We start from the raw sequence: 144179 nt of genomic DNA, 5'->3' as shown, positions 1-144179 counted from the left end.
TTGGGCCTTATATTATTCTTGGCAAATTTTAAAGTATTCTTTTATTATCATAATCAAGGCCCTGTCCCTTCTGACCAGAGGTTCATAGACTTAGAACTGATAGGGATTTTAGAGAGAATCTAATCAATCCATTCATTTGACAGATAAGGAGGCTCAGGCAAGTTAAGTCATTTGCTCAAGTTTGCATAGAGTGTGTCAAAGGTGGGATTTTAATACAGGTCCTCTGACTCCCAAATTTTGTTCTTTTCGCTGTATGATGCTGCCTCCCATTTTGCTTTCATCTCTGGTTCCCTAGGAGCAACTTGGTTGGTTTTATGGGAAGGTCCCTGATAATAGCTGGACACCATAGTCTGCCCTGCAGGTTCCATGACTACCTGTAGGAGGAGCTTTAGATAAATTGGCTAACATAGTTACCAGATGCATTGTCAATCTTCAGAGAAACTGTCTCTGCATAAATGTTTCAAGTATCAAAGTATTCAAGTATATACCATGTAAAAATAAATCCTTAAAAATTTTTTTGTTGAAAAAAAAAATTAGGAACAGTTAAATACCGTGTATATGTGTGTACAAAGTAGACATTAAGAGCTACGAAGTAGTTAAAATACAAGACAGTTTCAGAGTGTGAACTTAACAGCAGTTGAAGGGCTCAGAAAAGACTTTGTGTAGAAGGTAGTTCGGAAAGGACACCCTGAGGTGAGCAGGTGACATTCCAGTTTGGCGTGGGGAGGGGGTAGATGGGGAGGCGAGTACAAAGGCACTGAATTGGGAGGTGGAGTGTGGTGTGCAAGGAACAGAGAGTGGCCATTTTTGCCAGCTTCCATGATGTGGATGGGTGAGTTATGTTCAATGAGACTGTAGAACAAGGTTATAAAGGGCTTTACAAAGTAAACAGAAGTTTATATTTGATTCTAGAGGCTACTCTAAGCCTTTGGAAATCACTGGTGTTTATTGAATAGGGGAGTGACATGGTCAGATCTATACTTAGGGAAAATAATTTTGTATCATTGTGGTAAATAGACTGAAGTGGGTAGAGACTTGAAGACCAATTAGGAGGCTGTTGCAGTAATCAAGGGAAAAGGTGATGACAGCCTTACCTGAGGTGGTAGCTCTGAGTGGAGAGAAAGATTTGGATGTAAGTGATATTTTTATTCACTTTAAAACTGATACCTGTTATTTTCATATTATATTCATTTACAGATATATCCCCTTGCCATTCCCATACCCAGTGAGCCATCTCACTTTTAAACTTTTTTTAAACAGAAAGTTTAAAAAGAAAACAAATCAGCTTGTAGTTAAAGTTACTGTGTGTGCCTGGGGCCGACCCTGGTCATTATAATTACTTAGCATTCCCGTTAATTTTCTCTTCCTATTATTGTGCTCATCGTATATGTTGTTTTCCTGTTTCTGTTTACTTCACTTTGCATCAGTTCATCTGTCTTTTGGTGTGTGTGTGTGTGTGTGTAAAGATAAGTACTGAAAAGACAGTTGTAATTGCAGTTGATTTTGTCTACTCAAATGCCTTTAAGAATTTAGCTTTCAAAAATATTCTTTGTTTTCATTACTAAATTTTTTTTTATTACTGCTTTTAGGTATAAAGAACTAACAGAGCAGCAACTTCCAGGAGCCCTTCCTCCTGAATGTACACCAAACATAGATGGACCAAATGCTAAGTCTGTTCAGAGGGAGCAAAGCCTGCACTCATTTCATACACTCTTCTGCAGGCGCTGCTTTAAATATGACTGTTTCTTACATCGTAAGTTCAATTATTGTACGTTTTGGTTTACTTTTTTCTGGTTATGGAACTTTACATTTAATGCAGATTGGAAAAAATGAAATATAATCCCATTTAGGAAAAATGCTGTCAATTTTAAGTCAGTCATAATTTATCTTTTAATCTTAAATATTTATCATTTTAAATGTCCTTAATTTGATGTGGTCTAGTTTTTCACTGGCCTACTGGAAAATGTAGTAGTGCTTTTATACCATGTTAATGTTTTTGTATTTACATTTTCCACTAACTTGGATACAACTAGAAGCTCATTTTAAAATTACTTGTACGCATGGATACGGGAAGTCTATAAATTGTTAAGACATAATATAAATGTGAAGTAGCACATTATTATTTCTGTGTCCCAGTCTGGTAGTCTTTGTTCATACCACTTCTTATTTCTATGAAATGCATTATGTTGAATGAGAAACCCTGTAAAACAGGTGTTTGGATACATTCTGTCCTTTTTTCAGCTAATTCTTATTAACATTGTTATCTTGAAAAATATTAGATCTCCTTAGTAAAATGTACATGTACACACATAGTAATGCCTTATTTGGCACTACTGGATAATTAAATTCAACAAACTTTTATCAAGTGCTTCCTTTGTATGATGCACTGACACTACAAAGACAGAAATGAAATAGTTCTTGCCCTTAAGGATGTTACTTTCTATTGAGCTACACACAAATATTAACAAGTATATGTAACTCAGTACACATGAGTTTCAAGAAGAACTAACATGAAGATCAGGAAAGGCCACATGTAGTAACTGTCCTCTGAGCTGTGCTTTGAAAGATGGAGCTAAGCAGGGAGGATGGCACACACGTCAGATGTGAATAACCACATGTGCAAAAAGCATGGAGGTGGGAGACGGAAGGTCATTTCATTCACGGGGAACCTCGAGCGAAACAGTCATGGAGGAGCAAGCAAAGTAGTGGTGCGAATCAAAACCAGAACGGAGAAAGAGGAGCAAATTGTGGGGTTTTGTGTTTTATTCTAGAGCAGTAGGGAACCACTGAAGATTTTTGAATAAGAAAGGGACACGGTCAGAAGCTTTATTTTTGAAATTAGAATTTGGTAGTTGTATGGAGGACGTACTGCAGAAGAAACAGGAAGCAGGAAGACTATTTAAATGGCTATTGCAGTTGTCTCAGTTGTCTAAGTTGTCTAAGAGGAGATGAAGGCCTGGAGTAGGAGAACAGGATTTGTGAGAGTACAAGAGGGGAAAATACATTGGAGAGGTAGAGCTGATCACACTTGCAACTTGATTACATATAGTAGAGGATGGTGCAGGAGAGTGAAGAGGCAAAATTGTTCCAAGGTCTGGAATCTGGATCACTAGAAAAATGGGTAGTGTCCACGACCAAAATAAATTTTGAGTTGGGATGGGTTTTCTGGAAAATATAATTTCTTTTGGATATTTTAAATTTGATATGCACATGGAAATTCAGGTGAACACATACAGCAGTCAGTTGGTAATGAAGGATTGAAGTTCAGTAGCTAGATTAGGGCTAGCTAAATAGATATGGGAATGCCCTGCATTGAGATAAAGAGAAAAGGGCCTATGACTGAGTAAGCCTTGGAGATGCCCACATTCAGTGAGTGGGAACAGGATGAAGCAGCAATGCAGACTAAAAAGAAATGGTCAGACCAATGTGAGAACAACCAGGAGAGAACAGCATTTACAGAGTACAAGGGAGGAGAGAGTGGCCAGGAGAAGCTGGTAGCTGTTGGTATCAAAAGCAGAAAAGATTATGTAGAATAAGAACTAAGAAAAGGCCATTGGATTTAGTGGGTAAGAGAAGTTGGTAAGCTTGGAGAGAACAATTTGCATCAGATGGTGTAGTGAGAAGCCATATTGCAAGGGATTGAGAAAAATGTAGGTAGTCAGTGTATATATATATATACTTTTCTAAGCATTTGGTTGTGAAAGTGAGATTCCCCTCTCCTCAGATTACCTTTATTTTTCATGGAACATGACCAAGATGAGAGGTATGAGTTTTCTTAAACAAGATCAGCTTTTACAGAGACCAAGCATGAAGCAATTGAAATATTATCAGATGGATCATGCTACAAATATCTTGTCTTTTCAGTATTCTGAGACTAGTTTGTGTTTCCACAAAGTAAGGCTATAGAATTGGAATATTCTGAGAGACTGTTGTTTTCTGGCACAAATATCTTGTTTCCTAAGTGTTCTTAGACTAGATATGTCTCAGGGTCAAGGTTTCTTAAGGACAGAGAAGACTCAGGTATTCTTTTAGGTGGCAGGAAAAGAGCTAATGGATAAGGAGAAAGCAAGGATGAAAAGAAAGGGAAAAATCTTTGGAGGCTTTTCATGAACACGAGTGGAACAGTGGGCTGCCCACTTATCTATCAGAAATTTGAAAGAATGGAAGGAGGATGAAGAGAAGGGGTTTTGTGATGTGTGAAGTGGTTTCAAAAAGGTGTACCTGTTCTTGGTTTTCATTTCTCCTTTGCTATTCATCCTTTCCCTTTAAATTTAAACTAGTTTTTCTATTCAGCTTGCTTTTAACTGGAGGACTTTCTAAAGACTGTTCATACTTGGTATGGTTAGTACTGTAAAATGATAGCATTCTATTAATATTATTTTCAGGGTGGGAAAAATATGAACACTATGAGTAGATTCGCTTCTAAGCTAAATTAATGATCCTATAATAAAATAATTGATGCTCCTTTAGACAATTTACTAACCATTTATATTCGAGATCTGCAATCTGAGCATTTTCAGCATTTTATAACATAGTCTTCGTAACAGCTCTCAAACACTTGGACATGAAGTATCCTTCATTTAGAAAACATTTCAAACATAAAGTAATCAACATATTTACAAGCTTAATTTTTATTATCACATTTTTTCTTGTATTTAAATATAATCTTAGAAGAGAAAGTTAGTTCTAGAATTGGGAGAGACTAGTGCAACCCCATATTTTACTGGTGAGAAAACTGAAGCCCAAGAAGCTAAATAAAACTTTCCAAGTAGAAGTACTTATTCTTAGTTAACAGCAACAAGATTAACTTAGATGCATTGATTTGAGGGTTACGAGGCACTTTCGCACATAGTATCTCATTTAAAACTAACAAAAACTCCGAGGCATAAGTGCTGTTCTTATTTCTATTTTATAGGTACCTAAGGAGGTTGTGACTTGCTCAGGGTCACACAGCTTTTCAGTGTCTGAGGCCGCATTTGAACTCAGGTCCTCTTGACCCTAGGGCTGGTGCTCTATCCACGGTGCCACCCTGTTGCCCCTCCAATTTACTTTTATTACAATGTATCCCAATCGATTAATTTTTGTAAACAAATCCATTAAATAATTTTGAGGATATTGACCTTTTGTACATTACAGCAATAGAATTTAACTTTAAGGGTGTTCATAGTTGAAGGAATTTCAACAGCCTTTCACATTCATAATTCTGTTGTAATACCATTGGTAGTACTGGTCAGCTGCTCATAAAAGGCACTTGAGAGTGATGGACCTCATAGCTAAAGGACAGGAACAGTGCTGAGCCACTGGGATCTTCATAGCCTCAACCTAATTTGACCAGTAGTCCCACTTGTCATACTGTAATTAAATCCCAAATTAGTCATGTGCTATTGGTTTTCCATTCTGGGAAAGGGTAGTCCATGAACTTGAAAGAGAAGTAAACTTTTTAGTTTTAGTTAAGAAATATTGTCTCCATTTTTTTCTTGCTGTTTTTCCTACCTGTCCTCTTTATCTCTGAGCTTTTTACATGATGAAGATTTCAATTTATCCTAAAAGGTACAGTTTTCATAAACATGCAGATTTTCTGTCACTCTAAGTGTTATAATTATTTTAATTTTGTTTATTGTTTAGTGATGACATTTATAGTGGTTAACTGTAATTTTCAAAACTGCAAGCAAGCAGTTGATCATCATCTTTGTTTAGTGGCTTATTTAGACATTGTATGCATGCTCAGCTTGGGGTGAGGGTATTGTTTTTGCAATATACAAAAGGTATTGTTTCTATTGTTATATGTGGTAAAATGTATCCATTTCTTTTTCTCTCTGCACTTTGACTATCCATCATCTTAATATCAAATTTTAAAATTCTTTTTAATCTCCTATATCACAAACTTTATCTTTATGAGAAACATGTGGAACATACTAGAGATGTGATAATTTCAATTAGTAATTATGGTGAAATTAGGAACTCAGGTCCAACATACACAGTTAATGTAATAAAAAAAAAAGATCTCAAAAAGTAAATGAAGTAATTGGTGCCTCATCTTTTTGAAAGAGGGTGGTTAAAACTCCAGTGTCTTTTGAAATTCAAATATGTCTTGCTACTTTTAAGGATAAAATGGAGGGGAAAAAAACAGTTGGAAAGATATTCTAGCTTATTATAAGTTTCAGCAGAGCCAGGTAGGCTACGCAGTATCTGTTTAGTGAACACTTCTCAGTTAAATCCATTGGATTTTGAAATAATAGTAAATGAAACCTTTTTCAGAGTCTCACCTACAGGAAATCTGCCTTGTGTACAGTTTTCAATATACATTGAATTTTCCAAAGAAATAGTAATGTTGACATTATAATTTATTCATCCTAAAAATGTCAATAAAATCAGTAAGTTCGGTGTACTTTTGTTTAGAAACTATTAGGGAGAGATAGAAGGCAGTGGGCTGTGAATAACTGACTAGAAGGAACCAAATATTCCTGACCATAAGTAAGAATACAGAGAACTGCAGCCTGGGAAATCTAAACAGCTGCCTACGTATGTGTTTTAAGTAGGACCTGTCTTGGTGGAAGAAAGCATAGATGAAATGAATATATGTGATTTTTTTTTTTTTGCCTGAATTTCTGACGAGTAAATCCATGTTGACCTCGAACTGGTTATTTTTCATTTGGCTCTCTTGGCATTTGGTGATGAATCATGTAGGCATCCATGTTGGAATGAGCATTAAGTATGTTGATGTTGAACATGAGGCATATGGTGTTATCTACAACTTGTAGCTAAGGCATGAACTTTCTGAGATCTGCAACATGAATGCTAAAATATTTGTAAGATGCTTTTATGGTTCTCTGATAGAAGCAAGTCAGTTACCTTGTTTAACCTAAAATAATTATGTGATAACAGTTTGAAATTTGACCAACCTTTTAGTACACTGAGCAGCTGAAATTAATGCACAGACTTGGCATCTCTGAATAATTTTGACTTGTTATTGTTCAGTCATTTCAGTTGTGTCTAACTTTTCATGACACTTGGGAGTTTTCCTGGCAGAGATACTGGAGTGGTTGCCATTTCCTTCTCCAGCTCATTTTACAGATGAGGAAATTGAGGCAAATGAGGTTAAATGACTTGCCCAGTATTACATAGCTAATAAGTGAAGCTGGATTTAAACTCAGGTCCTTCTGGCTTCAGGCCTGGTGCTGGATCCACTGCACCACCTAGCTGCTGTCTGATTATTTCTATCTAAGTCTTAAGTAGTGTATGTTGGTATTAGTGAATGAAGAAATGAATTACATTTATAAAATATGCTTCATTTATTTTTATAATAGGAAGAGTAGTCGAAGAGACGTCAGGAGATTATGGTTTGTTTCCTGGATCTGTCCCTCTAACTAGCTATCCATCCTCTACCTAGCTACTACCCCCATTCTGTTTGTTCATCTGTAACTATACCAGTTGTAGATTAAGTGATGTGCCCAAGGTCACACAATTGGTATGTTGGAGGTTAGAATGAACTCCAAGTGTTCTTGACTCTGATAATATCTCATGTGCTACATTGCCTCTCGGTGTATGGTGTTGATAGTGGGTTATATATAAAGGATTCTGGTCTCTAATCCTGAATACTAGAACTGGAAATGTTTTTCTAGTTCCAGTTGCTACTTACTACAGTAACAGGTTTTCTGAGAATAAATTTTTAAATTATTTGGATATGTGGAAGCATATGTGTAGTTCTCAACACATTAGTATAGCTAACAGAAAAGTCATACCCATTTTCCAAGCATTTTGGTTTTAGAATTACTGTGGTAACTGAAGACTCCAGGTGTCAGCTTGGTTCCAATTTCAGGTATAATCCCTTCCTAAGTGATGTGATCTTAACTTTCTGGATGCTAAGCATATATAAAAGATTCCCTCCTTGTCACACTGTAATTAAATCCCAAATTAGTCATGTGCTATTGGTTTTCCATTCTGGGAAAGTGTAGTTCACCAATTTGTAAAGTAAACTTTTTAGTTTTAGTAAGAAATGTTGTCTCCATTTTTTTTCTCACGGCTTTTCATACCTGTCCTCTTTCTGAACTTTTTATATGATGAATGAAGATTTCCATTTATCCTAAAAGGTATAGTTTTCATAAACATGCAGATTTTCTGCCACTCTAAATGTTATAATTATTTTAATTTTGTTTATTATTTAGTGATGACATTTACACTGGTTAACTGTAATATTCAAAACAGAGCAAACAAGTCCAAGTAAAGGCACTAGAAAATGTCTTCAGTTGGAAAAAAACCCACTGTATTTAATGTTCGTAGGCAATATCTCTTTCTTCAGTTACATGAATTTCCTTTTACAGATGTTGGGATTTTCATGATTTATTTTTTCTGACTTGGGATCTAGTTTGTCATGCATTTGGCAAGCTCCATTTAAAAGTACTTGCTTTCCTGCTCCAAATCTGCGCCTCTTTCTTGCTCCTCACCTCCCAATATTAATAGACTTATTTGCTGACCTTCCTAAAGAAGCTAGATTTTAAGTGTTAGCTGAAACTTCTCTTCAAAATAGGTAATTTCATTTTGCTGTAGAAAGAATACACACTGTCCCTATGAAGATATTAAGGACTCTATCTAAATAAATGTATCAATTTCAACTGCCAGGAGAAAGAGATCACTAATTATTCCAGAACTTTTATCAATCAGCTCTTCTGGACAAGACTGATAAGGGAATACTTACCAAATTCAAATGTGATGATACTCAACAAGGGCTAGAAGAGAAAATTTATTAAATAACATAGATAATTAACAACGTCTATTTTCCACTCACTGGCTCTATAGCTACACTGATAAACTGGTTAAATAACTGACTTTGTTCCCAAAGATATATTTGGGTAGTTTATGGTTTTGTCTCTTTCACAGCATTCCATGCAACACCCAACACTTATAAGCGGAAGAACACAGAAACAGCACTAGATAACAAACCTTGTGGACCACACTGTTACCAGCATTTGGTAAGATTTGTTGTTTTATTGTCCAGGAATTAATGAAGTCTTTATATTGGACTTCTGGTGGAGGTCTACAAGGTCAGAATCTCTCATTTTATGCTATGCCTGTGCCCTCTTGAATAGCATTCTAACATGAACAGTTAACAGCAGGCAGGATGCTCAAGCCCTCATTGATCTCTCCCCTTCTGACCATCCATAGCAAATTTTTTTTTACAACTACCACATTTGATATTGTATTATTTTCTGTTTTGCTTGTGGAAATCTGGTCTCCCCCAAAGACTGTAAGCTCCTTAGGGGCAGGGACCTTTTTGTATGCTCTACAGGAACATAACAGTGCTTACAAACAACTCCTCTGAAAACTTGAGAATTCCAGAATTCTGTACTCAGTGTCTTGTTCAAGTTTTATTAAAGCCACCAACCTTCGCCTTACCCTCTGGTTAGGCTCATATTGCTTTGGGGCCTAAGGAATAAATAGGTAAAAGTAGACCAAGGTGAACATATGCTTATATGTTTTTATAATCAACCTGTACATATTCTTAAATTGTGGCGTTTATTTTTATTTTCAGAGGATACTTGTCACTTCATCAAAAGATTTTACCTTGAAATAGAAGGCTCTGTCAGTTCCTTTAAAATCTGGCTTATAGAAATTCCTTTTTTGTTGCCTTTCTCGAGGATCTACGGTATAGAAGAATGACCTCATTACATAAAGATTTACTTGTATCTGAATTTATTCACTTAGTTGAAAGAACTAATTAAAATATTTTAATCTTTTATCTCTTCTTGGCAGTAATGACAGTTATCATGCTTCTATTATAGTTTGAAATTTTTGGAAAGAAACTCCCCAAAACATACCATATGCAGGTGAATAGAGAATTATAATTACATATCTAAGTTTGTATTATAAATAGAAACTGATTCCATGGAGCTAATCCCTTAATTTTTTGACAAGCTGTTATCTTTTCCTACTTTTTCCCTTTATCAAATTTAAAGACTTTGAGAAACATATCTTGAAAATGACTTTGTTTCTTTTTTTTAGGAAGGGGCAAAGGAGTTTGCAGCTGCTCTCACTGCTGAACGGATCAAGACACCGCCAAAGCGCCCAGGAGGTCGCCGAAGGGGAAGGCTTCCAAATAACAGCAGTAGACCAAGCACACCAACCATTAATGTGTTGGAATCAAAAGATACAGACAGTGATAGGGAAGCTGGAACTGAAACAGGTGGAGAGAATAATGATAAAGAGGAAGAAGAAAAGAAAGATGAAACTTCCAGCTCTTCTGGTAAGATAGGAAAAGTTTTATTTCCTATCGGTATTCTTGGAATTTTTGCTTTAAGGATTTTTAAAAAGATCATATAATCAAAGTGACTTTGACATCAGTATGCTGAAAGTCAATATACTTTGTTGTATTTTTGATACCATAAAGACCAGATAACTTTATTAAAGTGTACTGGATTCTAGAATTAGAACTTGTAGGGATTTTAGAGGTTCATGACTTGAATAGCTTACTTAATAAGCTGTTTTGTGCTGATTGAAGTCAAGAGTTCCTGTGTTTTTAGAGACTGATGATCTAGAATTGTTCTAGCTCTTTTTTTTCTTCCTTTCCTGCCCTTCTGATTCTTTTGCTTATTTCTCTGGGAGAGGAAGAAAAAGAAACTGACATTAATCCACTAAGGTACTTTTAAACATAATACTCTGTTAAGAGTTTTGATGGGAAATAGCAGGGATTTGGGGGGGGGGACCAATTAGTGCATTGGATAGAGTGCTGGGTCTGGAGTCAGGAGGACTCATCTTCCCGAGTTCAAATCTGGTCTCAGACACTTAATTGCTGTGCGACCCTGGGTTGTCTCTTTACCCTGTTTGCCTCATCTGTAAAATGGCAAATTTTTCCACTATCTTAGCCAAGAAAATGGTCATGAATGAAAATGACTTGACAATCACAAATCAGAGAAATTAGAAGTAGTAACCAATAAATAAGGCTTTTAAGTTTCAGCTTCTATTGGCCACTTCATTACAACTGAGAACCAGGAACATTCTTTTCTTTATTTTTTTAAAAACATAATTTTATCTCACTGCATTACTAATAAGGTGCATATAGTCAAATTACTTAAAATAGTGTATTATATGTAATTTTGATTTTGCAGAGGCAAACTCCAGGTGTCAAACACCAATAAAAATGAAGCCAAATATTGAACCTCCTGAGAACGTGGAATGGAGTGGTGCTGAAGCCTCAATGTTCAGAGTTCTTATTGGCACTTATTATGATAATTTTTGTGCCATTGCTAGGTTGATTGGGACCAAAACATGCAGACAGGTAAGAATATCGTATGAAAATTATTAAGGACTAAATGTATAATTTTCCCAAGCAGGTCAATTGCCTTCACCTAAAAGGATATTTACTGTTTACCTTTATTATTCTCAGATCTTACTCTAGAGCCTCAAAAAATGGTAACTCGTCCAAGTATATACTTTAAGGGCAGGAGGCAGGAAAATGAAAACTGTGTAGAAGATTTAAATGTATAGAATTTTAGAGCCCGGACATAGCTATGACAGCACCACAACCACCCCAGGAACAAACTGCTCATGGCCATTTAACTGCTCTCTCTTGCCAGGTCTATGAGTTTAGAGTAAAGGAATCTAGTATTATAGCTCCAGTTCCTGCTGAGGATGTTGATACCCCTCCAAGGAAGAAAAAAAGGAAACACCGGTAAGTGCTGCAAAGTAGTTTTAAAACTGTAGGAAGTGTTCAGTACTCTACCTCTCTGGGCGAGGGCTTAAGGATGTGGTGGCTCTTCTAACCCCCTAGCACCAGCTGCTTATGGCAGTTGCTTGTTGCTGCCATATATACTAATTATTTTTATAAAATCAACTGACACATTGTCAGACTTAGGATCAAGAAGTGTGATAAATGATGTTTCTTTCCCATTTAACTTTTCATAAACAAAGTGGAGTAGCATTAGTAGACTGAAAAGGGTGGAAAGTTACTACCGTACTGCCTTTTTTGGGTAAAATGAAAAATTTTAAGTTTCAGCTTCCCTGCTTAGTACTGTTAATATGTTTAAAGGCAGTTGAGGCTTCATAATGTATTTAATATATATCAGTCCTTCAATGAGGTAGCTCAGTTTTTCGTTTGAGGACTTAATTCCCTCCATGGGAATTCCCTACCACCAGGAAGTATGGTACTGACTTTTTTGCTTTAATTGGCTAATTTCCTTTAAAGCTGAGTGATTCATGCTAACTTCTGAGATATAGGCGATGTGGGATATGATAGTAGTAAAAAACAAGTGAAATTTTTCACCATGATATGGCTAGCCAGAACATTATGAAAAAATGGCTTAACTTAAGAGTATTTGCAGAACCAAAAGAAAAAGGAGCCTAATGAGAGTGAGCAGCCACCCTTGCTCTGTTTATACTGGTTTGTTTTGATTCCCCCCCAAAACATAGGGCCAACATAATTCAACACTCAAGAATTTGAATTCATAAGCTTTTGCCAGCAGGAATTTAGCCTGAAACAGATGTCGGCACGTTTTTTGGAGATGGTCCTCACATGTGGCTCACCCTGATAATAGTGGTGGAGATGGGAGAGCATACAACTGGTGGAGCAGGGTCCAGAGCTTTGAGAAGGGAAGTGTTGATCAGGCACAGTGCTCCTTAAGCCCACATGGGGTTGACCCCCCAGTTTAAGAAGTCCTGGCCAAGATGACCAGCCAGCTCAGTGGAAAATGTAGGAAAAAACTGGGAAATCTCAGGCTGTTATAGGATGTTGTAGAGCAAGTGCAAGAAGTGATCTGTTGGTTTTTTCCCCTCAAAGTTGCACATAAGAATGTGGGTTTAATTTTTTGCAAAATGTTTTCAGTGGTCTGCTTGTCTTAAGAGTTGTTTTGATCAGATAGCACTTACGATCCTAGGATGTAGATGACTCTAGTGAAGTATTGCTAGTCTGGTCACACAGACATTTCCATTTAAGTAATTTTGTGTTGAGTTTGTAGTTATAACTGTAACTCCCCAGGCTCCAGCAAAGGAGGAGTCTCCTGTCAACTTTCTTGTGTTTGTGTTGTTTTTTTTTTTGTGTTTTTGCAGGTTGTGGGCTGCACATTGCAGAAAGATACAACTGAAAAAGGGTTAGCATCTTTCCATTTAACTTTATCCTTACTTTAAGCATTTCTACTTTGGTTTTTAATTGTTTTTAGGGCCTCACCATGGGGAGTCTGTTGTGCCACACCGAACTGACATATAGTAACTGGATAGACAACACTATCAGGGTTTAGGATGTTGCTGTTTATTAAAAAAAAAAAATTGAGGGAGATAGAGTTAGAATCCTTTAGATACTACTTTATTTTATTTCCCATAATCTAAACTAATGGGATGAAGAGAAGAGGTAGTGTTTGTGTTAAAGGGAAATTGCTTTGGAAAAAATGGCTGAGATGTGGTGGACAGTTAATGCTTCTGAGTTCATGGGGGTTGGGAAATATTAACATTTCCTAATTTTTGCCATCACTTTGTAAACAGGAATACGTGTAACATTGTAAATACAGTAAAGAAAATCCAGCTAAGCTGCAGAGGATAGAGGGAAGATTTCCACTTGCTAATTCTACATCATAGATTTGCAGTTCCCTGGCTCAATTGCTTTTCATACTAATATCTTTATTCAGATGGCTCCTCTAACCATGTTTACAACTATCAACCCTGTGATCATCCACGTCAGCCTTGTGACAGTTCTTGCCCATGCGTGATTGCTCAAAACTTTTGTGAGAAGTTTTGTCAGTGTAGCTCAGAATGTAAGTATTTGTTATCGTTGTGCACTGTCATGCCCATTGTAATAGGATGAGCATCAAATACAGTTTTTAGTAAGGAAATCTGAAGCATTCAGTCAACAAATATTTATTGAGTGCTAATTTTTAATAAAAGTATGCATTTTTACACTTTTTAAAAAATTTACTCACGAGGTCATCTTCAGGAAAATCTCACTTAAGGAACATTGAGCTTCTAAAGCCATTTTGCATGCTGGGCAAACCTGTCTTGAAAGAAGGGGCCTTTCTTTTTTTTCCCTCCTCTCCCTTAACCATTTAAAGCAGAGGATATAATAAAGCTGGTATAGTGTTAGGGGCATCCAGAAAAAAAAACCAAACAAAACTACAAGATAATTGAACAGTCAGATGTGATTGTTAAGGAATGATTTTTATTTGTCTTTAGAATTTTAAAATGTATTCTTTTAGGGCAAAGAATTAATATAAACATTTTGTGGAGCCATACACATAAATAGTTCCTAATAAATTGTCTATGGAGCGTTTAATAGAGAACTAATTCCCGTTCTGTACTAACATATCTCTCTCCTTTTCCTGCCCTCTCTGAAGGCCAAAACCGCTTCCCTGGGTGCCGTTGTAAAGCACAATGCAACACTAAACAGTGCCCCTGCTATCTGGCTGTCCGTGAGTGTGATCCAGATCTCTGTCTGACTTGTGGGGCTGCTGATCACTGGGATAGTAAAAATGTGTCCTGCAAGAACTGCAGCATTCAGAGAGGATCCAAAAAGGTACATGGGCAAGCCACAAGCTGCTAGTCATTCTCTGTATTCCATTGGCTCTTATGTTCAATAATACAGGTTACTTCTGTGTGTGAGAAGTAGCATATTCCAAAGAGTAGCCATGATGTGGGCCTTCCTTTAAAAAAATTTAATATGGTGTTTGAACTTTCTTTCCCCTTAGATTTGGGAACTACATGTAGGCAGTGTTACTTTGTTTTTTAGGAAGGGAATCTGACTTTCACTTTCTAGTTGTATTTATTGACTGAAGGCTGGCTATCACTGTCATTCCACCCTATTAGTTTGCATTAAAGTCAGGGAACACTTGACTCACGGCTGGTCCTCCTCGTACTTGGCTCTTCCTAAGCTAGCTCAGCTCTCAGAAACAGGGAAGGCAAAATCACAAGGATACATTTCACTGAATTGTTGGTTTACTTTCGATCAGCTAACACTTATTAAGCACCTGCTGGCTGTGCCAACTGCTGGAAGTGGAGCCATCAGTTCTCACAGATGGCCTTCTCTGGGCCTGAGCCACAAGGCTAGCAGGGATGAGCATCAGCTGAGAGGCTGCTGTTTTTAGTGCTGTGTACCTGGCCTTGTGTGACACTGGCTAGAAAGGCAGGATGACTGTGTGTGACTAGGGATAGCTGATGGGTTCCTTAGGAGAGTTTGCATAGAATTTCAGTTGGCAGCAGGGGGTTGCAGGATTGTTTTGTTCTTTCTTTAGGTGGGATTGGGAAGTTCATGAGCAAAGGCATAGGAGTTACTAGAAAATTTGAGTGTTATGATAGTTTAGGCAAATTCATTGCTGTTTAGATTGGACTAAGAAAGGTCTTGGGAGGGAGACCCATTAGTATTCAAGTAAAGGCACTGAGCAGAGAAGAAATTCCAGGACAAGATAGGATAGCTGGATAGGAGGAGCTGGAGGCCCTTTGAAATTGTGTTGTATGTCTTGAGTAGAAGGATTACTGGAGTGGTTTAGCTAGGGTGGTAATTCTGTTCTTGTAGATCAGTATGTTGTTGACAATAGAGGTGGAGGATTAAATTTATGAAATGACTGCACAGGACAAGAATAATTGGCTCAATATCAGTGTCCACTGGGAGTAGTTCACCAGTCTAGAAAACTAAGAGAATTGTGATACGTTCATTAGAAAATAGAATAGAAAGGGAAGCCAATTCAGTTTTAGTCATTCAGTTTTAGACTGTTCTGATGTTGGCTTCACCATTCCTGATTTTGGGCAGAATATTTAATAGCAGCTTGGATCAACATTTGAGGCAGATGATTGGATTTAGGTGGAAGGGGAAATCACTGGTGACTGGGCAGTTTCAGTAGCATAGTTGGAATATAGTTTCCTAACTACAAGGAATTAAGGAATATTTTTTGCCTCTGTTTACAAAAAAATAAAAGACCACATTATGGAAATTTTTTGTAAATCATTTTGGGTTAGATCTCCACCTTTACATTCATACTGCCTTAAAAGGGTGGTTTCAAAGTCTCCCCTTGTGGCAAGTTGGAGGTGATGTCCTTGAGCCCATGTATCTGGCTTCAGAGTGGGTCAGTTGAGCATAGCAGGCCCTCTCTATTAGATGGGCATGTTAATGCTATCCTCCAATTGTAGCCAGCCAAGCTTCCCCTTCTATTCCGTGCTTTAATTCTGAGTGCTTATTTCGACTCTGATTTGGAGGGTAATAATTATCATGTCCTGCTCAAGGCATTTGAGCTTTCCTTGTAATTTTGATTATGAGGCTCTGGTTTCTTCTTTTAGCATTTACTGCTGGCACCATCTGATGTGGCAGGTTGGGGAATTTTCATCAAAGATCCTGTGCAAAAGAATGAATTCATCTCTGAATACTGTGGTGAGGTAAGGCAAGTTAATGTGCATAGGTTAGTTTTATGGCAGGAATGAAGTGACACTGTCCAGGCCTTCCCTGGAGGCACTGGGAAAAGCCCCTTGACCTTTATTATTTATCATTAAGTTACTTTTAGGCTTGTGGAGTGTTTTGCTCTTGTAAACATCAGCATTCAAGGTTTCAGTACCATCTCAAATCAAAAGGCATGACTGTCAAATACAGGCTAGGGGTAAGCTGTCACCATTTTACCACCCTGGTAGCAAAGATACTAGGGAAAAACCAAGGGGTTACAAGAGGAAGCACACCCACCCAGTGTCACCAGGGAAAGGCAGCTCACACCTCCATGAAAAGGACTCGGGTGATTGATTTTTCTCTATATCTTTCCTTTTAGATTATTTCTCAGGATGAGGCAGACAGAAGAGGAAAGGTTTATGATAAGTACATGTGCAGCTTTCTCTTCAACTTGAATAATGGTATGTTTAGTTGCTATAATATAACCCTTCTGTTGGATTTTCAGTATTCTTGATTAAGTACCAGCTACATGCCACAGATACTGGAGATACAAGCACCTCTATAAATATATGTGGGATATGTGGCATAAATGTATAGTGATACAAATATATTCAAGGTTACTTGGGAGGGAGGGAAGTCAGGGGACAAGATGGTACTTGAAGTTGAAGAGTGTTGAAGACAATGTCTTCCTGTGTGAGGAACAGAGAAAAGAAAGGCCAGGGCACCATTGGGATTGGAAGAACATCTTTCTTTTCATGTTGCCTGACAGATGTAGATCTGAAACAGGATCAGGAGGCACCTCCAGGGGCAGGAATTGCTCTTTTTGGGGGGGGGGGGGCGGGAGAGGCACTGTTAAATTTGACTAATAGAAATGGGCACAGATTTGACTCTTACAAAGTCTCTTACAATGAATGCTTTATGAGATGGGAAGGGGATAAGGGTAACTGCCCAGGGTAACTGCTAGTGTCTGAAGCTGGATTTGAAATTAATGCTTTAGATAAGGGACTATGCATTTATTTTATGAAGCACTTATTTGATTTTCAAAACAATCCTGAGACTATTAATATCATTTTATGATTGAAGAAACTGAGTCCAAGCTCTATCCGCTGTACTGCCCCTCTGAATTACTACTTTGTGCAATTAAAATTATTTGTTGAAGAAAACAAGTTTTAAACTTATTTATCTTTTCTAGATTTTGTGGTGGATGCAACCCGCAAGGGTAACAAAATTCGTTTTGCAAATCATTCAGTAAATCCCAACTGCTATGCAAAAGGTAGGTTATCAACCAAGTCAGTTTGGCTGCAAAGACTTATTTATATGCCCAGGAGTAGTTGTCAATCAAATGTTTAGTGTGTATAAGAGTCATATTAACCATCCTGTGGCTGTGCCATTCCCGTACTAACTGCTCGCTGACTGTGTCTTTTTCCAGTTATGATGGTTAACGGTGATCACAGGATAGGTATTTTTGCTAAGAGAGCCATCCAGACTGGTGAAGAGCTGTTTTTTGACTACAGGTTGGTAAAATGCATATTTCTAGCATGAGCGTTGGGTTTTTCCTAATGAGACCCTGAGCATTTTTTGAGTACACAAAGCATTCTTTCATTTCTTCTTGTTCTGACATCGGGGTGCTTGGAAGAAATTATCCATAACTGCTCAGCCAATAATTGCATTTATGAAGCCCCAGCAGAGACACAGACCTGTGTCTTTATAAAAATACAGTAAAAGGGAGCAAGATAAATGGGTGGGTGGGAAGAGTATCCCACTTTTTTTTTTAAACAAGTGAATAATAACCCTAATTTATGATTCAGAATGTTGAGGTGATTTTTTGATTTTGAAGACTGATTTACTAATGTGAACCAAACTCCTGGGATATGTAGCTTGAGAGACTTATACCGAGAAATTGGGAGCAGATTAAGCCTTCTGCAGTCCAAGTGCTAGGGAAGTTAAAGACATACAAATGTGATCCATACTGGATTGAGTTTGGTTGGGGTATCTGTTCTGAAATTTCACCATCCTAGTCCAGGCTGCACCTTCAGGTGTGTATTTCTTTTAACATCTATTGGAAAGGCAAGCATAGCTCAGCTAAGTTTGTCTGGCTTAAGAAGTCCTCTCCAACCTCTTCTACCTCAATTTCTAGAAGTATTGTGGGTACAACTAGTGTAGCTCTTGCCTCCTACTAATATGCAGATGTGGCTCTGTGGTGTTTTTACAGTTTATCCTTTACAACTTTATAAGGTGGTGGGTTACCATATGGGCCAAGAAATAATTGTTTTCTAATTTTGTTTCAGATATAGCCAGGCTGATGCCCTGAAGTATGTGGGCATTGAAAGAGAAATGGAAATCCCTTGATATCATCAGCTACCTCCTCTTTAAAACAGCTGCCTTATTTTCAGGAATTTCTAGTACTGTGGGCAATTTTAGAAAAATAAAATGCAATTTGAAATTCTGAATTTACAAAGTACTGTAAGAGTAATTTATAGTAATGAGTTTAAAAATCAACTTTTTATTGCCTTCTCACCAGCTGCAAAGTGTTTTGTACCAGTGAACTTTTGCAATAATGCAGTGTGGTACATTTTTCAACCTTGAATAAAGGATACTTGAACTTCTTTGTTGCTGAGTTATCGTCATCTTGGGTGAAAAATTCTTTCTTCTCTATGGTCTCTCCTTGAATCCTAAAATGTATCCAGCTCTGGTTATTAGTGGCAACTAATCTCACATGACTGTCAAAATGCCTTTCTGGGTAGATGATAAAGTTAAATTCTACCTGATTTTGGCAGTGGAAACCTGGCTTTTCCTTGTTTCAAGTGCTTGAGTCATCTCTGTATCATTCATTGGGTACCACACATTCTCAACAGTCTCAGTCTGCATTGCTTTGCCCTCTAACCACAGGGGGCCCAGGATTCTGCACTGGCTCTGCTACTTCTCTTGGTGTTATCATCATTTGTGAATGTAGTGACCACCTCTAGGGGGATGATTCTCAGACCTATCTATGGAGCCCTAAACTCTCATCTCAAACTGGATGTCCAAGATCCCCTACCCCAACAACATCCTCGGAGTCATCCTTATCTCCTATCATCTCTCCAGCCATTATGTTGCCAAGGACTAATGGACTCAAAATACACCCCTTCTCTCACAGCCACCACCATTCTAATAGCTGGCTGGTTCTTCCCTACTTCCATCTTCCAGAAAGGAACTAAAGTCATGTTCCTAAAATGTAGGTCTGAACACGGCATCATCCCTTCCCCTCAATAAAATAACCTCCAGGATCAAATACAAAAAAAATCAGCTGTGATCTGTGCCTCCCCACCCCAGGTCTCTTCTTACACTTTCCTCCACATGAGGAGACTGGGCTGCTCTCAGCTTTGTTCATTTTCTCTGGATGTTCCTCCCCATTCCTGGAATGCTCTATTTCTCCACCTCACCTTATTGCCCTCTTTGGCTTCTTCTTCCAAGTTCCAATTAAGATCCCTTCTTGTATAGGAAGTCTTTCCAATTTCTCTTAATTCTAGTGCCTTTCTTCTTTTGATTATTTCCTATTTATCTTGTACATAACTTGGGGACATATTTGTCCCCAATCAGATTCTGAGCTTCTCAAGGACTGTCTTTTACCTCAGTATATGGCACAGTGCCTGACACATAAGATTGCAAGTCACATTTAAGTTTTCTCCTAGGATTAAGGCCAGGTCAGTTTTATATTTGAATATTGTTTAACTTGTCTCAGTACATTCATTTGTTCTGACTGAAAAAGTTGAGCAGGGATCAAAGCTTCACTTAGTAAGAGAATTCAACTAGGTAAACCTCATATTTTGGGCACCATCTGGTGTATTCTGAATGCATAGCAAGTTAGGTATGATTTTTTTCCCTCCCCATCCAATGGCTGCATATGGTAAAAAATACTCTGCAGCTGTTACACCTTGTCAGCTAGGTGTTACACCTGGCCTGCAGTAACACCAGAGAGAGTCAAGCGCTAGTTCTATATACATTTTCAGAAGTCCTGATATTCTGTATCCCAGGTTTTTAAAACATCAGCAGTATCAGAGGCTACTAAATAATTAGTTTAATTTAATAAGTTTTTGGTGAATACTTTTCTTTTTGCGAAAAGAGGACCTTAAGAATACCCATTAAACAAATTTATGCATGTACCTTTGGTCAAATCTATCATAGAAATAGCTTCCATGAACAAACCAAACTTTACCCAGCAATTTTCACAAGTCACTTCCATGGAGACGAGCCGCCCATGCCTGCCTTTTAAAAAATTGCAGATATTAACATACATCCTATTGTCACCTACTCTTGACAACACAATATAAAAGTTCTGGGTAGTTCCTTTCAAAGATACTCAATAATGCCTCCACACAAAAATCAATTTATACAAATGCAGTAAAACAACCTGGGGATTTTAGGCTGCCTAGACATAAGTTTTATATGGAAAACTGCAAATAATCAGTTCAATAAATCGGTAAATATAAACTTATAAAGATAAATCTGCATACTTCACTATATTAAACCAGAAACTGGTTTTAAGTGATGAACATGTGAAACCTATTAGCTAGAATCCAAGTAGATGAGACACAGGACTAATGTCTGGGGGGGAGACTGCTTTAGCTACTTTTCATAATGAAGTGTTGTCATAACATCCATAGGCTCACAGAAGAACAGGATGGAGCTTGGAGTTCATCTTGTCCACCTGCCCCTTCATGCACATAAACTGAGGCCTTGAGGAGGTGAAGAGGCTTGCCCACAACCACACAGAGGACTCTTAATCCAATTTTAATTTGAAAAGTACTCAATGTATTTAGGAGGCAAAAGCAAGAAAAAAAATCGAATGTATCGACAGGCTATCCAACTTTGTGTTCTCCAAGTTTAAGGAAACGGATTCTCTTTATTCTCAGGCAATTTGGGGACACGGTTACAGAGAAAGCACTAGGCCTGGCAGCTTCACGTTTTGTCTCCTGTTTCGTGCCTATCCTGCCCCATCTCTCTCCCCACCCTCCAACATTAGGTATACTTAATTTCCAAATTACTTTACCTTTGTAGCTTTTAAAATCCAAACTTCTTCCTCACAGGCTTACTTTTTCCTCATGAGGGATAGATTGACTCCATTAACAAGGTTTGTAGCAAGCAGAACTCAATAGGCTTATGGGCCTTACTGGGTTGTGGCCACCTTTGGATGCTGCTTGGTCCTCTTTTGTTTCCTCCCCGCTGAAGAGGGAAAAAAATTTGTTTAGGTATTATACAATAATCTATTAAAATGCAATTGTGATAGTAATGAAATTATTGAGCTTACCTGTCATAGTTCAGGCCTCTCAATAGCTAATAGTGGGAATCATAAGTTTTGTATTTTGTTTTTTTTTTTTAAGTATTTGCAGTTGTGAACTAGTATTAGATGAAGGATGGGAGAAGAAAGCTTTTGTTGCACCTTCATACCAGTTATTTAACAGAAAAAAATAAAAAGGAACATTTCTTGAACATTGTTCCATTTTCTTTTTATATGTTAAGTAAATCAAAAGTTTATTCATGGTGAAAAAAAAGTAAATCTGTTCGGAACTAGATAAGTGCTTACCTTCTTGGAAATTTACTTGAGGGAATTCACAAAATGGTGTTAAATTTTAAATAAGAGATGGATAGAAATTCAACAGGAAGAGGTACAGGTATCAGGTGCAGTATGAGATCAAGATGGCTTTATGGAACTTGGCATTTTAAATGTGAAAAAGCTGTAATCCAATGCATTCTAATCCTTGCTTCTATGGATCTGGAGTTCTGCTTTAGCAGTTTGTTCCTTGGCTTTAATAAGGAAACCATCTAAACAAATTAGGGAAAGTATGGGACTGAAAGAATTTTAGTATCAGTGACATCTTTCTTGGAAGATGACTACTAAAAATCTTGTAACAAATGCAGCTAATAGTTACTGATGAAAAGAGGTCCTGGATCCCACAATCTCCTTCAATGGCATTAGAGGTTAAACCATCTTCCTGGTATCACTTTGTAAGAACGTAAAACAAAATGGTCTCATCAAACTGACTCACGAAATAGAATTACTAAAAGTGATTCTTGGAACATACCTTGGCTCTCAGTGAGAGCTTTGAATGACTCTGGTGCTGGGTCTCCTTGGCCTTGTCAGAAGCTTACTTTTCATCCTTGTAAGACTAAAAATTACTTTCCAGGGTGGTGACAAGATCGATATTATTTACCAGTCCTTTGTACAGTGTTTCTCTTTCAAATATGATCAGAGGCTATTCAGTGCCATTTATTAACTTGAAAGTGGCTGGAAAATACTCATCAGCTATCTTCTCCCGTCTGACAAGGAGGATGGAACAGTGGGAACTAGGCCACCACCTAGCTATTCTCTCATCTCTTGGCTAAGATGGATAGTTTTTTTTTTTCTTTTAAAGCAATTGGGGTTAAGTAACTTGCTCAAAGTTACACAGCCAGTTATTTCTGGGTGTTGGTGGTAAGTATCTGAGCCCGGATTCGATCCCCAGGTCATCCCGACACTGGGGACGGTGCTCTTACTCACTGAGCCACCTGGCCACCCTGACAGTTTTTCTTAAAGGATTTTTTATTTTTAATCTTTGAAGGCTATGCAGTTTCACATGCATTATGCAATCCTCACAACAGCCCTGTGAAGTAGGCAACACAAATATTTCCATCTTAGAGCAAAGGAAGATGAGGACTGGACATGCTAATTGGTTTGCATAAAGGTTGGGCTCTGAATAATTTAACCTTCCATGGGGGCGGCCAGGTGGCGCAGTGAGTAGAGCACTGGCCCTGAAATCAGGAGGACCTGAGTTCAAATCCGGCTTTACACACTTAATACTTACTAGCCATGTGACCTTGGGCAAGTCACTTAACACTAATCGCCCTCCGAAAAAACAAACAACTTTCAATGGTAAATATTCCCACCACAAAGAAACGTACAAAATAGTTGTGTTGTATTTGGATTGTTGCTGTTATTCCTAATTTACTCATGTACTTTAGCACATTGCTGATGCCTAAATTAACAAAATTTCTTACCCATCTGTGGGAATTCACAGTCTGTCAGCAAAATACCTAAATCTGCTATTTTCATATTATTTATAAGGCTCATTAATTTTGTATGATTAAATATTTGACAAAACATTACAATTTAAAAACCATAAAGGGGCAGTTAAAAAAAAAAAGGCTTCCTTCTTTAGGATAAACCTAAGAGATGTGTTTCAAAGACTGAAATAGAATAGTGAGGGCAGGAAATTTTAATGTAATTAAATTAGAGGTTAGTGGGCAAGGGGTACTTTTCCCTTATATGCTGGACCTTGAAATGAAACCATCTTGTTAGGAACAGCGGCAAAAAAAAAAAAAAGCTTTGTTTTAGGTAGAGATCAGCGATCTTATTGGTCTAGGGAACTCTGGGAAGAAGAAATCTCTCTACCAACGCAGAGCAACCATTATTCTGCCACTCAGGGTTAAGTCATTTGCACAAGATTTAGGTTGGTTGAAATGAGGTGGCCAGGTTTTCAGGCTTTTCAAGGAACGGAAAAATGTCTTTTAATACTAATTCTCTGAGGCAGCTAGGTGGCGCCGGGAATAGAACACGCCCCCCCCTCCTCCCCTGCCAGGAGGACCCATTCCACTTTGACCTTAGACATTTAACACTTACTAGCTGTGTAACGTTGGGCAAGTCACCTAACCACAATTGCCATGCTTTCCCCACTCCAGAAAGACAAAAAACAAATGCTGGCTCTCTTCCTAGTCCTTTAAGCCAGAGGTAGCTACATGCTACCATCAACTTACATAGCCTTACACTTTACAAAACACTTTCATGAACCATTTGATTTAACAACTCTGTAACAAAGGATAGGCATCATCTCCTTTTTAAGAGATGAAGTAACCAAAGCTCAAAGATGAGAACTGCACATGGAAAACTTAGAATTCCACATTCAAAGATAAGCGATAGAAAAGTAAATGGATTAAGAAAAATTTTCCCCCCTTTTTAGGCTGCAAAAGGGAAGGATAATGTGAGCACAGCTGAACTGGGAACGGGGAACAGGGTCACATGGGAGCCAGTCCTAGGGCATGTGCCAGAATCACAAGGAGATGAATCAATAAGCACATAACAAAGACTTCGCAGACATTCATTTGATGTTGGTCAAACTTATTTGGGAACAAATGAAATTTAGTCAGGAGAAACTGATCTCTATACCCACTTATAAAGAGAGCATTGGGACTGGATGGGGTAAAGAAAGGAGGAATGGAAATGTCTTAGAAATACACCTTAATAAAGCAACGATTATTGTGGCCTGGATCAAAACATTATATTTTCAGTCCACAGGATATAACCTTTTTCAGACAGCAGGACACTAGAAGGAAAGAGAATAAAATAAGATAGTTAAATTTTGCATAATCATACCTTTTATTTACATATAGAAAGTAGTGAAACTTAAAACAACAAACCAAATACAACTTGTACAGAAATCTTTTAATTTGTTTTTATTTTCACACATTAAAAAATGAAACACACTATACAAATGGTTGTTCATAGCAGATTACACATGGGTCCATTCAGACTCGCTCTCAAAGTGCTGCCAACATTATAAAGGCTGCCTATGAAGACAGCTGTTAATCATATAGCCAATGTATTGATTTAAATGCAGTAGCATGCAACCCTCAGCATCGAAGGTTTGAATCCTCTCTGTTCTTAAATTAGGTTAGATGGCGTTGGTGTCCATATTTACATCCTTGAAATGTATCGATCCTGAGCAGTTCCAATGTAAATCTGAGCCTCCTGGCTGATGGGGGTCTTGGTCTCAGGTTTGACAAGGGAGGTCCGCATGGCAGCGGCCTGGCTGCAAGGAAGTTCAGTTGTTTCCATTTTTTCCATTACGTGACTATTTGCTGAGTGTCGCACAGTCAGACAACTGCTAAAAAGTTAAGCCAAGTAACTGTAGGTGTCCTTTTCACCATCAACACGCTCCAAGTATTCTTTCTCAATGAGAATGTCAATGCATTTCTGTATGTTTATTTTTTAACAAGGAAGGAGGGAGAAAAAAATCCATGTATTTATTCAATACCAAAGAATAAAAGCCAACTATGCTACTGCTGCCAAGAGAACCAAAGTAACAAGAACAAAGTCACTACGTTTAGGTTAATTCTGTTAAGTTTCTAGCTCAGTGATTCCAGATTTCCAATCTGCTTAGGTCATGGTCATGGCCTGATTTCATACATTACATGGAGAATATCTTCCCCACATGTGACCCCTTGTTCTTTTCCATTCTTAGCTCTGATACACCTAAGAGTCTACTCTCTTCTCATCTCTGGGATTCCTTTCTCTTGCCTTTTCCTCAAACTGTTCCTTTACTACCCGATCAAGGGACAATTCCCTTCTTATGTAGTTGTGAGCAAGCAGGATTTAGACAAAAGGAATTTTTTCCCTTCAAGGAGTCAATTTCTTTTGGGAAGTGTCTCTTCTGGGTATCAAGATCTGAATTGCTACTGAATTACTCTCTTGCATACAAGCACGGTTGACCTTTAAAGAGGAGGTAAAACTGGCTAAGTGACTTGTGGGCAAATCCTATTATGACACTCCAAGAGGGAGATACGGTACCAAGGGTTCAGAAAGATGTGCAAGGAATAGCTTATTGAAACAAAAAATACAAAGCAACAAGTGGGGCTTTGATGAGAAACTATACTGACAGCCCTCTCTACTCATAAAGAACCTAATAACTACTTGGGAATCTGTCCTTGTTACAGCAGTTTTAGAACTGTAAATGTAGTCAACTTTGCCTTTTCTCCAACCCACCAATTTTTTTTCTTTAATGATTAAATTAAACAATGAAGTTGTTTTACCTTAATTACTGGCACTCGAGGTTTGAATCTTGAGGACAACTGAGTTAATACTTCTCCAAGCAATTGCTGGTGTTTTAGGACCTTTCTCATTTTCATAATCCGCACAATAGCAGCCTGAACAAATAAGTAGGAAAAAAAGTTATAATACCAGTTAATTTGTTTTTAAAAAGAAATTAAAAAGACTGGAAAGTCACCTCAACAATACTTTTTTTTAGCTTCTAAGTTTGATTTGTACTTTACAAAGTTTAACAATAGCTTTCATAATTATCACTGGCACCAATGGCCACAGAAGGGATGATCAAGCTATGGAAAATCATTTCTATCACAACTCAAACCCTAATTCAAGTGAACATTCTAATATGAAATCCTATTTGTTTTTGATATCTAAATCGACAATTTTTAGTTCACTATGATTCAAATATACATCTAATTCAAATAACAAAACACTTATGATTATTGGATGCCAATCCCTTTTAAAAATTGTGATACACAGTTAAAGTTGTTCCCAAATAAAGAATAAATAATTCTCTTCCCATATCAAAACAGTCACAAGTAAAAGGAGGGACCCAAAGTAAGGTAGGGGATTAAAGTACTGAATGCCTGTGACAATAAAAACGCACTTAAAAGGCAGCCCTAAGTTTAGTTGCTGAATAGATTTTCAATCATTGGGAGGAAAAAAGCCATGTCACACTGTGCTTGCTGACATAAAGGACATCCTGAAAGAACACTCTACTTCAAGGCTATTATTTAGTGATGATTACAAAAGCTGTATTAGTATATAACGACCCATTTTTCAACAATGTAGACTATGATTTACAAATAAAGACTCTCATTTAAACAACGACATAACGGTAAGTTACCTGAATCAGTAGTTTTCGATCTTCCTCTATATTTTTGTGTGTGGTTTCTTGCTCCTGTTTCTGTTCTGTCTTCATTGGCACATTGATGTTAACCCTTAATTTCTTACTATCAAGAAAATTAAGCAGAATGGTATCGGTCTCATTTTAAAACATCAAAACCCCAAATGATGACAGGAGATTTTTACTTTGCAATGTTAAATAGAAGTGTTTTAGGCTTCCAAGAAGCACTCTGGCAGGAACAGTGACTGTTGGAGGAACTACCAAAGGCAGGCAGAAGATGGAGAGTTCAAATCATGTTCTGAGTCTCTTATTTCATTTGTCAACACAAAGGCAATTATAACCCAAGTTTCCTTTATATGGATAATCACAGACAAGTAGCTAGAATTCAGCAATGGAATGAAAATGGTGAACGGATTTGAAATGAGGTTAACATAAAGAACAATTCTCGTTAACTTAAAGTGTTATGTAAACCAATTTGAAATATGACTATTATTATTATTATTGTAACTGAAACATCTTTGTACCTAACAGAAACAAATCATTAAATGTCATTCCTACATACTCCATGTCCTATCAGAATAGTCTGTGTTTCTGGGAAAATTAGCTGAGTACTGACCATTAAGCATCATGAGCTAGCTCTAAACTATCCTATCTTCTCGAACAAAAATAAGATGCTTGGCACCAACTATTTTCAAAATTTCAGAATAAGTCATCTGGGGGGACTCACTTGCCTACCATGGAACAGCTGACAAAATACAAATCCAAAAATTATAGAACATCATAAAATCCTAGAGTTGGAAAAGATTTTTTAGGTCATTATTTCAATTCTTTGTCCGGTGTAGAAATTCTATGATTTTCTAGCAAGTGATCACCACATTCCTCAATTCATATAAGATCAGCCTGGAGAATGTGGTGTTATAGGAGTATCAAGATATCAATGGGCTATGTGAAAATCATGCAAAACTATTAAAAAAAACCCACTTTCTCTGCCTCAGGTTAGCATAATTTACTAAATTTTCTATAAATTCACTAGAGTACATCAACTGGCCTACTTCTATATACTCTACATTTTACACCACATATGCCAGTAACTCTCCTGCTCTTTCTGCAAAAGTTTCATAGGACACTCTCACAATCTGTCTTTGTTCACAAGTTGGCAAAGAGCACTGAGGAAACATCTCGATAGTAAGGCTTTTTCACACGTAGTAAACATAAACAGCATACTTTTGGGTGGTTTTCATGAAAAGAAGGATCACTCAAAAGACCATGTGACTTAAAGAGCTGAAGAGGACCCCTCCTGCTACAACTGAGGAAGGAGAGGCACAGATGTGACTAGCCCAAGGTCAGACTGGGAGGCCAATGACGGTGTTATATTTGAGGAGCTGGTGAGAATCTTATCCTAATTCCCTGCACAATCAGAATGCTACAATTTGTTGGGCTGTTATATAACATGGGATTATATGTAGGGTCACCCTCCAGTTACATAAGATAAAATAAAAAAAGCAAAATTTTCAATATTCTGTAATTCCAGAAATAAACAATTCTTTCATCCTGGGGGGGGGGGAAGAGTAGAGTTCTTTAAAATATCTCATTTCTCATCTAGAGCAATACCTTGGGGGCATTCTTTTTATAGGTGAAAAAATGCCTAAAAAGAATTAAGAATTTTTAATAACAAAGTTTCTAAAGTGTAGATTAGAAACTTTAGAAAAAAACAAGTTATTGCTAATCATTCCTTTATCTACTTGGGTTAGATTTTCCTTACTTTTTATAACCAAGGAATAATTTTATTAAGGTATCTGGCTTCAATTCCACTTCATCAACATTTGCATTTTCATCTTCCAAAACCTATGAAGAAAACAACAATTACTATGCATTTAATAAAACAATTTCCTCTAATAATGTTAAAAAAAAATTAGAGGACATACCAACAACTTTGACTTCAATAAAATCTGCAGAACCTGTGCCAAAATGTCCTATGAGTACAAAGAAAAAAGAGTTAGTCCAAGCATATTTTTCTTTGAAAGAGTAATCAAAGGTACATATGAAATATTACTATGTAAAATTGTAAGACTACAACCAGACACCAAAATAATTATGATATAAATATCTTAGAAAAATTTGACACTCTAACCCTAAACCTTAAGTGGCCCCATGAAATTTGGTACAAGATGTTATTTCTGAAAAATAGTTACACAACCCTGGCTATAGCTTTAGGAACAAAAGCATTTACTGTCAACACATGGGCGTTCCACAACTTGTATCCAGTGCGGGCAGCCATGGTCACTAACCACTCACCTTCTTCTTGCTTAAATTAAAACAAACAGTGGTGAAGATAAAATGCTTTTTGTAGGCAGGAAACAAACTGATTATAACATCTAAAAAGAGGTTTTGGGCACAAAGAGTACCAACATTCATTTTAGTAGAAAATAAAACCTAGTAATTGGGAATATAGCCTATAGAGAATGGCCATATGCTGCACAAGAGACAAAGAGTATCTACCATTATGTGCACACACGTATACTTCCACTGCTCCTTTATGCCTTAGCAGACGCATCACCTAGCACTCAATGTCATGGTGATCAACCTATCCAAACGGTCTTCATAAATTGCAAAAACCCAAGGTTAGTAGTACCACACCACAATAAGGCACCACCGTAGGATTCTGACTCTAGCAGATGATTAAAAAAAAAAGTGGACTTGTGATTTCATTTGTGTAGTTAACTTCAATATGGACAGTCCCTGCACAGATGCAGAACAGCAATCTGTCTGGACTTCTGGTGCTAAAAGAGATTTGCCAGGGGCACTGAGAAACTGAATGATGGGGCACTGAGAAACTGAATGACTTGCCAATGACAGCTAACCTATGTGATACTCTTGTCTGCTGACCTCACCTCATCACTAACAAATGTGGAGCTGTTCCCCAAACCTTCCTTCCTATGCCCTCTCCCTCCTTCCTTACTGTATGGCTCTCCAACATCTCTGATGAAGCACCCTGAGCTTCATGGGCCCTTCTGACTTCTAAGACCAACCTCCAGGGTTGTTGGGCAGTTCGGGCTCTTTTTGGCCCAGTCCCCTGCTGGCTGTCGGTCTTCTTCTGCCCCACCACTCTGGCATCCAGTTGCACTGGAGGACTTGGTGGCCCCCATACCTCTAACACTTTACTTCTCTGTCTTTCTCTGGTTTCCTTCAAGACTAAGCTTAAATGTTACCTTCTACAAGAGGCCTCCTCAGAGATCACCTCCCAGCTACTCTGTACACAGTTGTTTTTTCTTTAGTCATTTGCACTGTCTGTCTCATTAGCATGTTAGCTCCTTGGGGAGGAAAGACTGCTTTTACCTTTCCTTGCATGCCTAGTGCCTTTGTGTCTGACACATGGTTAAGTGTCTAAAAAAAAATGCTGAATGACTAACCATATAAGCAATAAAAAATATATTTAAGGGGCGGCCAGGTAGCACAGCAAGTAAGAGCACCGGCTCCAGTGTTGAGAAGACCTGGAGATCGAATCCCGGGCTCAGACACTTAGCACCCACCCAGAAACACCTGGCCGTGTAGCCTTGAGCAAGTTACTTAACCCCGATTGCTTAAAAATTAAAAAAAAAAAAAATATATATATATATATATATATTTAAATTATAAATACAAATATACAGCATTAATAAACTAAGGAAATTTTACATATGTGAGTATTAAAGAAAATTAAATATATAGGTACGTAATATAGTAAGAAAAATGCCTGTTTAGGTTAAAGGGGGGGAGCGGGGGGGGGGGGGGCAGGAGGTCAGTTCAAATGTTCCACATTAAAAAAAAGTCATTCAGTTCTGGAGAATAATACATGGTTTTATCTTTTGCTCTGGTCAGATTTAAAACAATTTAAAAAATTTACCAATTTTTCTAAATTGAACACAGAAAGGAATTTGCTAAATAAAAGAAACAAAATAGACAATGTAATTTAGAAAAAGTCTTATGGGAGGGGCAAGGGGGTAAACTTTTCAGGAGCAATAATAATAAAACCCAGAAGTTATCAGAGAGAACTGTACTCTTCCTACCATCTTGCCCCAGGTTGGCAGTACAATGGCCACCTGCCAGGACCTGGTCCCAATAATGACCGAAACTGCTGTAATCTGCTCTGTTTTTGGGACCATGGTCGGTTTGCCAACTCCTATACAGTCTAGTGACCCTCTGGCTCCTGGAAGCCCAAATGCCCATCATATTTGTACCAAATTTAGCATGGATCCAAAGTAGTTTTATGTCTACTACAGCTCAGAACTTCCAAAATCAAGTAATCCACCAGTATTGGCTTCCCACAGTAGCAGAGTTTACAGGCACATACCACCACCCCTAAGTTATACCTTTTCCATATTATCTACAACAAAGAAACCACTAACAGTTTAGAAAGGATATGATGTAAAGCTATTGGGAAAGGGGGACAATACCATTTTTATTTGAGTGCTGTCTGTTAACTGCTGTACAGTGTAGGCATCTTCTGTGTTGTATTGCAATAGGATTGCCATCTGGAATGTAGATGCCTTTGAAGTATCACCAAAACAAGAGAAAGAGAAGAGATTTAAATTCTTGCCAAAAATATAAAAGCACAAGTTCAAAGGTCTCATTTCTGAGTCAGAATTGAAGTTATTAGTTTAGGTTAGAAAAATATTTAATAGCACAATTTTAAGAACAGAAGTAAACTTATTTAAAAGACAATGTTAAGTGCAAAAAACAAAAACAAAGTAACAAACCATCACAATATAATTTTGGTGATAGGTAAATCTCCACTATAGATTTTTAAATGGCATATTATGTTGTCCTAAACAATCTATTTTCCTAAGACATGGATGTATATAATAAATATATGCATTTCATGGTCACCTTTATTTTTATATTTGCTTTTAAAAACAAATATCCTTTTTTATACTAAGAACTGGAGCAATGTTAAAATGCTGATACTTCTCAGTTTCCTGCCATACCAAGTGCTCATATCATCCCTTTAAAAATAATAACATACTCCTGTAATACTTATATTACGAGATGTTACAGAAAAGAACCAGAAAAGCAAAGGATTAAGAGGTCCTTTTACTTTTACACTCTCCTATCACTTACAACATGAGAGAAACTATAAGCTGATCTCACATTCAAGAAAGGGAAAGGAAAAAACAAATGATTAATCACATATCAGTTCTTGGCTATAATTAAATAGTCAAGTAAACACTTATATTATTTGCCATAGGAAAAAAGACAAAAAGTCTGAGAAATGGTCACTGGAATCTTTGGCATTCAGGGTGTACAGAGTGACACTTCTGTATCCTCTTTAGGGAAAAATCAATGTCCAATGGTGTGGCATTACAAATCATTCCTTAGAGCAGAAATAGCTAAGATGCTCTAATGTAACAAAGAGTATTCTCAGATTAAGTATTTCCAAAATCATCCTATGCATTCTTAATAACCAAAAGTAACACAAAAATTGTTCTGATCAGCTTCTTTTGTGATACTTCTAACTTAAAAGAGAAATAAAATATTTATTTGAAATACAATTTATAAAAAGAATCTCAAACACTGTTATAGTATTCACATAAATAAGTCTTAGTTTAGATTCCCTTGTATGTAATTTCATTGTCACCCATATTTACCATTTTTATCTCCATTCTGAGTTACAAACACTTCCCACAATACAAACTGATTCTTACCTGCAAGGTGTATCTGTTTTTAAAACAGTTGGTTACCAATTCCCCTTTAGATAGCTGATATAACCAAGTCAATTTTCTGCCACTATGGCGACTAGCATAAAAAGCAGTAAAACGCTGATAACTGCGTTCCAACTGTACAAAAAGAAAATATTTTAAAGCAAGATAAGTATCCGTTGCCAAATTTTACTAAAAGCATTTGTAAATATGAAAACAACAGAAATCTGAAGTATAAGCATGTTGGTGATCTATATGTGGTTAAAAAAAATTTATAAAGCAATCATTTTAAAAATACAAAGCACATGAAATTAGACAGCAATTTCCATTTTAAGAGAAGGGGATAAGATTATCATGTTTATGACTAGTAAAGGGAAATAATTCATTTATTAAGCACTTACTACCATTATATATAAGGAAGGCACAATATTAGGTACTCAGGATAAAAAGATGAAACAGTGACTTCAGTCCATCAATAACCATACAAATAAGACTGCGCATACAAAGGGAGATCCAAACAACGGACTCAGATTTGAGAGCTCAATCTGACCTGCTAGTCATCTGGAAAGACTTCATAGAAGAGGCGGCAAATAATTTGGGTTTTGAAGGATGTGGGAATGCTTTAAACATGCAGAAGAATCATGTGGGATGTTGTGAACAGAGGAAGGAAAGAGCAGGACGAGATCAGGAAACAGTAAATTCACCATTGTTGAAACATAAAAGCAATAAGGTAAACTGTGGGCACACCATTCCCTCGCCTGGCCCCATCCTTCACATATGCCGAAGACATGCTCCTAAAGCAGAGGTCTGACCAGGTAACTCTCCCTTCTTGTCCAAGTTCAGAAAGCTTCCTATCTTGGTAGCCTGACAATACATAGCATTTCACATTCTTGCCTTTGCCTCTTAGAATTCCTAGCTACCCACTTAGCACTGCTCATATGCTCCCTCCTATAATCAGTCTTTCTTGATCCTTTTGCCCATTTGTCCCCTCATCCTTCACATTCTTTTGTATTCAACTACCTTGTAGATACTATTTATAAATATTTAATTTCCTCCTAGTTTGGTAGAAGGAAGGAGTAAGACTACTTGGTATTTGTCTTTGGCACTTAATAAATCCTTGTTGAATGTATAAGGATGGGACTTTTACTTCTGGACCAAAGAGGAAAACACAGGCAGAGCAGACTCCTGACCAACAGGAGAGTATACCCAACGAAGACTGGTAAGAATCCATCTGCCTGGAATTTTGCAAAACTGAATAAAAAAGGCTTTAGACTGAGAAGGGGGAGGGGACTACTGCCTAACCACCAAATTAAATTTCATGCAGAAAAGTAATAATGTATGAACAGCAGTAACATCCAAAGGTCTGACACTTTGATGGCTCTGCCGGTGAGATCACATAAAGTGAGTACTCCCCTCCAATGATGGTCACAACATGCCCATGTCTTTTCTTCCTATGTGACTCCTACACAAGGAGCCCACTCAATGCCCTCCTCTCTATCTCAATATTGTGTGGACACCAAAGATGCAGGTGGGGTGTCTAGTGAGATAGGACACCTCAATCACCTTTTCTTGTCATACATTTCCCACATATTTATACCCACATTCCCCTGTGCAATTCTTTCCTGGAAACATGTTGTAGCTTCCAGGGCACCTCTCTCTAGTGCCTTTGGGTAACCTTCAACTTCTTCAGAAACTGTGGTATTTCATGACTCAGTCAAAGAGCATCACTGGAAAAATGCTGTTACTGAAAAGATGGGCCTTTGTTTCAGTGAGAAATGTGGGGTTAATGAGAATACTGTCCAAAAGTAAGCTTGTCTAGCTTCGTCATCCTGTTCACTTCTCCAGTCTCTATCCATAAAGATGGATCTAATTACAAGGTAAATTTGTTTCAAGTTCTTTGTACCTCAAATGTGTCTTCCTATTTATACACGCCACTGAACTGTACTAAAGGCACTGAGCTCTGCCTCTCTAGACAATATGATAGCAACAGGAAAGCCTCATTTTAATCTGTTAGGTGGGCAGTCCACCAATATGTTTGTTTTTGACAGACAATGAACTGGGCTTAGAACTGAATAGCAGAAAGAAACTGAGTTGGATTATGCTTGTGAACCTGGACAGTGCTCCCAGTGATTGAACACTACATTGTATACATCAATACAGTGATTGAACACTACATTGAACATCCCAATAAATTCCCACTGCTTCAATACCAACATTCTTTTGGTGATGCTACCTGAATGCGAATTTTGAACATCAGAAATTTGAAAACTTACATTCCCGTGGGCAATAACATGTTGTTGGTGTGGTGGGAATAAATAAGTTTCAGCATGTTAACAGAAATATATTGTGTTTGAGAGGTGGCATGAGAGAGACAAGATTCAGGAAATATTTAACTAGAAAAGTTGGTGAGCTTATCATGCAGTGTGAATGATCGACAGATAAACAACTCAGCTAATATAAGACTGAAGTGTTAAAAGAACAGGAGAAAGGCTTTTTAAATCTTCTAGCATATTTGGGACGAGTTCTCTGAAGGATTTCTGGGAAAACATACATCAGAGATACATTAAGAGAAGAGGCAGAAAGTGGTGGGTTATGATATGCTTCACTGGGGAATGTACCCACAATGAGAAGCAATAACCAATCTACCAAAGTACTGCCATATAAGAAAAGTATTTGCTATGAAGATACTTTGTCAAATTGATCCCTCCATGCTCAAACACACAATCTCTACAGTCAAGTACTGCTCCCTGTTAAAAGCCCTTGCTACAACTTGGTTACTGAAATATCCATTTTGATAGGTTTCTGAGATTTAAGAAGATTCAACATGGCCAGCCAACGGAATATTTTTGGTCTAAGATTTTCAGGTATATCAATATTTTAAGTTAGTTTTTATTATCTGCATCAACATGAATCATTACCTCAGAAGGCAGGGCAAATGTACAAGACTGCTGAAAGGGCCATGATCCAGAACTCAGAACCTGAATACTGAAATCCACTAAAAAAACAAAACAAAATGTAAATGTCAATTAAACACTTTATTTATTAGGCACTATAAATTATTACTCTATATTCAGATGAACCTTTTTCTTTTCTCCAAAGCATAAAAAAATGAAACATGCTATTTTCAGACAAAATAAGAAAACTAATGGTGGCAGATAGAACCAAAAATCTAAGAGATTTGAATGAAACCAAGAGAAGTTTCATTGCCCCTTCCAAATAGCAAAAACTTCAGTGTTCTTTTAATTTTTAGAATTATTAATTCCATATATATTTTAATACTCCTGCAGGTTCTGCTCTGAATTACTCCCATTGTTATTATTGAAGACATAAATAAGAATTTTAGTTTCAATCACTTTCATTGCAATATTGATGGCTATGAATGAAGTAAGAGTTACTGAATTTTAATGACAAGTACATCCCATAGTTTGGTTCTGTTTATCATTAAGAATAAAGAGCTGACTCTAGATAGCTGTCCATATAACTCAAAGGAGGACCAAAGAAAATACAGTGTGAGAAGCAGAACTTTGCTGCCTGAGGTGCCCATGTCTATTAGTGTATTACTTGTTTACTGTCTGACTTTCGACAATTGACTCGCCTGAACTTCAGTTTTAATACCTGCACTGCCAACCTCCAGGGCTGGCATGGCAGAAAAGTGGCCAGCACTAGCTAACTGGGCAGCGGCCTTCACCCCCCTCCCTCCGGTCTTTTTAAACTTTATTTTTTTTTTGGAGGGGAAAGGCAGGGCAATTGGGATTAAGTGACTTTCCCAAGATCACACAGCTAGTGTTAAGTGTCTGAGGCCAGATTTGAACTTAAGTCCTCCTGATTCCACGGCCGGTGCTCTATTCACTGCACCATGTAGCCACCCTGTCAGCTACCCTTCTTAAACACCTTTTACTTAGAAAGTTCCTCTACAAAGTTACGTTTGTACTTGAGCTTTACCTCAACTATCCATAGTCTACATTTTTGTATTTCTTGCATTATAGTCAAAGTAAAAAGAGGTGAATTCTCCAAAAGAGCAAGGCCTTTAAAAGAAATACTTACAGTCCAGGGGTTCTGAATTTGTGAGGTGCTTTTTGAACTGTTCGTTTAAGTCTTTGCTCACACCAATATCTTGAAACATCCGCTGAAGTTTGGACGTATACTCAAATCCACATGCTTGCTGAAATACATTCCAAAGCAATTTCAATATAAAAAGATCAATTTCCTTAAGGATACAGCAGAAAGTACATACTTTTTCAGAAATCATCTCATAAACATTGTGCATATCACTAATATAAAACTAGAAATAATAATGGTGGTATCATTTAAGTTAAATTATTATTCATATTATAAATTTCAATGGAACTGCAAAAAGGATTTAAAAAGTTTTAAACACTACTTGACAACTGTAAATTATAGTATATGTAAAAATTATATGTAATCTTCAATTAAAAACATTCTTGAGCTGAAAATCTTTAAGCTACTTGGCTGAAGACTTTAAATAATATAACTTATGTTCAATGGTATTTTTGTAACAAAGTACATTCCAAGTTCCAACTTAAGAAGGCAAGAATCCCTCTCTTTTCCCTTATGGAGTAAGGATTACTCTTTTCCCTCAGTTCCAGGGTAATACAAAGGGGAAACTCCCCAGCTTCAAGAACTTTTCTGGAAACCAGAAGCAAAAGGGGGAAGACAAAAGGTAATGAGGGGCAGGGCCATTCTATTAGGGTCCACCTTTTTTGGTGTTAGTCTCTGTCACCCCCACCCATCTCTGTTGTCTTTCCAAGAGCCCCAGAAAACAGAGCATTCATTTACTTCACTTTCTACTGCCATCATTTGCAGCTTTCAAGCAAGATTTCTTGACTCTCTGCTCCAGTGTGGAATGGAACAGATTCTCCATTAGTCACTGGCCCCTGAAACAAGGACACAGCCCTTCTGAAGAATTCTAAGGGCTTTTACTGTTAATAATTTGCAAGGAAACAGATGAGCATTAAAAAACTACCTCTCTAAGCCTTATGTTTATCCAGCCCTTCTTCTTCATGACCCTACATGGCCATGTCATATATAATATAGATGCTAATGGTGGATCTTGGGGTACACAAAAGGAAAAAAGTAAGATTCATCTGTGTTTCGTTTGAAAACTCAGCACTGGCTATCTTAGGCATTACATTACAAAAGTGCATTGGTTTTTTGGGTTGAAGAACTGGACAGGGTCGTGGAATAGACGGTAGGAAGGAAATGAAAATAACAGATAAGACTTTAAGATGCTGCCTACTAGACAAGCAATTAGCACTGGGGAACTGAAGTGGTGCCGAGGCAGAGTAGGAATGGTAATAGGGAATACCCTTACTGTCATCTTTCTCCCACTACACTCTGCTCCTGTTCTGAAAAAGAAAATGGGAAGTAACGACAGGACAACGGACGATCTATGTCAGCAGTAAGCTTAAGAGAGAAGGCAGGCTTGGTTGAAAAGCAACTTCACATGAGGGTAAAGGGGTTTTAGGAGAATGGCACCAGAATACATTTCCAGGATCACTTACCTGGTTCATAAGTAAAGGATTTAAATAATTCCCATGATAATGGGATACCTGAGGGGAATATTTTGTCTTCTATGATGTCAAACTCAAAAAAACAAATAGTTTTGTTTTGTTGGGGCTGGGGAGTGGTGGTGGTGGAAGTTGCTACATGTGGCAGATACTTCTAAGCACCTCTATTATCCACTGCATAAAGCATTTAATTTTATTTATCTTTAAACTACTTATCTAAAGTTTCAAGATGGCCTATAATTCTAATTCCCTGGCATCTGGCAAAAAAAAAAAATTAAAATGCTCACTTTCCATCTTTTATGATTTTATTGACTTAATTTATCTTTGCATTCCTTTTTTATCTACTGACTCTGAGGGTATGAAAATCACTTTGATCATTTTATTTATCCTCCTATCTTCCTTAGCCACATTATGCATTAGGCAGCTGGTGGTACAGTTAATACACAAAATGCCTGGAGTCAGGAAGGCCTGAGTTCAAATCTATCCTCAGACACTTCCTAGCTGTGTGACCCAGGAAGTTTCTTAACCTCTGTTTGTCTCAGTTTCCTCATCTGTTACATGGAAATAATAAAAACACCTACTACTTAGCATTATGGGAGAGCAAATGAGATAATAACTGTAAAGCACTCAGCACAGTGCTGGCACAATGTCAATGTTAACTGACATTATCACTACTTCTATTCTCTTGGTCAATAATTAGAACTGTACACAATATCCTAAGTATGGATGAACACCTTACCCTATCTTCTTTAAAAATACCCAGCATTTTCTGAGTATAGTAGCACACTGGGATACCTTTTGGAAATGATTTCTAGATTATCACAATGACTTCTAGATTATTTCCTGGGCTATAATATTGCTAAGTGCATATATTTTTTTGAGATGAATTAGAATTATTTCTCTAAAATGCATCATTAAAAGAATTTTTAAAAAAATGGATCACAGAACATTTAGGGACTATAGGTGGTTTGCGTGGGATGGTAGCAAAGGTGGTTTTATGAAGTGGAGTGAAGCAGCACTAGCTCAAGTATAGATGTAGGAGAATGCCCTTGGAAGGACACAGAAAGGCAAGGAGAGCATAAAAAAAGTGGGGGACAGAACGTGAAAAAGTATATTCAGGGAATACTGAGCAGACCAACTTTGCTGGAACAAACAAGTTACCCCCTGGAGAACCTGGTTAGAGAAGGTCTTGAATACCAAGTGAGGGACTGTGAGCGCTACCCTGGAGGCAAATGGGGAACCCTGCAAGGTTCTGGGGTAGAGGAGACATGATGACAGTGAACCTACCCCTATGCAATTCTAAGACTTTACAAGTTCCTGTAATCTATAGTTACTTGCTTAGCTAGTTTCACTCCAGGTATTAACATCTTTAATAAAAGATGAAGTTCAGTACAGAAAGTTTAAACTAACCTTCAGTTTAGAGATCATGCTGGCCTCAGCATCATCACTTGCACTGTTCTGGTGCACAAGTCTTTTTGCCAACATTTTAGCGTAGAATTTCTGAAATACATCTTTATCCTCAATGTACTTGAAAACAACCATCTGTCAAAACAAATATTAGGAGTCATTTAAGATACATTTCTATATTTGTTGGGCTAAAATCATGGTCCACTGCTTTAAGAGTTAAAAGGCCATAATTTCAATATTGTGAAACACTTAAAAAAAAAATCAACCCATATAATCTTTGGAACTACATTTTAGAACCAATTTCCCAAATCACATTGAGTTGGCTCATTTCTGATTACCTTCTCATTTTAATTATACCCCATAACAAAAGTACGTGACTAAAGTCAGTAATTGAGACTAAGAGTCCTCTTTATTAAGCACCTTACCACTTGATTAAGTGTATCTTCTAGCTCTGCTTCCTCTGGGTTCTTGGAGCTGAAATAAATTAAAAAAGGCACAAAACTCTGGCTGTAATGCCACCATAAATTAAATATAAATAGTCTTACAAAATAATAATATAATAAAGCTAAGAAAAAATACAAAGAAAGAAGCAGCAGTTTGCAAAGACTGCAAAATAAACAATTCAGAATAATAAACCACCAGGAAATTATACTGATACAAATGATCATTTGAGTAATATAAAGGTAAACGTTTGTTTAATAACCAAGTGATTTTTTTTCCTTCTAGCTATGTGCTAGTTCTGCTTTAAAGATCATTCTGAAACCACTTAGAAAGCAATAATCTCTAGGCAAGAAATAATATGAACTAGGGTGATAGCTGTTGGAGAGGACAGATGGGATTCAATATCAGAGATATGAAGGTAAAAATGGCAAGATATGGCAAATGACTCAATATGTGGGGTGATAGAGAATGTAGAGTGAAGGATAATGCTGTAGTTACCAATCTAGGTGTCAAAAAGGATGGTGGTACAGTGCCTGTAACAAAATAGGAAAATGTGGAAGAAGAGAGGCCTTGAGAGGGAAAGACAATTAATTCAGTTGTGTGATGATTTTGAGATGTCTCTGGAATATCCAGTTTAGAAAGTCCAATAGGCAATTAATGATGAGAGGCTGGATTCTAGGGGAGAGACTGGGACTAAATATATAGAACTAGAGATTATAGTTAAATCCATTAGAGTTAACTAATAAGGTTACCAAGAAATAGTGTATAGAGGAAGAAGGGAAGGCCTATGACAGAACCTTGTGAAAAACCGGTAATTAACAGGTACTGACACTGATGATGAACCTACAAAGGAGATGGACAAGGAGCAGTTAAACAAGTAAGAGAACAAAGGAAGGAGATGAATCACAACAGCCCAATGAGAGTATCAAGGAGAGCACAGTCAGTAGTGTCAAATGCAACAAAATGCTCAAGAGGGATGAAGAATGAAAAAAGATAATCAGATGCAGCAGCTCTGGAGAGAACAGCATCAGCTGAGAGATGAAGTTGGAAGCCAGTTTGCAAAGGGTTCAAGATTAAATACAGAAATGGAGGAGGTAAATATAAACAGCTTTTTCAAGGAGTTTGAGAAAAGCAAGGGAAGTACAGGACGATAGCTTGACAGCAAAGAGTTTTTAAGAATGGAGGAGGTTTGGGTACATTTGAAGGCAATGGGGAAGGAACCAGTGTATAAGGAGGAGGTTAAAGATTCAAGGGAGATGAGGACTGGAGAACATAGGACAGTTCACATGTAGAGGAGCCTGGCCTAGGCCATCAGACACTGGTGGAAGAAAGAAAGAAAGGAAGATGTGAAGAGGTTTTGAGATGTAAGGAATGGGAGAAAAGGGAGCTCAGGTTGAACAGACTCAGTTTTCTCAGAAAGAAGGAAGCAAAGTCCTTAGAGCTAAGAAAGGGGTAGAAGAAGGCATTGGAGGCTTGTGTAGGGAAGAGAAGGTTTTAATAGCTTTTGATGAGTGTGAGATTGGGAATCAGTAAGGGAGGAATAAAAAACTGCTTTGCTGCAGAGAATCTGGGTGAGATCTAAGACAGTAACATAAAAATACATTTTAAGATGTGTAAGATTTGGCAAACGACTGGATATAGAAGGTGAGAGTGAGGAGTTTAAAAGGACACCTGGGAGTGAGCCTGAAGGACTGGACAACAATGGGCCCCTTGACAGAAGAAGGGAGTGTTTGGGGTTACAGTTACGGAATCCTGTTTTTGACAAGTTCAATGTGAGATGCATGTGGAACATCCGGTTTGAAATTTCTAATAGTATGTGGAGATGTGGGATTAGAACTCAGGATAACGACTAAAGATGGGTATATGAAATATAAATGCTGATTATCATACTTCAGTTCACAGAATTTTTATGGGAACAATGGTCTTTCAGACAATCCCACAAGTCCTGTTTTTACTTTATACCGACAGCACACAAACCCCCCCACAAATATCAGGCCAAGATTCTTTCTCCACTATTTTAAAAATGTTAAGGCATCTAGTACCTTTTCTTCAACAAGGAATCACAGTATCGGGCCAACAACTCGGGAGATTTACTTGATGACTGAGCCATTTTGGTTACTGCATTGTTGTTTATAAAGCGACCACAAGCCTGTGAATCATACAAAACACAGTTTAAGAAAATTCAACATTAAAAGAATATGTCAGTTATAACATAAACATACTTACTTTATCAAGTGCAGCCACAAAGCCAGCATCATTGTTGAATGCTGACATTACTAGTGCATTGTATTTCTTATGAACATCCAACACTGTCTGTACATACATTTTGGGGTCCTTAAGAGAGGGAAAAACAAGGGAAGGTAGTTACTGCCTGGTAAAGTTATTCAGTTATTTTAACATATTAGCTCTAATACATTCATCGTTCAATTCATATTACCTTTTGGAGGACAACTGAGAAATGAGATCAGAAAAAACCTCTAGTCTTTTCTTGAAGTTAAACACTTGAAGAGGGGTAGGAAGGTAATTACCATGTATTAAATGTCATTTTCACCTCACTTAAAACCCAAAGTCTAATGTTAAGAACAAATATACTGGGAAGTCACAGTATTTGAAATAGGAAGATCCTATTAAAAAAAATTATCCACTGAGTAACTAGATTCTGATTATCTCACGGTTTGAAAAAAAGACCAAACACAAACTTGTCACCAAAGGACTTGATTATTCTAGCAGAGCTAAGTGAAATAAACTGAGGGCTAGAGAAGTTCAATGGTAACTGAAGTAGTCAGGAAAGACTTCCCAGAGGAGCAAGCCTTTTAAGAATGAGCAGAACCAGCTGGAGGAAAAATGGAGATATCTGATTAGTTAAGGAGCAAGACATGGGTATAGGAACAAACATGCTATATTCATGTGATAGTAAAAAGGATGATTTTGACAAGAGGTTTCTGTGTTGCAAAGTCATGAGAAACAAAAGATGGACTTATTTTATGAGAGGGGACAGACAAAAAAGAGGCAAAAGGCAGTTTCTGCCCTCAAGGAGCTCACAACATAATGGGGGCAGGAGGAGACAAAATATGGCAATAATAAACAAACCTACATACACAGTGGCCATATACAGGATAAATAAGAAATAATAATAGAAAGATAGTGCGGGTTGGGGAAAGACTTCCTGTAGAAGGTAGGATTTCAGCTTGGACTTAAAAGGAAGGCCTTTAAAGACTCACTATGAAGAACTACTAAGGGATTCTGAGTTAGAGAAGGATGATCTTCCTAATGTACAGTTCTGACTACTTCAATAGATGGATAAAGGATGAACTGAAAAGGGGAGTGACAGGAAATGGGGGAAAGAATAAGGACCAATTAGGGTGGTGCCAAGTTTGAATAGAGAAGAAAGGGTAAATGAGAGATACTGTGACAGGTAGAGTAAAAAGGAAAAGATGATTCACATTCTGAATCTGTGTATCTGGGAGGATGATGGTATCTACAGAAAGAAGCAAATTAGAAGAAAGGTCAGATTATGGATGGTAAATGATGAATTCAGTATTGGACATTCTGAGTTTCAAATGCTGGTAGGCCATCTAAGTAGAAATATTTTGCAAGCAGCTAAAGATAAAGACCTGCAGAAGAGTGATAGAGGATGTACTACTTGAGAGAAAAGTTTGCAATTACTTAGGAATTTTAAAAATAAGCACAGAATGACATTTTGGCTTAAGGTGGCACCACCAGAACAATGACATATTTCAAGAGAAAAACCTGACAAGATCTGGGGTCTAGCTAAATAAACTTGGGAGACAGAAATAAACTTGAGGAGGTAGTGTGGGGAAAAAAGTGAATTCAATTTTATAATGCTGAGACTGAGGTACTAATGAGTTGTCAATGTGGAAATGTCTAGTAGGCAGCTGATGATACAAGGCAGATAAACGGACAAGACAAGAGACAGAGATTTAGGTGTCTTTTGATACCCCTCCTTGAATTTCACTTTTCTACCGCCCTGGCAGTATACTATTTTTGCACTCCTCCCTCAGACTGATCTCATGTTTGGTTTTGGTTTTTTTCATGATTTCCTTTACTACCCCAAGATTCAGCTTTCCTGTTTTTTTCCCTAAACATGCTCTTCCATAAGAAATTCAACCATTTTAAAGTGGTTTCAACTTATCATTTATACACCGATGACACCTAAATCTCTGTCTCTTGTCTTGTCCGTTTATCTGCCTTGTATCATCAGCTGCCTACTAGACATTTCCACATTGACAACTCATTAGTACCTCAGTCTCAGCATTATAAAATATGGGGACAGTGAGGACTGTAGAAAATGTCAGTGAATCGGCCAATAAGTAGGTAACATAAGGTAAGATAAGATTACAGAGGATTAATAAAATATTAAAAGAGCACCCTCTGGTGTACAATGTATGTAAAGGTAATTAAGTTAGTGAGCATAATGCTCATTATAATTACTCCTAAAAGTAAGGTAAGCTGACAGGTGGAAAGGGTCTTATGAAGATAGGAAAGACCTACAAAGGTACTGGAGGCAATGATATGCAGCTCATTTGGTTTATTAAAGTAACAGAGGCTCATTTAAAAGTTCATGGTACATAAACACACTCTATTTTTTCTAATTAGAAATTCAACAATAATGTTTAAATAAAACTTTCAACAATCAGCACTTACTATGTACCAGGCACTATGCTAAGCACTGGGGACCACAAAAAAAAAGAGGCAAAAGACAGTTTCTGCCCTCAAGGAGCTCACAATCTAATGTGGGGCAGGAGGTGACAAAATATGGCAATAATAAACAAACATATATACACAGCATACAGGATAAATAATAAATAATTAATAGATAGTGCTAGAATGGGGTTGGGGAAAGACTTCCTGTAGAAGGTAGGATTTCAGCTAGGAAGTCAGTATATGGAGGTAATCTTATTCCACACAATTATACTTTTCTTAAATCAAAAGGAAAAGTCTAAAAACATTTCACAAACATTAAAGATAAAGATATACCACACTAAATACTTTAAAAGTCCCTTTCCATTTCTTAAACGCATAAGTCAAATTTAGCATGTAATATAATTTTGAATAATTCACTTCATATAAACTTCACTTAGATATAATTCCCAGGCATTGGTTATAAACTTAAATCATGTTATAGTCTAATTCCTCTCCTCAGGAAATACTAAAAAATATATATCTGTATGCATACTATCAACTGGGGATACCAACACAGATGGGAAGCGAGCTATTCCAAATGCAATGACATGAGCCAAAACAGAATATGTTACACTAGAGAGCCTGTAATCTGGAATGATGACATAGTGGGGAACTTGGAAAAGACCAAAGAATTGACCATGGTCTAGAATGGCCATTAGGAGACCAAGGCAACTTGCCATTCACGGGACACTTAAAAGAAGAATGCCATTCGAGGGCTTACCCAAGATGCCAATTTGTTGAGAAAGAGTTTGCTGGGGTAAGTCTGTCACCAGCATTAAAAAGAGTATCTACTATGCAAAAAAACTGCATGAGTCATGGTAGAATGTTAAAAAGTCAGTAAAAGGGGCGGCTAGGTGGCGCAGTGAATAGAGCACCGGCCCTGGAGTCAGGAGGACCTGAGCTCAAATCCGGCTTCAGACACTTGACACAAAAACTAGCCATGTGACCTTGGACAAGTCACTTAACCCCAACCTTCCCCTCTCCAAAAAAAAAAAGCCAGTAAAAAACGCAGAGCCTACCTTTTCATAGTTGATACTTTTGAAAGGTTGGGGGTGAGGTGGGGAGACAGGATGGAATATATGATCAACCAAATGAGTAGACATAGATATACATCTTGAACATGGAGAAATAATTTCACAACTATGAAACTATGTGTATATATAAATACATGTATACATATGTAAAAACATTTATTTTGTCATGCAATTATTTGGAAAAACAGTGAAAACTGCATCATGTTTCATTTTAAGTTGCTATTCTTTTTTAAAAAGGATATCAGAATTCAGTCTTTAACTGTAACATACACACAACATGTAAAAGCACAAATTCCAGAAAAACAAATATACAACAGACTGTGGAGCAATATAGTCAAATCAATTTATCTGCATGCAGATAATCCATTTTGTCAGTTACCTGTAACAAATTTTTAATCCTAGTCTGGCTTCCCCCTGTCACCCAGCATGTTTCTGAGGTGCCTCCCTCCAATGCCAGTTTGTGTATGCTCAGGGAATAAAATTAATTTTTAACATTAATATAAGAAAAAATAAATAGGAAGCCACATTTACTGCCTCAAAAATAGTATGTATCGAAGTCAACTATGAAAAAATTTTGATCGCCTGCTATTTGAGTATGAACTAAGCTACTATTTAATTATAGGTTTTTCTTTATGCTAGTTTCTGAGCTCTTCAAATACACAAGAGGACCTTATCCAAGGAGTTAAACTGGTCAATGTGATTTAGACAATTTAATTCACTTATTAAGCATCTACTATGTGTAAGGCACTGTAACTATAAAAATACATATGACATTGATCTTGTCCTTAAGGAGTTTAAATATACAACCATGTATGATACAAAAGATAATAAGTGTCGGGGAAATGTCCAAGAAAAGTGATATGAGACATCTTGAGCATGGAGAATTAATTTTAGCTTTTTTCTTTGGGGGGAGAGAGGAAAAGGGAAACTTTTTTTTAGAGAAACTTCAAAAGGAGGAAGGCTATTCTGAGCATAGCAAAAGTAAGAGTCAAGACATGGAGATGTGAGATGTCAGGGTAAGAGCATCCACTAGACCAGTTTGACTGAAATATAATACATTAAAGATAAGCCTGCAAAGATAGATCAAAATCAGATTGTGGAAGACCTTTAATGACAGATTAGGCATTTATTTTACCTTTTGGGCCAATAAGAAATTACTGGAGATTTTTGAATAGAGGAATCATGCAATTAAAGCTGTCCATTAAGACCAGACGAAATGATCATTCCAGTTAAGTAATCCAAGAAGGGTAGCAGTGGTTGGTGACTCCTTGCTTAAGGGTACTGAGAATGCTATTTATTGACAGGAAGTTAAAAACAGTAAAGCTGGCTATCTTCCTATAACATATATCTAGGTGTTATGGCGAAAATCCCTAGACTTGGTAAACTTTGTGGTCATGACTACTAATTCATTTCCGGATATTTATGCAGGCATAAATGATATTACCAGAGGGAACCTAGATGGGACTGCTAAGGATTCTGACCTCTTGGGCAACAAACTGAGGACCTCTGGTTTACAGCTTGTATTTTTACGCCTTCTACTTATCAAATTCAAAGGCTGCAAAAAAGAAAGGAAGATATGGGAAATGAATGACCAATTAAGATAGGTCAGAGAAAATGGGAAGGAGAATGGTAGAGTAAAACATGCTGCCATTCAGAATCAAAGACTCAAAGCTTGGACTCTGGCTTGATCACTGATCAGCTGGCCTGGGTGAGTGGAGAGAATTCACTTCAAGTCCCCAGGTCTCAGTTTCCATATCTGTAAAACAGAAGAGCTTTACTAGATGACCTTTAAGGTCATCTAGTCTATGATACTATGGATGAATGAACCAATATATTCTGGATTTCTAAACCGAGGATTACAACATTGGGAGGACAGGCTCCCAACTATGGATAGAATAGTTCTAACAAGAGTTGGAAACAAAGTATTTTCCTGGAGTTTTGGAAACCTCATCAAAAAAGTTTTTATACTAGAAAGAAAAGGGCAAGGATAAAGCTGTCTACTCACACCTCAGATCATCAAAGAGTTTAAGCAAACAAGACCATCGGGAGTAGTAATAATGGAGGAAGAACAGTAGCACAGATATCTGCCCAGACTTCCGCAGCACAGAAAACCGGATGAGTCAATAACACAACCACAGCCTCAGATGTCTATACAAGATGAATATATATCACTGCTGCCTGGCTGGATATGATGCAATATCTAAAATATCACTTAACTGTCTCTTTGACACTCACACAGTTACTAATCTAGTCTGAGTCCTAAATCACCTTTTGTCTAGACTATTAAAATAGCTTCTTAGCTGATTGCCCTTGTACCCAGTTTGTCCCTTCTTCAATCCACACTATACTGAGACAGTAAAATGAACTTCCTAAATCTAAGAAAGGGGAAAAAACTCTCGTTGCTTTGTACTGCCCGTAAGATAAAACACAAACTTTTCGGCCAGGAACTTAGTCCTTGACAATCTGAGTCCAGCCGACCTCTCCTTTACTCTGATTTCATACTACTACCCTTCACAAACTCTATATTCCAGCCAAAGAATACTATTAGCTGTTCCTGAACTGAAGTGTTCTACATTCTACCTCTGAGCATTCATTCCCATGGGCCATCATCCTTTACATATTTAACACAGACTCCCTGTCCCTGACTTTCAGAAACTCTGAATTCCTTCAAGTGTTCGCTTGAGGCTCTGGCATGTCCAAAAACATCCTTCCTGATTTCCCCCTCCAGCCCCAGGACTCTCTCCTTCTTCAATTTTCCATGTAATATACGTTTGTACATTCTGCACCCTTCTTGTAGCTGGTTTTCAGTCACATCCAATTCTTCGTGACCCCATCTGGAGTTTTCTTGGCAAAGATACTACAGTGGTTTGCCATTTCCTTCTCCAGCTTATTTTACAGATGAGGAAATGGAGGCAAACAAGGTGAAGTGACTTGACCAGGGTCACCCAGCTACTAAGTGTTTGAGGCCAGATTTGAACTTAGGAAGATGAGTTCTCTTGATTACAGGCCTGGCACTCTGTTCACTGTGCCACATAGCTGCTCATGCAGCTATTTTTATTTTTACCCTGTAAAATGCACACTCCCTGAGAGCTGTGGGTTGTTTCATGTTTTGTTTTGTTTTCTTTTTTCATCTCCAGAGCCTTACTTAAGCACACTGCCTTTCACATAGTAGGAACCCGATAAAGGTCTGTTGCACTGAACTGAACAGTGGGAAGCAAAGGTAAAAGACAGGTTGGACCAAGAGATATGACATCCTAATGTTAACCAATAACCAATATAGTAAGCAAACTTTACTGAACACTTCCTATGGTACACAATACAGGGACCACTATGAGAAAAGGTAGTAGGTAGGAATATGCCTATGATCAGGCAATGAGCTGACCACTTGGGGGGGGAGAGGAGGTTTTCTAAAGGGAGTAGTGGGAGATAAAGTTGGGATAGTAGGCAGAGGTTGGACTATCATCCAATTAAGAAGCCTGGTCTTTATGCTACATGGAAGAGAAGGCCATTCAAAGTTTTGAAAAAGGGCCACAACATATGCACAGTGATGCTTTAAAAATATGAACCTATTGGCAATGTGTCTAGAGGAGGAACTGCATGCTGGAGGTTTTGTGGTAAACTGGGAGAATACACAAAGATCACAAAATGCAATAAGCAGTTGCTGGTAAACAATTCCACTAGAAATGCCTGCAGGAAACAGAAAACACAAGACTACTACTTTAAGAATGAAGGGTTTTTTCTTTTTGCTTTTTGGAGGGCAAGTGGGGTTAAGTGACTTGCCCAAGGTCACATGGCTAGTTTTTGTGTTAAGTGTCTGAGGCTGGATTTGAGCTCAGGGCCTTCTGACTCCAGGGGGTCTGATGCCGGGGGTCTATTCACGGTGCCACCTAGCTGCCCCCTAAGAATGAAGGGTTTTGAAACCTATTGAAAATGTGTGCATTCTCCCAGGGTCATAATATAAGGGGGAAAAAAAAGAGAACTTTGGGGAACATAATTTGAATGAGAAAAATTAGGAAGAGAGAGTAGTCAAAGACAAGGTAGGAGGAAAAGCTAGTGCCTTTTCATTTAATTTCAGGAAGGAAGGAGATGCTAGTGTGGTGTAACAAAGGTTGTACAAGATAGGGATTGAAAAAAAGGACACTGACTTTGGTGTTCTACCAGTCATTTGGCAACTTTTAAATAATTAGTTTTAGCAGAAAGATGGGGTGTATCAAAGATTTCAGGGAGATGAGAGAATGACCAATGGGGATATGAAGACAGTAACCACTCTCGAATAGCTTGTTTGGCGGTGAAAGGAGGGTGGGAAAAAAGTAACAGCTAGGTGTCAAATAAGTTCTTTTCAAGGTAAGCAAGATTTGTACTTATAAGGTAGGAGAGTCTAAAAGGAGAGGTTGCAGATGCTAGAGAAGAGTAAATGAATTCTAAGAAACACAGGAACAGATGATATCAAGGATGTAACGGTGTCAGCCTTGGGAATAAAGAAAGATTAACTCTTAAAATTCAACTCCTTTTCACAAGCAAAGGTGGGGAACAAAGGAATCAGAATGTTGTATATGCAGATAGTCATAGTATCAGCTGATTTTGCCTAACTGATTTTCTTAATAACAGTAGGGTGGATGGGAATACATTTGGAAATGTTCATGGTATACAAACATAAGATGTCAATATCTTTTTTTTGGGAGCAAGACAATTGGGGTTAAGTGACTTGCCCAAGGTCACACAGCTAGTTAAGTGTCAAGTGTCTGAGGCCAGATTTGAACTCAGGTTCACCTGATTCCAGGGCCGGAGCTCTATTCACTGGGCCACCTTGCTGGCCCCATGAATACCTTTTTTCTGAAAGTCTCCATCTTCCTTTGAGATAGGGAGAGAAAGGCAAGAAAATAGGTATGCTGAGGGAAAGAAGCAGAGAGTTCCTAATAATCTTAGTGTTCTCAGTAAGGTGGGAGATGAAGTTAATTTCAGAAAAGGATGATGACATTAAGAATGGGGGCCTAGGGAAAGAGGAAACAGGGTACAATCTAGACTGATTAACTATAACTGAACATAAGGACAAGGCAACATTTTAAAGATCATTGTTTTTTAAGCATAGCTTAGATAGTTATTTTTCTAACATGGGTTTATAGCATTAGATTGCGAGCTCCTTGAGATCAGGAACCATTTTTTGCCATTTGTACGTTTCCAATGCCCTCACAGTGGGCATTTAATATATATTTTACTGATTGATTAACCAATACCAGTCTTTGGCAAGTTTTTTTGCTTTGTTTTTAAATAGTTTGCCAAACGTTTACTATCAAAGGTATTTACTTCTTAAAAACTATCAGCTTTAACAATATATTCATTCTATCTATGCTTTTGTTTCTCTCACCATTGGCTACCAATCCCCATCCCCTGAATCAATTGAGAGTCAATGAAATGAGGCTACAGATATTGTTCTATGTTCTAATTTCAATGAGGAAACACTAGTACTTTTCCTGAATGCATCACAAATCACATTCTTGCCACAACATAGCTTACTTACCGTTGTCTTCACTGATATAATTTCATACATTCTTTCTATAAAGTATACCAGTCACTTAGGTATTTACTTATCTACAAGATTTTTTATCTATTTGAAAATTTGACAATTTCAGTATGTATACCCTCTTTTAAATAATTTATAAAAATGTTAAATAATAAATGCTTGTTGATTAAAATCAAACTAGGCCCGGAGCTGATCCTCAAGTGACTCCCCTGCCCCTCATCTCTCCATTTTTTCACATTATCTGCCCTATCTTTTCTTTTCTTTCCTAGTATTTGACAGTATCTGCCCTATCTTTTCTTTCCTGGTACTAACAAAATACTCCTCCTCCCCCCTCCCTTCTGTTTTTTCCCCCCATTACAAACTTGCTAAAGTTTTTTTTTTTTTAAAGTTCAATTAGTTATTCCTATATTTACCTGTTAATCTACAAATAACTATTCTAGATTAACCCTGGTATGATTTGCTGTCATCAAAGCCACACTATCTGTCAACTAAACAAGTGCTGCTGCGTTCGATGATTTTACCATTGGTCATAGCTTCTATCAACTTACTTCATGCAGGAAGTTAGTCAGTGGTCTTACACAAGAAATATATGGGATTTTATGACAGAACAGGCATGAAAGGGGAAAGAGATATAGTAAAGGTGAACTCAAAACTGCTGAGTTGGTCAGATTGTGAGATACTGCTGAATCTGACTTTTCGAAATGGTTTGGAACACTGGGAAATGACAAATCAGAAGTCCCGCTTCTGAAATTGACTAAACAAACATCTTAAGATGGCTGAATGAAGAATGAAGTGAAGGCGAGAAGATATAGTTCCACCAAAAACCATGACATTTTTAAGGACTGTTTCCCTGTTAGAAAGCATTTCATTAAGTAGCAGTTTACATAATATAGTTCTTAATAAATATTAAGATAAATTTCACATCTCCCTGAATCACTTATCAACTAGTTATCAATTTCAATTATTGTCAGTCTTGGAGGAAGATACAGAATGCAGGAAAAGATTTTCACGTTTAGCATTTTATACAAGTAAGAACATCTTAGATATTTGGAATTTCTTTAATTCAGAATATGTAGCAATCTGGAAATACAATGTAATGTTCTTTTCTATCACTAGTGAAAGTTTCTAATCAAGATAACCTAATTTCCTAATCAAGATAATCATAATAATTATTATGACAGCTGTCGCTTTCATAATGCATTAGAGTTTGCAAAGTACTACATATCCTCTTTATTATTTATTGTCATATTAAAAAATATACTAAAAACCAAAGTTCAAAGAGTTTGCTCATGATCACATTGATAGGTATTTTTTTTTTTAAGCAACTTGCTCAAGGTTACACAGCCAGTTATTATTTCTGGGTGTGGTGCTGAGTATCGGAGCCCGGATTTGATCCAGGTCATCCCGACACTGAAGCCGGTGCTCTTACTCGCTGAGCCACCTGGCTGCTCCACATTGATAGGTATTAAGGGTCATTTGGGTAAGATTTGAACCCAGGTTCTCTCCAGTTTCTCACATGCGGCTTCCTGTTTCTTTTTATTTTATTATTATTTTTTTAAAGCAATTGGGGTTAAGTAACTTGCTCAAGGTTACACGGCCAGTTATTTCTGGGTGTGGTGTTAAGTATCTGAGCCTGGATTCGATCCCCAGGTCATCCCGACACTGGGGCTGGTGCTCTTACTCGCTGTGCTACCTGGCCGCCCCGACATTCCTGTTTCTTAACACAGACCACCCCCAATATTTGGAATGCAATCTCTTACCACCTCTCTAGCTTCCTTCAAAGCTCATTTCAAAGGTCACCCCCTACATGAGAGCTTTCATTGGTAGTCATCTCCTCCTGTAGGAAGGAAACACCTTGAAAGAAGAGGAGATTCAATTTTGTCTTTGTGAATCCTAGGGTCTAGCATATAGCAGATGCCTAAAGTTCTACTACTTAAAATGCTAGAAAGCAATTAATTTTCTAAAGTAATACTTTCCTTCAATATTACTTTTTATGCTGTCAAAAAGACAACATATATCTTAGTTGCTTAATATATAGTGTCAAGTCAGTCAAATAAGTACTTTGCAGTAAGACCTTCTTAACTTACAAAAACAATTCCTTATTTATTACTGCAGAACTTTATAAGCAAAAGTTCATTAAATATTAGTACAATATTAATAGAAAGTCACCTCTCTATATCCTGCAGTTTGGATTGCTTGCAAATTCAAATATAACTTCTCCATCATCATTCCAAATTAGTGAGATTTCACTGAATGTAAGGAAAAAAAGGACTATTTCCCCTTATCTTTACAATGCACGATGATAAAATTAATGTCTATTAAAGATGTCTAATTTTTGTTGTAATAAAAATTACATATTCCAAAAGACTGTGAAACTAAAGTTCATATTTGATGCAATCATCATCCAAAAAAAGAGTCGGAGAAATATAGAATATCAAGAAAGGGAACTAATCTGTGGATGAAAATTTCCTAATACTACTGAAATTCTTTTCAAAAGGGAAAGGAGATAATAAGAAAACCCATTCCCATTAAGAACAGAAAAAAGTCATTCTATTCCAGGAGAAAAAAAATACAAAAAATAAAATTTTGTAGTAATATAAATTCTTCACTGGAATAATCAGTGTCAAGAGGCTAATTAAAAATAGGGCCATACAGCACAGGGGACACAAGACAGACTTCAGAGTCAGGAAGACTTGGGTTCAAGCACACTTTCCAGATGCTCTATTTAAGAAGGGGTCCAGGGAAGAAACTTATTTCTCACTTATCTAGTGACCTCAATTTCAACGCTGTCTCCAGAAACTCATCTTTCTAGATCACCCTATATCCCATTCAGAAACACACACCTCCCCAGAACCCCTCTCTCCCTCTGACTAGAGAGAGTCAACACCAAAGAGATCCTTTATTTGAATAGGATGCCCAAGACAGATAGCACATCAATTTGCACTGGCTACAGCAATTCATCATTCCCTTGGGCAGGGTGCCCTAATTTCTCCACATAACTGCTGCCCTTCCTGACCTCACTTCAGTTTATTTTATATATTTTCTCCCATATTAGACAAGATCTTTTCTTTAAGTATACAATACATCTAGATTAGCTATTAAGATTATCATTTCTTATTTGGTCTCCAAAAGAGGGCATGGACTGCCTTTTGCCTTATTTTGTAACCCCAATGCCTAACACAGCACCATAAATAATTAAGTAGGCACTTAAATACTTACTGACAGACCTCTAAGAAATAATGGCTATAGGACTCTGGACAAGCCACAATCTCTCAGGGCCCAAGACACCTCTCTAATACTTACTTAGCTGTAGAAGAGCTGCTGATATGCATTGGTAGAATAAACTAACTCACTAGGTGTTCCTGAAATCAATGATATCACAAGTCTAGAAGTCCCCTAGCCCAAATTCACAATACTAAAATAAAAATAATTCTAACTATATCAACTGGCTTTAGAAAAAAAAATTTTTATGTCATAGTTAATTTTTTAAAACAGTTAACCTCAATCTTTGTATCCCATTCACTGAAAGCTGGGGTAACTGAATAGGTCACATATAAAAAGGGTTATTAGGAGATGTCTTTCAAAATTATACACTATAAATGTATCTGCTACACATGAATAAATGAGAATGCCTTCCTTTATTTTTGCCTCTCTGAGCCAACAAGAGAGATCTTCTGGTAGGTTTATTTAAAAGACAAATTATTTTACTTAGTAAGCATATTCTGACAGTTCGAATTTCCAACAAAGAAGTGAATTTCAGTTTTAAGGCTCAATGTCTACATCAGTCAGGCAACAATATTCAGTATTCACATATATAAAGCAGTCTGTAGATAGCTACAAAGCAAAGAGGCAATCATAATAAAGTAGAAAAAACAATGAACTTTTCCCACAGGCCTGTATCTTCCCTCTGATTTCATAGTTAAAATCCTAGAAAAGTTACTTTTACTTCTCCTCCCAATCATTTCTCAACCTCCTGCAACCTGTCTAATTTTATCACTTAAATGAAACTACTCTCTCAAATGATCAATGATATCTTTAACTGCTCTATGTCATGGTTCTTTCTCCACCTTTATAAATGTTGACTTTTCTGCAGTATGTGATACTGATTCTTTCTAGATTTTCATGACACTACTCTCTCAGTTCTCTTTCTTCATCTTCAAACATGAATGACTAAAGACATACTACAAATTTCAAGGATGTGGGACAACATAAAACCTTTCCCTAAGTAAAAAATACATCTAGACAACTTCAAAACACCACCAATTCTTATTTGGTCAATGAAATGTCATTTTATTCTCTCTGAAGATATCTTTTAACTGTTTCCAGAAATAGCCTTATATGAGACAACTATTCCTTACACAATAAATAATCAGATCAAAGTTTTAAAATTATGGCTTATGGGTGGTTAGCAGCATAACGCCAAAAGGTCTTCAGGGTATTCCTTGTTTTCCTGTATGTAATGAAGCCTGCTTTCTTCTGGTTTAAAGGCTCAAGATGGAAATAGTAAACAAGGGCTAAAACTAAAAATCACTAAGTCATATAAATGGTAATAATAAAAATATTTTACCTAGGACTTGGCAGAAATAGTATAAAAACATGCAAACTATTACAAAATTATAACCAAGGGATTTCTCATATGAAAAATAAAATTAAATATGTTCCTCATCAAAGTTCCAGCTGAAATTAACCAATGGAAACACTGAAATTATTCACTGTGTACAATTATACTTTGCCAAATTCTCTTAAACACTACTTACATTTAAAGCAGCTTCTCCACATTTTTCAATCGCAGCTAGACCCTGATTATGAATATGCGTTTCTAAAAGTTTTTTCAATTCTCCAAGACCATCTTGAATTCGAGATACAAGATTATACATGCGTCCCAAATCTAGAAGAAAAAGATAATTATTTCTAGAAACATTCAGCAAAATGCAATATTTTTCTGTCAATCCTCTATCAGGTTCGTTGTACTAAAAAGAGAATTTCTTTTCTTTGCTGAAATATAATTTGAATCTTTAAAAAAAAGGGTTTCATAATGAAAATACCTGATTACATTCACAAACTTATCTCATCTTTTAACTACTAATTTATATAATTCACCATTTAAGCTGCATTCTACTATCCCTAAAGAAAATATTCTTTAACTTTCCTCATGTATAAGACTTCACTGCCCCATTAGCTTCTACCCAAATTCTGTACCACTGGCTCTACTTGTGGAAAGCAGGCAGGCCATAGGCAACAAGAATAACATTTTGTGAGAAGGGCCCAAACAACCTTAAAATTCTCCAAACTTCCTAGTATGTACAACTGGAACATTTACCTACAGAAAAGATCATTTATCATTGTTATTTTACAATAATCATGAAGAATACTAGGTCTTGGTATTTGGGGTATATTCCCCAAGAAAAACTATTATTTCTTTATATGTTCTGCTAAAAAAGAGTATTTTAAAACTATGCTCTTACACACACAAAAAAGTTCAAACTAAATGTTCCACAGCTGTGACCTAAATTGACCCCTAGAGAAGAGCTGAGAAAATACATCTCTTGCTCCTTTCTTTGCAAGTGAAGGACTATAGGTATGGACTATTACATATAGGCATTAAGACTTGACTGATATATTAAGGATCTTTCTAAAGCTGCTTTTTAAAATTCTCTGTCATTTTTTTTTAAGCAGAGGGGGAAAATACACAGTCATCTCTTGACATTCATAGGGGTTAAGGGGGCACAACCTCTGCAAATATGAAAAACCTGCAGTTAACACTAGGCTCTAAAACAAACTCTTTTAAAAAAATAATTCTGATGATATTTATTTAGCACATAACAAAAGTAAAATAACACAATGAACTCATGAAAAAGTTGTAGTTTTTATGGTCGAGATTAGTCTCTCACAGGTGTAGTTGAAGGAACTGTTTCACATAGACTTCCTTCTCCTACGAAAAGCTGAAGGTAGTCATCATAGTAGGAGAAAATCATATGACTGACTCTGGATGGTAGAGAGAAAAGAGGAATTCCCAGAGACTGTATAGCTGGTAGTTCTTTAGTATACTGAAACTTTTAACAAAGTTAAACTGTTTGTAGTAAATTTACATATGTATGCTTATGGTAGTAAATGATAAAACAGATAAATGATATATGGTATTTATGACTTACTAAATATTTATTTTTCTTTACATAGGTACATCTACAATAACCAAAACAGATAATTATGAAACATAAATGTCACAGGATGACTGTATTAGAAAATAAAGATGGATGAAGAGGGGGCGGAGCCAAGATGGCGAAGTAGAAGCACGACCTTCCTGCGGCTCCGGCTTCCACCTTCCCCAATCCATGTAAAAAGGGGACTCTAAACAAACTTTGGAGCTGCAGAGCCCACAAAATGACACAGAGAAGCTAATCTCCCACTGAGGACAGCCTGGCAGGCTGGCAGGAATCCAGCGCAGCGCTCTGGGAGCTGAGCCCAGCCCCACACCGAGGCTTTAGCCCCAGGGCGGGCCTGACCAGCCGCTGGCCAGAGGGACTCCAGATCTAGCAGCAGCTGGGGCAGTTTCCAGATTTATCAATACATAGATGCGAAGGACAAGGTGAGAGGCCAGTGCAGTCTGGACTTTGGGACCCAGTAAGTGGGAGTGCCTGGCTTTTGCCCCCGGGGCAAGAAACCACTGAGACGCCAGCACAGCCAGCCAGCGCCATGTGGTGGCTTCAGCTCTTGGCCTGCAGAGTGTAGGGGGACCAAGCACCAGTCTGAGGGGTAATCGCTCTTGCTTTAACCTACTTGGATCTGGATTGCAGTCTAGGGTGGAGGTCCTGGGGTGTGTGTCCAGCTTGCCAGAGCGTGTGGAGACCTCAGAGAGAGCACCCATCTAATACCTCCGGCAGCTGAGAAAACCCCAGTGTTTGGGACGAAAACTCCCCTGTCTGGTGGCAGAGTCCTACTGTGACAAAAAGCCCAAAAGTCAAATAATTGAGTGGCAAAATGAGCAGGCAAAGGAAACAAAGCAGACAGAAGATTCCAACATTACACTCCTATTTTGGGGATAAGAAGGAGCAAGGCATGGAACAGGAGGAAAACAGTGAAGTCAGAACTCCTGCACCAAAAGTTTCAAAGGAAAATACAAGCTGGTTACAGGCCATAGAGGACCTTAAGAAGCAGATAAGAGAAGTGGAGGAAAAATTGGGAAGAGAAATGAGAACACAATGCAAGAAAATTATGAAATGAGAGTCAACAGCCTGACTGAAGAAAATAACACCTTAAAAAACAGACTGACTCAAATGGCAAAGGAGGCTCAAAAAGGCAATGAGGAGAAGAATGCCTTAAAAAGTCGAATTTGCCAGATGGAAAAAGAATCTCAAAAGCTCACTGAGGAGAATCATTGCTTCAGAATTAGATTGGAGGAAATGGAAGCTAATGACTTTATGAGAAATCAAGATGCTGTTAAACAGATCCAAACAAATGAAAGAATAGAAGGCAATGTGAAATATCTCATGGGAAAAACCACTGACCTGGAAAATAGATCCAGGAGAGATAATTTAAAAATTATTGGACTACCTGAAAGCCATGACCAAAGAAAGAACCTAGAAAGCATCCTCCAGGAAGTTCTCAAAGAAAACTGCCCTGATGTTTTAGAACCAGAGGGCAAAATAGAGGTTGAAAGAATCCACCGATCACCTCCTGAAAAAGATCCCAAGAAGAAAACTCCTAGGAATATTATAGCCAGGTTCTGGAATTCCCAGATTAAGGAGAGAATATTACAAGCAGCCAGGAAGAAACAATTTGAATATTGTGGAAACACAATCAGGATAACCCAGGATCTGGCAGCTTCTACACTGAGGGATCGAAGGGCTTGGAATGTGATATTCCGGAGGTCAAGGGAGCTGGGATTAAAACCAAGAGTTACCACCCAGCAAAACTGAGTATCATGTTTCAGGGGAAAATATGGTCATTCAGTGGAATACAGGACTTTCAAGCATTCTTGCTGAAAAAACCAGAGTTGAATAGAAAATTTGACATTCAGATACAAGAAGCAAGAGAAGCATGAGAAGGTAAACAGGGAAAAGAAATCATAAGGAACTTATCAAAGTTGAACTATTAACATTCCTACATGGAAAAACAATAATTGTAACCTATGAAACTTTTCTCAGTAGTTGAAGGGATTAGAAATATATATATATATATATCTTTATATGAGGGTATGCGGGCATATGAATACATATGTGAATGTGTGTATATATGTTTACAGGTATACATAGATAGAGGGCACAGGACCAATTTAACAGGAAGGGATGATACTTAAAAGGTGAAATTAAGAGGTGAGAGGAATATAATGAGAGCAGATGGGGAGAGACAGATTGGGGCAAACTATCACACAGAAGAGGCAAGGGAAAATGGTTACAATGGAGGGGAAGAATAGGAAGGCAAAAGGGAATGGGTCAACCTTATTCCTATTGAATCTGGCTTGAGGAGGGAGGGAAATACACACTAAATAGGGGATCTCACCCTCCAGGAGAATGGGGGGGGAAGGGGATGAGAGGGGGGATGATGGAAAGGAGGGCAGGCTGGGGGGGAGGGAAGTTGGAAGCACCCACTTTTGAAAAGGGACAGGATCAAAGTAGAGAATAGAACAAGTGGGAGGTGGGATAGGAGGGAGGGAAATATAGTCAGTCTTTTACAATATACCTACTATGTTATTGTTTTGCATTAGCTGCACATATACAACCTATACTGAACTGCTTGTCTCCCTAGTGGGGGTGGTTGGCAGGGGGGGAAGGGAATGAATCTGGAATTGAAAGTTTTAAAATCAAATATTCAAATATATATATACATACTATTATTAATACCATCTTACATGTAATTAAGAAATAAGATATACAGGCACTGAGGCATAGAGATCCACTGGAAAAGTAGAAACGGGTATGGAAGAAAATATGGGAGAGAGCAGATTGGAGGTGGGGATATCCTGTGGGACTGCTGTTTTGGGGAGATGGGTAGGGGATAAACGGGGAGAAAATTTGTAACTCAAAATCTGGCGGAAACGAATGATGTAAATCAGAAGTTAATAAAGCATTTAAAAAAAAAGATGATCTGGAAGCAAAATGTATTAACAAAAACCTGATCACTCATATATCGGAAACCTACTTTTAAAAAATGGAAGCATATACAAAATCGAAATATTTGTAACTCCACAAATTCTTCTATGATACTTAAAAATTAGGACTGCTATTTTAGGGGAAGTGAAGTTCTGTCATAAATACCTTTCAAAAGAAATGAGTGAAAAAGAGCACTTAAAGTTATCCGTATGATAAAGAGTCAATTTCTGAGAAAGTGACATAAATAATACTTCAAAGAAGACTGAAAATTACATTAATCACTAATCAGTGGTGCAGAGCCAGGCACTACAAGATGAACACATATACAAAGCAGTAAGAAAATAATAAAAGTACAAAATTATGTGACAAAGATATGTAACTCAAAAGGAAGAAGCCCTTAATTTAAGATGAACATTCAGTTTAAAAAAGTTATACAGTTGATTACAAACCAATAATCAATACACAATGACATGCTTTCCATTAATAGTTCACTTGAAGTAGATCTATTGTATTCCAAATTACTGACTTCCTATATTTACTTCTCCTATCTCTTCTTCATGCCATCACTGTCTTTTTTCATTTTCAACTTCTTCCTCACTTTTATTTTTCCATAACTACTTCTTCAAACTCAAATAATCTTTGGTACCACTTATGGAACTTGAACTATAAAATGCTGTTAAACCATTAACTGAAAATGTCTGGATTTCTCTGATCTTAGTTCAATGACAAAGCAATGCTGAATTGGTTTCTTTAATTTTGCCACAACAGTAATGGCATCAACCTCCTAACTTGGTAATGGTGAGGTTCTAGGATCTTACATTTGGAGTTGCAAGACACCTAAGAGGTGATCTCGTCCTGTCCAGTCATGTAGCAAAGAAACTAAATAAAGCCCAGGGATGTTAAATGATTTGAGGTCACAAAGCTAATGAATGGAAGACCTGGGATTTAGAGCCAGATCCTTTTGTCTCCATATGTAGTACTTCTGTCACTATATTCTTTTTCCTTCTGATAAAAGGAATTTGGGGTAAACTGTGGAACAAAACTGAGGAAATCAAACCTATTTTTTAACAAATGGTTAGCAAAAATACCGTGTGTATATATACAAAAATTTAGTATTTCAAAGGGAAAATGTGGTAACAAAGAACTTTTCTCACAAAATCCTTATATCATATAAAACCCTGGGTTAAGAACATGATTCCCTACCCAACACTTTTTTTCTAAAAAAAAGGTATAGAAGACAGTTGGGCATAGGAGCCACACTGGTGGTACAGAAGAGAGTCCAAACACTAAAATAGCTGTGCAAGTAAAGGTGGTAACCTAGGGATGGTTGCACCTATGCAGATCAGCAGGTTAGGTGAGGACTTGTTCACTGCAGAGAAGTTTATGTCTTTTTTCTTTCACTTCCACTACAAAATGGTAACCTGGGGCCTTCAAAGCCCCATGGCAAGATATAATTTTGGGAAAAGGAAGTAGTGTATACGAAATACATGGGAATTGCAGAGTACAGGCTATGTATGGAATTTAGTGACTAGTTCAGTTTGGCTGGTAAAGTACATGGTAGGCAACAGTGCTAATTAAGGAAGAGCAGTAACAACTTGTATTCTCAGTCTCCTTTCTATTCCCTCTACCTTAACCCCAGGATGCAGCACATTACCACTTCCATGGATTATTATAACAAACCAACCATATCCTTCTACCTCTGCTCTCATATCTCTGTTCCATTCTGCTCTAACAACAACACAGATATAGGGTACTTTAATGCTTACAAAATGCTTAACTTCCTCAGGCATAGACAGATTCATATAATTTCTCTCCTCAACCAACTTTGGGGACTTCCCCTATTCACTATCCTCTACTCATGCAAAGTACCGGGGAAATAAAGACAAAAAGGTTCATGATGTCATGAAGCATATATTCCACTTGGGCATGAGTGTGTCTTGTAGAGAGGATGCAACCTGTACACGGATGAGTAAAATACAAGGTAGAGAATAGAGAAATCAAAAGCAATCAAAGCATTCCATAAATATTTGAGAAGGAAGAAAGTGCTATCAAATCAAAAGGGGGTAGGGGCTGGTAAATGGGAGGATATACATAGTTAGGAAAGAGGGTAATATAAGATAACGAATTTGAAATTTAGAAATGGTCAGGAAAATGGAAGTAGCTTCAAATTGGCAAAAATAAGAAAAATGATAATTGAGAAAACTGCAGGAAATCAGGCACATTAATGTACTGTCGTTGAAACTGTCAATTGCCACAATCATTCTGGAAAGCAACTGGGAACTATTCCTAAGTCATTACACCAAACCCTTTGAACTAGTCATGCCACTACAAGATCTCTTCCACAAAGTAATCAAATAGAGAAGAAAAAGACCCTTATGTACAAAAGTATTTATAGGAGCTCTTCATGTTTTAGCAATGAACTGGAAATTAAAGGGATGTTCATCAACTGAAGAAGTGAACATATAACAGCATACAAATATAACAAAAAGGAGTTTCAGAGGAACCAGTGAATACATGTACGAACAGATGCAATCTCATGGGAGCAGAAGCAAAAGAAAAATGTATGTAACAGAAACAACAACAAGAAAAACAACTGAAAAATACTTAACAACCCTAATTGATGCAATAACCAATGATCAAACATATTTTCTACCTCCTAAAATAGAGGTAATGGACTCATGGTATAAAATGTGACAGGTTTTTTTTAACATGGTCAATGTAGAAATCCAAATGGCATGACAAATTTACTTATAGGGGTTTTTTCTTTTTCCTTCTTTTCACTTGTGAGGTAGAGAAGAAGGAGAAAGAAAAATGCTTACTTAAAAAAAGTTTAAAAAAGAAATCAGACTATGGCTTTTATGAGTGTGCAGAGATGGGAATCATGCAAAATTCAGGGACTAGCTTAGTCTACTTTGGCTGGTATTTACTCTGCTGAGGAGTATGCTAAGGGAGGATGGAAAGATGGGTAGGTTGGTTTCAGATTGTAAAGAATCTTAAATATCAAACTTAAAGAGTTCGTATCTTATTCTAGACGCAGTAAGGAGTCAAAGAAGGTTTTTGGCAGGGAAATGATAAGGTAGGATCGATGATTTATGAAGATTATATTGGCAGTCCTGTGGAGGATGAACTAGAAAGGGGAGAGATCTAAGGTGGAGATTAATTAGTCTCACAGATTTAGGGCTGGAAAGAACTTTACAATAGAGTCAATCTATTCTAATGCCTGATTTTACAAATGAGGAACTAAGACCCAGAAAGATTCAGTGACTAGCTCAAAGTCACACTGGTGACAAAGTAGTTTGACTCAGGATTTGAATTCATATGATAGCTCCAGGGCTTTCTGGAGACATTTACCATAATTTAGGCAACAGTTTCTGAATTAAGCTGATGGCCATGTGAATGGAAAGGAGAAAGATGATTTGACAGTGCTTATATACATAAGGAATGAGAAAGAAGGAAAAATCATAGATAACTCTGAGGAAGTACACCTAAATGACTAGAAAGATGGGGTAAGCTTTGGGGATAAAGACGAGTTTAGTTTTGCATGCGAACTGGAGGTTTTGTCAGGATATTTACATGTGAATATTCACAAGTGCTTGGAGGTGCAAAACTGGAGCTCAGGCAGGAGATTAAGGCTGGTTCCAAAGACTCACAAGTTGCCTCTACTTAAGCAACAAATGAGCCCACAGGGATGGATAGATGAGATGACCACATAGAGAAAGGAGGAAACCCAGAATTCTGGGGAACCTTCACTTAGGACATAAGGAGGTAGATCCTGATCCAGCAAAAAAAAAAAAAAACAAGCTGAATTTGAGTGAAGGACATGTAGATGAAATCAATTAACAAGCAATTATTAAGTATCTACTAGGTTCCAGGCACTGGGGATGTATAAAGATAAAAAAATTAAATAATCCTTGTTTTCGTGCTTATATCCTAGGAGATGGGTAGTCTCAGCGAACATGTATGTGCATGTCTGTATGTACATAGAGAATATATAGAGAACAGAAAATAAATGAGATAGTTACGTATGAGGTACTTAGGAAAAAAGAGCACCAGCAATTCTGATAATCAGCCTAAATTTTGAATAGAGAGATTCTGTGTGTGTATTGGGGGAACGGGGAGGGAGAAGGGAGAAAGGAAGTATTTTCCATGCATGTAATTGAAAGACACATCTAAAGCTCAAACTTGAGATGGAATATCCTGGCTGAAGATGAATAAACTGGTTAGTTTGACTAAAAAAACCGAGAGCGAACAGAATAATACATAACAAGTCTGTAAAAAATATGCTGTAAAAAAAAAAAAAAAAAAAGGAAAAGGGGGAAGGGACAGAATTCAGAACCCAAAATTGAGGGGGGGAGAAACAGATGTTAAAAATTGTTCTTACATGTAATTGGGGGAAAATAAAAACTTCTTTTAAAAAAGAAAAAAAAAATGCCGTGGCCTGAATTTGAAGGGTTTTAAAAACTAAAGGCATTTTGTTGTAGTAAGCCAAAATATTTGATTCTTGGGTCAGTTCCTATGTAGATATCCTTGATGCTGCAACTTTGGCTTCTGGCTTTGAAGTCTGCTCTCAGAGCATCCTTTGTTATGTAAATGCATAAGAAAGGAGTTAACTGACCTTTCCTAAGACTTTTTGGCACATAGATAACATGGCCTTATCCAATTATGAGTTACTTGTCCAGGATATACCAGACTAAGATAATGATAAGAATACTCCAGGATATGACAGACCAAGTCATTGATAAGAGTACTTGAATCTTTGTCTGCTTGATCTTTAAAAATCTTGTTCAAAGAATCATTAAATGGAGTTCATGGTTCTTCCTTGAACTATCCACATGGCCTGGTCATTTCTTACCCACATCCCCAATGATACTTAGTGCTGGACACTGAGTAGCCCATGGCATTTTGTATTTTATCTTAAAGAAAACAGGGAGCCATTGTATAGAGTAGAAAAATGACGTGATCATATCTACACTAAAGGAAAATCATTTTTGCACATGTATGGAAGATTGGAGTGGAATCCAGGGTATAGGTAGAGAGATTGATTAGTCTTAGCAATTACTTAAAAAACTAAAATAACTTTGGGGGAGGAAGGGAGGATGCCTTCAAGAAATTTCAGTTAGGCTATAGTTTATCACATTAAAAGGAACTATTTTGATCTAATTCTTTCTTGGAAAATCAAGTCAACAAAGTTAGAATCTTAAAACTTTCATTGGGAAGAAGTGACCCAAATGGTCTATGATGCAGATTGGAATGAGACAATAAATAGTTATCAAATGTAAAAACTATACAAAAAGGCTTCTTTCCTCCTCCAATTTTATTTTTGCCCTGTAGTGCCCCTATAATTCTGACCTCAGAGTTGGTTTTTTTTTTTTAGTTAGAGCTGTGTTCACATGATTATCATTAAATATTTAAAAGAACTAAAACAAGTCTCTGTCAAAACTGCTAGGTCAGGATACCAAATTGTTAAGGATTGGGTTCACTGCTAAAATAAGCTATTTTAGCTACGTTTCTGTGGCTTTAGAAAAAGGCCCTTTCAAGCAAGCACTAATCTTAGTGAATGAATCTTTTATAAAAAATCATTTCTCTAACAGAACAGTATAAATTTATTCAGGTGGTTTAGGCTCATTAAAAGTGATTAATCAAAAGTATTTCTTACTTCCCTGAGGATCAAAGACAAGTTCTTATACCTATCGCTGCTATGAAGGGGAACAAAGCTGGACTAGATGATCTTTAAAATCTACATTCCAGTTCAAACATTCTACAGTTCTATAAAGGCAAGAATCAAAAGGAATTTGTGTTTAAGATACCTTCATTTTTCTTTTTCTGCTCTTACCTGGAACAACTCTGCTATATATTTATGAAATAGTCTAGTGATTACATGACCTATTCCAGAAGAGGCATTTGAACTGTTTGACTCAGGCATGCAATTTTTTAGAGTTTGTTTTGTACTGGTAACTCCCCCTCACCCCAAAAAAATTTTTTTAAGGGAGGGTATAGGGAGCCTGGATCACCTCATCTTATGCAGGTTGGAAGTGCAGTATCTAGCATTTAAGAACTTATCTTCTTGGACTCCATAAATAGAATTTACTTCTGCCAAGTATGGTCTAGTAGTCTGAAGAGCTAAGCTTTCCAAAGGTAAAGCTGAAAGATAAGCATGTTTTCTTCCTCCCTGCCTACCTAATTATCCTTTAGTTAAAAATCATTTTAGTAAATTTTAAAAATAATCATTAAAGAATTTAATCTTCCAAATTTAAAGAAAATTTTAAATCAATGAAGTATATCTTGGTATATTCTTTAACTATTAGCTAATACTAGTCTTACTGTGAGGTTTATTTAGGCAGAACAATTCTGTTAATTCCCTGACACTCCTCTGAACTCAGGAACCTTTCTCAAATCTGTTTTAAGAACTCTAGTTTTCAGGTGGACTGGTAATCAAGATTTTTTAATTCTCTCCAGCAGGAATATCTGAACTGCTTTCTTAAACTAAAAAAAGGAAAAAATGCTCTGTCTCGCCATACAAAGGGACAAGGACAAGGCAAAAACAACAACAAAAACCTCACAATCACACCTCTATCAATGTGCGATTCTCTCTGTCCTCATCAGAACACACCTCTTCAATCAATCATCTATACTATCTTTACCTTTCTTTTGGGGCTTATGCATGTGAAAACATGTGAAAAGTTTTCTTCTTCTGTGGCCTTTTGACTAAAACCTTTTTTATGCCTTTGGCACAAAATAGGATGTATAATCATCTCTTCCCTTATTAACCTTCAAATATAGAAATAGATACAAATTTCTTTCTAGTTACATACTATCTTCTTTTAAAAAATAAATATTTCTTTCTCACCACAAGGGTAAGCTTAACTTAGAACAGTATTGAAAAAAAAAACACATTTGCAAAGAGTATAAGATTTGTAAAAAGATTATCGTGACTATTCTTCAACAAATTAATGATATTCCTTGGAAAGCATATTTATTAGGCAGGATGTTAATTAATATCATTAACTTTTCCAAAGTCATCCTTCTTGATTTTATCAAATATATGCTGAAGTTCAGTATCAGAAATAAGACAGGAATCAGAGTAGGTAATTCTTTACAAACAGCACTGAGATCTTACCCCTACTAAAACGTGAGGCTGGCAGGCAAAAACATATTTCCCTGTTCCTTGCTCTTAGTTTTGGTCCTTTGGGGCTAAATGGAACTATTTCCTTCTGACACTCTTTCAAATATATGACAATGAACTGAGAATATTTTCACAGAATCTCTGATATTATCTAGTTCAAAGCATAAGCGAACAAGAAAGTATCCCCTTTAATACATTTCTGACATACCATCATCCAGCATTTGTTTGAAGATCTCCAGTAAAACAGAACCTGGAAATAGAAGCTTTCAGAAACAGCTTCTTTTACCTCTAATTTTAATTTTGGAATTTTTTCCTTACATCAAGCCTAAATTAATTTTATGTAGTCAGGATAGAGAATTCAAAACACCAGGCCCAGATGAACTGCATCCCCTCAAAGATCTGTTGGGGTGATAATTACTTTTACCTTTCGTGATATTTAATTTCAGTTCTTTGAAGACTGTAACATTCTATGACCTATGGGGCGGCCAGGTAGCACAGCGAGTAACAGCACTGGCTCCAGTGTCAGAACGACCTGGAGATCGAATCCCGGGCTCAGACACTTAGCACCCACCAGAAACACCTGGCTGTGTAACCTTGAGCAAGTTACTTAACCCCAATTGCTTAGGGGCGGCTAGGTGGTTCAGTGAGTAAGAGCACCGGCTCCAGTGTTGGGATGACCTAGATCAAATCCGGCCTCAGATACTCAGCACCACACCCAGAAATAACTGGCCGTGTAACCTTGAGCAAGTTATTTAACCCCGATTGCTTGCTTAAAAAAAAACATTCTATGACCTAAAATCATATGCCACTACCACTAGAAGAACACTGGTATTAAAAAGGCGAGCCTCTGTTTCATGCAGAAGACCAAGGCCATTAAGGCTTTTGAAATTCCCCACGGGCAATCCAGTCCTCTCCCACTCTTTCTGCTCCAATCTAGGTCATTGTCCATCTGCAGTGTATGTTCAAGTTTATAGACTAAAGGATGAATTCTACAGGTTGTTTTTTCCTGTGTAGATAATGAGACTAAACTCTTAAGTGACTGTGGATATGGAAGAAGATTTTATGACTCCAGTCTTGGCAGAATCAGTGCAATGTCACTCTCAAATAGGAGTGTCTGGAGGATCTCATCAACTCTTGGCACAGATCTTGTGTGTGCACATGATTCTGTTTCAGGACTCAAGGGACATTAATGAAAAGAGGGGTCATCAAACACATTTATCATAGTTGTTAGATCTTTTAAGGAATCTTCTATTATTTTAACATATTTGTGGAAAACTTTATGGTGGCATTTTATTCTACCAAATCAGATGCTTTTCAACAATCAGTGAGTAATTCTGTGGGTACTGTGCATTTTGGGCATCCTTTGAGTTAATTGCATGATGGTAAAGATGTGATTTATTGTGGAATATAACTTATGAAAGCCTGACTAGTTCCCTCTTAATACTCACATCACAGATGCACTTGAAGCATGAGCAGAGTATTCCCATAAAAATGTTATACAGATGAAAGACCAGGCATGTATGGGCTGGCAGTTATTAACGACCTTTTGGTCACCTCTTTTGGGTGACAAGTAGCTCCAAATTGTATTTTACACTTTTGTTATCTTCCCTTCCTTCTTTGTTTGAGGAGAATCCTCAGGGGATTATCTGAAATTTGACTCCTCCATACCAACTCTTGAAGCAGGAACCAGATTAATGTGTTTAACAAATTAAAATAAAATAAATATAAACACAACAAATAAAGCAGCTCTATTACCTAAATGAACATTATTTGTGATTTTCTAAATAAATATGTAGTCAGTTCTATTGAGATCCATTTCTATTTGAGTATGACACCAGTGCTATACACCCTCAAAACTGTCACCTCCAATACAGATTTTCTCTGTACCACTTCCTACATAACACCCCTGCTCATCCCTTGGCTGCCAATACCTCATCCCATATGACATCACCTTTGTGGTTTGTATGTGTACATGTGCATTGTTTACTCTAAGAGAAGGTATGCTCTTTGAAGGCATCATTTGTCCCTGTAATACCAGTACCTAGCACAGTGTAGAACATACTAGGAATGAAATAAATGCTTATTGACTGTCTTTATACTTGATCTAGTCCAGCTGCTTATCTCATATTTGCAGACTTTGATGTCATTTTCATTTCTCCTACAGGCACACCAAGGATGAGGCTACTGTCCTGGGAGCAAAAAGATATTGTTCTAAATATCTGTGTAGTTCTTCCCTATCTCTTGTCTGCTAGTATGCTCCCAGTTTCATGCTTAGAGAGCTCAGAGCAAAAGATTAACTGTATCTATTGTCCCTTGCACATCTTACTTGATAAAGCAAACTGCTCATAATTTCCTTCCATCCCTGTTCATAAAACTATACAAATGATTTTCAGTTCTAAACTGGTGATGCTATAGCTATCACCTAAGCTGCTTAACAAGTAGCTCAAATGTTTGCCAACTGATGTGTTTCCCGAGGCTTTGGTCTTCTCTCCTCAGCAATAGATTTACATTGGTTTAACCTCTATATGCATCAATAAATGAATAAGCAATTATTAAGGTACACTGGTAATATAGAGACAAAAATGAAAATGCCTCTGCTCTCAGGAAGACTAGATTCTACCAAAGGAGACAATGCTGTATACACAAAGCTATACAAAAATAGGAACAAAACAAATTCAAGATAGTTTTGGTCAGGAAGGTCCTAAAACCTGGGGGGATTTGAGAATGCTTCATGAAAGTGGTATCATTTAGATAGGATTCTAAAGGGATTTAGGAATTCTAAAAAAGAAAAGAAAAAAACACATTGTAGGCATGGAGGCTAGAATGAACGAAGACATGGAATGGAAATGGGAGACAGACTAAAGGTAAAGAGAATGGGGGAATGATGTCAAGTTTTGAAATATATGTTAGAGAAGTACATGACTTCTATTTTCTCAGGAAAGAATGAAGTCTTTTGCTCAGAAAGTGGTATGTGTGACAAAGTTTTAGAGAAGAGGTCTGGAAGTCATTAGTAATCTTTTAAGAGTTAAGGAAGAAGGGAGATTGGACTTGGTGGAGTACTGAAAGATGTTGGGTATAGAGCCAGGACCCTGAGGGGAAATGCAGCAGGATCTGGTCCTGAAAGGGAAGAGCCTGGTATCTCAGGCACAGGTGCTGGCCTAACAGAAGCTTTCCAGGAAGTGATGGTTTTGAGCTTGTCTGAATACAGCATTGACAGGTGTGAGCAGCAGATCTAATACAGTAAGTTGCAAGAGAGGAAGAGTGGTTCTCAGTAGCTCTGCTGATGACAATGACTTGAATTGAGTGGCTCAGCATTGCGTGGCAATAAGAGTCTATAGGAAACTGCTGTAATTACAGGGTCAGTGTTCTTTACATGACTGCCATTCCCCACTGATAATAACTAATTTAAGTGGTCAGTTTTGGAAATGTTTTAAATACACGGCATATTCAGCATTTTTTTTTGGAGGGCAAATGGGGTTAAGTGACTTGCCCAAAGTCACAAGGCTAGTAAGTGTGTAAGTGTCTGAGGCCAGATTTAAACTCAGGCCCTCCTGACTCCAGGGCTGGTGCTCTATTCACTGTGCCACTTAGCTGCCCCAATATTCATCATATTTTTATCCTTCCTTCTAACTTTGTATAAATTTTTCTCCAATAGCAGCACAGTGTAGTAGATAGATAACTATACCTGGGAGTTAGGAAGACCTTTGAATTTCACCTCAGATAACCTGGATGAACCTGGGCAAGTGACAATCTTTCTGGGCTTCAGTTTCCAGAACTACAAGATGAAGGGGTTGGATCTGTTGGAGTTCTGAGATCCCTTCCAGATCTAAATTGAAGATCATAGGATCCTAAGGGTAATCTTAGTATACAAGGTCACCCACTCAGCAATGACTTCCACATCAGTAAAGAATTAGTTCCTGTCTATTAAAATATAATCAATTTTACAAGGTAGAGAGGGGAGGAGAGAGGCACAGGGTGTTATTCAGTGTTCACTATGTTATGTATCTTCAAAGAAAATAATCGCAATACATAAGCATTAAGCTTCTGCACAGTCAACATGTCTTTGGCACCTTGTATTTCTTACTCAAATCTATAGCTTACAACATATTTTTCTTCACCTACTCCCACTTTTGCATTCAGGTAGTCACCAAGTATTAAAGTATAAGATAATTTTGAGTCTTAAATCATTCTTTGAATTTCTCTTTGTTTTCTGCAACAGAATATTCAACCAAATAGCTTATAAACTGCAATATGAGATGACCAGAAGTCTGACTGAGTGATGTTTCTCACTGCCATTAGATATACAATAAAACCAACTCTACTAAACTTCTCTCTAAAGAGCACCTGCGAGCCATCCTTCCACTTAGTTGCAAACCCCTTGTGTCTTCTGGTTTTGTTTATAGCAGCAATGCCAAGAGTGATACAACTTAGTTCCTTTGGTAGTAGATATCAGATTTGCTGATCAATGACAAAGATCTTATATTTAGGATGCAAACTACTAAATTTTTCTACCGTTTTGATTTTTTGTAGGATGTAACATAACTCTCAATGTAATTTGTAGCCAGCCCATTGTAGTTAAGCCCAAAGGTCAGAAAAGAAGTATATGGTAGGTAAGAAGTGGCTGCAATATATTATAAACAAGGAATTAAGAAGCAAAAGTCAAGTAAGGTATATCATCAAAAAAAACCCCCCACCATAATTGAAGTAAAGAGGATGGTTGGTTATGGGTTGAAAGTGAAAAGTAAATGATGATCTGCATATATGTTCCATTGGTATACCTCATGGTGTCAAAGAAAAATTAGGTAGGTCTCCAGAATACTAGGTGAACCACCTGGGCAAACATATGGGAATGTATGAATAAGAGCCAAAGAGGACAGGAAAGCAAGGATGGTATAAACCCTGTATAATTGGAGGGAATGAGATTATAGATGAATGCCATTAAATAATTATTTTTCCAGTTGGTTCTGGAAATCTTAAAAGTTGTAGATCTTCCTACACCTACAGCAGCCCACTCCCCTCCACAAAACTGCTTAAGTTTTAACACAGTTCTTGACACTGTATCCCAAAATTACTTATTATAATTCTTAAATGTTCAGTGTAATTATATAACCAGCAACCACAATTTATATCTATAATCTTATCTTAGCAGCTCACCTTCATTTTTGTCAGCATCTAATAAATTCTGAAATTCTGTGTGGAAAATCTCCAAGTGTTTTTCAATGAGCACTTGCTCACATTTCCGTGCTAACTCATCCTGTGTGCTCTCATGAAGGTAAACCTGAACTCGCCGCTGTTCCTCCAGTAGACGAGCCTCTGCCTAGAAAATAATTAAATTTATTTCTTTTTATATTCATAGTATCAGAGTTGAAGGGATCTTCACAGGCCCTCAAATTCCATCCCCTACCTGAATGAGACTTTCTGTCAAAATCCGTAGTGACAGGGAACTACTGACTTCCTGAGGCACCCTCCAGTCTACTGCTGGATAGCTCTGCTGAGACAATTGCCCTTATTTAAAGCCCAAAGTTGCCTCTCTTTTGCTCCTATTCACTGTTCCTAGTTTCTGTCTTGTGGTGCCAAGACAGACAAGCCTGAACCTTTAACATCACAGCCCTTCAAATACTTATGAGTCAGCTTCCATTCACCAACAAGAGGCACCACAGAATTCTAATCAAGAAACCAAGGCTAAGACAGATTAAATGGTGTGCTCAAGGTCATAAAGGCAGTAAAAGTAAGTAAGAGCAGTATAATATGAATGCAGGACTTCCAGAAACATGCTCTCTATGGTCTATGATCTCTAGTTTTTAATGAATTAACATATAAATTTTGGTGAATAAATCTCAGAAACTCAATTAACGTATTACAGTATTTTATAAAAACATCTACAAAGATGCCTACAAGAAGCCTAAGAATGAAGAGGATAAAACAACATTGGGATTAAATGGTCACTACTGTACCACCCTCTTCCCCAAAGCTATTTCCTCTTCAAATTCCTTTTTACAACAATTTCATTATTGTACTTGTATTGTACTTTGGTACATCTAAGATTTCACCAGTGTGGATATTACCTTTATCAAAGCAGTATAAAACCCCCGGCTTGGTTTCTCATCCTTTTGAATTCTTTTCCAATTTTCCAACAAGACCTCCACAGAAGAGTTCAACATGTCTTTTTTTTTTGTTCTGCTATCCTAAAGGGTCACCAATTTACTATTCAGACTTGCCATCTTTTTGTCTCTCATTGCTTTTCCTTCTCTGACAAGCAGATTTATGCATGTCCTTTATACCATCTTCCATACCATTGGTAAATATTGCCATTATTTAAAATTTCACTACAAAGCAAATTTTGTCGTAAGGCATATCACATAATCATATAATGACAAGATGTCAACCCATGACATGATCATCAGGGGATGTTATACTAAGAATGAAGTATTTTCATTATGAATTAACTGGTATTTACTATATGTATGTAATGGGAATGCAAATTTGGAAGATCTTCCCTGCCCCTAGGCTAAAGTGCACCTGAAGCCTGGGGTGAGAGGCTTGTTTTTCAGTAGATACTTTTTGATTGGCCAGTGGGTCAATAAGGTTGTTACATTTTCTGAGCCAGGAGAAGGCTATATAAGCCCTGATGTGAGGCTTTGTTTTGGGGGCTCACTTTGAGAAGTGTTGTGTGATTTGATCTGTATTCTGGGAAGCTGTTGTCCAGGGCCCCCCTGGCTTTGAAAAAAAAAAAACCCAGATGTGGAAACCCAGATGTTGACTGGGTATGGATGTAATGGTTGGACAGTTGGGAAATCTGTCTATTTGATCTGTTTCTGTCTTGATAATTCTGCCTGTATGCTTTGAAGTTCGGGGTGCTGACCTTTTTCTCCTGAACAAGGTAAACGATATATGTCTGACTGATTAAAGTAAGCTTGTTAACCCATTTTGAGTTGCTTTCCTTTAACAAAGCAGATCCAAGAACCTGTGGTAGCAGCAAACCCTGAGGACGCCGGGGTGCTTGCTGCTACAATGTACTATATACTTATTATATATGGAGAATGGTGCTAACTACAAAAGCATGGGTATAAAAGTTGCCTTTACAAAAAAGAAATTATAGACTCTATACAGACTCTTAGAATCTTTAAGAGATTGTTCCTTCCATAACCACTGATTTTAATCAAATTTAATTTGTTTATACTTTAAACTTACCTTTTTCATGTACTCTGTAACAGGATTCTGTTGCAAAAATTCAGTGCTCTCTCTTGTGTAAAACCTCTCTGTGTCAGCCAAGAATTGTGACTCAAAAGATTCTTTATATACTGTAAGTGTGGGTCCTTTGGCAAATGCATCATCTTCATTAAGCCCAAGTTCCACTAAAAGCAAATAAACACTATTTAAAATTATTTCATCTTTGGTTTCCTGTTTCACAGAACATAGCAATCTTGAGTCAATTAGTTGAAAGATGTAATCAGACTATCACAGATGAAATTCAAAAGTATAAAACCAGTTCATTCTGGTGCATGACTGAGAGGTCCACTGCTCATCATCAAAGTTTGTTTCTCTCTTAAATTTAAGATGACAAATCAACAAACACAGACCTTCTAATGTAAAAGGACACAAAAGTACTGTATATGAAATTATAAACTTCTTTTATATATGATTTGTTAAGGCTTATTCTGTGATTAATTGTGATATTTCCTAGCACATCAATGGTTAGTAGGTTTTCAAATTACCATAGAAGTTTCTAAAGAACTTGCATACTTCCAACATTTTTGTGGTTTTTTATTTTTAACAATATCACAAATAATATAAACAAGCAAGAAAATATAGGATGCTCTTAGATTTTGATTAATAAGTGCTTTTTTAATCTTAATTGTTCAAATATAATTAGGATTCTGGTTACCACACAGTCAGTCCTACTAATGAAGATTTAAACAAAATATAAATTTTCAATGATACAAAGATACATTTAAATAGTTAAATTCAAGGAAACCTTGAATTAAGTACCTACTATGCTTATAGGAATAGTATGCTTCCAGATCAAATAAAAATAATTTGAAATTTTAAGCTATTTATGGATACAGTATGTTTAGAGTCACATAAATATAAGCAACAAAATTCAGTAATTTAAATATGTACGTTTATTTAACTATGCCTAGAGTATTCATTTTGGCTAGGAAAATCTAACTTCTTATTAAATAAGTTGAAAGTAAGCTATATTTACCATATGACTGTACAACTCCACTAATCAGTCTTGTATTGATGGTTTCACCATTTCTTTCCTTTTCTATCAGTTTCAAAACAGCATTTGTTACCTTAAAAAAATGATATAAAATCACTTATATATAATAAACAATGAAAAGTTAATACAAAACAGGTTAGAAAAGAACTCATAATAGTTGTAAAAGCTTTTTAGGAATGTAGCAAAATAGATTACCTGTTTATTTAATGGCCTGAACAGACAATCCCTCCAAGTCACCAATGCAAGCTAGGATGAGGAGAGAGAGAGAGAGAGAGAGAGAGAGAGAGAGAGAGAGAGAGATATGTATTGGGTTATGTTTCACATTGTTCCTAATAGTGAATTCCACTGATAATTGCTATAAATAACAGCCTGAATCTCAAACTACTCAGTTAGTTGGCAGCATTTCTGTAGTAAATTATAATTAGGAAAGTAAAGAACTATTGCTGAGATGAATTATTTGGGGAACAACAGTTTTGAAATTATTTCCAAACTGACTATCAATTTCAAAAGACAAATCAACTGGCAGAAAATTATATGGCAAAATTTTATTACTTAAGAAAAAATATAAAAATGCTTTTGACTGTAGTGGGAGAGGTATTCAAACTAAATATAAATGTGCCCCAATAAGTTTTTGACAAATGGAATTTAAGTTTTTCTATTTTACCAAGATAAGCCCACCCATCAAAAAAGTTCTGTACACATAATATACTTTCTCATTAAAGTGAGAATATGTATCTTTCAGTATATATTACAGAAATTATCAAGTGTTATTAAAAAAAAGTCCAAAATTGCAGGGATATGGGTTATAAAAACATAAGAGGTTCAGACTAATAATTATTCTTATTTTGATTGGAAACAATCTCAAATTTATCTGGATTACACTGCTTATACTAGATTTTTACTATTATTAAGGCAATTTCCTAGTATAAATTCTTAGTAACAAAAATTATATTCATCTTAAAACACCATTATTACTAATCAGCATGTTACCTTTACTTATTATTTATATTAAAAAGTTTAGGCACCTTGAACTGCCTGTAAAAGCTCTTCTAGTCTTGAAATTCTATGCAGAGGAAGTAGATTCTTTTCTTCAATGCCCAGATACAAACTTGATTATCCCTGCCTGATTCAACTGGGGTACAGAAAAACATAGAATCCTATACTCCCTGATGAAGCCAGAACCTGTTTCAGCCTAATGAATAAAGTAGTCACTAGAAATTATTTGTTCACCCTATGCTGTTTCTGATTGGTTACAGCCCAGAACTAATGAGGCCAAAGTTAATCCCTCTATTGCTTGTTAAATTTTGCTCCAGGAAATCATTCTATTATCATAGTGCTTGTTTCATTTTAAACAGCTGAGGTGCCCATGAAAGGGTAAATGTGTGAGAAAGTTGCTACTGGACACAAAGGACACTAAAGGTGAGCTGATGGAGCCAATTACGAGAAAACCAAATCAAAGTTCTTGAGTTTGTTCATAGTATGCTGAGAACTATTAAACAGGCATGTTTTAATACATACACCTGATCCCTTTCTAAAGAATAAAAGCTAAGGAGCGGCTAGGTGGTGCAGTGAATAGAGCACCGGCCCTGGAGTCAGGAGGACCTGGGTTCAGATCGGGCCTCAGACACTTAACACAAAAAAATAGCCGTGTGACCTTAGGCAAGTCACTTAACCCCTATTGCCCTCCAAAAAAGTAAAAATAAATAAATAAATAAAAGCTAAGCAGCAAAGCAAACTCAGTGGGGACAACCTACTGTTTAATTAAACACAGTACTTGAGAAATCAAAGTTTTAAAAATATAAGGCATAAGTAAAAACATTAGCATATGAGAGATGTAAAGAACATATTAATAAGAAGGAAAATCTTCCTAGAAAAGCAAAAAGAACTAATTTCTTGTGAATTTCTTTTTATAGCGTTAGATTAATAGCTACAAACTGAATCAAGATTTGTATATTCTTTTGATAGCAATAAGGAAAGGAGCTACAATTTTACTGTTGTACAAGCTCCAGGGTGAAAAGAATTCTTTATTCTTTGCAAATTGTCTTAGGGAATTGCCAAGAGCACTGAGAGGAGAATAACTTGCCCAAGGTCATAGTCAGTGAGTGTCAGGACTTAAAATCTAAGTTTTTCTGGCTCCAAGAACAGCTTTAATTCCCTTTACCACAATGCCTCTATGTTATTTGGTATTATGTTTAAAAAAAAAACCCACCATAAGTCCAAAGCACAATAATTTCCATTTTAAGGGCATTACATGCAGTATTTTAAATTATATTTAAACTTAGTCCTGCCTACAAAGTTTCTTTATGGAGAATTTTTGCTTGTTTTCCATTAAATCTTGTCTCCACACCTCACACCTATGTCCCCAATCCACCACATATATATACACAAACTAAAAAAAAACCCAAAACCTCAGCATTTTTGTGGGCAAAGATAACAATGACACTTTGAAGTACTTCTAGAAGGAGCACCATAGGAATTCAATGATGGCAAATCTGTCATTCATTACAAATGTATAGTACCCCTTTCTTAATATGTTTAATAAGTTTTTGTAAAGAGAAATATTTAGTATTATTTTGTAAAGAAAAATATTTAGCAATGCAAGTACATCAGGATTTAAAACTTCAAAAATATGCAATTTGAATCTGAACTCACTGCTCAGGTCATTATTTTGTGAGTGTTGAAGCACTTTGCTTAAATATCTTATTTGATACCTTTTATCATTTACCTGAGTTTAGAATGGCATCAAAACAACAACAAATAAGGAGGCTTATATAATGTTTAGTTTGATTGGAAAACAGACCTCCTACAAAGACCTTAAGACTTCTACTATTCTATATCCTGGCAGTTTATGAAGTGTTACCTCATAAAAAAAGTAATCCATTTTCTGAATTTAAGATAAATATTAGAAAAATCAAGGGAATGATATTCCAAATATTTATCCAAGCCATGCTTTGGGGAAAAGTATGTAAAAATTTTGAAAGACTTTTTTATAATTAAAAGTTATCAAAACTCCAAAAATTTTTGAGCATTTAATTTAAAAAAAATTAGTTCTATCCAGAAGGGCAGACTGCCCTAGGTATCCAAAGAAGTAAATAGAATAGATAATTTGTGGATATCAATTAGGTCTATCAATTTGTATCATAACATTATGTAAAAAAAATTTCTCCAGGTTCTAAAATTTATAGAAGACCCAAGTTTATTCCTTCTCAGAAAGCATAAATATTAAGAGCTTAATAATGAACTATGAATTGTCTGATATGAAACAAATGATTAAAAAGCTTTTTTTTTAAAAAAAATGACATATCTGTTCTGTGTTTTACTGGTGTGGGGAAATTCTCTGGAATGGAAACTCCATGCACCCAAACTAATCCAAAGCTCATTACTGACTTACTGTCTTAAGACAGTGGCCTGAAACACTGAGTAGTAGAATGGCTTGTCAGTGATTACACAGAGAGCATGTGTTTGAGACAGAAGAATCCAGATATTCCTGACACCAAGGCATGTCCTTTACCACCCTCTACCAAGTTGCTTACATACAGCTCAGACCAAGTATGTGACAAGGTTGAAAGCAGGTAAACTGAGCCTAAAAAACAAGCCTAAACTGAGCCTATCACTTTCACAGGAGTTTTGAAGATTAATTTTATTTCTCTAAAAGACAGGAAAATCACTATTTATAGAGAAGGTACCATTTCTGCTCTGTTCTTAGTAGCACTGAGAAACAACACAAAATTGTTTCAAATATACTACTGGTGGAGCATTACCTGCTAGTGCCACATGCACCAGTACGTCTTAAAAATACTTCTCTGAACTTCAAAAGTGGGTTACAAATCACAAGAGTCAATTATTTTACTTCTGAGTAAGTACCACTGTCCACAAATTTGCTCAGTTTAGCATATCTAGTAACTCCAAGTACATAAGAAATTCACTTGGAAAGTGCTATTTAGGAGAGAAAAAAACCGAAACAATAATTCTGGCTCGTGTTCTGAGGTATTACATAGGAAAAGCTGATAAAAATTCATTTAAAATGTAGCCCCTGTGGGAAGTTCAAGCCCTTTGTAGGCAATCAAAGAAGAGTTTGAATTGAAAAAGGAAACTATATGCTAGGGATTGATCTGCTTTTGGTAGAAGAAGGGCTAAGAAGCTATCTCTGTCTTAAACAGGTCTGTGTCTATCTCCTAACAAGGATGAAGGCAGGATGGGAAGGAACTTAATTTTTAAAAAGTTTTTGCTTCATTAGGAGAAGATCAATTTTATTGGCTTTCCTTTGAGTGAGCTTATTCGGGAAGAAAACAGCAAGAATGCCAAGAGTACAACAATATTCTGTGTAAGTTTATGTTTCCAGAGGACACAAACTTTTTATCCTTCCAGAGGATACATCTACCTTGGACTGGAGCATCCCACAGGAGGTGGGAACAAGGACACAAAAGGGTTAAGAGTACTGATACCTCCCACTTCAACTTCGAAGTTATTAATGGGAAGGAGCCTTTTAAAATCTGACTTTGCTAAGAGGCTATTACTGCTTTGGAACTCTTTGTTCTCAGCAGAGCTATCACACTTTGGAAACAGCAATGTCTTTACTTTTAGTGTTAAAATCAGAGGTCCTGGGATCCTTTGCTTGGTAACAACACGTGGATATTTTGAATTCCTTGAACAATGGCAACCCAAAATCTCAATGAGTAGAAGGAACTCTCAACAGAAATAAATTACGTACTCTATTTTATTGTGTGGAAAGATCATGCATATTTCCCATTCAGCTTTCCAAAGAAGTTATATGAAAAAAAATCATGTCTAACACTAAACATTAACCACACATTAAATACTTTGCTGGAAATATAGTACTTGCTGGGATCAAAACAGTTGTGAATGTTAAGTAATAAAGGGGAAAAAAGTTTCATCTCATTGGACAGTCATAGCTTTATCGCTGCTTTGCACAATTTTTCTTGCATAATTAATTCCCTGTAGCATCATTATTACTTACTATTACTGCCTGCCCTGTTTCCAATACTTCTTCAGTTGAAATTGTAGTGGAAATACAATTTTGCACCCTGGCACTTACAACAAAAGGTGCAATGTTTCTTTAAGTGCATAATAGTATTCCCACTCCTTTGGACTGAAACTGAGCGTTTCTGGGTCCAGTTTGGCCTGTAGATCCATCATTGGAGAAAAAAGGAAATATCTAAGAGGCAGAACAAAAGAAGGGGGAGGACAATATCACTTAATTTTTTTTTTAATTTGAGAAAAATAACTTGGAGAAAAAAACCAGACCACCTAATTTATGAGTTCACAAAACAATTATGTGCCTTGAAACTTAACTGTTCAAAACAAACATATTAAAGAGGTCTGACTAGTACGTAAACGAACAAGCTCTGGTGGTGAAATAAATAATCTCAGAAGACAGCTTGAAACTGATGCAGAACCACAAGAAGACACACAACGATCTCCAACAAGGAACACAACACCAGAAGACATCAGAATTCAGATAAATGCAATGATTACTATTCATCAGAGGACTGATGATCAAATGGGATTTGTCCAATCTTTGCAGACAGTGAACTCCAAGTATGTATGGAATGCTGCCTACACTGTCACTAATGGCAGATGGGTAGGTTTCTGTTGCTTAAATATTTTCCTTTGTTATAAAGAAACATTGCAGGAAGGAAGGGAGACTACTGAGATGCAAGTGATACAAAACAATAAAAAGTATAAAGTAAAAAGAAAAGGTTGAAGCCTGGAAATGAGAAAGCACTCCTATCTTACAAGGATTTGGGGACATAGTGAAAGACCATTACATAAGACCTACCAAAAAAAATAAGTGCCTGTAGTACCTGCAACCCAAGGTTCATCAATCAAGGTAGGAGTTGAGTTATCTAGCTTTTTCATTTCTGACTGGTTTGTCATTTCGTTAATACAGGCAGCACCTGAGCTAAGTTGATGTTTATGCCCTGAGAGTTATGTGACTTGCCAGGGAAAGTCTCATGGCCAGCAGAGGTCAGAGGCTGGGCGTGGACATATGTCCTCCTGGCTTAGGTGAGATGTCTTTTTAATAAACTCTACATACTGCCCTTTCTCTTGTTCACTTATCTATATCAAACACTTCAATATGACAATTCTTTAGTAGTACAGTATCTGGTACACATATGATCATGGGGACAGAGAAAAGAAAAGCAGCAGCAGCCTAGAGGAAACATATCTGCGCTATTTCAAGTTAATAAAAATGCCAAATTTCTCACAAAAGGTTGTTTCTATACACATACACAGATGCATGTATATGCAGACATATAGCTTTTTTTTTGGTAACATTTTTTCAAAGGGAAAATAGGAAACAGCAAGAGTCAATGAGTCCCATATATCACTTTCTCTCCCTTACCCTAGGCTCTACTAAATTCTATTCTAACATTTTCATTCCTTCTACTCCTAAGAGATTTGGGGTGGGATAAAGTAGATACCATATCAAATCCAAAGACTAGCAGCATAACCTTCTGCAAAAACCTACAGTACTTTATTAAAGCTATATAATAGGTATAAGTAATTAGATAAATCAATAATTCCTCAAAACATTTTTGTTATGTAGAGGATGACTTCTTTGAGGTCAAGAATTAGTTAAAATATGCATTTTCTTTCAACATAATTTGATGGAATCAGATTAGCATCATTACTATGTTACAGCTTCATTACATAGAGTTGGACATTGTAATTCTGTACATTTAAAACAGATTTGCTCTATAGTTGCTATTTCATCACAAATGCAAGATGTGCTGTTTGTCTTCCTTAGTGTCCCTCCCTTAATTGCTCTAGGAAAAGCTTTCTTGGCTAAACTGCTGTATCAGCAGTGATTTAACCACTCAATGTTCCCATTTCTGAATCTATTTGCAAACAAATCCACATAAGTTGAAAATTTCATTGGTTATTTCTTGGTGTTTCATGGGGCAAAGGGGAACAAGGTTCTGGTACTATAAAAGAAGATGATGAATACTTGGAGATTAGAAAGAAAAATTTTCCTGACAATTAAAAAGAACAAGTAGAAAGTAAATGTAGCAGTTTTTCGATCAAGACATAACATTCCAACTACTTACCCTAATCTTCTGTAATTCAACAAAGCACTTAAGTGGTATTTAATGTTTGAATTTAAAACAAAATTACAAGTAGTAAATGACCAAATAACCTAAGACAATATAATAACATCTACATTTAGATCACCTTACAAACAGATGAAATATCTTCAAGAAAATAATACATATTTTAAGGTGGCTTTTCTAAATCCTTACTGAATAGATTTCATATATTCCTTTTCGTCCTTCATCACACTCACGGCGAACCCAATGTCGATTGAGGTAGGCACAAATCCCATTCAGCACTTTGCTTGAAAATCGATAATCTTCCCATTGTTGAGTGTAGAATTTCAGTACACTCTCATCCATCAAATCTTCTCCATCCTAAAACAAGTAAGTTCACTAAAACTTTAAGATCACTAATTTTTAATGTCAATACATTAAAAAACAAGAATTAAATAAATTTTGTTCATAAAAATTTATCTAGGTTCATGCAAATTCCCAACAATGACATAAGAGGATATAACACATATCCTGTAGGTTACAGGAAAAAAAATATGCTAAAAAATATAAGAATAAAATTTGAGGGGCGGCTAGGTGGCGCAGTGAATAGAGCACTGGCCCTGGAGTCAGGAGGACCTGAGTTCAAATGCGGCCTCAGACACTTAACACAAAAGCTAGCCATGTGACCTTGGGCAAGTCACTTAACCCCAATTGCCCTCCAAAAAAAAAAAAAAAAGGAATAAAATTTGATGGGGCTATCTATGTATGTAAGGCATGTAAACATACACACATTTGGCAAATAAGGTAAATTCTGATGTTTCAGGGAAGGATAAGTTATTTCTTTAGATACAAAGCAAAGCACTCCCCCAAAATAATCATTTTAAACTTTTAGAAACCTAATATCCTTCAGTTCACCATGGCATCAATATTATTTTTTTTTCAAATAAATATATAATATGCATAAGAGAACATGGATAAAAACCTGTGTGACATATTCTGACTTGTTTCCTAGCAACAGAAGTTAAAAATTGTTCAAAATTATTTCTTTTAACAAGAATATTTTTATTTCTTAAATGTTTCAAAAGATGTTATTTCATTGGAGTAGACAGATTTTCTTCTGCTTAGCACATATCAAAACATTTCCATGCCTTAAGTAGGTCTTTTCATGAGTTTCAGGTGCCAGAAAAATATATCATCTGAAGACTAATATTGTGGTAATAAACCTCTGAATTATTTTCATTACAGACAAAAATGAATTTTAACTTTTACTTGGGATTAATTTTTTTCATTGCCAATGACTTCTACCAAAATAAAAGGCTTATTTTTCCAATTTATGTCAACTAGGCAACTTTGGGCAAGTCACTTAAGCTCATCTGTGAATCCACTTCATATTTAGCAATTCAGAGGGTTGGGCTCGATAATCTCTAGTGTCCCTTCCAGCTTCAAAGTTCTATGAAAGTAAGATAATGAGAAATACTCCTCTCTAAGTGCCTTGAAAATCTTTACCTAACAAATATATTAAGTTACCTGTACAAAAGGACTAAATATAAACAAATGCAAAGGGATGTATTAAAAAAAAAAAAATCACACCTTATTATAAGGAACAAAATTTAACTTCATTGTCACTAAAGAATAGCTAGAACACTTTTATCTACAAATGTCTTGGCCTTTACCTATATACATTAAGCAAAATGACAGGATTCATTTTATCAAGATTCACATTTTCTTTAATTGTTTTCAAAAAGATATTAAGAACATACTACGTGGGGAATAAAGACGTTATTAAATCACAAGTTGTGGGCAATTAAATCTACTTTTTTTAGAAACAAGTTAATGTTTCCAATGTATAAATGTATTTAAGAAAAAAACAACAATCTGGAGCATGCTGAAATTTTTGTACCAGGTCTGTGTAGTTCAAAGTATGAATATATACACAGAAAAATCTCTGCTAAATTTCCCAGGGTAGAGAGTATAGATGTCTTCACTCACTCTATATAACATGTGTAGCACCAGCTGAAGGCCCCACTTGCCCATCCATGTGGCTGGAAGTAAGGCACCACACTGCCTTTGCTACAGAGATGAAGACTGAGGAAGAAAAAGGCAGAAGATGAAGGGGAAAAAACTTAATCACTACCCAGGCAAGATGAGTACGGCAGGGCAAACCATACTCAAAAGAAAACAGGTATTCACAAAGAAACCCACTTTTGTTACGGTAGTAATTCTACAGCTCCTTAGTCCCACAAAACTACTTTTGAGAAATCCATTTCTGCAAATTTCTAAGACAAGCTATCTTTTAACAGTTTATATATATTGTTATTAGAAAATAAACTAGATTCCTTTATGTTATGATAGGAAAATGGCCATGAACTTCTACTAAGAAAATTAAAATAATTTAAAGGGAAGTAAATTAAGTGCTGGGTTACAGAATCAAGAGACCTTAGATGTCATCTTGCCCAACCTCTTGGTCCATTTCACAAATCCCTTATATAATGTCCGACATACGGTCATTCAGCCTCTGTTAAAAGGATCTAATCATAGAATTTTATGGTGTACCAGGTGTTAAAGACAAGAAAAGTTGTTTATAGAAAATATTCCATTTCTACCATGGACAAAAGAAGGAACAATTTCAACATTTTCCCACACATGTACATAGAAATATTTTTTAAATAGTATTGAATGACACTAGAAGATTAACATTTAGGTATTATTCCTCATTTTGTGAGTGTCTATTGCAATTTCCATCTGTTTTTAACTACTTAATTCTCACGTAAAAGAATCTTACCTTAAGAAGGTTTGTCAAATAATTCTTCAGAAATTCTTTCAGTCGTTTGTACAATTCCAAACCAACAAACTGAGCTCCTCCAGGTGTCTGACCTTTCTTAGATTTAGAAGGAGGCACTCCAGCTCCTCGAGCTTGGTTGGACTGATGCACACTAGTACAGTAGTTATAAACGTGACTATAAAAGGTTAAGGAACTTAGTAATATTCCACATACTAGACACAGTTAAAATGAACTCATTTCTAACTTTAGCTGTACTTTAAAATCTCTATTGGAAAAAAAAAATTAAAAACAAACAAATCAAAGAACCATCTTGAAATTTTCTTTCCAATGGAATGAAGAATAGTTTCCATAAAGGCTAACAAAAGATTGTATTAAAATGCCTAATTGGGAAATACACGAAACACAGTAAATTCACCTTAAGAATCATGGGGCAGTTGGTGGCTCAGTAACAGAGCACCAGCCCCAGAGTCATTTGTCTTCTGATACTTAACACTTACTAGCCATGTGACCTTGGCCAAGTCTCTTAACCCCAATTGCTCCCCTCCCCCCAAAAAAAGCAAAAAGAAAAAGAATCAAACAGGTTTATTGTTAGTTGATAACCTGCATGAAAATCCTACTGGAGTTCCCAAATTTTGGCAAAATGTAATGAAGTCTAGGAGTGACACAAAGCCTCTGGGCCTTGGAGTTACTGCCAACACCATGGTTCTATCAAATGTTGCTGTTTTGTGATGTTATAGTTCCTCAAGTTAACAAATTGATGAATAGTAGACTAAAGGTTATGTTCTCAATCGTACAATTACCTCTGTAATGTGAGTCTCTAGAATTTTTTTTATAAAAAAGCTGTTCTTCATACTTGACAAGATCACAGTGCACTAGTCTACATGAAAATGAAAATCTTCATGAAACTCAGTGTGTAAGAAGTAGTATTAATAACAAGAATTTTACTTTCACATTTACAAACACAAATAAAGGGGAAGCTAAAAGAGCACTGGATTCAGAGTCAAAATGCCCAAATTCAGACCCTGGCTCTGCATAGGTGACCTGAGGCAAATCCCTCTATTTCATACCTCCTCATTCAAAAGCCTCATTTATAAAATGAGGTGGTAATGATCTGCAAGGTCCCTTTTCAGCTCTAAATCTATGACCTTACAAAAAACACTTTAAAGAAAGTTAAATGAGGAAAGCAGAGCCCAGAAAGGTTTAGTGACCTGCCCCAAATCCAGGCATCCAGCATTTCCAGGAAGCAGCAGGGTCTCGTCCTGGTTCTCTTGGCCACAAAGCCATCACACTTTCCACTCAGTGTGAGTCTTACCCAAATGCCTAAAAGTTAAAGACTAAGCATACCTGGAGTTTTTAGCTGAAAACAAAATTACAAGGATGCAACATCTGGGCTTGGCACACTGCAATCCAGGCCACTTAAATAAGGTTTCATAGTGACCTGCCTCAGTGGTTAACAAAAAGCAAGAAAACACAGGGTCAACCTCTGATAATTTAATCTTTTTTTTTTAATGATAATCTAATCTTATAGACTCTAGTCTGGTACTTTAAATCCAAGTTTAAAGCTCAATGCAGTGTTTTCAGCTTATTAGATAGAAAAATTATAAGAAACTAACATCAGTCTTTTAATATGCTTTTAATTCTAATTTCTCTTACGATTGTTTTTAGTGTTAAGATTTTGGTTTAATTCTTACTATTGCAGCTTTTTGCTGGATTGTTCCCTTGTTCTTAAGTGTTTTAGGATTGCTTTTTAAGTTTTGAATTATCAACACTGTAATGGCTTATTAGTTTTTCTCAGTGCTGAAATTTTAGAACACACCTAGGTCTTTGTCTGGCCCACTGTGACATGTTCTAGGTTATCAAAACTTAAAATCCTATTGTTTGAGAGGATTCTGGGAAGATAGTGGAGGTCAGAAAATTCCAAGCTCTCCAGATTTTCCCCACAAACAGGACAAAATAGCACCTGATGGAGAACATGGAGCAATAAAAATAAACAAGAAGTGCAACAGAACAGTGGTCCTCCTGGGAAAACCAGGAGAAGATCCAAAGAAAAAATCCCAGGACTGATGTTTGGCCCCTATAAAGAGTAAACACTCCAAGCAGAGATCCCTGGGGCTTGCTGGGTTGGGAGGTAGCCTCTGTGGGCACTTACAGGAGGCTGGAGGTCTTGGTTTCAGTTCCAGACTAGAGGGGAGAACTGAAGGGGGTTCTGAGGTCAGAGGTACCATCCCCCATAACCCAGGCCCAGAGGTGATTAAAAAAAAAATTGTAGTAGCTTATGAGCAGACAAAAAAGAAAGAATCCAACCACTGAAAGTTACTATGGTACTAGAAAATACTGGGGTTTATCTAAGAGTTAATGTCAAATGGTTGTATGCTCAAAAAGAATTCATAGAAGAATTTTAAAAAGACTTTAAAAATCAAATGAGAGAGACTGAGGAAAAATTAAAAGAAAAAAAATCCAAGAAAAACAAGATCATGAAAAGAAAGTCAACCAATTAGAAAAGGAGAAGCTTAAGGAAGAAAACGATTCCTTGAAAATCAGAACTAAGCAAAGGGAAGCTGGCAAAGTTATAAGAGAACAAGAAATAAAACAAAATGTAAAGAATGAAAAAATAGAGAGATTGAAAAAAAATTAAATGAAAAAAACAGTCCAGAAAAACAAGATTATGAAAAGTTAATCAATTAGAAAAGAAGTTGAAGGAAGAAAATGATTCCTTGAAAATCAGAATTGAGCAAGGGGAAGCCAGCAAAGTTATCTAAGAGACCAAGAAATAACAAAACAAACTGTAAAGAATGAAAAAATAGAAGAGAATATGAAACCTTTCATAAGAAAGACAACTAATCAGGAAAACAGATCAAGAAAACATCATAATCAGACTACCTGAAAGCTATAACCTCCCTCCAAAAAATCTTGATACAATAATACGAGTAATAATTAAAGAAAACTGTCCTGAAGTATCATAACAATAAGTGAAAGCAGAAATTGAAAAAAAAAATCCACCATTCACCACCTGAAAGAGATCTTATGAATAAAACCTACAGGAATATTACATAGTCAAATTCTGAAACCACAGCTCAAGGAGAAAATATGAAAAAAAAAGAAAAAAAACAATTTAAATATGGTGAAGCCACAATTAGAATCACACAAGACCTAGCAGCGGTGACACTAAAAAGACTGCAGGTCTTGGAACACTACATCAAAGAGCAAAAGAACTGGGGTTCCGGCTGAAAATATCATAACCAGCAAAAATCCTGAATGAAAAGAAACAGACATTTAATGAATTGCCAGACTCTCAGAATTTTGTTAAAACAAACAAACAAAACTGAACTTGAGAAGATTTGACATATAAGGACCAAGAGAACCATAAAGTACATATCAAAGACTAATTACAAGGGACTCAATAAGGACAGACTTTTTTACATGAGGAAATGTAAAACATGTCTGAGACTGTTATTAGTAATTTGGTAGTTCAAAAGAAAGCCTGAGGTAGTCAGTCCTAAGTATGATAGCATTCTAAAAGTAAAACTGTTTAGGAAAAAGTAAAAAGAATCTTATACAAATGAAGGGTGAGAGGAAGAACTAACAGAAGAATTAAATGGGAGAGAAGGGCTGGTAGTTCTGGAACCCTAATTTCATCAAGAATGGGTATAAGTGGGAACAATACATATACATATTTAAAAGGGTACAAAAGTCTTCTGAAATTCAGAAATAAAAAACCAAAGGGATATGGAGGGATTTTTAGAGATGAGGATAAAGGAATAGGATAAGGGGGGTATAGAAGGGTGTTTAGATGAACAAGAATGGGAAGGTAAGGAAGGAATTCTTGGGGCAGGATAAGTTATTTAACAGGAGGGCAGGGAAGCAGGTAGAAGTAAAGTAGAGGAGTCAGGAGGGATATACACACAAACATAAAATAAAGGTCAGGAGTAGAATTTATTAGGGGAAAAAAAGCAGAGGTAGTAATCATGACCTGAAACAAAGTTAAAGCTAAAATAGATTTAATCAAGAGAGAAAAATAGGGAAACTACACTATATGTCAACCATGTTAATCAATATTGTTTTAGACTATTTAAAATAACTGGACAGTATAGGGTTGGCATATTGCTGTAGTGTAGGAAATGATGAGTTGGGAGACTTAGAAAAATAAAGATTCGGACTTATGAAGAAAGAAGTTATCCACTCTCAGAATTTAGAAAGAGAGAGAGAGAGAGAGAGAGAAAGAAGACAATTATGTAGAGCCCAGTCTTACATAGATGCATATGAATGTATTATATCTAAATGAGTATGATTATAGATATCTTAAGTATATGTATATATAAGTGTATGTATGCTTGAATGTATGTATGTGAACATGTGTACATAAATACGCATGTTTGTATATATATCTGCACTTAACTGTAGCCTTCTTGGGGTGGAAGGCAGGGAGGAAAGGAAGGAAAAAATAAAGGAAAAAGTGAACAGCAGAGAACAAAAGAAAATTTAGATGGAAAGAAAGAAGACACACAGCTCTGAACACAATGTCTATTATATAGGCTTTCCTGACATGGAAATTTATTGTTGTATTTAAGTTTTAATATTTAGCTTCATAATTGTGTATTTTAAGTTTAAAATAAAAATTATTTTGGAAAAATATAAATAAAATCCTATATTTGACTATTTTCATTTTCAGAATCCTAAGAAACACTTTCGGTGAGATGACACAGAGTAAGAGAATGAAGAATCTTAGGTAAAGAGTAGCAAATAAACCAGTGTTGCTAGTTTTTAAAGGGCATGGAAAGTGCAAGAAGATCGGGGGCGGCCAAGTAGCACAGCGAGTAAGAGCACCGGCTCCAGTGTCTGGATGACCTGGGGATCGAATCCTGGGCTCAGACACTTAGCATTCACCCAGAAACACCTGGCCGTGTAACCTTGAGCAAGTTACTTAACCCCAATTGCTTAGGGGCGGGCCAGGGGCTCAGCGAGTAAGAGCACCGGTTCCAGTGTCGGGATGACCTGGGGATCAAATCCGGGCTCAGATACTTAGCACCACAGAAATGACTGGCCGTGTAACCTTGAGCAAGTTACTTAACCCCAACTGCTTTAAAAAAAATAAAAAAGAAGATGGTAAGGTTGATTAGCTGTGTCAAAGGCTACAGACAGGATGAGAGATGAGCATTAAGAAAAATCCATTAGACTTGGCAATTAATAGTGGAGATACAAGGAACCTTAGCAATCATAGAGTCCAACACTCATTTACTGAAGAAGAAACCAAGACTCAGAGAGATTATATGACATGGCCAGGATCACACAATTGGTTATGTCCGAGGCAGGTCTTCCCAACTCCAAATCCAACAGAGTTCACCAAGACAGTGTAAGGAAAAGCAGGCTGCCACATACTGTACACAAGCGGTATAAGATTTCATCAAAGAGATATATAGAAGAAACCAAGAAAAACAAGGTAGAAAAGAGTATTGCAGTGGCACCCCAGGAAATGTTCACCATAGTATTTTCTGATTTATAAAGCACATTATCACTATCTCATTTGGTCCTCATGACAGACCTGGGAATATGTATGTATAAATATTTTTATTACCATTTTACTAAATTATCAAATGGTAGGAGGGAAATTTGATTTCAAGTCTTGGGATTTAAATACAGAGCTCTTTCCATATCAGTTTCACTCCTTAACTTTCTCCCACAAAATCTTTTTATGTGTAGACATCCTGGTTCTTCTTATTTATGTACCTGTTTTGCTTTTTTTTAAACACTTAGTGCAAATGAAAAGCACTGGGTCACTCTATCAATCCAGTTCTAAAGTCATTCCATGAATAGCAGTGCTAGGCCATTATGGTAATTATGGTTAAGAAGCAGAGGGGGAAGAAGGAGAAAGATGTTTTTTGCTTTCCATGATGTATGACCAGAAAGTCTGTGCGGCTGATAATGTGGCAAGGGCAACAAATAGCTAATGGCCACCTAATATGCTCCATTTGCATTCATGTCATATCAAGAACACTAGAGAAAGGCCCTTACCACACTGGACAGATTTGTGGAGAACTTGTGGAAAGACCCAGCCAGTTAAGGAGGCATGGATGGGTTTCTGATCTATACTGCTGAAGGAAATATCCACACTGTTAAGATATCAAAGTCATTCAAATATCAAGGGGGGTGGGAGGGTGGGGGAGAATGTAGATGAAGGGAATGAGCATTTATTTATCAATACATATAAATGTGTATTAAAGCAGTATAGAAAAACCTCTGATCTAAGCAGAAATAGGCTGCCCTGACTTCTTTAAAAATATAATAATATTAATTAGTGATATATAGATTCTGTTATTTAAACAGTCCAAAGACTCATTAAAATGTTGAAAAGGTAGAGATTTGGTTGGTTCAGATGTTATTTATGGTGAAAATGATGGTAAAGAACTAAAGACTCATTTGGAAGGAAAGTGTGAACATGAGGAAAGTTTGAAAGCAAATCACATTTTTAAGGCTGCTATCTTACTCATTTTACATTTGTTCTGCTAACTCAAAGGAAGCTGAACAAAACAATGTTTTAGAGGAAAAGAGTGATAAAACATAAGTGTTTCCAACGTATGATAAAGTTAAATTGAAAATTACTATTCCTCAGTCATGGCCTCAAGTGCATGTGTCAAAAATCACGGAAAGATGATTTTTTTTTCTCTGACATCAATGATGCTGTTTACAAAGAAGTCATTTCACAACATCTGTTGATAAGGCTTATTAAAGTTTCTGAAATATTTGAAGGCTTTGCATACTGTAAACAGGTCTAAAAAATTGGTTTCTTTATGATGACTAATGACAATCTAGTTCAAGTAATGTTTCTTATGCAACGTTTTTTTGAAGCAAAAAAAAAAAAAAAAGGTGTGATAACATAAACCAATTTGTGGCAATCGCCAAAACTGAAATACAACCTCAAAGTAAGTGAAGATGTTACCATCAATATATTTAAAATACCTTAATTTAGTCTCTGAAAGCAATTTCTAAAGACTAATTCCAAAAATAATGAGACTGATTGTAGTATTATTGGGCTAAATCTGTAAGACTCCCAAGGTGAATAGTAAAGCAGAAAGAGCATACTTTCATATCAAGAGAACTGGGTGTTACCATTAAACTTAGCTCTGAGATCTCTGGCACTTTAAGTTAACTGCTTAAGTTTCCTCCTCTGTAAAAGCAATCTCTAAAGTCCCTTATGACTGAAAATTTTGATTCTTTGAAGTGGAAAATATTCACTTAGATATATGCATTCTAGGTTAAAATTTCTTTTTGGAGGGCAATTGGGGTCAAGTGACTTGCCCAAGGACACATGGCTAGTTTTTGTGTTAAGTGTCTGAGGACGCATTTGAACTCAGGTCCTCCCGACTCCAGGGCCAGTGCTCTCTTTATTTACCACACCACCTAGCCGCCCCTAGGTTAAATTTTTAAAGTGTCAATACATTATAATCACAATTCTATGATTAGTAACAAGTATTTTCATTACTTTTTTCAACATATTTTTAGAAGTCTTCTGATCTTCCTATCAACATGTTGTCATGACACAGCCAGAAAAATCCTTAAGAGAAAAAAAAAATTAAGTTAATACTATTATAAGTCCAACTTAAGATAACTATCTGTAGAAGAATACTAGACTGAACTGACCACTATATATGACAAAGTCCCACCATGAAAGGTCACTGTTTTCTCAAAAGTACCTTCAACAGTGATCCAGACTTAAAGGACCAATCTAATGGCAATATACTCTATATTCTAGATTTTTGTACAGGTCACTCAGGAGGCATTTCATGTATCAACATGAAAACGACCATAGTCATCTGTATTTTTCACATGCTACGCCAGAGAATCCTAATCTTTTAGGTAATACATTATTCTTTCTCTATTTTTTTTGCCTTTTGGAGGGCAATTGGGGTTAAGTAACTTGCCCAAGGCTACACAGCTAGTTTTTTGTGTGTGGGTGTTAAGTGTCTGAGGCCGGATCCGAACTCAGGTTCTCCTGACTCCAGGGCTGGCGCTTTACTCACTGTACCACTTAGCTGCCCCCTTATTCTATCATTTTAAAAAAAAATCTCTTCTCTTAAGAGTACTGTGTTGCAAATTTGTGGACAGAGACAGGGCCCAATGATTTCACGAATAAAAAGAGGAGGCAATTTCCTCTACCAATAAAGGTCAGCATCTTTTTTGCAACAGCTTTAGAGAGTTATTATAAAACCAAGAAGTGAAGTGACTTGAACAGGGTCACACAGCCAGCATGTAACAAAGATGCAACTTGAACTAAGGTCTTCAAGGCCCTTAGGCCAGTTCTTGATAACCACTAAACCATGTAATTTCTTACACGTATGCATGTGCTTGTGTGTGTATGTGTATGAGCACAGACATACAATAAATGTTAGTTAAACTAATTTTTTTTTCAAAATCAGAGACAAATGGTAACCCACATATATTACAAAAGCAGTGTTGGCAATTATTCATCTATGTATACACTAGATTTAAGTTTAGCAGAACTCCACTATCCTTACCTAACAACTTTTGATAAAACCTCTTATAAAATAGTAGTAGATCACATATGAAGAAAGTTAACTTACCTCATTTTCAACTTTTTACAAATTCAATGGGGATTCTTGGTGAATGGCATCTTAAAAGATACCTAACAAATAATTTTTGTAATTAAAACACATTTTAAGTACTTAAAATACCCTAAGAATATAAATGCCTTAAAAGTTTAAGATCTCTGATAGATCCACTGCCATTTGGAAAATGGTCATTCAGTGGAATAGAGGACTTTCAAACATTCTTGATGAAAAAACCAGAGTTGAGGGGGCGGCCAGGTAGCACAGCGAGTAAGAGCATCGGCTCCAGTGTTGAGAAGACCTGGAGATCGAATCCCGGGCTCAGACACTTAGCACCCACCCAGAAACACCTGGCCGTGTAACCTTGAGCAAGTTACTTAACCCCAGTTGCTTAGGGGCAGCCAGGTGGCTCAGCGAGTAAGAGCACTGGCTCCAGTGTTGGGATGACCTGGATCAAATCCGGGCTCAGATACTCAGCACCACACTCAGAAATAACTGGCCGTGTAACCTTGAGCAAGTTACTTAACCCCGATTGCTTAAAAAAAAAAGAAAAAACAAAAACCAAAACCAGAGTTGAATAGAAAATTTGACATTCAGATACAAAAAGCAAGAAAAGCTTGAGAAGGTATAAACAGGGAAAAGAAATCATAAGGAACTTATCAAAGTTGAACTATTTACATCCCTACATGGAAAAACAATAATTGTAAGTTATGAAACTTTTCTCGGTATGAGAATAGCTGAAGGGAATAGAAATGTGTGTGTATGTATATATGTATACATACATATATATACATATACACACATGTTTATATAGGGGGGTATATTGGGCATATGAATACATATGTGAATGTGTGTATATATGTTTACAGGTATACATAGATAGAGGGCACAGGACCAGTTTAATGGGAAGGGATAATACTTAAAAAGTGAAATTAAGAGGTGAGAGATGAATATAATGAGAGTAGATGGGGAGAGACAGATTGGGGTAAGGCAAACGATCTCATATAGAAGAGGTAAGGGAAAATGGTTACAATGGAGGGGAAGAATGGATAGGCAAAAGGGAATGGGTTAGTCAACCTTATTTTCATTGAATTTGGCCTGGGGAGGGAATGACATACACACTAAATAGGATATCTCACCCTACAGGAGAGTAAGGGGGAAGGGGATAAGAGGGGGGATGATGGAAGAGAGGGGCAGGTTGGGGGAGAGGGAAGTTGGAAGCACCCACTTTTGAAAAAGGATAGGATCAAAGTAGAGAATAGAACAAGTGGGAGGTGGGGATAGAAGGGAGGGAAATATAGTCAGTCTTTTACAATATATCTACTATGGAAATGTTTTGCATAGCTACACATGTACAACCTATATTGAATTGCTTATCTTCCCAGTAAGGGTAGGTGCAAGGGAGGAAGGAAATGTTTGAAAATCAAATGTAAAAAAATACACACACACACACACACACACACACACACACACACTATTATCAATATTATTTTACTTGTAACTGGGAAATAAGATATACAGGCACTGGGGCATAGAGATCCACTGTGCCCTACTGGAAAGTTGGAGGGGGTATGGGAGAAGATATGGGAGAGAGCAGATTGGAAGAGGGGATATCCAGTGGGATTGCTATTTCGGGGTGGTGGGTAGGAGAAAAGATGGGGAGAAAATTTGTAACTCAAAATCTTGTGGAAATGAATGATGTAAACTAGAATTTAATAAAACATTTGATTAAAAAAAAAGAAAACAAATAAATTAAAAAAAAAAGTTTTAAGATCTCCTTCCACACACCTTTGTATTTTCCATGGCATCTACATCACATAGTGCTTTTCACACAGTAGTCAAAATGCAGAGTAGAAAAAATCGGGAAAGTTGCACATTAAAAGATACCTAATACTGCAAAATTTTACTCATGATATAATCTTAAGATATTTCATTCTTCATTTTGAGGTAGTCTTTTTTGCAAATTACAAAAGGTTAATTTATCTTAAAAGGTTAAACAAAATGATTATTTTTAGAGCTACTTAGGAATACTGAGCATTATTAATGTATAAGATAAAGAGTGATGGGGTAGCTGGGTGGTGCAATGAATAGAGCACTGGCCTGGGAGTCAGGAGGACCTGAGTTCAAATCGGATCTCAGACACTTAACACTTAATAGCTGTGTGACCTTGGGCAAGTCACTTAACCCCAACTGCCCTGACTCCCTCCTTCCAAAAAGACCCCCCCCAAAAAAAGAGTAAAGAGGGACACTTAATATAATTTGGGTTCAGCTTAAATGATAACTCCTTCAAGTAGGCCTTCCTGATTCCCTCAGGAATTAGTGGTCCTCTTGTTGCTGCCCCCTTTTCCTACAACATGACATTCTGTATTTACTTATGAACTTTCTATATCCCCCAACCAAATGTAAGCTTCTTGAGGGAAGAGACAAACTCACCTTTATATATGAGTGTGTGTGTGTGTGTGTGTGTGTGTGTGTACACACGTGCATAACACAGTGCTTACAAAGAGTAAATGCAATTAAATAATCGTTTAAAATTCTCTAACAATATAAAAAACCCTAGGCAATAAATTTAAACTCAAGTTTTAAGATATTAGGATACGTGTAGAGTTCCATATATCTGGACTTTGCCATACTTTGTCTGGTATAAACTTGTTGAATTCCAGCTCTGAGATCATCCCAAATCTGGTCAAGACCAATCTGCTTTAGTCCATGTGGATTCTGACTCCTGTTGGATGACATTTTGTATACTGTGACGTTTTCCAGTGAGCAATGTTTTATCTGTGATCTAGCTAATCCTCCATCAGATGAACATACGCAGTATCATTCCAAATTCAGGAACAGCAGCGCAGAAGAGTTGTTCTTTATGTGCGTGGAATAAGGCTGTCTTCCAAGCAAACCTGAAGGGAAAAAGAAAGATTAATTAAAATACAACATGGAGTCTACCATCAAACATTTAAAAGAGGAACAATCAAGGGATTGATATATAAAATTAAAAATGTTAAGTCTTATAGAGCAGTATATCTGTGCATGCATGTGTATATATTGTACATAATTCTATTATGACCCATACATGTCCATTTGAAGACAAGTGCTTCAAAACCATAACTAGCAATTTTGTGCCTTGAAATAAATCAAATATAGTATGATACCTTTGCTGCCATCAAAACCTAAATGTCTTTCAAACACTTTTTATTGATTCACCATCTTGTATATTCTGCTTTCACAGGGCAAATACACATTTCTATTACTAAAGACCTTCATTGACTGATGTTTCAGTTGGTTGTGAAGGACACAATTTTTGTGGCAGCAACACTCTTCTTGAATGCTGCATATAGACTGTTTTATACGGTTTATGCTGTCATAGCATACACATACAGTAAGATAACACAAACTATTAAGCTAAAAGACAAGTCAATCAAAACTAAAATTGAAAAAGAAACCATTTTGAATATATTCCTCCTGAAAGCGCCCTCAAACATTAATAAAAAAATTAATTCACTTTTATTTCTCACTATCCTTGGGACAAAGTGGGGACATTAGAGATTATAACTACTAAAATTCTAGAACTTAAAGTAAAATACTCAGATACATATGCCATATATTAAATATAAAGGCATTTATAAAGAGGGGAAAAAGAAAGTCCACTAGAGAACTAATACTAACGAGGTCTTTAAGAAGCAGTGGTCCATGAACTACCTATGTAGTTAGGAATAATACTGGAATCTATATTTCTCAAATTGTATTTTTGGGCTTTGTGGTTTAGACATTTGTGTAATAAATTCAAGTTTAATACAATTTTAAAATACACTTTGCTTTTATATGAAAGGACCTAAAATGACATGATCTGAAGTCGGACAGACCTTTGGAAATGAATAGTCTAATACAAACCTAAACAGAATTTCCATCTACAAAATTCTTGCCAAGTAACCATTCAACTTCTACTTGGACTCTAGTGACAGAAAACACATGATTTCCCAAGGCTGTCCATTTTTCTCCTAGAAAGGTCAAACTATTAGAAGAATTTTCCATTTAGCAGTATTTGCTGTGGAAAGACTATGGGACTTAGATCTGGATTTGAACCCCAGGCTCTGCTACCTGTGTGATTTCAGGCAGATCATTTAACCTATTTATTCTACATTTGTAAAATAAGCATCGGCCTCAATGACCTCTATAGTCCCTTCTAGCTCTACATATATGATCACATGATTAAGTAACTCTTTGTAAATTTTTTTTGCAACTTCTATTTCTTTTGGTTCTGCTATCTAAGGTGAAACAAAAAAATTAATTCCTCTTATACATACAATCTAAAGACCTATCTTTTCCCTTGAATTCTTCTCCAGACTGCTGAAAGGTCATAAAAGTTTTGATTATCTGAAATCTGGTCTGTGAAATCATGTTATAAGGCTAACTATTCCTACAGTATGGAACAGTGGAAAGAAAGAAGGATTTAGAATAAGAGGACCTGATTCCAAGAGATGAACTCTTTGAGTTCTGGCACTTACTGGGTGAACCTAGGCAAGGCACTTCTGGGCCAGTTTTTCCATAAGTAAAATAAGGATACTAGCCTAGAGGACCTGTGTGATTTTTTTCCCCATCTCTACATTTATGATCCTAGGATCCTTCCAACAAGAGAATCTCTCTCTCTCTCTCTTTTTTTTTTTTTTGCCTTTTTGGAGGGCAATTGGGGTTAAGTAACTTGCCCAAGGTTAGTTTTTTTGTGTGGGTGTTAAATGTCTGAGGCTGGAACCGAACTTGGGTCCTTCCAACTCCAGGGCCGTGCTTTACTCACTGTGCCACCTACCTGCCCCCCAACAAGAGAATCTCATTAGCCTTAATTTCCTTAGTTGTGAAATGATGAGAATGGATTACATGACACTGAAATGTCCTTCTAGCTCTAAGTCTTATAATCTTATGCTTGTAAAGTTCCTATCATCACCACCACTTCCAACCACCTAGTTCCATTTATGCTTATAGCTCACAGGTATATTCACAGCTCAACTCCAGTTCATGTTATCTTATAGAATCCATACTTAGGACAACTTTCATTCTTTCTTCTGTCTTTCAACACTCAGGAAAAATTTACTTCTCCTTTATACTACACTATATTTGCAAGTCAGCAAACAACTAAAAAACATTTCTGGATCATAGAAGGGCAAAATCAGAAATTTATAAGTACCAGACATTTATAAATTTATAAAAATTTACAAATATTAGTGTCAACCTTATAAGTATCTGAAAATGCTCACAAATTCCTTTCAGAACTTTTTCTTCATTTCCTCATTGTCCTATAAAAGAAAGCCTCCTTCTTCTTAAACACTGTCATTTAAGATCAAATACTGAATTTATCTAATTTCTTCCAAATTTACCACAGCTCTTTCTTTTCCTTTATACAATATTATTTCCTTATATATTTCATTTAAAAACCAATATTTTCAGCTGTTGCATGGAGAGCTGAAAATACTTTCTGGTAGGTTAGCCTGGTAATCTCATCACCATTTTTAACACAGTTACTATGTGAAAACATATCTAATTTCCAAACAGCTGGCTTATTAAATGTTTGGAACACAAACTGAGGACTTCCTGTACTACAATTGTAAACAGCTAGCAACTAAGTTCACAAATCAGAATCACAGATTTTTAAAGGATCTAGAACAGAGATTTGGAGATTAAGGGAGTTGGAAACCAGAAGAATCCAAATCCTTAAAGCTGCAGGCCAGAGTAGAAGTAATTTACTGAATCTAAGCTAATGACAGAACTAGTTCTAAAATTATTTCTCTCGAATCTCAGACCAGATATACTTTCCACCATACAACTCTATTTTGACTTTAGTTTTTAGAAATTTCCATCATCTAACATTGCTAAAAGGCAGATAACCAAGAGAAACAGAACTGAAATGCCTAGATAATAATCCAAGATTTCAATCATGGGCACAGAACAGTAAACAATAAGAATGGACAGTCTATCATTTGATATTCTAACCACTGGATTATAAGGAAAAAAATTTTTTACACTTCCCATAGACTTGAAGGAATGTTGCAAACAGGAAAGTGAGGAAAATAAAGTATATTGCTTCTTGTATTTCTAATTGGAACATTTATAATGAAACACACTGAAGCACAAAATAAAAAATTGTCATCATGGACTTTAACTTACTGAAGGCAACTAATGTACCATTAACTGCAGTATCAACCTCACAGGCTGTTCTTGGAATAGCAATAGTGAAATTGCATTTTGGTAAAGAAGAAATACCTGATAGTCACATAGTGTTTTAAAGTCTAAAAAGCACTTTGCATATAAGATCTCATTTCATCCTAATAAGCTTGCAGGGGAAGCTCTACAAGTACCTTCATTTTAAAAATAAGAAAATTCAGGCATAAAGAGGTGCCCTTTACAGACACAACTGATCAGGCTTTCTAAGAAAATGAGATAGATATTTTACCCCAAAATTTTCTATCATCTCCAAGTCATCAAAGCATTTTTTCCCTTAACAGTTATAACATTATAAATAATAAGATCAAAGTAACATTTCACCTTGCTATTCTGAAAGAGCATGGCTAGTAAGACAAGTTAAAAAAAACATAAGAATCTCTATTTTTAATCAAATGGCCTTTCCAGGAAAGTTCCTCAGAACTGAAGCCCTTCAGCATGACTACATTTTGATTAGGCATCAGTTTCATAAGTTATTTTCTATCTGGTTACAACACAAGATACTATTAGCGCAGTAGTCCCTTCTAGTTTTCTTCATCTTGGCTCCAATGTTTTCCACTATGATCTCACACTTCAATCATAAACATTTCTTTTAACCACAGCATATTCTTAAATTACTGTATCATATTCCACTAAGTGTTACTGCAGGTTCTTGAAGTATTGGTTAAGTGTTTGCTGAGTATGGGTAGGAAATTAGGGAGCAGGGAAGAATTATTTTACTAGAGATTATAAAGCTGAAATACGGGAAAAGGTCAAATTTAAGACCAGAATCTGAAAGGTAGCAGAACCATTGGATAAGGATAGAGTGATAGGATCAGAGTGGGTACCTGTTAGGCCAAACATTACCAGGGACAGTTAGTTCCCTATGCACACTACACAACTTGTGTTTGGGGTTATAGATTGGCCAAACAATGTTACAACAAAGTTTTGCAACATCATGGTACAATTCACTTATATTGTATTAACAAGAGCTATCACAAAACAACTTGGCCAGGTCAAGGCGGTTTTATGTTGATAAATGCAGGTTATACACATGGGCAACTAAGATTATAAGTATTGCTCCTTTTTTAAAAATCTCAAAATTATTTGCTCTATTTTAGTGCTTCTATGTTATGAATAACTGTAATGTTTAGATTTACAATTTCACCTGAGCATTTCTCTTTCCGCTTCAAAAATCAATTTACATCACTTTTCATGAGATGAGACAAATGAATTCTTGTGTTGCTTTAATGAAAAAACCCTACTAAGCCTAAATAATTGGTTTTAGAGCTATGAGAATCTCTCAATGGGGAAAGAAGTCACATTCACGTGTGTGTGTATGTATTTTTCTTACTGGGGACCTACCAGGTGTACCACTGAGGTGGAAATGTTTAACTCAGTCCTTGTCCTACATGAGTAAAAAGATTTGTAACCACGAAGAGAAGAGTTTTAAGATTTCTATAACAACTGAAAGCTTGGGAACTTGACCAATTTAATTTATGCAGTTATAAGATCAGGTTATAACCTGAATAAACACAATCTTCATTTTGTTATTGAAGTTCTCTTTGTTCAAGTATTTAATAAATATATATAAAGATGTCCTGATAATACATGATATTTAAGCCTTAGTAGCTTAAAAATGCATTAAGACTTTTGAGGCAACCTGTCTATAACTAAATTTTTTTTTCTTAATAGGAAAAATACCCAGAACTTTCAGAAGACTACATAAAATTCTGTTATAAAAAATGACAAATCATTTACCTGTGAAACACATTTGTAATGGTGGCAGTGGCAAAATCCACCTCCTCCACTGTCTTTCCCAAATACTAAGATCTTTCTCTCCTTGTTTAAATATACCAAATGTTTTTTTAATCTGGGCCTGTGATGTCATTGGTGTAAGAAGTTACCAGAGAATAAACTTCCTTTATCAGTGAAGATCACACTGCTGCTAAAGTCTTGCTCTTGTCTTTGTATTTAAAATTTACATTGTAATGTTAACTTTTCACCTTTTGACTACAACTCTTGTCTAAACCAGGAGATCCTTAAATAGCCCCTTAAATATACTTAACTAGCTCTAATGGTTAAATGAGTGTTGCTGGTAATTTATGGTCTTGTCTTTACCTAAGGGTTGTGATATGTACAAGCTTTTAGTGACAGGGTTATATACAGTGAATCTAGAACCTGCCCCAAATAGAGAAGTACAGTGGGAGTACAGCTTTCTAATCCACATAACTGTGAACAGAAACCAATCACAGATCTATATGTGTTTGTAGGTCTGACTTCTGATCAAAGTTCTATGTGGTGGTATTTATCAAACCACTTCTTTGAACTTCAGCTCATCTTCAACAAAACTCATTTTTGTAGGGTTTTAGAATTTGTAAGGCATTTTGCTCACAAGAGCAGTACTGAGGCAGTACAAAAATTATTCCCATTTAGCAAAGGGGAACATAAGACTTGGAGACATTAAATGATTTACTCACCAAAATCTAGCGTATCAAGGTGAGTACCAAAATTTAAACCCACATCTTTTACCCTTCCAATGCATTACCTTCAAATAAGAGGGGGGGGGGGGTTGGATAAAATAATCTCTAAGGTCTTCCAACTCTAACATTCTAAGATGATGTTGTATATTGTTTTGTATTAACTAGGAAAAAAGTGATTCCTGCAACTCTGTGGTTATACAGTTTTATTATGATTGCTTTACCGTAAGAATCACATGTAGGTGGGGCAGCCAGGTAGCACAGCGAGTAAGAGCACCAGCCCCAGTGTCAGGATGACCTGGGGATCGAATCTGGGCTCAGACACTTAGCACCCACCCAGAAACACCTGGCTGTGTAACCTTGAGCAAGTTACTTAACCCCAATTGCTTAAAAAAAAAATCACATGTAGGTCTAAGTCTTTTTTTTTTTTTTAAAAGGAGCTGTTTCTCTAAACTTCCTCTAGTTCTACTTATTTACAGGGAATAAAATATTGATATACATACAGGTTGTCACCCCATAGTGAGATCATTAATCTATCAAATATTAAAGGATACTTTATGAGAAGCTCCATCCCACTTGTTACAAAATGAATTAAACTTATACAGAGCTTTACAGTTACAAAGTATGTCATGTAAGATATCTAGTTTTCTACCCCCAAAATACAAATAACATTCCAAATGGATAATTAAGGAATGCAGATATTTATTACATTATCTAAAACATAAGCCCATATACTTATATATCTGACAAGGTCCCTGAGACATACATAGTAGGTGCTTAAAAAGTGGTCATGTAAATAAGGAAAACACTGGCTTCAGATTTTTTTCATAGCTCCACCTCTAACTTTAAAGCCTTGCCAAGGCCAATCAATATACTTTATCCCCTTAGGAAAATCTTCCTTAATTATTTTAGAGAAAAAATATGGAAAAAAATCATTTTCCAGGTGGAAGAATACTTCCAAACCCCACCCTCCAAGACACAGAGAGAGAGGGACAAAGAGAGAGACAGAGATAGAAAGAGACAGAGACAGAGAAAGAAAGCTCAAGCTAGTCTGAGCAATAATCATCAAAATTATTAAGTACTAGGGGCGGCCAGGTAGCACAGCGAGTAAGAGCACCGGCTCCAGCGCTGGGATGACCTGGGGATCGAATCCTGGGCTCAGACACTTAGCACCCACCCAGAAACACCTGGCCGTGTAACCTTGAGCAAGTTACTTAACCCCAAATGCTTACGGGTGGCCAGGGGGCTCAGCGAGTAAGATCACCGACTCCAGTGTCAGGATAACCTGGGGATCAAATCTGGGCTCAGGTATTCAGCACCACACCCAGAAATAACTGGCCATGTAACCTTTAGCAAGTTACTTAAGCCCAATTGCTTAAAAAAACAAACAACAACAAAAAATAACTATTAAGTACTGGTTTAAAAAGTAAAAATGTATCTTAATCAAAAAAGGAAAAACCAGAAATAAATAAACTCAAAAACCCAACTGTTTGACAAACTTCAAAACATAAATTACTGAAAACTCCTTATCTGCAAAAGAAAAAAAAACTAAAATCTACTCAGGCACACCCATCAACTGAGCAGTGGCTGAACAAATTAATTAGCACATGAATGTAAAGAAGTGTTATTATGTCTGAAGAAATGATCAAATAGATGATTTTAAGGAATCCTGGGTATGAAATAATGCCAAGTGGAGTGAGCAGGATCAGAACAATTTTTACAAGGACAAATACTATGAAGAAAAATAAATGAAAGACTTAAAACTCTGACCAGTACAATGACCAACCCTGTCTCAAGAACCTCTCTCTGTTGGCTATCTCCAATTTATTCTGCATGTATGTATCTTATTTGCATGTTATCTTCCTCATTAGACCATGAGATCCTATTGAGAGCAGGGTGATTGAATTAAAAAATTATCTTATACAGTAATACGCAACCACAACAGACAACAGAGGTACTTCTGGGGTTTTATTATAAACAATGAGCAAAGTGATCATAACATCAAAAACTATGATGCATAAATGTAACACTAAGGTTTACCAAGTACAATACCCCTGTGAAGAAAGAAATATTATCCTTATTTTACTAATGAGAACACTGAGATTGAAGGGGTTTTACAAAGATCTAAAGACTATTCATTAGCTGCTCACTATCTTTGTGACCTTGAATATCCTCTTCCTGGGACCCTATGGCAAGCAAGTTCTTTTCCAACTCTTGAGCTACAGATCTGACTCTTGATACCATCAGAGGCAATACAGTAGGCTAACCCTGGGCTCTAATTGTTGCAACCAGTTAAGTACTGCAAGTTACAGAAAACAGGAAATACTGATTTACCAGAAAGGAAAAGATTAATAATTATATGATAGCAAAATATTCCAAATTAACACTTTAGAATTGAGGAAATTGAAGAATTATTGAACCTGTTTTTGACTCTTGGACTTGTTCTTTACTCCTTTGTTACATGTCATCAAAAGAGATTACTAGAACTATTTTCATTATGATTCAATGATCCTGTGTTCTCATCAAAATGGGCTTCTACTTCCATGGAACTGAGCCCACCTTTGAATAGCATTCAACCCCCCCCCCCAAGTCCTCCCACCACAATTTCCTATGAAATGTCAGGCAAGGGAAAGACTTCCTATAAAAGATGTCCATCAGCTATCCCTCACACTGGTCCCATGATAGCCTGTCTTTTTTTTTTAAAATCATGCATCTCTGACAATATCTTTTATGCCTCTTCTCCTGTATTCTCCTTCAGTGGTAATAAGAGGGAACCTCAATGTCTACCATGCATCTATTTCTCTCTGAGTGATGTGCCACTTTAATTCTTCAAGGAATACGGTATTCAATGACTTGCAGCCACACAGCATCACTGGAAGAATAGTGAAAATTTAAAATATGGATCTTTATTTCAGGGAAATTGAGGTCATCAAAAGCACTAAAATTTGCTAAGAAAGTCCAGACTATTCTGCTCTTCCTATTCAGTTCTGCATCCAGTTCACTGTTCATAACTCATTTGTCCAAGAAATATTTAATAATGGACTAGCCCTACGGTTACTGACATAACAGCATTATCATAGTCTAGACAATAAACATACTTTATCCACTTGTTTTTTTCCTGTATGCATAATTTGTCTTAGCTTTTTAAAGCATGGATCTCACTAAGGAAGCTTCATAGTGTTCAAGGGCCATGTCATCTGCAAAAAAGGCACATTTGGAGAACCTCACCACCTATCTACAGGATTCCCTCTTCAATTTGGAGACTGTTCAGGACATCCTCCAAAACAATGCCCAGAAGTTTGGTATCTGCTTGTTTTATGCCTTCTTTGATATCAATTTTCTGAGTTAGTCATTTGCAAAAGGCTATCCTCTGTCAATGATACTCTCAGTAGAGGAATGAGATTATACGCATAAAGATTTTTTTAGTGATGGCAAAGTAGGTATATGAGTCAGTATATAGGAAAGTAAATTATTTTCAAAGGCCTGGAGAGAAGAGCTAAGAGAGCTATATAATAAAAGTCATGATTTTTTCAAATACTTATTCATAAAACTTTAGATTAGATTCTTTTTTTTAAATGTCCTCAAAATTGTCATTTATAGCATGGACCTCTTTTGAGTCTGTTTTAGTTTAGTCTGCTTAGTCTGTTTTCTTATGTCATTTCTGCTTCATTATATCAGATATGAGGGGACTGTGTCCAAATTTGACCAACTCCATTGTCACCCATTTATAGTTCCATGGACATAGAAGTATTCTCATTCTTCTACCATTCTTGAAAACATGTAGGATGACACTGATGAAGATCTCCCACCTGGCGGCATTTGAAAATTCTTTCTCAACCATTCTTAATGAAAAAGAGAGCTGCACAGAATTTTTGAAACTCAACCACAGGGAAGAGAAATCTAGAAAGATAATTCACATGACCAATTAGAAGGTGGCAAATAATGATCAAATGCTTACATTCTAAGAGGAGAGATGTGTCCCTGCAAAATTCTACTATTTTCAGGAGTCCAAAAGGGAATTTTAAAAAAAATTCAAGGTCTGGGGGTGCTTTTGTTCTGTTTTAAAAGAGTAAAAGGGCAGAGAAAAGTAATATACTATGGAAGAAGGAACTCAGTATCTCTCATAATTAAGGTAGCTGAAGGGGGAAAATGTACATTTTCTGATAAGGTGAAAATGTGACTTTTTTCTTACTATACTTATGAATTACAAGGGAAGACTTTCTTTAGCACAGAGAATTGGGAAAGAGTACGTCTTTCTGACTCTAAGACCCACCTGCTATGCTACTCTTTCTCTTTGCAATGACAGTGATACTACAAAAAAAAAAAAGATGAACCTCAGCCCCCCCAGCAATGTACACATAATATACTCAGATGGAGATGTAGACAAATGGGCAGTGCTGAATTTGAAATTCAACCCTGCTCCCTCCCCTCCAAATCCACTTAAGTTATATGTAGTGGAGACTGAATTTTATACAGTTCTCTTACTTTTCATATAGAAATGTTTGTGCTTGTTAATGTTTTTCAAGTTCATAACAAATATAACATTTTAAAAAATGCTATAAAGCTACTGGTAATATCACTAAGTACAACAAATTTACTTATCTAAATTTACCTTACAATGCACAGCAAGGCCAGATACAAGTAATAAGATAATCCTTATGATTTTTAAAAGGTCACATAAAGGATACAGCTATAATAATCTTATTATTAAATAATCTGATTATATAATACAAGGTTGCTTTGAGTTGGACAGAATATTAAAAACTATTGTTAATTATTAAATTAATTAATTAAAAATAATTTTTAAAAGGTGCAGTTTATGAAAAAGGTCTTCCCTTCTTTGGAAATTATTACACATAAATTTATACTTCACTGCACATAACCAAGTCAATTTCTTGTGTAATTCAACTTTGAAGGATGGATAAACTCTCGGGGTTTTTTTCTATCTATAAAGAAGCATTTATTATAAGTGTTTAAATTTCACAAGCACTTCACTTCAAAAGGAGATTTAATTTAAAGAATTAACCTTGAAAACAAATTTTATCATTCCTATAATAATAAGGAATGTGGATATATTTTACCAGTTTGCTGCATAATTTGGGAAGAAACTACATGGTATGTATATTACATGCTATATGAAGATTTACCCAAAGCTTTAAAACAGGTACTTGAGCTACTCTTTCAAAATGAATGAAAAATCATAGATTTAGAGATGGAAAGGACCTTAGAAATCCTTTCATTGAAAGGTGATTAGGTAACTTATGCAATATCACACAAATGGTTAAAAACAGAGCTGAGCAATCACAGTCTTTCTACTCCAGGTCCTACTGTTTTTCCACTATACTATGCTATTGGTAATTAGGACTATCGATCAACTATTTCAAGGAAACCAATAAAATCTGAGTGCATCCTATGTGAAACATATATTAGGGAGAATACAAAGGCATAATATACAATCCATGTCCTGAAGTAACATATCATCTAGTTGGGAACCAGACAAGACTTATACACAAAAAGTTAATAAAAGATGACATCACAAAACAACAGAAGAGAAGTTAAAAGGTTTCATAACTAACTGCCAAATGAAATGTACAGAGATTTGCTATTAAGAGCTATCTATTGAAAAAGGAAACTGACTAGGGTGGTCAAGATTGGCTTTCTGAAAAAGATATAATTTGAGCTAAGACTCTAAGGAAGAATAAGATGTAGAGAATCTGAAAATATTGAGCAACACATACCCAATATGCAAAACTGTATCAGTAAAAACAGAGAGGGAGTAAAGTATATGGAATGGGCATTAAAGTAGACTTCTCTGGTTAGAGTAGAAAGTAATTAATGAGAAATACTGAGATAGAAGGCTGTAAAATTAGGTTTGGGGCAAAAAGTGTTAAGACCTTGAACGTCATGCTAATAGAGTTGAGGCACGGAGGAAAATTACTAATAGTTTCTGGGTCAGAAGTTGTTTATATAGAGGCAGAGAGGTATAGGGGTTTATAGCAGAGGACCTGGAATCTGAAGACATGCATTCAAACACTGCCTCAGATACTAACTGGTGTGACCCTAAGCAAATCTCATAACCTCTTGGTTCCGTCTTCTCACCTATGAGAATACAGTATATTTACCTCTCAGTGTTGTTGTGAAGATAAAATGAGATAACATACATAAAATGGACTGAAGAAAGGACCAAAAAGTCTTACTTTCTAAGCTACAGTAAAATATGTCACTTAGCTAAAGATTCTCAGTGTTGGAAAGGAGCTTGGAGGAGGATCACCTAATTCGACCAATTCACAAACAGTAGCTCTTTTTACAATGTACTCAGCATTTGGACATGTGGTCCTTACTGAGCACAGTGCCGGGTGCACAGCGTAGCTCTGACTATGATTTCAACATCTGCCTTGGAAAATAAGCAAAAGACTTAATTACTTGATAGGTGCCTCACATTTTGACCAACAGCTCTGTCCATCCAAGATCAGAGTATCTACCAAGTGAAATTAAAAGAGGAAACAAACTCCGTAACAGATAAAACTAATTTTAGAACAAATATTTTGTGAGTATGTACTCTACTAGGTACTGTGAGATATAAAATGTATAAGCCACATGCAATAATTAACAAAATTGAAGAGAGGATGCAAATGTAAAATCAATCAGATGTTTTGTGTATGTATGTATTATGTATTCAATTAGTTAATTTTCAGCTTTTGTTACATTTACAAGCATTTCCAGTGACCTTTAGATACAAAAGTGTCATGGCATTATAATCAATCTTGTTGTGTACAAAGGTATAACAATATTAAAAAACAGCATATAATGAAAAAAAATTACTTTTGTTTTAGTGGCATTTGGGTATTTACAGTTAAACTAGGGCACCTAATACTCTGGGAATTCATAATGCTCTCTCCTCTTAGAGAAATAACACCATAAAAGTCTAATTTTTTGAGGTCTATGCCAGAGTGTAGTGAATCAAAATCTTAAGAATGATGAAGGTGCAGCTAGGTGGTGCAGTCAATAGAGCACTGGCCCTGGAGTCATGAGGACCTGAGTTCAAATTTGACCTCAGACACTTGACACACTTGCTAGCTGTGTGACCTTGGGCAAGTCAATTAACCCCAATTGCTTTGCCTCCCCTCCTCCAAAACAAAAAAAATGATGTTGTAGTTTAGTCAACAGCAAATAGAGGGTATCTTTATATCCTTAATAATTCACACATTCCTTTAGAAAGTTAAGTGCTTTGGTTTCAGAAGGGCTTATCTTTTAGTTTCTTCTAGGTTAGAATCAGGACATTGAGTCATAACTAAAAGTTACTTTCAAATCAAACATGAAAGGAACTTGTTTATCAAACGTGTTATTCCATTAGTAAATTTATTCCAGTGATGTTGTCTAAAAACCTTTTTGTACAGCTACTTAGGGATCTTTAGAACCTGTGACATACTCAAGGGCAAACCTTTGTACTTAGTACAACTGAAGTTGGACAAAAGTTAACTGGGTCTTAATCCCCTGGTAAATAAAAAATTACATCATTTTAGTCAGAAAAGTATGACAATTTTCTTATAGAGATAAAAAACTGCCTGATGTTCTATTAAGCTCCAGTCATGTACCATCTCTTGATGCTCATCTAGCCTAATGTCCTCAATTTTACTCATGAGGAAATTGAGGCCCATAGAATAATTTGCTCAAAATAACTGCTAGCAGCAGAGCTGGAATTAGAACCCATTCCCACTGATTTTGAACTTAAAAAGTGTTTTTTTCACTATATCAACCTTGCCTTCCACTTTCAAAAAAGTCATAACAAAATGTTTTGATCATGAAAGCATCAGTGAAATAATTATTGTTGCCAATTTGAGTATACTGAAAGAAAACTTCATAAATTCTGATATGTTTTTTAAAAAATCATGACACCACAGTACTTGGTTAAACAGAACAATAAAAAAAAAAAACCAGAAAGCAAGATTTGCCACTACGTGAGAATCACCTCTAGCTAATACATCATCTTGTACTCAGTCATGTACCTGATACACAGCCCTATAGTGGTGATTATACTGTTTCACAAATAAATCTAACCAGGCTTTTTAGCTTCTTGATGGTTAAGGGCCTTGGTCTTCTACTTTTTTTTGCCTCACCACAATACCTAATGCAGCTCCCTGTATAAATCATATTAAGTCAGTCTAACTTCTAAACATGTAATTTTAATGTCTGATCAATTTCCTATCAATGGAAATTCAATAAAATTCCTCCATGAAAATAGGTGTAAAGTTGAAATTATGCCCAAAGGGCTATAAAATTGTGCATATGTATATCCTTTGATCCAGTAAACTAATATTAGGTCTATATCTCAAAGAGATAATAACAAAAGGGAAAAGGACCTACACGTACAAAAATATTTATAGCAGCTTTTTTTTTTTTTGTGGTGGCAAAGAACTGGAAATTGAGGGCATGCCCATCAACTGGGGAATGGCTGAACAAGTAGTGGTTTATGAATGTAATGGACTACTATTGTGCTGTAAGAAATGATGAGCAGGTGAATTTCAAAAAACCTGAAAAGACTTCAATGAACTGATGCTGAGTTTAAATGTGTAGAATCAGGATGACACTGTACACAGTAATAGTAACACTGTGCTATGATCAACTAACGACATATTTAGCTCTTCTCAGCTTTACAATGATTCAAAACAATTCCAAAAAGACTCACGATGGAAAATGCTATCCACATCCACAGAAAGAAAACTATGGAGTCTGAATGCAGATCAAAGCATACTATTTTCACTTTTTTTCCTTCTGCATGGTTTCCCCCTTTTTTCTAATTCTTCTTTTACAACATAACTAATGTGGAAATATGATTAATATTATATATATATATATGTATAACCTTTACCAGACTGCTTGATGTCTTGGGGAAGGCTGAGGGAAGGGAAGGAGGAAGAAAAATTTGGAATTCAAAATCTTATAAAAGTGAATGTTGTAAACTGTATCTTTATATGTAATTGAAAAAATAAAATGCTATTAAGTGTGAGGAAAAAAAGAATTAAAAAAAGAAAAAGAAAAAAGGCATATGATATAGTTAAAGGAAATTAATTTCTTTTTCCAAGAGTTTTAGAACATCCTTTGTATGGTATGTCAAAAAACTTGGGTTGGAAATGTGTATACTAAAGACTTGTATGTATGATACATAAACATATTTAGAAAAGATCCCAGATATCTTAACTGAAAATATTATTTCCCAATAAATTTTCATGAAGTAACAAACATTGTTACATTTTAGAACCTACTTCTTAAATTTGGTAAAACAACGTGGAAGAGAAAAAAATAAAATGAAAAAGACTAGGGATGGATACAGAGAAGGTATGGCCCATCTTAAGAAAATCCAATACATTAAATTGATACTATGATTCAAATGACAAAATACCTCTATATTGGGTGGTTATATAAACTTTTATCCTATAATAACAGGCCATTCACAATCTATTCTTATTCTGGCTTACCAATGGCAAACAAATATTTAGGGGGCAATGTTCCATTAATTATTCCTTTTATGGCAGGTATCTTTTTTTAATTTGACCATATAACTTCTGGAGAGAGCCTGTGTCTCTGTTCTTTTCCTGTCTCCCCAATCCTCTCAAATAGGAGTTGGTGAATTTCCAAAAAAATGAAGTCACTTGGTTTAAATAGAATCATCCCCTTTCTCCATTCTCCCTGTGCTGGATGAATATCTCACCCAAACAATAGCTTATCTTCCAAATGCCTTTTGGACTATTTATTTGGTATCAGTTTGTGAATTAATGCTTTCAAAAGAGTTCCTCTAAAGAATATAAAATAAGAGTTTATTAATAAAAACACAACCTCTGTATGAGGAGTTCTTAAATGTTTTTGTGTCAGAGATTCATTTATCAATCTTGTGAAGCCTACAGAACCCTTCTAAGAATGTTTTAAATGCATAAACAGGATTACAAATTATACAAATTATATTGCAACATGATTATTAAAAAAAAAAAACAAATCTAAGCTCACAGAAACTAGGTTAAGAACCTATGTTCCACATCTCTTCTAGAAGGTGAGAAAAGCAGCATGGGGCAGTGCATAGAATTGGCTGGGAAAATGTCTTAAGTTTAATGCAGCCTCTGACATATGAACTAGCCTGGATGAAGGACAAGTCACTTAACCTCTCAGTGCCTCAAGCAACTCTATAAACTGTAGATTTGTCAGTGATAACTTTCCACAACAGGTGCTCTCCTGTACCAAGGAATTTACAGCTCGAGATAAGAAAATTTTACAAGGTACACTTATAATATGAAGGGGGAAAACCCCCCCCATGGTTATCTGGAACATTTTTTAAAACAACCCATTAAATTTTCTACATTTAAGAAGCAAACTTCAACTTTGAATCTGAAGCTACAAGCATTAAAAATACCTACATGTCTCTTCCTTTGAGCCGTCCTAGGTAATCATTCAAAATGGTGAGGAATTCTCTTGATCCTGAAAACCCCACAAAATCATGTTAAGTCAAGGGGTTCAAATCTCCGGGTCCACTTCAAGAACACCCGTGAAAAAGCCCAAGCTATCAAGGGCATGCACATCCGAAAAGCTACCAAGTATTTGAAAGATGTCACATTTTAGAAACAGTGTGTTCCTTTCTGTTGATATAATGGTGGAGTTGGCAGGTGTGCCCAGGCTAAGCAATGGGGTTGGACACAGGGTTGGTGGCCCAAACAGAATGCTGAATTCTTGCTGCATATGCTTAAAAATGCAGAGAGTAACACAGAACTAAAGGGTTTGGATGTGGATTCTCTCGTCATTGAGCATATCCAGGTTACCAAGGCTCCCAAAATGCGGATGGCGTACTTACAGAGCTCATGGTCGAATCAACCCATACATGAGTTCTCCCTGCCATATTGAGATGATACTTACTGAAAAGGAACAAACTGTTCCTAAACCAGAAGAGGAGGTTGCTCAAAAGAAAAAGATATCCCAGAAGAAACTGAAGAAACAAAAGCTTATGGCACGGGAGTAAATATGACAGAGTGCAAATAAAAGTGAAATGAAACCATTTGTTACAGTAAAAAAAAAAACCCTACATGTCAACTTCAAAGACAAGAATGAAGTACATAAGAGTAATGTATTAGGTGTCCATGGGCGTGAAGATACCACATATACTGTCAGTTCTTCTGTGTACTGATGGATTTAACTGATTTTTTTCATTTCCCCTTTAAAAAAAACAACAAAGAAACCAACCAAACTCTGTTACAAAGGATGGCTCTCAGAGGGGAGTAGGAGAATATAAGAGAACATTTAAAGCAAAGGATATCAATAAAGTTTTTTAAAAATAATCTGAACTAATCAAAGTAATGAGACACCTTGATTAAAGACAACATGTGGGGGTGGCTAGGTGGCACAATGAATAGAGCACTGGCCCTGGAGTCAGGAGGACCTGAGTTCAAATGTGGCCTCAGACATAACACATAAACTAGCCGTGTGACTTTGAGCAAGTCACTTAACCCCAACTGCCCTCCAAAAAGCAACCCCCTCAAAAAAAACAACCCCAACAACATACACACATGCATATACATCCCCCCCTCCAAAGAAGAAATTTAAATCTGATCCATCAATCATTTGAGAAATTCTTTGAATCCTACCCTAATGATTTTATACAAATTATTCTTTTGAATTATATACATATACACACACCATACATTACATTTTTTGGTGAAATTAAATATTGGAATGGCATTCTAACTCCAATAAGGTTGGGGATTAAAGTAAAATATCTGTATGCGGTCTGTTCTAGCCACAGTGGAAGGGCAATCTAGCTAAATATTGACAGGCCCCTAGGTTGGCTGCTCAGTAATAAATTCTTTTGTCATACAAAATACTAAATGAAGAAAAAAATTTTAAATCACTTTAAGCCTTGTGTAGTAATAGAACCTCATCAAATGCCTAAATAATGCACTATCAGAAAAAAATCCATCAATGTTGGTACTCTCTCCCAAGTGAAACCAGAAAACAATAAGTGGCCACTAAAGAAAATAATGACCCAGATGTTCTCCTTAGAGAAGTAAACAAAAAAGTTGGTGGAGTTAGATTCATTCTGCACCAAAACAAACTAGAAATATTTATAGAAAACTACAATTCTTTTAATTTTTGTTTCCCTAGTACTTGATCATTTCATCTGAGAATGTTCACAAGTTTCAAAGTCAATGTCTACTCTATTGCAAAGGATGAAAAGATAAAGAAATGCTATAAATAATTTGACAGTATCTTCCAAGTCAAGTCAACATACTCAACTTCCAAGATAAAGGTGAGCATAAAAAAGAACTGTGAAAAAAGCATGTTGAATATTTGTTACAGGGATTTTTACCCCCTCACTGGGGTGGGGAAGTAGGGTGGAAGGGAGAGAAAAAAATCTTATTAAAAGAAAGGAAAAAAACGGGAGGGGAGAATAAGAACGTGGCTGGATTTGATTGGCAGGGAGGAAACAGACCAGGGGCTTATAGACTACTTAGAAGCCTCATACTTATAATCAATATTTTCTTCTCAACAAAACTGGAAGGCACTGGATATAATGAGCACTGAACATCCATAATAAAAGATGAAGTTGATAATATCTTAATAGAAAGGAAAAAACTAGTTGGTGATGAGGGAACTGATGGGTTTCAGGCTCTGGGAAACCCCTTGAACTCTGACTGAATCTTCCCACATGATGATGCATTTACCCGAGGCCATAAGCCTTTTATTATCCTAGGTCCAAATCTCTTGTTACTCTTAACCTAGCCTAGCCCTCTATTGTCCCTCCTGGTCACATGGGCACAGTCCCGCCTGGATTGTAGGTTCCTGGGGCTGGGGGGAGAGCAGGGGGAGAGGCAGGGGGTGCCCTACAGCAGCACTCCTTGGACCAGTGACCCTTCTTGTGGCACTGAAAGCAGGTTTCCTCACTGCCCAATTGGCTGGGCTTCCTCCAAGGAGGCACTCCTTAAGTCTTTTTCCTGGCCATGGCAGCAGCCAAGAATTGAGCATGTTCCGTCTCGTTCCCTTCATTCTCTCTCCTCTGCTGCAACTAGGTCTCTGTTGTTAAAGACTCCAAAGGCTATCTCCAGTAATTGGACCTGAGGTGTTTGGGATCCCATTGCCAATTTCTGCGGTTTCCTCCTAATATCTGGGGCAGACTGATTAATATGTGTTAACAACTGCTGCCCCTTCTATAGAGTCAGGATCTAAATTTGTATCTATCTTAATAGCTTCTAGCAGTCAGTCTTGGAAAAGAGCAGGGTTTTCCTTTTCTCTGAGTAATTTCCCTAATTTTCTGATAATTTATTTGCTTCTGAAATGCAGTTCTTTAGCCTTCTAACAGGCAAAGCACCATATGGTCTCTCTTTCCTCTATCCTCACTCTTTTAATAATCCCATCCTGGGTCACTAGTGGGAATAGCAGCTGTTCATGGGGGATATTTTGTGGGGTCATTGCTAGTCAAATGATCCCCAAATTGGGAGGCTTGTTCCCAGATTCTCCTCTTCTCAGTGGAACAACAGGTGAAGATATGCAAATCACCCCAAGCAAGTTCAAATGTAGGGATATGTCCCCTAAAGCCCTCAGTAAACTAAGGGGGGGTCTTCAGAGTTATCTTCCCAGTTTCTCTTTTAACTTGAATGAGATCCAAAATCGAGAATGGAATGTGCACTCTGTCCCACTAGACAGGGCTGCACTTCCCTTTGGGGAAAAAACCCGGAAGGCTCCGTGGGGACCAGGGCTTAGGAAGGGAGAAAGAAGTCCCACTTCTTGTGAGGGAGTGACTGGGTGGGGGGTGCTAGCTGAACAGGATTAGATGGTAAGACTGGGGGATCCAGCTGGCAAGGGAAAGGATCAGCTGGCACCTGAGGAAGGGAATGGGTCATAGTGGGAGATACTACAGGCACTGCAGTAGGAGTGGCCCCTGAGGCCAGAACCTGAGTAGGGGTCACTTCAGGGGGAGGGGCCATGGTGGGAACTGCAGGGTAAGGGATGTAAATGTTGAAGGACGTATCAAAGTTCCTACTAAAGGAAATTATACCTCGTTTCGGCTTGCCTGGCTCCTTACAGAGTGACAATGGCCCAGTTTAACCCAGGCAGTGGCAAAAATGCTTATGGTTCCCAGTCAGGGAACCATAAATGTTGAGGCTTGGGGGTTTAAGGGTGTCTGAAACCCCAAAATGCCCACACGCCCAGTCCTGCCAAACGTATTTGACTCAAGCCTTCTCTCAGTCAAAGAAAAGCAAAGTTTCACCACAACGCGTAGACTCTTAAGGAGCCTAAGTATTTGTGATGCTTGTGTTGACAAGTGGGTCAGAATAATCTGACACAGAGTGAGTCTCACTAGATTAATCTCAGCACTTTCATGGAGGCAAGATGGAAAGTCAAAGACTGAGGAAGGGATCTAGGGAGGATCTAGAGGGGGTGTTTGGGGAGGGTCTTGAGGAGGAGTCTAAGGAGAATCTTTGAGGGAACTGAGGTCAGACTCCAGGAATGGGATTAAAGGTGGGAAATAGCTGAAGGCTACCTGGAGATAACAGATAATGGAGGGCTAGGCTAGTTTAAAGGTAACAGATTTGGGTATAGATATTGACAGGACGCAGGATTGGAAGAAGTTGGACAATGGAGGGCTAGGCTAGGTTAAGAGTAACAGAGATCTGGGTCTAGGATAATGAAAGGTTTATGGCTTCAGGAAAACGGTCTCATCAAGTGGGAAGATTGGCAGTTCAAGGGGTTTCAGTGAGCCTGAACTACAATCAGAACCATATCAGAATCAGTGGTCTGTATTACAATGGACCAGCTACTAGTTAAAGGAAAAGGGCAAAAGTCAGTAAGTAGAGACAAAAATAAAAGTGCATCAAGATAAAAAAAAAAAAGGATACAATTCATACAGTCTAAATCTGACCTATTCAAATGAGCTGTCAGTGACCAAAAAAAAAAAAAAAAAGAGAAAGGAAAAAGATACTGACCTAGGATCATCACCATTTCCAGTAAATGTTTCACTGATTTAAAACAGCTGTCACAATAATGAGTCCCAGTGTCCAGAAAGTACCTTAGTCAACAACACTGGCCAAACATGGAGCTAGTGCAGCCAAAGGCAATACCATATACAAACCCATGTATAAAAACATGAAAGAAGAATGTGGAAGATAAACAGAATCATGAGAAGCAGTATGACATGGGGGATAGAGCCTTGGACTTGGAAGTTAGGAAAACATTCAAATATTTCTTCAGATACTACCTGTGAAAAGAAAGGCAATTCACTTCACCCCTCTTTGGATCTGGATTTCCTCAAGTGTAAAATGAGAAGGGTGTATTTAACGACTCCTAAAGTCTCTTCAAGTTCTAAATCTATGAGCCTCTGATCTCATAAAACGAGAAGAAAGCTGTGGAAACAAGTCTACAAAACACTTTGCTACAGAAAACCAAGGGAACTAACAACATCCTAATAGCATTCAATAATAAAACTGACATGCAGGTAACCAATAACAGCAAAATGGAACAAATTTGTCAATACTGCTGTACTTACCTATTTTTGACAAAGGTCTGGCTACTACACCTGAACCCTAACACTTCAGTTTGAATAGGCTATACAAAAACAAAAAAACTAAGATCCTTCTGACCTCCCTGGATTTACTGACACCTGGGTTGGGGAGGGGTGTGCCTGCATGTGTGCCAAAATAAGCCAAGCTTCCCACTGCCACCTTCCAAACTCTTCTACCATCACTATTCAGCAGCCTTTGCTTCTTTAGATACAGTCTATCGAAATATGTCTCCAAATCCAGGTCCTCCTTGTTTACCAATCCATTTCTCAAGGAATTCAGTGCCTGCTTCAGTGTCTCTTCACTTGCCCTCATATTAAGAGATTTACATATATATTCATGCTCCCCCAAACACTATAACTTCTCAGTTCCTCAATTCATTCATTTCCCTAAGACCCACTTCTCTATTCAATGTCAGCTACACGTAGGAATGTTCATAATCCTGGCCTTACCATCGCAAAACTTCTATTTTTTATATTTAATAACTCTGACTTTAAAAATCCAATCATTTTTTTTTATAGTTCAATTTCTCTCTATTCTTATTAATCTTAAATCTACCTCTTCACTGTTACCATGACCTTCAATCATTCCACACCTTATTACTTTCACAGGCTATCACCCTTGCTCTGGCTATAAACTCCTCCATTCCCAATCCCAATCCCTCAGTGAACTAATGCAGAAGTCTTATCTTCTACTCTCTAATTTCTTACTTGCTCCCTTGTCTTATGACCATTCATATCTTCCCAATTCTTAATCAGGCTGCTGATAAGAGCTGGAGAAGTAAGGCTACAGTGCTAAATAAATCCATTGAAAATTTAGGTAATCTCAACTAGGTCCTCAGAAGCTAGGTAGTCCTACTGCTCCCTAACTGATTCTCTACCCACTAATCACAGCTATTCCAAGCTTCTTTCAAGGCTTCCTTAACACCTTTGCCCTCATTTTCTCCACTGAGAACCTTGCATAATAACAGAGGGAAAAAAAAATCAAGGCCACTAACTTCCAGGTCCCTCTTCTCTCCTCATCTCACATCTTTCTGATATCAGCCCTATGTCCTCCTTTACTCCAATCTCTGATAAAAGGGTAAAGTAGCCCTTCTCGCCAAGTCCCCTCATGTATTCTCCAACAGATTACTGCCACGATCATACAAGCCCCTTCACTCAATCTCTTATTATCTACTAGTTTCTTCCCAAATATTTCCAATTCTCTTTCCTAAAACAAGCAAACAAACAACAACCTCATTTAATCTTACTATCTACTATCGCAGCAAGCTACAAACCTGTCTTGTCCATTTGGAGTAGACTCCTTGGAAGAAAAAAACAAAAACCACCTATACTTGGTGTTTCTACTTTTGTCACTCTTCTAAAATTCTGTACAATCAAACTTTCAACTTCATCAGCAAACTAATTATTTTCTTCAAAATTACCAAAGATAATATAATTGCCAAATCTAATGGCCTCTACTCAATACTCATCCTTTGCAATCTTACCAGAGCATTTAAAACTGTCGATTACCTTTTCTTCCTGAACATTCTTTCTTCTCTGGATTTTGAATGCTATTCTCTTTTTCATCTGCTTTCCATCTAACTGTTCTTTTCTCTGGAAATTTGAGATCTTCATCCACTTAGCACATTGCCTTATACACAGTAAGATTTATTAACTGCTTGTTGGCTAAGGGGCATTTAAAAAGACAGTTACTGGCCCAGACCAAGTAAACATTAAGGAAATACTATAGGTAAAACAACCTTGAAAGTATTAATGGCAGACATGACCTTCTGGATCCAAGGATAAGAATGATTAAATAAGTGGGAGGCTCACAAAATAAAATGATTAATTTTGATTGTATAAAACTTAATAAGATTTTGCACACACAAATCTAAGTAAAAGTTGGAAGGGCAACAGTTATGGAAAAAAAATCTTTGTAGCAAGTTTCTTTGATAACAAAGTATCATTTCTAAGCTACATAAGGAATTGATTTAAATTCATAAGACTAAGAGTTATTATCCAGTAGATTAATGGTCAAAGGTTATAAATGGGCAGTTTTCAAAGGAATAAATTCAAGCTATCAGTAACCATTAAGAAAATGATCATAATAAAGAAACTTTGAGGCTTACCTCATATCTATCACACAGAAGAGGAAAATAGTGAAAACAGGTACACTGTTGATGATATAAATTCTGAAAAGCAATTTGGAACTATACCCCAAAAGTCACTCAAATGTGTAATAATCCTTGACCCAGCTATACCACTACTAGGTATATATCCCAAAGATCCATGTGGGCAAAATATTTATAGCAGATCTTTGCATGGTAGCCAATCCACCACCCATCCCCCGAAACTAAAAGGATGCTTTCCTCTATTAGAATAGCTAAACAAATCATGGCATATGAATGTAATGGAATATGATTATGCCATAAGAAATGGCAATGGATGATCTTAAAGGAAACTGGGAAGACCTTCACGAACTGCTGTAGAGAGAATTATAGAATAATAATGACATTACATAAAAACAACTTTTGAAGACTTTAAACTCTAATCAGCACGCAACAATAAACCTGTGATTGCAAAAGAATGAAGATCAAATATATCACCTCAAGACAGAGGTGATGAACTTAAAGGAAAGAAAGAGAATTATTTGTGGACTGGGCCAATGAGAGAATTTGCTTTTATTGGTCTATGCAGATATTTTGAAGGCTTCTCCCCTCCCTGAATTGGGAAAAAGGATAGATATGCCACATTTATGTCAGTATAATTTGTTTCTGTGCAGTGATGTTAACCTGAAAAACTCAGTTACTCAATTCCAAAGCCAAAGAAGAATTGGAAATAAAAAGATGCTGATTGGCTGGGGAATGGCTAAATAAACTGTGGTACATGTAGTAGAATAATAGTACTGTAAGAAATGTATATGATGAATAAAGATAAAGAAAAGATCTATATGAACAAGTGCAGCATGAAGTAATCAGAGCCAAGGAAAAAACATACACAATAATTACAGCAGTGAAAATGGAAGGAACTACATATCAAAAGCGAATGTAAAAAAATTATAAAGATCAAGCAGGACCTGAATAAGAGATATGAGAGGACATCACCAAGAAGGAGGGATTTACACATTGCACATGTTTTCAGACTTTTCCCATTTATGAATCAGTTGTGCTTTTTTCATCCTCTTAAAAAAAAAAAACAACAGTTCTCTGGAAAGGAGGGTGGTGATGGTAGTGATAATGGGAATAACTATAATTATGTATAACATGTGACCTTGGGCAAGTCACTTAGCCCTGTTTGCCTCAGTTCCTCATCTGTCAGATGAGCTGGAGAAAGAAATGGCAAACTACTCCAGGATCTTTGACAAGAAAAGTCCAAATGGGGTCACAAAGGGCACAAAATAATGATGTAAGAAACAAAAGACATCAATAAAAATGCATTTCATTAAAAAAAAAAAACACGAACGGAAAGAAATGGAGATTCAAGATTTCATACAGAAGCCTGATTTTGTGTCCTACTGTGTGTATGGAAATGCTCTTTTTAAAGTTCAGAATAATTTTTTTTCAAAAATAATAAATGCAATTCATAATTCTACCAAAAATAAAAGTGAAGTTCACTGGTAAATAGTATGCTGAGTCCATTCAATTACCTCTTTGAAAATCAGGACAGTTCCCTCTTTTTCTCAATTGTTATCCAAAGGATCTCTGCTTCCACCTAGTGATCTTACTGAATTTACTCACTTAAGTTTGTCTTCTTTAAAGTACAATAAATACTTCCTGACTTTTACCCTAATCTGTTTGTTTTGAAAAAGGCATTCTCTTTCAAAATCACAGTCCAGATCCAAGGCTCCACTTACCAAGATCCAGTAATACATACTTATTTGCCTTCTTTCATCAAGACTTCTAATTTGACTTACTTGGTAGCCATCCTTTAATCATTTGAGTATAGAAAGCTAAGACCACGGGTCTTTTGACTGGATTGTTTATAGAATTTTGTTGATAAATTTCTAGGTATATCTTAACTACTATGCTTCTTGTTCTACAGCTCTTCTAGGGTTTCTAACATGGCGAATAACAGGCAGTTTTGTAATCCCTTTCTTTTCAGTTAAAGCTCTTCTGAAGCAATTTGCAAGACTAAGAAAACAATACTACCGGCTCTTGTTAAGGTTCATTCCCGCCCCTAGATAAGGGCCTACTAAAAGTAGAAGTGACTAACATTTATAAAGGGGTTTCAAGTTTGCAAAAGCTTTGTACATGGCATCCTTTTTGGTGCTCATAACAATCCAGTGAGTTAAGTGTTATTATTTTCCCAATTCAACAGAGGACAAGAGGCTACATATCTTATGAAAAGTCACAAAGTTAACAAATGTCTGAGGTGGAATTTGAACTCACATCTTCCAAAGTCTAACTAACACTTTTACCAACTCTATAACCTAGAGTCTACCTGGTCACTCCTGGAGTTTAAGGACTTGTCCAGAAATCCATGATCCATTTTAAAAATGCAACTTATTAACTGTTCCCATTAATCAAACAAGATACTTTTGCAACTACAGAAATAACTATTCAATGACCCTCTGATTTTGAAAGATCAATGAAGAATAAAGAGGTATGCTCACCAAAGATGTGTCACTGTCATGGAGGGCATTTGTGTATAAGACCCAAATGCAACTGGATTTCCTATAGATAGTAAGGCCCTCCAGATATTCTTGATAATATTGATAAATACTCAGGAGACTAGCCAAACAACTTAACATGTAATTAGACTGCTGGTACTAAATCAGTGTATAAATCTGAGACGGTCAAACAGGCAAACGATGAATTAAGACTCAGATCTGCACTGACAAAAAGAATATCCATATGATGAGATCAACAGATCCACTAAAGTACTAAGATACTATTTTTTTTTTTTTTGCTTTTTAGAGCGGGGAGGGCAGGGTAATTGGGGTTAAGTGAATTGCCCAAGGTTACATGGCTAGTAAGTGTTAAGTGTCTGAGGCCGGATTTGAATTCAGGTACTCCTGACTCCAGGGCCAGTGCTCTATTCACTGCGCCACCTAGCCACCCCTAAACATATTATTTTTAAAAGAGAAAAACTTCTATTTTGTTGTTAAAAACTGTCAGGACAGGTAAAATCCTGTTAAAAATTCTAATGAATTTATGAACTGTTTTGCTGTATTTGAATTGTCTAAACAACCTAAGAAATGCCTTTCCAAGGGGTCCAGAAATCAAACAATTAACCCAGCCACTCTTGGCTGAAATAGAAAATTAATGCCTCATTGTTGTGAGCACCAAAAAGCATGCCATATACAAAGTACTTAAAGCAGGATCTCTCTCCAACAATCCTAGCCTTGTAACAGGGTTCAAGTCTAAACTCTCCTCCTAATCTCCTAAAAATCAAAAAGCAGAAACTTGCCCAGGTTGGGACAGCAGTAGGGCAGTGCTGAAATATCAACTCAGAAATCCTGTGGGACAGAGACTAAGGACAGTGAAATGTTAATTGTCAACTAAGGAAGGAGGTTAAGATGGCTTTGAGGTATAGCTCTGGGGAAAACAACTATCAAAGGGAAAGAGTCAGAAAGTGAGCAACTGGGGAATATAAGGAAAAAAGAGGGAAATTACCAAATATTAACCAAGCAAGTTAAGGAACTTCACCATAAACAGATAAATGAAGAGGCAAGATATTAGTGGCAGAAAGGGAAGTGGTCTCCAGCTCAGTTAAAAGAGTCCAGATATCTATGAATAAATATTACAGGACTAAAGAAAATGAATTGACACCTAATGAGGCAGAGGACCCTGCATATCCCCCTAAGAGAACATAGAATCACAGTAAGAAGTTATGGATAGGTTTCCAAGAGAATTAAGAATTATGACAGCAAAAGACTTGACCTATACAGCACAATAATTGGCAGAATAGAAAAACGTGAATCCATGGTGGCAAGTCTTACCAAAGAAATAAAAAAGAATAACCATGTAGGAATGAAAATACAGATATGAGGGACAAATTGGAAGAAGAAAAAAAGCAATAAATATTAAAAGGACATATAATTTCTCTATATATAAGTAAAACATTGCCCTTGAAACAGGGTAATGAGAGTATTATAGGTTTCCCAGAAGATCATGACAAGTGAAAAAACCTCAGTAGCATAATACAAGAAATAAACTTCCTAGAACTTCTGGACACCAAAACAAAGTGCCAGTCAGAAGAATCTATAGGGCCAGAGGGGAGAAATAAACCTTACAGTACAAACTCCAAAACATACAGTATTAAGTTTAACAATTCTAGTGACAAAAATTATTCAAATAGCCAGGAGAAAGACCACATACAAAAGAAGAGAAATTCAAATAACGGAGGACTATTCTGTATCTACCAAAACACTTGTTATAAAGAGCAAAGAAAGAAGCTCAAGATGAGACCTAAAGGGATATGCTCTGTAAACTTGGGCCTATTAATGAAAATGAGTCATTAACGAAAAAAGACAGACAATAAAAGATCTTTGAAGTCTTCCTAGAAAGAAAACCAGGCCTGAACAAATTATCTGCTTTTCAAACATCCCCAACAACAAAAGTATAAGAAAGCAGACAAACGTAGCAAAGACGACAACAAAAATACCTTTAAGAAATTTCTGTAAGTACGCAAGTAAAGAAGGTTGAAAAGAGATAGCAAAAAGATGTTGGAGAAACAAACAGGCCTGGAACATCATGGGCTAATAAACCTCACAACATTCTACCTATAGGTAAAATCAATATTCTTTTGGGATTAAATTAAGAGTAAGAAGGTGCACAAAAGGGGGAGAACAAAGGAAAGAATGGAATGTGATGTATTCTAAACATACCAAAACGTAAAATCTAAAATAATTCCTGTAGTCTCTAGGAAAAAAGAAAGCCTAGAAAGTAATGGGTGAGGAGGCAAAGGGAGGTACTGAAACAATGGAAAAGAAAAGAACAAAATCCTGTTTCAGTGGTGGGATGATCATACAATGAGCAATGATGAAAATTACAGACGGTGAAGAGAGATTTTATGTAAAGGAAGATAAGGACCTAACAATGGATATAATCTACAGGGAGATTTGGTGATTAGAGACTATTCATCAGACATCAGGAAAAGGGAGATCAAAGGTCATGGAGCAAACAGACATGCAAAAAAGTAGCAGTACATGGACCCAGGGAGATGATTTTGTAGCAAAAAGATAGAAAATGGTAAAGGGAAGGGCAAAACTTAATAATGAAAGAGACAAAAGAAAATTCCTACCATGGGATATATTCTTTATTATTTGCAGAAACTGGTATTTCTAAAAGTGAGGCACAGCTGGATGGGGGAAAAGGGAGGCAAAGGCAAGATCTATACAAGGCAATAATGCAGAAACTCTTTATAAAAAGGAATCAAATTCCATAAATACAGTGACTAAAGGACTAAATAAAGACAAGAGTTATTATGAAAGAATAAAAGTCTAGAACAGAAAAAGATGAAGAAAATGAAGGAAAGAAATAAGTTTTTAGGAAAAAGAGCAGAAAATGAAAATTTAAAAACAAAATATGTTTAAGTGGAGAAGAGGAAGGAGGATTTTATGGGGAAAAAGAAAAGAATTAAATAACTATATAAAAGAAAAAGGAACTAATAAGCAATACTCCAAAATGAGGGAAAGGGGTTACTAATGAGGGGGTGGAATGGGACAGACATGAGGGTGGAGAGAATCCTGAGAGTGAGGGGAAAAGATTCAGTAGGAATAGGGCAGCCTTAGAACTAAAAAAGGCAGCAAGGTGGTGCAGTGGACAGGAAGATCTGAGTTCAAATTTGGCCTCAGACACATATTACATACTAGTTGTATGACTCTGGGCAAGTCACTTAATTTGCCATAGTGCCTCATTTTTGTAAAATTAGGGCACACTGGAAAAGGAAATGACAAACTGCTCCAGTATCTTTGCTAAGAAAACCACAGATAAAAAAAGTTCATAAGGGTCATGTAGTAGACATGACTGAACAATAAAAATTTTTAAAGTTAAAATAACTGAAGAGCCTAAGTATTGTATTTACAAAGGAAAAATAATTCCATTCTGGAAAAAAAAAATAAAGACAAATAGAGGAAATATGAATGGATTAAACAATCCATTAAAAAGAAAAAGTAATAGTTTGGCAAGAAAACAAAACTTCATAATCAATTGCTTACAAAAAACACATCTTAAAAAAACAGAATAAGGGGCGGCCAGGTGGCTCAGCAAGTAAGAGCACTGGCCCCAGTGTTGGGATGACCTGGGGATCAAATCTGGGCTCAGGTACTTAGCACCACACCCAGAAATAACTGGCCGTGTAACCTTGAGCAAGTTACTTAACCCCGATTGCTTTAAAAAAAAAACAACAATAAAAATGAGGGGCTGGAAGAAAACTTTTTTCAGGAGAACAAAAAAATAATTTGCAATCATGCCATGAGACAAGGTACATAACAAAAACAAAAAAATTGACAGCATAAAAAGGGATAGACAAGGAAACTACATTATGATGAAAGGAATCAGACAATAAACCAGTGTCAATGTTAAACTAATAAGCTCAAAGTTCAAGCATCTAAATTCATAAAGAAGAACTAAATATGAGTTATAAGAAACAATAATACAATAAGCTGCAAGAGATTCCAATATGCTTTTCTCAGTTTTGGAAAGGTATAAGATAAAGATAAAAGACGAAATATATAGATTTGAACAAACTGCTGGAGAACCTAAAACTAAAACACTCATGGTGTCTTTGAAATAAGGGCTATTTTCAAGCACCAAAAGGAACTTCTGCAAAAAACTGATCACGCATTACAGAAAAGTGATATTGCAAACAAATGTAAAAAAGCAGAAACAATAACTATATCCTTTATAGATCATAATAAAAACAGTAATCAGTTCAGTAAGAACAAACAAAAGACAGACTTAAATGGAAAACATAACAAGAAAGTCATAAATAATGAGTGGTCAGGGAATAAATCATATAAATAATTAATAACTATGGAAAAGAAAATAATGGTGAAAGAAGCATACCAAAATTTCTGGGATACAGCTAAAACAGTACCCTTAAGATGGAAAAGTCATATTCCTACAAGCATACATTAACAAAATAGAAAAGAGGATTAGTGAACTGAATGCGCATTTAAGAAATTAAAAAGCCAGCAAATCAATCTAAAATAAGCACAAGAGACGATATTAAAAATTGGAAGAGAAATAAACAGTAAACCAAAAAACCCTATAGAAATAAAATTAGAAGATAATTCTCTGAAAAGACTGATAAAACTGATAAGCCTCTAGCTAATCTAAGGTAAAAAAACAAACTAGCAAACAGTGAAATCACAATAAAACCAAAAGGAAAAAAAAAAGCATTTTCAGATCTTCAATGTTACCTCAATAAGGTAACAAAACATAGAACCAAAAAACCCCAACCAAACCAAACAAAAAAAAAACAAACCCCAACCCCTGCAAACCAATATCATTAACGATGTAAAATTTTTAAATAAACTCTTCAGGTTATAGTAATCCATCAAAAAAATCATTCATCATGACCAAGATGGATTTATACCAGGCACGCAAGGATGATTCAACTTTAAGAAAACAATATAATCGCTTTTATTAAAAACAGAAATATGTACAACTACATGATTATCTCAATAGATGTGAGGGGAAAGCTGCATGTCAAAATCCTACAAAGTATAGGCAAAGCAGAACCTTTCTGAAAAAATATCCATTTAAAATCAAAAGCAAGCATCATATGCAATGGTGATAGATACACTAGAACCTTTCCCAATACATACAGTAGTAAAGCAAGGATATCCAATCTCTCCACTATTTCATATAGTTTTGAAAATGCAAGCAATAGCACTAAAAGAAAAAAAGTATAAAGGTAAGTAAAAGATGAGATAAAATCATCTGTATTTTTTATATGACAGTATACTGGGAAAATCCTAGGGAAATCAGCAAAAATACTAATTGATGTAATAGCTTCAATAAGGTTGAAAGCTATAAAATAAACCCTCAAAAATAAACTGTATTTGTTATATAATAACCACGAAGCAATAATAAAAAGGGAAATCTCATCCCAAATAACTACAAAATGAATAAAGTATCTGGGAATCAATCTTCCAAAACACACAAAAGACTTGCATAGATTCAACTACAATATGTTTCTTAAAAAAATAAAGAACAACTTACATAGCTGGAAGAATATTCAGTGCTCATGGCTAGGCTGTGACAATTTAATAAAAATGTGATAATACTACCAAAGTTAATTTACACTAGAATTTGATAAAATAATGAATTTATTTTGAAAAACGAGATTTAGAAAATCAAGGGAAATGATTAAAAAGAGGTAGGGATTAAGAGGAAATGCATTTACAGACCTGAAACTATATAACCAAGCTGCGAATCATCAAAATAAACTGGTAGTGGTTATGAGAGGCAGTTTAATGGAAAAGACAAAGGAGAATCAACAACAATGAAATTCAATAAACCAGAAAATTTTCATAAAAATTTCTGGGAAAACTGGAAAGTAGTCTGGCAGAAATTAAGTGATCAATATCTCATGCCAGAAGGGTCAAACTCAAAAAGAAAGGGAGGCCACAAAATTCCACATAAGGAACTCTGCAGACCACAAATTGACTTAGATAATAACCACATATTAACATTATCTATATTTTTCTGTATTTTCATTTGTTGTTAAATATTTCCCAATTTATGCCATATTTCACAGGATATTACAAATGTACATCTGGTAAATATTAAAGACCATATCACAAAAAAAAGAGAAATAGATCCTCTCTCTCACAGCTATGGGTAGGAGATGATGTATTCTTAATGAAACAAGGTAAAGGCAGTTACAAGGGAATAAAATTTGTAACTTTGATTACGTGACACTGAAAAGTTTCTTTCTGCACAGAAATATTAATGCACCTAAAGCTAAGAAAGGAAGTGGTCGAATGGGAGAAAAATCTTCATATCAAACTCCTCAGATGAGGGTTTGCTGTCTAATATAATACATAAACTTCTCAGACTCCTCTCTGTCACCTCCCACCTTTTGGTTGCCAAGGTCTATCCATTTCATCTTCACAAAATATCTCAAATATACAAACTTCTCTCCTCTGACACTGACACTACTCTGGTGTAGGCCTTCATTTTCCCATACCTGGATTTTTATAGTTTGCCTGTCCCATACTTCTCACTCCAGTCTGTCCTTGATACAGCCTACAAAATAATTTCCCTAAACTGTAGGTCCAACTATGTCACTTCCCTACTCATTAAACTCCAATGAATCCAATTCTAGGATGAAATACAAAATCTTCTGTTTAAAGCCTTTATAACCTAGCTACTCAAACTTCACAGAATAAATCCCCTTAATAAAAGAACTTTTTCCTTAAAACTTGGGACTCAGTCAAAAGGTGGCACCAAAGGCCCTAGAAGGCCACAGGTTCCCCACCTCTTACCTAGCTCTTCCTCTTCCCACCCTTACCTTTTCCTATCTTCTTATACCTTACATCCCCCTCCCCATACTCTTCAGTTCCGAGACACTGGTCTTCTCCTCACTGTTCCTGAACACTCCTGAAATCTCTCTGTTCTGAGCATTTTTACTGGCTATCTCCATGTCTGGAATCAGCTTTTTCCTCATCTACTTCCTGGCTTCAAATCCCAACCTAAAACATACTTTCTACAGGAAGCTTTTGCCAATCCCTCTTGATTCCTCCCCTCTACTGAGTATCTTCTGTACAGATCACATTTGTACATGGTTCTTTGTTCGTTGTCTCCCCAATCAAATTGTGAGCTCTGAGGGCAGGGTCTCCTTTGCCTTTCTTTGTGTCCCTAGTGCTTAGCACAGGGCCTGGCACACATCAGGGTACTTAATAAATGCTGACTGACTGATTACTCTATCAGAAGTAACTTGAGAAAACCATTTAAAATATGCAGAGAGATATTGGAATATTACATCACTATCTAGCTGATAGATGAAATAAAAAACTGCCCAATCAAAGGCAACAACAACAAAAAAAGTAAAATGAAAGAAATTTGGAAAATAAAAGCATGTCAGAAAGTCTGGATTTCCTTTAATCTGCAATTGAAAGCAAAAGTAAAAAAGGTTTAGACAATACAAAAATCCAAGAAGCAGGAAAAAAAATCCAATACCTATGAATTTTTCTCACAGCCTTGAGAAGTAATGAAATGAGGGGAAAAAAAAGGGACCTCCAAAGAAGAATGTACAAGTTCAACAACAATGAAAACAGAAGCAGAATCAAAGCGGAAAATCTATGTAGTATTAATATGAAAAACTGAACTAATATCAAGGAGGTGGCAAACTCTAACTTCTCTCCAAAACAGGAAATAAGTGTGACAGACAAAACATATAATTATTGCATCAGACACTTTTGGTAGTGACACCAGCAAACTATTTTATGACCTTCCTCTCAGACAAGTCTGACTTCACCCTTTCTGAACAGAAGGGAACATAGATGTACTCCAAAAAAATTAAAAACACTAACAAACCTTCAGATTTTATGTTCCTGTACCTTATACAAAACATCCAAATTTTATATTAATAACAATACATAGGTATCTTAAATAATATAATGGCCAAAGAACAACTTATTATCAATTTGGTAATTATCATACAAGCTGCCCAAAAGCACTCTAACATTTATACTGCCTTTGTTGAACAAAACCTTTAGTTCAATTCTGAACTCATGGCTTTCTTCTGTCCAGCAAATATATAAAACAGAATCAAGAACAGTGAGAATATGCGAAGGTTTGCTGCCCTCACAGACAACCTATTCTTTATTTAAAACACACAACCAACATAAGAGGGTCAAAAATCAATTGGCACAATAATCAATTATGGTTCTTCCTAGATCCATTATCATCTCTAAGTAACTAAATATGGCTGGTGAATGAAAACATCTCACTACTTGCCACTGGAAGCTATCGAGTTATATAGATAGATCAAAAAGCGTGTTAAATGGCTCCTTCATCTCATGCAATCTTCTCCAAAGGCAGAAAAAGGTAACATTTGGATGTACCAAGTTTAAGATTCTCAACATATACTAAGGAAAAACTTAGGCTACAGACTTTAAGCTTGAAATTTGAGCCAATGGATGATGGTGATACCTAAAAATGCCTTTTCTCCTCCAGTGGACCCTTCAAGATAACTCTCTAAACATACTCAGACACAGACTAGCATTCAGGAATCAAAGTTGATGCAATATTAGTCTTACTGTCCATTTTTAGAAAGTATCTTATAAAAAAAATTTATGAAACATGAGGGTCATCACCTTAACTCTAAAGACTTCCACAACAGAAATAAGATTCATAGGCATTGTTAAAGTATCTGAAAACAGGTAAAAACAAACAAAAAAAACACAAAAAACCCAAAGCAAATAAAAACAAACAAAAAACCCCCCAAACCCAGAAATACTTTCAGAATAGACATCAATAGTCAAAGATGAATGATAAGTATATATTTCTAGACTCGCTGAATGTAGCCAGAAGTGGTTTTCATCAAGATGGAATCTATGAAACAGCTAAGATCCAATAGTAGAATCAAAAGTGCCTCCATGAATGATATCTACATTAATTCAACCAAAAATGTACTGGCAAAGAATTACAGAACAAATGGCTGAGTCATAAGGATTTAACTGTGGAAACTGAGGGCTTTATAATAGCAACTCAGCTATCATGTATTTAAGGTCACTAGAAATTATAGAAGGGTCACCTTTAAAGAGCCTCAACTCAGTGACCAATAAGGATTTGCACTTGTATTTCTGCCTGCTATCAATCCCACAAAACAAGATGCCCCTTCCAGGATAAATTCATCAATTCCTCATCACCGGGATGCTGACCTCAAAAGCCACCTCTCTCAGCCTTCTTTCCCCTCTGGATGGGAGGGGCAGAGTAGTAAACTCTTCCCAAAGTCTTCCTTTAGATAGAAAGGCCTAATGGTACTCTAGGGTCTCCTGTCACTCCACCCCCCTCTTTACTTCCCCTCAATTTCTTTTGTGGGTGGTCTTTATCAATATTTATTAAGTGGCTACTACTGCTGAGCAGTGTTCATCCCTGTGAACACAAAAAGAAGCCCTTAGTAGGTGATTAAGTAAAGTTTATCTACTGATTTGAACTGAATTATGCAAATTAACATAGAAAATGTGCCACATATCAATGAAGACAATAAAAATTTAGCACCCACCAAAATCCTAGTAAGGCATGACATGGCACCAAAAAATACGTGAGAAATTCCTTATCTTTCATGGACAAAAGAAATACTATACAGACTTAGAATATTCTGTTAAATTCTAAACAGCAAACTGTACCTGACCATTACCACAGACCACACTGTTAGCTACAACTACCTAGACAAACAAAAACATTTTAATCCTAATTTCCAAGTTATGGTACTAAAAGATCTGGAAATATTTAACAGAGATCAAAATTATGTAGGAACAAGATGAAGCTCATGCCATCCAAAATATTTTGTCTACTAATGAAGTTGTACTAAGGATTCTTGCAGTGAACCTACATGATAAACTTATACTCTAATATCTTTATTAAATATTCAACTACAAAACACAGTTATTTTATCTACCTGTACAACAGACTATAGAATGAATCAAATAGCAGCAGTATAAGAAACTTGGTTTATCCCTGTCCCCTGGGGGAAAAAAATTAACAAGACTTAAGACAATGTGGTTGTGGATAAAGAGCTAGAGCTACCTCCTCAGTCTTAGAAAATCTAGGTTTCAATTTAACCCATGACACATACATATGACTGTGTCCCTACTTTGGGTCTCTCTATAGCCCAGGCAATTCTCTAAGACTTAGATAAGCTGCAGGTCAAGCACCAATTTGTCCTGGTAGGAATTTTCTCAACAAGAATTTAGTTCTCCAAAAACAATGAAGAAACATATACTGTCAAAAAACTTTATTACCTATAATAAATATTGCCCATAAATGTCAGGGTTCAATTAAAAAAAATTTTAGACAAATACTAAAACTTAAAATATATAATAAGAAAAAGAAGCATTTTAAACTAAAATATTAAATATAAAATAAGAAAGGAAAAACGTGTCATGTGCACAGCAGAACATAGGAGAGGATTCAGAATATATAGCAATAACTTTTCATTTCAATCAAGTCTATATGTTAAATATTATGTGTTATGTTGAAAACTGTCCATCTTTGCTTCCTTGTAGGTTTTCTCTTGTTCTCTGCTATGCACTTTTTACTTTGTTCTTTCTTCCCCCCTCTACCCCAAGGTTACAATTGAGCATGGATATATTTATGTGTAAGTACTTATACACACACACACTTTCCCTAAGAGATTCTACTAACCTTTGTTTATGTTTGTGCATATCTTTTTTTCCTATATCTCAACTCCTGTACTTTACTTCTACCTTTAATAATTTTTAAAAACTCAATTTAATAGATACCATAACCCAAGAGTCACAACCATCAAATTAAAAAGAATGAAAAGCTTTCCCAACCAACACTTAGTGAAGTGAAAGCCAGAGGGAAGCAGAACAAGATGCACTGCATTCCCATCATCCTGCCTTTTACTGAAATTGTCCTGAAGATGCTTTCATCAAGTCTAGAGAAAATGATTTTATGTCCTTAAGATTCTCTCAATGAATTAACTTATCCTAGTTGCTCACAGTTTAGATATGATGGAGTTACCAATTCTATTCTTTCTGAAAAAATGGAGGACTTCCAGGCCTTCCCATCTACCAGGAATTTTTTTTTACATGCTGTCTCTCTCAATTAAAGTACATAAGTTCCTTGACAGTAGAGATTATCTTGATTCTTCTTGGCCCATAATGAGCATTTCATAAGTATTTTCATTCATTCAGTTATAAAAAAGTCATTTTATACATTTGCACAATGTTCACAGAACACTAAAAGTAAAACAATAGCAGAAAAATGACTTTCCTTTAGTCCATTTCTATCTGAACCCTACTGAAAAAGAAAAAAGATGAAAATGTCAATAATGTAGAAAAATGCCATTCAACAATTATGAATACCTACTTTCTTTAAAGTCCTGTGCTAGGGATACCTTAAGTAAAAAAAAAAAAGACTTAGAAAAGTAACATGCTCAAGAACCCGGCATTCTGAAGGGTTATAATATGTATATAAGTACATGGAGGTAGCATAAAGCAACTTCAGGAGTAAGAATCCAGAAAAGCTTTGTACTACAGAGGATACCTGAGCTTTGTATTTTAGTAAGCTACAGATTCTACAAGGCAGACATGCAGATAATATTCATGGATCAGGTTCAATTTCTACTGAAGTAGAACTCTGTCCCCACTGAAATCTTAGTTTGGGAAAATCAATGAACTCAGTGATTGAAAATAACTGAATAAATCATATTAAAGTGTCCCCAGATGCCCTGAGAACACACTCAAGGTAACAATGTCTATTAGTTACAGGACAGCTTTTATTCCAAATCACAGAAAATGCAAACTTGTGGAGGGTGCTGACACACCCCAGAAGGAAGGTAAATTTTTCTATCAGATCTACATGGGATGAATAACTACCTCAAGGTAATAGTGGAGGGGGGAAAATTTCATCTATTACTCTGACATCATGGCTTAGACTCTTGCTTTTGGGGAGGGGGGGGGCATCACGTTATTTTTCCCATTCTACAGATTAGGTGACTATGGCTCAGAGGGGTTAAATAACTGACCCAAAGTCATAATGTCAGAGCTGAGTCTTTTGTGATGCCAAGTTCTGTGTTCCTCCTATTCTGTATTATACTATTCGAGCTCACTAAAACTCTGTCAGGGTCCATAAGCTGTAGCATAAATACAATGCCACCACAACTGCAGATTCTATTGCTATTCCACTTCAGCCTGAAGTGCTACTTCATTTGAGTGAAAGGGAGGGAGGAAGAAGGATTGGGGGGATGAATATAATCATCTTTGGTAGCCAATCACACTTATAAATGTTAGCCATTATTATTATTATTGTTAGCTATTGCACTTGTTGACAAGGTTATCGGCCTCTACATGGAAAGTCTGGCCACAGGTAATCAAAAGACCCATAGCCTTCTGCCTTAATTCACAGTACCCCTTTATTTCTCTCCTCTATTGTTCTTGTTTTCTAAGGAGTATACTTGTTATACTGTTTTAACAAGATTTTCACCAAAAAAAAAAAAATTTCATTACAATGACTTCCTTTAGAATTATATTTTAATGAGTAAGATTCTTTTGAAATTTGCCTTTCGTAAGAAGACTTTTTAAACGTATTTGAAGATAAAACATTTAGTATGCCACTGTTGAAGGCACTAAACACTAAATCCAATAACAATAAGGATCATGTACTGAGCCTTTTAAGATTTGCAAAGTGCTACATATATAATAATTTCATTTGCTATAGTTGACCTTTACATGTACCTAGGTCACCTGGAAGTATGTCTGTGTATAGCTACTATATAAATGCAAGTAATTGTATTTATATATTAAAAACATAGAATATGAAAAACAAACCATTTCAAATTAAACCTTTCTCCAAATTATTTTCATTGTTAAAATTTTATCAATCAATTTTAATGTGTTAATATTTTTAATGAAATGCCAACTCTATTTTTTAATCGAAGGCATTTAAATTAAAGATAACTAAGAAACTCTAATCAAATGTTATTCTGGTTTTAATAATAGTAATAATGCTATCTAGCATTTTATATTGTGCCTACTATGTGCCACCAAGCACTGCGTCAAGCACTTTACAAATTTATTTCATTTGATTCTCACAACAAACATAGGAGATAGGTGCTATTATTATCCCCATTTTACAGTAGAGAAAACTGAGGCAAACAGATTAAATGAATTGCTCAAGGTCACAAAGCTAGTGTCAGTGAGTGGTCATATTTGAACTCCCCACTCTAGGCTCTGTCCACTGTTCCACTCAGCTCCTTCTCCTTACAAATGTGAAAATACTTTAGGACTTTTCTGCAGATTACTACGAATAAGACTTTAAAGACCATCAGACTCAGAAAACTCAAAAGATATGAAACCTATGGAGGGCAAAAATACCAAAGAAGGAAAATCTGGTCAACAATTTCTGCTCCTCAGTGGCTCTGAATTTAAAGAGTGATACTGGCATGTAATAGCTATCAGATTTGAATAATCTTACCATATTTCTCTCCAAATCTATCCCTCCTCACCCCAGAGATACGATCAGCAGCAAAAAATGATTTTTCTACCTCTATACAACATCCTTCCTATCCCTTGCACAGCCATTACCCCTAGAATTCAGACACTCCTCATCTCTCTTCTTGCCAACTGAAATAGCCTCCTAACTGATCTCCCTACATCCAACCTCCCCCTGCTCTGTTCCATTTGCCAAAGCTGTTAAAATTCTCCAAGTCACACCATGTTATTCCTCTGCTCAAGAATCTCCATCGGCTCCCTCTGGTCTCATGGATAAAATATATAAATTCCTCTTTCCTGGCAATTAAAATCTTTCACAATATACTTCCAGTTTACTTTTCCATGTTTACTGACTGCACTCTGTAATGCAGCAAAGTAGATTGGCTGCTGTCACCCAAATAAACACTTTATCTCCTCTCATTGACTTCAAAAGGTTGCACTCCATGCAAAAAATGCTCACTCTTCTCCACCATCACCTCAAATTCCCTGGTTTCCTTCAAGGCTCAGCTGTAGTTCTACCTTTTACAGGAAGCCTATCCTGATTCCTGTCCAGTTCTTCAGGTTTCCCCTAAAATTACTTCCACTTGGTAGATATTATGTATTTGCTTTTCCACATACATATTGTTTTTCTTGGCTCCCCTAAATAAAATATAAACTCCTCAAGGGCAGGGGCTGCTTCAGTTTTTGTCTTTGTAACTCCAATGCCTAGCATAGTGCCTTGCACAGCAGGCACTTGACAAATGTTTGATGAAGTACTAACAAGTACAAGTACTACTGCCAATATTGCAACACTATGACATACAACATTAGCCACTGCTTCTTTCTGTTTGACTAGCTACACCACTAACTAGATTTCTATCTCAATACATTCATTCATTCAGCAAATATTTATTTTAAGTATATTGCCTACCATTCTCAAAGTGCTAGGAGATAATACTATTAAGAGATATATACTGTTACTGCAAGGAGAGAACAAATATAATACAAATCAGAATATAAGTGCATTAAGGAGTTTAAAGTACAACATCAGATGAGAAAGAAATCACTTTCAAGTTAAGAGAAAAATCCCTTCTGATGGAGATGAAGCATCTTGTAACCTAAAGTAAGTAATGTCTTCCACGTAAAATGAAACACGATGTTTGAACTAGTTTTCCATCTTTCCAAAACTTAAGTTATCAAGAGCAATTAGAAAATATTTTTATTTCTTAATTTCATGGGCAAGACTGAGATTTTAATGTTCTTTCTACCCTGAAAGGAGCCTCATGTCATAGTGGAGAGTTGATCCTAGAGCCAAAAAGACCTGGGTTCAAGTACTACCTCTGACACATACTGGCTGTGTGAACTAGGTAAGGTAATTTAAAACCTCTTTGTGCCCCCAAGGCAACTCTCTAAGATTATAATTTGCAGAGTAGGTACCCACTAGTATTGGCAGGATTATCCTTACTCAAAGAAATCTGAGGTCCAGTTTCTATCCGCTATCTTTCTACTACTAACAAACCAACCTCTAATGCAAATAACAAAACACAATGGAATTTTTTATGAAAAATACTTGTTAAAATTTCATACATTGCTTGAAATTCACAATTTGGCACATACCTATATTCTCAAGGCCTAAAGAAAACTAAGAATGAGTCTACCAATCAAATATTAATTGGGCATTTATGTGCAAGCAACTGTACTAGATGCTATGAGATAAATTTGTAAACTGGAGAAAATTCTTGCTCACATAGACCTTAAAGATGATAAAGCCAATCTTGAAAAACAATGTTCAATTGGGAAAATGTTACTGGACATTTTTTTTTTAAGTTAATTTCCTATACTTAGCAACATTATATTCCACTAGCTTAAGAAGCTCTATTGAACACTCCAAAAAAAGGCACACTGGAATTGAAGCAAGAGTTCCAGTACCTTTAGAATTCTAAATCTTTTAAATTCAATAAATTTTTACTCAAAAATGGATTCAATAAATGAAAAAACTTAAAACCAGACTTAAAAAAAATATTTAACTTCACCAGCTAAAGAGCATGAATGAATAAACAAACGAATGAAGAGAAGCATCCTCTCTCAAAATATCTAACACATCTAGGATGAGGTTTTTGGGGTAAAATTGCATAGTTTGCAGCAGTTCGTAAGCATTACATTAATTTTAAGGTATGTAACATTAGTAGCATTTAGAAAGTTAAATGAGAATAAATGCAATTTGACCTCCCATTCCCTTTTTCTATATATCATTATTTTCAAAGGTCCTCTTGCCTGCTATAGGCAATCTATTCCAAGAGGTTTTTAAAAATCCCACTGTTATTCATGAATGAATAGGAAAAAAATTTGTCAAATGCTTATGATGTGCAAATCATTAATGTCATATTCTGGCCTTCAATACATGCCCTAAATTAGTCGAAATTTTTGTGATAAAAATAAAAATGAAAATTTGCTTCCAACCTAAGGTATAAAAAGCACGACCTGCATCGATTCCAAATGAAAACTTTACTGTTTTAATCCTACCACCTCCAAAGCAAATAAACATTCCATTAAATTGGAACTAAGAATTATCTTCAGAATTTACTGTAACTCAAGTATGGGGAAAAGGCACAAAAGTTCATTCAAATGTATACACAAATATGTATGCAACACACACCCACATCATATATACATAAACACACATATATGTATATATGTAAACACAAGTTATTCTATTTTATATAAAATATTATTTTATTCTCTATAAAAATAAAACCTTATGCTAATGTTATTTATACTAATGTTACTACAAATTACGTACAGGGTGTCACAAAAGTCTAGTGCAGTTTTAGGCACTAAGACTTCTGAAACGTCCTATACGTTATATGTACTATATAACAATATTAGAAAATAAATGAAAAGTTTAATGGCGTACTTGAACATGATTTAAGGTGCACTAAGACTTTTGGGAAAGCCTTTCTGTTGTATGTAACGTATCAGTAACATAACAAGCTTTAAAACATCCTCTATAAAACAGAAGCTTAATAAAGCACTTCGATATAGCTTAGAAGGCACTAAAACTTTGGGTATCCCCTGCTGATGTATACACCTACACCTCCAGCCGGTTTTCGTGGTCTTTCTAAGCCTCCGGAAGCATCGCTCAAGCCTTGCACAGGAGAAAGAGAGAGGAAAGCCTGGCTTTGGGGTCTGCACCTGACCCACATAACTCCACCTAGGCTACCCTGGGGCCCCCCCTCCGCCCCCGGCCCAAGGCTTCGGCAAACCCCCTGAGGGGTCACTCTCTACCTTCCGCGTGGCCGGAGGCGCCCGGAGCAGGTCCCCCGTCCCAGGTCCCCAGAGTCCGGCCGAGGCGCCGACCAGCCCAGCTCGGCCAAGACCCCGCTGCCTCAGTGTCCCCGGCGGGAACAGGGCACGCCGTGGCCTTCTTCCCGGTCCCCTGGGGCCTCTGCCCTGGGAGGGGCGGGGGGGCGCTGGGAGGACGGCCGGAAGCTACGATTGTTGTCGGCTAATACTCAACTCCGGGGAATCGCGGCAAGTAAAAGGCCGGCCGACGGCTGAGAGGACCCGAGGACCCTCCGAGAACGGGACGGGACGCGACGAGATCAGGAACCGGAAAATGAGAGCGGTCTTCCTGCCCACCCTCCTCCGCCTCCGCGCCGCCGTCGTCGCCCCCGCGCCCTCACACGCTAAGGCAACTCAGGGGAGAAGGATGAGGCGGCGGAGTCCGGGGTGGGGAGAGCGCTATCCCCGGAAGGAGGGAGGGGGGAGTGCAGGGTGATCCCCCCCCCTCCCCCCGGGACCAAGCGCTAGGCTCCCAGCCCGGCCCTGCCCTTGCGTTGAGCCGAGGCCGAAGGGCAGCGAGCGCACGGCGTGCCCGGGCAGGGAGGCAGCGGCCACAACAACAGGGCTGCAGCCGCCGCCGCTCCGGGGAGAAGGGCCTCTACCCAGTGCGTAGTTAGTAGCACCCGGCGTAGCAAAGACCCGGGGCCTGGGCCGCAGAGGCCACCCGGGGTGACTCAGTACCTGCACTTACACCCCACCAGCGCCTTTCTTCCCTTTCCTTTCCCCTTCTCCGCCTCCCCTCCCCCCGCAACACGCACCTACACGAGGGCCCCGGCCCGGGCCAGCACCTCTCGCTTCTGCACACCCCTCCCCCAGCACCCGACCCAGAGAGCCGGGCCAAAGGCCGGCCCAGGACCCCGGCGGCGCCAGGCCCGGCCCGGCTCCGCTGGGAGCCGTCTCGGACGCGGTCTCCGTCACTGCGACACCGCGGCTCCGGCCCAGGCCTGCTCCGCTCCCCCGGCCCCAGCCTCCTCCAAGCGGCTGAGACTCACCAACATCTTCCTCCCGTGCTGAGGAGGCTCTGCCGGCGTCGCCACCTGCCCCACAGGGTTTCTAGCGCTGTTCGGCCCCCGTCCCGCCAAGGTCTGGCCGCGTCCCACACTCCCAGGGGCCGCCCGGACTGGAGCTGCGTGCGACAGACACCCGCTCCCTCCTCCCCCTCCCCCTCCCCCCTGCCGCCGCCGCCGGTCCCGCCCACCCTCCTCCTCCTGCCGCCGCCGCCGCCGCCGCCGCCGCCGCGCACCCTCCGCCCGCCCTCTCCGCGCTTTCAGCCGTCCGGGCCGACCGGCTCGCTTTGCTCAGCACACACCCGGCGGAGGGGGGGGCAATCGTTCCGACGCCATCGCCGGGGTCCGGGCCCTAGAGACAACCCGGACGCCACCTCCACGCTGCCCTCTTCTGCTCCGAGCCCTCGGGTTGGAGGTCACCCCCCACCTCTTCCCGGAGACTAAGACCGACCTGTCCCCTAAAATAAACAGTACCCCCTCCCTCGTCCAAGGCTTCAGTTCCCTCTCCGCGGTGCTGCCCCTAAAAAAGAGCCGAGTTCCCACGATCCCTCCCCCACACCACGAGTTCGAACCTGCGGGCCTCCAGCTGCAGCGCAGGCAGCAGCAGAGCAGCAGTGAGGAGCGCATCCGTCCGAGTCCTCCAGTTTGCTCCTCCCGGGCCCTCCTCCACCAGCCCGCCCCCCGCCCCATCCTGCCCTCCTCAAGGGACGCTCAACTGCAGTGAGAGCCGGCCGGGAACCGGCGCTCATAAAGCGCCTTCGGGGCGCGGGGCACGGCCGCGCTCAGCGGGAAGGTTGGGGTGGGGGTACCTCCAATTTGGCGTGTCCTCCTTGGGGTGTCTGCTGCTGCTGTCTCCCTCAGCTAGACTAGGAGCGCCTCGAGGGCAAGAACTGAGTTTTTGCTTTTTTAATCCCCCGAGCCTGGCAGGCACACCGTGGGGCCTGGCGCCTAATAAATGCTTGTTAAGTCAGAGAAGCCAAACGCTCTCCCAAATTAAGAACGGACTTGGGGAAGACACTCGAGAACAATAGATGCTTTTGTCCAGTGTTCACGAGGCAGCGTGCAATTCGGCTCCCTGGGAGAGCTGGGTTCAAGTACTGCCCAGCTACATTCTAGTTGTGATTCTAGGAAAATCACTTAATCTCGCAGGGCTCCTGGCAGTTCGCATATATTGTCTAGCAGGTGCTGAGCTGCATTGTTGGAGGAAATTTGCTCACTAGGAGTCTCCAATATCAAATCACGGGGAGAGAGCGAATAAAAAAAAATCCTAGTCCACATTTCCATAGAGTTTCTAAGAAATCTTAAAAACATCCTGATCTTCTAATAGTCACTGTTAAAATTCAGATCACAAAAGTAAAAGATTACTACACTTCAAACTTTTGCTCTGACCAAACCTCTTAGATTTATGACAACGTTCTCCCAACCATTTATATTTGCAATGTTAAAACTAGAAGTAACAGCGTTGAATCACGGCCTGCTGGAAAGAGTAGGGACTGAAAACAGAGGCCTGGCTAGGTTCAAATCCCTCGTGGGGCAAGTGACTTCAACACACAAGTCTGTTTTTTCTGTACAATGAGGGTTGGATTAGGCATCTGGAGGTCCCTTCCAACTCTAGATTTATAATCTTAAATGGATGGTGTGAGACGTAAAGCCATGAGCTTAATTTTCATGGGTACCCTGTGGCATGGATCTCAGTTTAAAATCACACCTTCATATGAGCACCCCAAATTCTCTATTCAAAATGGGGAAAATGGATTACAACTGGTAATAAGAAACAGCACTAAAAAGGGGGGTAATTTGGAATCAGATCATTAGACCTAGAAGGTCATCTATTTCAATTCCCTTTCATATTTACAAATAAGGGAACTGAGATCCATAGAAGAGCAGTAATTTTCCTAGGGTGCCTGAGATAGCAAGTGTCAGAGACAGGATTAAAAGCCCTGTAACCAACCACAATCTTTCTATCCAACTACATCCCCTATTTCTAATTACTGATATGTCACTATTGTATCACTCCAAGTGTATAATCCCGGTGGAGAAGCAAAGAAAAACATATTGCCCTGTTTCCTCCTTCCCTCACTGCTGGTGCCTTTTCCCTCTGAGATTACCTTCCATCTACTCTGTATTTTGTACGCACCTAATTATTTATGTGTTCACTCCACCACTGGAATGTGAGCTCCTTGAGGGCAGGGGCTGATTTGTTGTTGTTTCCGTTTTCTTTGTGTTGTTGTTGGTGGTTTTTTTTTGCCTTCTTTGTATCCCCAGTGCTTGACCCAGTGTCTGGCATATAGTAATTGTGAAATAAATGCTGACAAATGCCATTAAAGGAAGGATTTTGGAGGATTCTTTTGGGATTAATAGGAGCCAGCAGTTCGATTTCAGCCAAAGGCCTGAGGGATCCTGTTCAGGAGCAAGCTAGGGCTGAATTTCTGGCCATAGGGAAGAGTGCCACCTACTGAAACACACAATCCCACCACACTAGTACTTCCCGGGCATGTGCTGCTCCAGGGAGTTCCTTCTACTCCAGAAACACTGGGTCAGTCTCTCCGTTCCTAGTACTAAAATGGGATGATCCATTTTACACATAAAAAAGCAGGGAATTGCAAAGTTGTTAAGGGACCTGTGGAATCATCTAATCTAGCCTCCACCAATTTCTGAAAAATTAATTAGATTTGTGGCCAGTAAAGGATATGGACATATACAATATATATGATAAGGATAAAATCCCTCAGTTTAGGCTCCTAACATATGAGGAGTTTTTAGTCTCAATTTTGTTTTATTTGCATTTCTAAATAAGTAGATAAAATAGCTTTCATTTTGTATAGTGACTTTTTGCAAAGGATACTTTTTGAAAAGGGTACTGTTTCACGGTGGCTAAATTTCCTTTCTCTACCATTTTCTAACCACCTCAATTAAGTCTTCCCCATGTAATAATATGCACTATCCCCTTCTCTTCCTTTCACTAGTCATGGTCCCCTCTTCTTCCAGTTCACTGAAAAAAGATGAATGGTAGACCTGGATTTTACTTCCCAATGTCATTTGAAATTCATACCACCTTGTGATATGCCACCCTCTCCATATCTTCAACATCTTCATTTTCCAGGACCAATTTCCACTTGCATCAACCAGTCCTAAAGCCTGGCTCTGCTACTTTCTATTTGACCTTATGCAAATCATAACCTTTCTGGGCCTATTCATCTGTGAAATGAAGGGACTGAACTAGATGACTAAGGTGTCTTCCAGCTTGAAATTAGGCAGTCATTCTACTCCCTTCTCATCCTTCACTAATTCACTCTCCACAGGAGCTATTTAAAACTTTCTCTTCACTCTTTCCAAAGCATTTCCTTTACCCACCCTCTCAGGTGAC

General features: G+C 36.9%; 3 protein-coding genes across 12 annotated transcripts in view; 2 read left to right on the top strand and 1 right to left on the bottom strand.

Moving 5' to 3' along the window:
- Nucleotides 1-18948, top strand: part of LOC138156466 (histone-lysine N-methyltransferase EZH2) — a 108795-nt gene extending 89847 nt beyond the window's left edge. For 2 of the 8 annotated variants that reach the window (XM_069081930.1, XM_069081846.1), the window contains exons 9-21: nucleotides 1590-1768; nucleotides 8878-8969; nucleotides 10000-10240; nucleotides 11103-11272; nucleotides 11571-11665; nucleotides 13039-13079; nucleotides 13611-13736; nucleotides 14313-14491; nucleotides 16246-16341; nucleotides 16722-16803; nucleotides 17535-17615; nucleotides 17772-17856; nucleotides 18631-18948. In XM_069081930.1, coding sequence (XP_068938031.1) covers nucleotides 1590-1768; nucleotides 8878-8969; nucleotides 10000-10240; nucleotides 11103-11272; nucleotides 11571-11665; nucleotides 13039-13079; nucleotides 13611-13736; nucleotides 14313-14491; nucleotides 16246-16341; nucleotides 16722-16803; nucleotides 17535-17615; nucleotides 17772-17856; nucleotides 18631-18691 — 1528 coding nt within the window. In that variant the 3' untranslated portion in view covers nucleotides 18692-18948. The remainder of the gene's footprint in view (nucleotides 1-1589; nucleotides 1769-8877; nucleotides 8970-9999; nucleotides 10241-11102; nucleotides 11273-11570; nucleotides 11666-13038; nucleotides 13080-13610; nucleotides 13737-14312; nucleotides 14492-16245; nucleotides 16342-16721; nucleotides 16804-17534; nucleotides 17616-17771; nucleotides 17857-18630) is intronic. The other 6 variants (XM_069081938.1, XM_069081913.1, XM_069081961.1 and 3 more) reach the window with 3 other exon arrangements.
- A 5845-nt stretch (nucleotides 18949-24793) lies between these two features.
- On the bottom strand, nucleotides 24794-141509 carry LOC138156303 (cullin-1). Of its 3 annotated transcripts, none has more exons than XM_069081659.1 (22): nucleotides 141385-141509; nucleotides 96765-97062; nucleotides 85605-85779; nucleotides 83036-83203; nucleotides 75966-76016; nucleotides 75753-75843; nucleotides 74738-74901; nucleotides 72701-72863; nucleotides 56092-56222; nucleotides 42302-42409; nucleotides 42118-42224; nucleotides 40060-40108; nucleotides 39638-39769; nucleotides 36744-36861; nucleotides 35618-35694; nucleotides 32706-32837; nucleotides 31458-31550; nucleotides 28950-28997; nucleotides 28787-28869; nucleotides 27025-27130; nucleotides 26165-26278; nucleotides 24794-25328 (listed from the first exon to the last, which is right to left on the bottom strand). In XM_069081659.1, the coding sequence occupies exons 2-22, from the start codon at nucleotides 96902-96904 to the stop codon at nucleotides 25248-25250; spliced, it is 2331 nt and encodes a 776-aa protein (XP_068937760.1). In that variant the 5' UTR covers nucleotides 96905-97062; nucleotides 141385-141509; the 3' UTR covers nucleotides 24794-25247. The 3 variants fall into 3 exon arrangements, with proteins under 3 accessions (XP_068937760.1, XP_068937681.1, XP_068937828.1); XM_069081580.1 differs by lacking the exon at nucleotides 141385-141509 and adding an exon at nucleotides 140798-140979; XM_069081727.1 differs by lacking the exon at nucleotides 141385-141509 and adding an exon at nucleotides 139749-139768.
- Nucleotides 134746-141256, top strand: LOC138156884 (WAS/WASL-interacting protein family member 1-like). The gene is made up of 4 exons (XM_069082375.1): nucleotides 134746-134830; nucleotides 135307-135360; nucleotides 139679-140154; nucleotides 140507-141256. Exons 1-4 carry the CDS (start codon nucleotides 134746-134748, stop codon nucleotides 141254-141256), a joined length of 1365 nt encoding a protein of 454 aa, XP_068938476.1.
- Nucleotides 141510-144179: the final 2670 nt, after the last annotated feature.

Source organism: Petaurus breviceps, unplaced genomic scaffold, assembly GCF_028583685.1.
Source record: "Petaurus breviceps papuanus isolate PSGF00001 unplaced genomic scaffold, PetGlider_PUasm1.0 110, whole genome shotgun sequence".
Taxonomy (NCBI): domain Eukaryota; kingdom Metazoa; phylum Chordata; class Mammalia; order Diprotodontia; family Petauridae; genus Petaurus; species Petaurus breviceps.
The sequence above is the reverse complement of the archived record's forward strand: the minus strand, read 5'-3'. Positions and strand labels throughout refer to the sequence as shown.

What these genes read in the sequence shown, in the direction of transcription:
- LOC138156884 (XM_069082375.1), top strand. Translation starts at nt 134,746, where the DNA reads ATGTCTATTAGTTACAGGACAGCTTTTATTCCAAATCACAGAAAATGC. An exon ending in CATGGAAAGTCTGGCCACAG is followed by an intron (nt 135,361 to 139,678) that starts GTAATCAAAAGA and finishes AACTCCACCTAG; the next exon opens with GCTACCCTGGGGCCCCCCCT. An exon ending in CCGCGCCCTCACACGCTAAG is followed by an intron (nt 140,155 to 140,506) that starts GCAACTCAGGGG and finishes ACACCCCACCAG; the next exon opens with CGCCTTTCTTCCCTTTCCTT.
- LOC138156303 (XM_069081659.1), bottom strand. Translation starts at nt 96,904, where the DNA reads ATGTCATCCAACAGGAGTCAGAATCCACATGGACTAAAGCAGATTGGT. An exon ending in ATTTGACAAACCTTCTTAAG is followed by an intron (nt 83,204 to 85,604) that starts GTAAGATTCTTT and finishes TACTTGTTTTAG; the next exon opens with GATGGAGAAGATTTGATGGA. An exon ending in AAGATACACTTAATCAAGTG is followed by an intron (nt 39,770 to 40,059) that starts GTAAGGTGCTTA and finishes TTGTTTTGACAG; the next exon opens with ATGGTTGTTTTCAAGTACAT.